Here is a 144,179-nt window from a genome sequence, read left to right as displayed (position 1 = left end):
GAGATTACCTTGCTCATAGTAGTTCACTACTGCCACTTCGGTACTATTTACAGAAAACACCGACCGAGTGAGGTGGCGCAGTGGTTAGACACTGGACTCGCATTCGGGAGGACGACGGTCAATCCCGCGTCCGGCCATCCTGATTTAGGTTTTCTGTGATTTCCCTAAATCACTCCAGGCAAATGCCGGGATGGTTCCTCTGAAAGGGCACGGCCGACTTCCTTCCCTGATCCGATGAGACCGATGACCTCGCTGTCTGGTCTCCATCCCCAAAAACAACAACAACAAAAAACACCCATTGCTAACCTATTTGCTGAAAATAGGGTTACGTTTCCAATATATCACATGGATAATCCTGTCATTCTGTGCCACCTAAGTACAACTGCACTTTGCATGTGCCGGTATCTGTATGAACCACCCAGGTCAGGCAAATAGTAACCCTCTCCCTCTGGCAATGTTCGAATTCGGGTAGCAACATCACCACATGACTACCATAATCTTCTGCGGTCAGCAGTACCTCCTGTGTCCATACTTTGTCGAATTCTCCTAAAGTTTAGAGTCAGGTTCAGCACACAACGATGGCATGTATCACATCCTCTTGACTTGTAAAAGTACTCCAGTTTCCAGTGGTAGCACCTGCAGTGCTCCCACTCCACTCGTGATGAAGAGATGCAACACTACCAAGATAAGAATGTAGACGTACAAAGGAAAACTCGACCCTAAAATACCTAACTTACACACATGTGAACGTAAAAGTATAATGCTACATATCCCATGAACAAAACTTCTTCCTCCTATCCTCATCCTCTGTTGATATGCTAGTCCCTTACACCTCTAAATAACAAATATACTGTAACACAAATGTAAACTGTTATCTCTCATTTCCTTGGTCTTAATCCATTCTTATCCTGTACAGGTCATGCAACATTTCTGTGCTTCCTCTTCTTCCTGCTACCCATATTCCTACCGTCAACGGACGACGACACTTGCGTAAACGCATCTGGAGCACCCCGAATCGCCATCAGATGCCCTGTATGCACAGTAGTTGTACGAGTTGGTAAGTGAAGCTTGACGTCTACGGGCGATATTGTCTCAGATACCTGATATAGCCCTTGATAATGGGTTGCAAATGTTTTGAACTTACCTTTCAGAACGTAAGGATTTGATATCATTACCCAGTAGCCGATTTTATACGGTGGTAATCTGACCACCCAGTTCCCCTACTGCTCATGATGTTCAAGGGCTCTGGTGTTTGCTCTCTGAACATGCTTCCCTCACTTTTTTAGCATGATCCTTAATGGACTCCCCGTCCTTACCAACTCTTGTCCATATTTTGTCAAAGGTGACAGCACATGTCTCCCATAAACTACCTCGTGTGGGATATAAATCTTATCGCGGAATAGACTTTTGAATTACATGTGCTCACATTGAAAGATAAATACACACCCCAATTATTATGGTGTACACCCACATAATGACTCAACAACATTCTGAATGTATGACGTACCCTCTCTGTCCTACCCTTAGCCTGAGAGTGCAGTGGACCCATCTGTAACAACTCAACCTTTAGCAAATTACACAGCTGCTTTAACAAATCAGACATAAAGTTTGTCTCTTGATCAATGATTATAGTTTCTGGCACTCTGAATTTGAGCATCCAGCTATTGACCAGTGCCTGTACTACTGTTGATGCCTGTTGGTTAGGGATTGCTATGCTTTCTACATGTTTAGAAAAATGATCGATAATGGTTATCACAAATGGATTCCCAGTTGGAGTCTTGTTGAATGGCCCAAGGATGTCCAACGTAATCATTTTAAAATGCTGTGTGGTTTCTGGTAGCCTCTGCAAAGACATTAACTTATGGCTCATAGCTGCCCTCTGTGTGCATTGTACACAACCCCTTACATCCCAATCCATATCTTGTTTCCTAGACTTCCACCATTAGCAGTCTGCCGTTCATCTGTTTGTTGTTCTGTAACCTCCGTTGTGTCCTGACATCATGTGCTGCTTTCAGCTTTACTTGCATTACTACTCACACTCCAAATCTCATTGTCTTATATGATAATCCGTCCCACACAGTGAATTATGGCTCTGATTCATACTGTTTACGTTGTTAAGTTAGCCTGTTGCGCTCCTTACCACTGTGCAAGGTCGTGGCCCAGTGTGCACTACCACACCTAAACTGACTGCCACAGTTTTTGTATCCCAGGTGGCCTAAATGAAAGGAGCTTGCACCAGTTAGTAGGTAGAATAAACACTGATAGGCCATCATGTTATTATGTTATCATTTCATCCAGTACCAGACCATGGAAAAGTATGGTCTATGACCCTACTTGCAGGGATCCACTTATATGAATAAGTATTGTTGGAAGGTGGTAGAAATCTCAACATAAAATAAAAGATTTAAAAAGTAACATAAAGAAATATATTCTGAAATGATCACAGAACAAATACCTTTAATCAAGGCAGCCTCCACTGACACAGACACATTGACAGAAGACATATAAAAAGAGCATCCACCTATAGCTATACATGTTTAAATGAGAACACTTCGGAGAGAGAACAATAAACCATGAGAAATAGGTTTTGGTGTCAAAAGGGGTGTTGGCTGAATTCGGTGAACCTCACTGACACTGGGGCTCTCCTATAGTATCGCGAAATACTTGCGGTCGCCAAACGACCGAAATGGCGATCGAATCTGAGCATCATTATTGAACTGTGCCCGAACTCATGAACTGTTAGGCTTTACCGCCACATGGAAGAGTACGTACGGACAACAAGCGGTTGTAGGTGAGACGGCAGCTAGTGGAGCTGTCAAGAAGACATTCTAGAATGGGGAGGAGCGGCGATGCTCAGGTCTTTTGTTAGCTGGTCGGCACCTCACACTGGTTTCTTCTACAATATACCATATTTACAACAAGAATCAAATACAAAACATGAGTGATAATAGCTCTCACTCCCACCATTTAAAATTGAGAACTGTTAGTAGTGAGTAGCATATATGAGACTCCTGTGAGTGATAAAACTTCTCACTTCCAACATTTAAAATTGAGAAGTGTGAGTAGTGAGTAGCATATATGAGACTCTTGCCGAAGACAAAGATTTCTTCGTAAACAAGTAAAACACTATTAAGTTGATTTGTTAAAAGAAAGATGAATTGGCGCTTCACCAACCCATCACTTTTGATTTAGCGTATGTAAGAGGGGCCGAGGACGTTATTGCTTTCCATGCCCACTTGGAGGGCGCTCTGTTGCCTACAGATGTGTTTCTGCTACACAGACTGCCAGAAGTGGGCGTGGCGGCCGCGTGCTTAGACAGCCTACAGATGGGACGATACACGTCTCAGCGCTCCCTGTTGTGTCCTCAGATTCTCGTCCAGTGGTCGGAGGGTCGTAAAAGGGGCCAGCCCCAGTGTCTAGACTTAGACGGGCCGGCTGCCTGCTTGTGGGCCTACCTCCTGCGTTCAGCAGACACTAAGCCGGTCACTCGAACAACTGTAAACTGAAGACAGACAGCAAGCGGTCTCTCCTAGCACCATGCATTGGATGTAGTAGCGCTTGACAGTCAGCCACTCCTCTCTGTTACATGTTTGTAGCTGGCGGGGGATGACTAACGTGTTTACTTAATCTCTTGTGTGAAGCTCAACTCCTCACAGACTATGGTGGCTCACTGGCTGACGTGTTAGCTCTGCTCCAAGCAGAGGGCAATTTACAGTTGATAATTTACATACTAATAACTGCTCTTAGTTTCACACATTAAAATAATTACATTTATTTCACTAATAAACGCTACAATCTGGTTCATATCTCTTTGATCACCAGCCATACAATGTTTTGATCAAATGGGATAAAAAATATTCAAACACATTAAATTTTAAAGTAATAGTAAACCCTAGTCTTCCAGGAAATTGGGAATGTTTACTGTTTCTCTCTCTTTCTCTCAGTGCTTAAAGTCTCTAAATTAACCTAAAGTCTTACGTTTCTAAACCAATGTACACCCTCTGAGCCGCAGGATTTAGAAATTAGCAGACGCAGGCATGAACACTTTCATCCTTACGGAACAAATAGTGAGGAAATTTATCTCTGGTATCGTTTCCTATTCAGGGAGAGAATGGAATGTAAACCCTTGCTTTGAGTAGCAAGTAAGGCGAGGAATACAAAGAAATGTTCATACCAGCTCGTTCTCTTGGCGTGCCGACTCAGCGACGCCGATTCTAATAGAGGAGGCACTGAAGTTCGCACAGAACTTATAAGTTTTTGGGGAGCTGCAGCAATGGATTCTTCGGGCAACGAGAAATTTGTCTCTTCCCTGTCGGTTTTCGGAAACTGTTAGTTGAGCTAGAATCTCCTTCTGACACGAGTGAAGGTTTGAATATTTATGTCAAAGCTTCCTTAACCAGTAAGCATAGAAGAACAGTGTTTTCTAGATGTAGAGAAATTAGCCAGAAAATCTTTTAGAAAACCTTTTAGAAGATCCAGAAAATGGCACTGAAAAAGGTTTTCAGGACGTTAGTAACATGAAGACATTTTTTGTTGAGCTGAGATGTAATCACCAGATGGAGTGACCCCTCTTGTCCTTCCTTAACCAGTAGTTACCTTATAGGCTACAAAAATATAATATAAAATATTATTTATATAAAATATGATATATAAGTGGATAATATAATAAAATATAAAAAATATAAAATAATGTAATAAAATATAATATATATATATATATATATAATGTAATATATAATATATATAAAATATACAAAAATATATACCTCCAGGTTCTTGGAGTAGACTGGTCTGCTACAGCAGCTGCACACATCAGGCAGGTCCTACTCGAAGTGGTGTAGTCAACTCTCAGGGTGACTGACTACTTGCAGTCAAGTAACTTTGATGGGGAGGGGGGGGGGCGCCAGAACCTGAACCATAATGCAAGAGCAAGAGACCTGAAGGGCCAACCTTGGGAGAGGTTTTACCTGACTGGAACAAGTGAAACCAATTTGGTTCTGCAGCATCACCAATGGCCTGGGACGACTTAGTGCTGAATTTCAAGACACAACTTCATATCATTCTGTGTCTTTGATACCACCTTACAAGATTTAAATTTGCACGGGAACAACTCAAATGAACAATGATATTACCCTGTACATACCACTTAATAGCGCTGTTGGAATAAGACATAAATAACTGGACACTTCTTTAAACAATCTGCAATTTTCGTGTGATATACCAGGGGACAAGACGGGTCACTCCGTCTGGTGATTCCATCTCAGCTCAACAAAAAATGTCTTCATGTTACTATTGTCCTGAAACCCTTTTTCAGACTCATTTTCTGAATCTTCTAAAAGGTTTTCTAAAAGCTTTTCTGGCTAATTTCTCTACCTCTTGAAAACACTGTTCTTCTATGCTTCTGGCTCTGGGACAGAATCTTAACCCTTTAATCAATGTGACAAAATAGCTACTGGGACTGCTCATCACATCCAACCAGAGGCGAGCTTCTAACGTAAGGTGGCTGCCTTAAGAGTACTTTCCTGTTTATTTGATCTCCGAATTCTGATGTACATATCTCCGAAGTTGTTGGCAAAACGTAAGGGGTGGGTACTGAAATTTAATCCGTCAGTAGATGGGAAGAAATTTGTTTAGGAGGAAGCTTGTGAACGACAGAAAATCACGAGGTCACGCGTTGATTCCAAAGGTGTCTGTAAATGCCATTCTGAAGCGAAGGAACAGGGGCAGTGAATGAAAGGGACCATCCCTCTGCCTGGCTTACCCCATAGGGACTGAGCACTGGAGGTGGACACTGCCCGCTGGCTCCAACGAATTTGGGACACAGCAATCTGGAGGGGACGGTTCATTGACTCTCTGTCTCGGGACAGCGCCAACATTGACAAAAGACGCTTCTCCTCTTGCGCTATTTGCAATTTACGTGTCACCGGAATGCAAAGAAACAGTTCCAACCACCAGGACCACATCACTTACTGCAGCACTCAGATTCCGCAGCTCTGAATCCAATCGATTGAGCGTGTCTTCACTCAGCGACTGACACTTGCTTTGGTCTTTTTCATGTACTATTTCTGCTACAGATCCTAGGAACGACTTCATCTCTTCCTCTCATCCCAGATTCCATAATCGTAAGTAGCAATGTTTGTGCCGAGTTTTGCGCCTGATCTTCGTCTATCTGTCTGTGCAAGGGCACCTGTCTCCTCATACACGATGTCTGCTACGTTATACACTTGCTCATTAACATGATCGTACCTGTTATTTAAATTTCTTTGAATCTCAATGTTTTCCAGCGGCTTTACTAGCGACATTCTGTCCAAGAGCTGGCCATGAGCTTCTTGCTTCTCGTCTATGTGATTACTTAGTGAACTAATTATATGACTCCGTATTTCTGCTTTCTGTAAATCTAATTTCTGAGTCATCTTTTCAGTTGAGCTATCCATCTGAGCCAACAACATCTGTAAGGGATAGAGTCTACCGCTAGAGACTGATTGCAAAACACATCTTGCCTGTGTGAAAGATGTAGGGATAGGTAGCGGCGAGAGTTTGGCGGCGTCGACAGTGGCAACGTGAAAGACGTCGGTGGAGGCTGTTGCTGTAGCAGCGGAGGCAGCGGCGTCAGTCGGGAGCGGTGCTATCTATAGCGATAGCGATGTCGTCTGTCGCAGTTGCAGAGGCCGCGGCGGTGGTAGCATCGCTACATGAAGGGCTGTGCTACCCTCCCCCCCCCCCCCCCCCTTTCTCCCGCCCATCAGATCTCAACGCTGCGGCTGGAGGCTGTGGTTCCTCCAAGCCCGCGTCGACCAGTTGGCCAGTTGGCTGTCGCCGTGGAAAATGTCCACTGTGGCGCCGCTGGAGCTGGTGGCAGTAGAGACTCGATCCGCTTGGGCATCTTCTTGCATCAGCTCATCCCCCTTAGGCCTTAAATCTTGTCTCATGATTGAAGACCGATGACTCTCTCTGGACTACTCTCTCTCTCTCTGAAATTCGTTAGGTGAAAGTGCTTGCACACAATCGTCAAACGTGGTTGAAGACTTTGTTTAGTCCTGCGGCAAGCTGTATAAGGCTGTCACCGCAGCTACGTGTCTCACAGTCCTGCAGGGCCGAAATTCTAGGAAAAGCTTCACCAGAGGCACCGTAAACTTCGCCCTTCACCGTGCGGTAAGTGAAAAGGAGACCGTCGGTGATTAACGTGGGCCCGAAACGGGTACTGAAAACGGTCGCGAAATTGCGCTACCACACTTAAACTGACTGCCATAGTTTTCTTATCCCAGGTGGCCTGAACGAAAAAAAGTTTGCCCCAGTGAGTGGGTGAAATAAATATTAATTGGCCATCGGGATCTCATGTTATTATTCCACCTAATATCAGACCGCAGGAAAGCGTGGACTACGACCCTACTTGCAGGGAGCCACTGATCTGAATAAGTACTGGGGGAAGGTCGTAGAAATCGCAACACAAAACAAAAGATTTGGAAAGTAGTAAAAAGAGATATCTTGTAAAATGAGCACAGAACAACGGACTCTTAAGCTAGGGCAGTCTGTACTAACAGAGACATATTCACAGAATGACATATGGAAATAGTATTCACCTATAGCTACACATGTTTAACTGAGAACACTTCCGAGAGAGGAGGAGGAGATTAGTGTTTAACGTCTCATCGACAACGAGGTCATTAGAGACGGAGCGCAAGCTCGGGTGAGGGAAGGATGGGGAAGGAAATCGGCCGTGCCCTTTCAAAGGAACCATCCCGGCATTTGCCTGAAGCGATTTAGGGAAATCACGGAAAACCTAAATCAGGATGGCCGGAGACGGGATTGAACCGTCGTCCTCCCGAATGCGAGTCCAGTGTGCTAACCACTGCGCCACCTCGCTCGGTTTCCGAGAGAGAATACTGCACCTTGAGAACTAGGATTCGGCACCGAAAGGGGTGTTGACTGAATTCGGTGAACCTCGCGGTTCTAGGCGCGCAGTCCGGAACCGCGCGACTGCTACGGTCGCAGGTTCGAATCCTGCCTTGGGCATGGATGTGTGTGCTGTCCTTAGGTTAGTTAGGTTTAAGTAGTTCTAAGTTCTAGGGGACTGATGACCACAGTTGTTAAGTCCCATAGTGCTCAGAGCCATTTGAACCATTTTGAATTCGGTGAACCTTACAGATGACTGGCGCTGCTGCTCTCCTGCAGTGTCGCGAAATACTCGCGATTGCTAGACGACCGAAACGGCGATCGAATCCGAACATCATTATTGCCCATAGTCACGAAAACCTAACCTATCCTAACCTAACCTAACCTAACCTGAGCTCTGCTGTCGCATGGCGGAGCGTACGTATGGATAATAGGTGATCGCGGGCGAGAAGGCAGCTAGTGGACCTTCCAAGAAGATTTTCTAGAATAGGGAGGAGTGGCGATGCCCAGGGCTTTAGTTAGCTGGTCGGCACCCCACACTAATGTGTCTACGGCTGAGAACAGTACCAACATCGTGGGGGGTAAAGCGGCTAGCTGTCGCCTGCAGGGCCATAGACCTGACGGCTTCCTTTTTGTGCCAAACGTTTCCCAACCTGGCGCAGCCTTGGCCGTTGGGAAGATGAGATGTATGTTCTGTTTTCATGCGCGCCTCAACACAAAGAAGCTCCTTTTAAACTCGAAACTTTTCAACGGCCGCCGCTATTTTGAACAATTTATTAATTGCTTTCAAAGTTACGGCAGCCGAAATCTGTTTACAGATCTCTGGTTCTCTGTACGTGGAAAATTATTACTACCGTACAAGGTTTTCTTCGTTTCTGTAATTATTTAGATGGTTTAATTCGCGGTTGAATCTTTAGACACTTCGAAATAAAATTGATCTGCAAATTATGGACAGAGCAGCGGTTTGTTCCTCGTCAAAAGGTCCTCAGTGTGTCACCTGATTTCCTATTCATTAATTACTCTCAACTCATCCTTCGCTCCCGGCATTGCGCGACCACCCACGCGCTTGTCACTGCACGTGGCGTTCTTGAGAAGATTACAAGGGCGTGTATCACTGCTACTTTTCGGCTTAAACTATCGGCGTTTGATTGTCTCGTACCAGACTTGTGTATAGCTTCATACTCGAAATCACTTAACCTCAACTTAGCCAGCCTAGTAGTAGAGTCCTGAAGCCCCAACAACCGTGTAATGGATTAATAGTCCATTACTTCATTAACCGTATTTCCATACAAATAACACCTGAAATATGTGATTCCATATGTCACACTAAGCTTCTATTTTTCTGTTCTGAAGTAGTTTTTCTCTGCTCTGTTCAACTGCCTAGAGGCGGATGCTTATCTCGGTTTACCACTTGAGTTGGAATAAACCCTACAGTCCTATTGGAAGTGGTAGTTGACAAGATAAACTCTTTCTTGTAGTCTGGAAATGGACTTAATATCACTGCTCTCTTTAACCGTTCGAATGTGTCTCAGTATTCCTTCGTCCACTGAAACTTTACACCCTATTTTAAAATGTACATAAGTGATACCACCATATCTGCAAACACTTTTATGAATTTTGCGCAATAATTTCCTAAACTCAAAAAAGATTGAAGTTCCTTTGTATAACTAGGAATCGGAAATTTGCGTATTTCTTGTATCAGCCTTGAATCTGTCTTAACCCCTTCACCGCTACTAACATGTCCTAAATACAAAACTTCTTGTAATACAAGACGACATTTTTTTCTGTCTTTGATGTTAAGTTCACTGCTCATAATCTTCTAGAAACCTCTCACAAACGCTGTGTAATTAGTGGGACAAAGTGGGTATAGCCCCATGTTGCACTGTTGCAGGCCGGCCGAAGTGGCCGTGCGGTTAAAGGCGCTGCAGTCTGGAACCGCAAGACCGTTACAGTCGCAGGTTCGAATCCTGCCTCGGGCATGGATGTTCGTGATGTCCTTAGGTTAGTTAGGTTTAACTAGTGCTAAGTTCTAGGGGACTAATGACATCAGCAGTTGAGTCCCATAGTGCTCAGAGCCATTTTTTTGCACTGTTGCCAGAGTTATTCAAGATGGATGATCCGAGATGGGAAGTTCAAATTTTGGCGGGAAAATAGGTCAATTGGACTACCTCCACTAATCTAACCCCCTCCCCTCCCAACTAGCCCCTTTCCCCCCTCCCCCCTCCCCCATCTCCCCGTCCCTCCCCAATCTGGAAATTGGTGGGAAAAGGACTCAATCTGTGCTGGGCTGCTGGATAGGATGGGCATAAGTCTTTATTTTGCACACATTCTTTATCTAAACAATTTACGTTGTCATAGGCAGTAGCTCCATCCAGTTCACCATGAGGTCCGGGGTCCAACTGACCTAGTTCGCAGTACCACCACAAGAGGGCACTATCTTCTCTCTCCTCCTTCGTGATGCAATCCAAGATGACGGTCTGGGGCAAAATGGCGGGAAAAGGACTCAGTCTGTGTCTTGCTACTGGGCTGGGGGGATAGATATAATTGTTTACTGTGTTCAAAGGACGAGATGTCTGTGCTGGAGAGGGAGGAGTATATTAGCATCTGAGGACTGTGTCGATAGCATTGATATTTGTTGGAGACAAATACGTTTCATGAAATAATGTATATGGGCTAAGTTATGATTCACAACACACACTGATCAATGCATGTGCAGTAAATGCAGATCATTTGCTAAAAGCCCAGACAGTCAGACTTCAGAAACGCAAGAGGCAACATCTTCACCCACTATGGCGTACGATCTCTTCCAACGTGCCCAGGGACTCAGGCAGGCAATGCGCTGGTCTACCTGTCCCTAGTCTCCGAACCAGCTTAGGCACAGTCATGTGGTAGCTGTTAACCACCTCCTGTCGCGTTGGTGACACCTGCGGCCACCTCCTTTCCCATCCCCGGCACACAGACACCCTTTGTCGTTGAATATGAACTGCTTCAGGAGTTGAAACTTCCTGGCAGATTAAAACTGTGTGCCGGACCGAGACTCGAACTCGCGAAAGTAAAGGTCCCGTTTTCGAATCTCGGTCCGTCACACAGTCTTAATCTGCCAGGAATTTTCATATCAGCGCACAGTACGCTGCAGAGTGAAAAATCTCATTCTGGAAACATCCCCCAGGCAGTGGCTAAGCCATGTCTCCGCAATATCCTTTCTTTCAGGAGTGCTAATTCTGCAAGGTTCGCAGGAGAGCTTGTGTAAAGTTTGGAAGGTAGGAGACGAGGTACTGGCTGAATTAAAGCTGTGAGGACGGGGCGTGAGTCGTACTTGGGTAGCTCAGTTGGTAGAGCACTTGCCCGTGAAAGGTAAAGGTCCCGAGTTCGAGTCTCGGTCCGGCACACAGTTTTAATCTGCCAGGAAGTTTCACATCAGCGCACACTCCGCTGCAGAGTGAAAATCTCATTTTGCTTCAGGAGTGTTTAAATCAGGTGTTGTGCAATACTGTCACGTACATAGCCTGAAGATATCACAGGAACTAACTGTACCACTACCAGAGAGAGATAGAGAGAGAGTGAGAGAGAGAGAGAGAGCACTTTTCAGATAACGCAAGAATATTTAAACAATTACATGTTTTATTCTGAGCAATTCCGTCACCACCACACACTTGAACATAGTCTCTAAAACAAAAAGATCGCGACACAGTTCTGAAACCGTCTCAGAGACACTCTGCACCCGGGTTCCCGGGTTCGATTACCGGCGGGTTCAGGGATTTTCTCTGCCTCGTGATGACTGGGTGTTGTGTGATGTCCTTAGGTTAGTTAGGTTTAAGTAGTTCTAAGTTCTAGGGGACTGATGACCATAGATGTTATGTCCCATAGTGCTCAGAGCCATTTGAACCATTTTTTGAACACTCTGCACGATTTTGTGGGAAATATCCTTGTCTTCGAGGATGAACTGCTTCAGGAGTTAATTAATCCAACTGTATATTTCTCTAAATGCACCTCCAAAAAGATTGCTGCACAAAAGTTTGCTACAATTTTGCGATGTATACCGCCACTCCCGAACATGGACTCTAAAGTCAGATCGCTGTACACTTGTGATACCTCCTTGAGACACTTCACACACTTTCGTGGGAAACAGATTCCGAAACCGATATCTGCTGCAGATATCTGATTTTACACACCAAACGACTATATTTGGAAGTCGAAATAAATATTTCTGTAACTCTGTGGACGCTCACCACTTTTCGAGTTTTAGCTGCTTGTTTGAAGGCCCTGTCGGAGAGAGAGAAAACTTTCTAAGTCCTACTGCTGCTGTGGTGTTGATCACTTTTCTGAAATGGTGAGTGGGCTTAGTTTATATTTGCTGGTGTTGGAGTCAGGGACGTTATTTTTACGTCACTTCTCAAAGCACAGACAGGGAAATCAGAACAACTACACAAACAGAGTTCGAAGCACTTTCCTACAGATGAGAAAAATGGCTGGAATTTTCTGTGTCCTACAGCTGCTGGTTTGGATTTGTTCTAAAGACACAAAGGCAGATGAGGGACAGCATCCTGACAGAGATGGATGGTCTGCTTGAACTCATCTCTGAACACTCGAGCAAAGAAGACATCACGTTATTCTCAGAACATTCCGTAGATACCTTTCCCCCATGTTGTTCAAATCAGTCTGTGGAGGCCCTTATGCCCCACACAAAGGATGTGTCGTGGATGAATGGGGCACTCTCATTGACTCTCCTGAATTTACCCGCCAAACCGCTGCAGCTGTTGGTGTTGGAGCAATGTCCACCATTGTCTGCAGACGAGACTTTCAATGGAAAAGCTGTTTTGTATAGATCGAAACAAAAAGGTACAGCAGCCATATTGCACTGACAGTTAAACCCTGTAAAAGTGGTCTACGTATTTTGAAATACGGAAACACACTTCCTCAGTTACACTGCTCTGCTACTCTCTAGAGAAGCTTGAATATCTCAGGTTCAAACCGGTCTCCAACTTGGCTATATTACCATATATCATATCGATGTAGTAGTAAACACAACTCGTATCCTGCACCATACAGAATCATCACTTCTGCATCATGCATATAGCTATCGACCACCAGGCACTCATACATATACCGTAGAGACAGACAGCATAAGCACATGCACCATACATAATCCTTGCAGCACTAGATATTTGCCACAATGTCACTCAGTCATGCACTGCAGCCAGTGGCCACGCTTCATCTGCCCCCACACCCACACTGGCCCGACACGTGACCAGAAAGCCCTCAGCGGAGCGAGGTCACTCACCCAACTGTTATACGTAGGCTGCGCTTGTTCCCCTTGGCGCAGAGATGTTACTGTTTCTGTCCCCGACCTTCTTGTTTGCTTGCTATCTACACCCATATCAAGACTCTGAGATTACAAAAACACATGTACTTTCACTTGGTTTGCCAGAATATTATACTATTTACGCGATACTTCGTGATATCAAGCACATAGCAGTATGCTACCGATTGCTTGCACAGTATCGTTCCGAAGATGTAGAGTGGAAATTGTTTCTCTAGAACCCTGAAACGTTAGTGTGGTGCATCGTGGTGGAATGTGCTATAAACCACTGAGAACTAGAAACTTCCCTCGTCTGTGAAGATCTTAACGTGAAAACTCGAAAAAATAGAGCAAACTGATAGTTCCACTCGTGAATACCGATGTTGGTGATATAACAGATTGCCGGCCGTGGTGGCCGAGCGGTTCTAGGCGCTACAGTCTGGAAACACGGGACCGCTACGGTAGCAGGTTCGAATCCTGCCTCGGGCATGGACGTGTGTGATGTCCGTAGGTTTAAGTAGTTCTAAGTTCTAGGGGACTGATGACCTCAAATGTTAAGTCCCATAGTGCTCAGAGCCGTTTGAACCATTTGATATAACAGATTCCAAATTATCCTTCTAATTTACAAAGTCAATTGAGGCGTTTCTCATAGCTAGAACACCACTAAACATGTCATCCACCCACCTTTCACCAATATATATGCACATAACACACACCACCGTCGATGTTCACTCGACCAAATAAAGACGGGAAATGTGTGGAAGCAGCCAACCAGACAGTTTATATAGGAAGGAATATCTGTCCAGCGTCCCGTCCATATTGAATATTCTCAAATTTCTACGGAAATCATATGCCATCACGAAGGCTGCCGAACACATACTGAATATTAGTTCGCTATTCAGCCGTCCAGAGGGCGAAACGGTTAGCAGCTACATTCCTGTACCCCAGCCAGCCTCTCAATTGGGACGGCTCCCGCTGTAAACTGGAAACGTCAATCGTTCCCGCCACAGGCCACCGCCTTTACGCGCCCCGCATCTCAAACAGAGTCATCCTAGGAAACCAGCCACATGTATTCTATCACTGTTCTTACAGTTAAATATTACGATTGTAGCCTCAATCGTACGACATTCAACAATGAGCGAAGTATTGAAAATACCCCATGTGACGACTCTGACTCTGGAAATACAAATATCTGTACCATTCTTATGACTGGTCATAATTTTCCAAGTAATTGACCATTTGGTGGAAATGGGAACATGTTATCATAGCTCCCGCTACCATGTACGATGTGTAAGGTCGGCACCAAACGAAGCTTTCTCCAGCAACTCGAGGTCATAGTATAAAAAGACAGTAAAGGAAGTGGGAGAAGGGCGAGGATTTTGCTACTGCATTGTGGTTTGTCTCCAAACTACATACAGGTACTGTAGTCCAAAGGAGATCTGCATCTCTCAGGGTGCATCCACGTCTGTTACCCAAACATTCTCTCTATCATGTACTGCCAACAGAGGATAAAAAGCTAATAACTATAAAAAACTCACCTAACTTCATCCTACAGACAACTCGATATATATGTCGAAAACAAATACTGTCTATTTGCTGGCATCGAGAATATGAGCCAACCCCATTAAATATACAGGTATTGATCCACTCAGTCGCCTGCACAGGCCAGTGTGAAGCATCATCACCTGTACTGTAGGAGGAGGATCATGTCTCAGAGACTATCAGTCTCAAGAGGAGCTCCCTGTGTCGCTGTGTGTTTGTTTGAAACTTAATTTTTTTCTGCTGTAACATGTCCAGGCAGTGTATGACACAGCTTTGTATACTACCATACATTCTCTAAACTGACATTAACGCCCTTCAATCCATTGGCTCTCGCAGACAACTAGCCATGGCACGGTGTAAATCGTTGTTGCTGCTGCTCCCACAACACACACACTGGGTGATTGAAATAAAAGACAGTCGCAATATAAGGAAACTGGAAGAGTTTTGCAGCGCTGTGGTGTGTTTCCAAACTGCTGTCCAAAGGCCAATTTCTCATACTGCAGTTATGTACATGATCACTGTTTCAGTGCTAGTCATCCACAGAAGGTGTTGCCCCTCCACCAAGACTCTTTCTCCATCTCAAATAAGTGATGTCAGTCAATCGTTATGTGGTAATCAAACTGCTGTCCAAAGGTGATTGATGACCTCTTCATTTAAACTCATCATTCACAGTGATGGGATAGCTGATGGCTCTATGTTCCGTTTCAATTGATTCCTCATATTACAGTCATGTACATGATCACTGTTTCAGTGCTAGTCATTCACAGAAGGTGTTGTCCCTCGACCAAGACTCTTTCTCCATCTCAAACAAGCGATGTCAATCAATTGTTATGTGGTAATCAACAGAATACCAATGGACGGATGGGATGGAAAAGACACGATCAGTGTATTGAATATAGTTGACAGTGTGATCAATTTTAACAATTTTACCATAATTTCAACACTGACTAATGATGCGGCAGCATGCTTACCAGTTTCTGTATCATCGCTAAACCACCCTTCCACTACTTTGCGAGTACCATTGTGAATGTAGATAGATGACTCTACAGAACGTCCACTGATTGTTAAATCCGAACATATACACCAAAGTATGACAGACAGTGATTTACATATTTCTAGCTCTTTGATCATAGTGCATAATTTACGATCTTTCTCTGTGTGGATGGGAGTCACAGGGCATTCTCGCATTCTTAGTATCGAGTTAGAGAGCGAAAGATCTTACATTGTCTTTGACCATTGCTCCCTGTAGCAGTGACACTGATTTAATCTGCAGCTGACCAGAAGTAAACTGCTACATTCCACATTTCCTGAAGAAACAGTGTGAACTGAGTCCGTAACTGCCGTCCGGCATCCATCGAAGAGTACAAGATTTCTCCAGATGCGCGAATGTCGACGAGGTTAGCACCCCTTATCGGTGTGTAGTAGATATGAAACTGTTGTGATGATATAAAAGACAGTTAAGAACAATATGGGGGTGGTTTTTATGCATGGTGGAGCTCCAGACAGACGGAGTTTGAGAAATTTAACATAAATCAACTGCGCCAGTGTCTAGTGTCCGGAATCAGCACCAAGAAGGTATTGGTAAGAGAAAACATAAACACCTGCACTACTAAAGCTACATGGTTTTGCACTTAAAACATGCTATAATGTTAGATCGTTGCAGTTTATGACCCATTAGTCATGGGAAATGCAACGCCGTTACTATCCCAATATAAGAAATATATCTTCAGCGCATGACACACATTCTACTTGCAGGTTTCTCTACGATAACCTATGGCGACAAAGAGTAAAATGAAAAAACTACTTCCTTAAAACATCAATGCTTTGTGATGCATGCACAATATAGCTTTCCAAAAGTGTATAGCGCCCACTGTTCACATCCGATCGCAGTTCAGAAATTATACTACGCTCGGATCAATCCTATATAAAAAGATCCTTAGTAACAGAGAATGATTCTTACAAGGAAAGAGACAAAGGCATAGCGGCGGTGTTTGACATGTGAAGTTACATGTCATGCCATCACTTACTGCATAAACAGCACAGCTGTCAAGCAGATGTATACACAAGGATTGCAGAACTTCACAAACACCTGTCGCTAACTTAGAATCATCGTACTTATGAAACTGAAGGCTCGATTTTATGCCCAAAATGCGGCAGGGGAATGGAGTACGTCACATAAATCCTCGTTCGTCTAGAGAAAAGCGCCGATACAGGATAGACATGTTTCATCATCACCGTCATCATCACACATCAGATTGAAGTCCTCTGATGACTGAGAGGTTTGCTGTTAAGGATCACAAGTAGATAGTGCTCTAAGCCACACACAGTTGTATACGAGTTGAATGCAGATTATGCCGCACAACTGATGCACCTCGACAGAACAACCGAAAAAATGGTTAAATGACTTACAGCAGCATCTCCTTCTCTCTTTAGAATGCGTCATCAGTCTACCATTGAAACATACCTCGTTACGACTCCATCTCAACCGATCACTCCATTCACTTTCTGTCATCCTTTAAGGCATATGCAAGTAAGTTTAGAGGCAGATGGTTCTCTTTTTTGCCAGAAAAGCCTCAAAGATACCAGGCAACTCAGATGTATCACTGTTACCTCAATAGACATACGGTAGAATGTTGTCATACAGCATCTGTTTGTTAGCTGGCACCACAAGCTTGTGATAGGCGGAGAGTGCAAAGAAGCACATTGTAAAATCTGTGTGTTAGTGTTTGAAACACCTAATATACACTCCTGGAAATGGAAAAAAGAACACATTGACACCGGTGTGTCAGACCCACCATACTTGCTCCGGACACTGCGAGAGGGCTGTACAAGCAATGATCACACGCACGGCACAGCCGACACACCAGGAACCGCGGTGTTGGCCGTCGAATGGCGCTAGCTGCGCAGCATTTGTGCACCGCCGCCGTCAGTGTCAGCCAGTTTGCCGTGGCATACGGAGCTCCATCGCAGTCTTTAACACTGGTAGCATGCCGCGACAGCGTGGACGTGAACCGTATGTGCAGTTGACGGACTTTGAGCGAGGGCGTATAGTGGGCATGCGGGAGGCCGGGTGGACGTACCGCCGAATTGCTCAACACGTGGGGCGTGAGGTCTCCACAGTACATCGATGTTGTCGCCAGTGGTCGGCGGAAGGTGCACGTGCCCGTCGACCTGGGACCGGACCGCAGCGACGTGCGGATGCACGCCAAGACCGTAGGATCCTACGCAGTGCCGTAGGGGACCGCACGGCCACTTCCCAGCAAATTAGGGACACTGTTGCTCCTGGAGTATCGGCGAGGACCATTCGCAACCGTCTCCATGGAGCTGGGCTACGGTCCCGCACACCGTTAGGCCGTCTTCCGCTCACGCCCCAACATCGTGCAGCCCGCCTCCAGTGGTGTCGCGACAGGCGTGAATGGAGGGACGAATGGAGACGTGTCGTCTTCAGCGATGAGAGTCGCTTCTGCCTTGGTGCCAATGATGGTCGTATGCGTGTTTGGCGCCGTGCAGGTGAGCGCCACAATCAGGACTGCATACGACCGAGGCACACAGGGCCAACACCCGGCATCATGGCGTGGGGAGCGATCTCCTACACTGGCCGTACACCACTGGTGATCGTCGAGGTGACACTGAATAGTGCACGGTACATCCAAACCGTCATCGAACCCATCGTTCTACCATTCCTAGACCGGCAAGGGAACTTGCTGTTACAACAGGACAATGCACGTCCGCATGTATCCCGTGCCACCCAACGTGCTCTAGAAGGTGTAAGTCAACTACCCTGGCCAGCAAGATCTCCGGATCTGTCCCCCATTGAGCATGTTTGGGACTGGATGAAGCGTCGTCTCACGCGGTCTGCACGTCCATCACGAACGCTGGTCCAACTGAGGCGCCAGGTGGAAATGGCATGGCAAGCCGTTCCACAGGACTACATCCAGCATCTCTACGATCGTCTCCATGGGAGAATAGCAGCCTGCATTGCTGCGAAAGGTGGATATACACTGTACTAGTGCCGACATTGTGCATGCTCTGTTGCCTGTGTCTATGTGCCTGTGGTTCTGTCAGTGTGATCATGTGATGTATCTGACCCCAGGAATGTGTCAATAAAGTTTCCCCTTCCTGGGACAATGAATTCACGGTGTTCTTATTTCAATTTCCAGGAGTGTATATTGCAGAAAGTCAAACACGTGATCCATTCTGTAGTTGTGTATTGCAGTCCCACGACGCTTTTAGCTAAGGACAAAAAACGCTTTAAACATTCTTTTGCAGCCGTCTTATCACTGTCCTCGAAAAAATGACTGTTTCCCTAGTTCCCGGTGCTTCCATGTCAACTGTTTCTCGTATTGCTCTGGTTGGCACATACAAGAACTGTACGGCACCAAACAGAAGACAAGCAAGCACTTCCTCTTTTCTGCGTATTTTTCCCTCAATTTATGCGTAATTTTATGTCACCTCTACCCAAGCCAGCCTTCTATATTTTTTTCGAGTTTTCACGTAAAGGTCTTCACAGACGAGATAAGTTTCTAGTTCTCAGTGGTTTATAGCACATTCCACCACGATGCACCACACTAACGTTTCAGGGTTCTAGAAAAATAATTTCGTCTTTATATTCGGAATGATATTGTGCAAGGGATCGGTACCATACTGCTATGTGCTTGATATCGAGAAGCATCGCGTAAATAGTTTGATATTCTGGCAAACCACGTGAAAATACATGTGTTCTTGTACTCTCAGAGTCTTGATATGGGTGTAGAGAGCAAGCAAACAAGCAGGTCGGTGACAGAAACAGTAACATCTCTGCGCCAAGGGGAACAAGCGCAGCCTTCGTATAACAGTTGGGTGAGTGACCTTGGTCCGCTGAGGGCTTTCTGGTCACGTGTCGGGCCAGCGTGTGTGTGGGGCAGATGACTCGTGACCACTGGCTGCGGTGGATGACTGAGCGACATTGTGGCAAATATCTAGTGCTGCAAGGATTATGTATGGTGCATGTGCTTATGCTGTCTGTCTCTGCAGTATATGTATGAGTGCCTGGTGGTCGATAGCTATATGCATGATGCAGAAGTGATGATTCTGTATGGTGCAGGATACGAGTTGTGTTTACTACTACATCGATATGATATATGGTAATATAGCCGAGTTGGAGACCGGTTTGAATCTGAAATATTCAAGCTTTGCTAGACAGTAGCAGAGCAGTGTAGTGGAGGAAGTGTCTTTCCGTATTTCAAGATACGTAGACCACTTTTACAGGGCTTAAATGTCAGTGCAATATGGCTTCTGTATCTTTTTGTTTCGATCTATACAAAACAGCTTTTCCATTGAAAGTCTCGTCTGCAGACAATGGTGGATATTGCTCCAACACCAACAGCTGCAGCAGTTTGGTGGGTAAATTCAGGAGAGTCAATGAGAGTGCTCCATTCATCCACGACACATCCTTTGTGTGGGGCATAAGGGCCTCCACAGACTGATTTGAACAAGATGGGAGAAGGTATCTACGGAATGTTGTGAGAGTAACGTGATGTCTTCTTTGTTCGAGTGTTTAGAGACAAGTTCAAGCAGAACATCCATCTCTGTCAGGATGCTGTCCCTCATCTGCCTTTGTGGCTTTAGAACATATGCAGACCAGCAGCTGTAGGACACAGAAAATTCCAGCCATTTTTCTCGTTTGTAGGAAAGTGCTTCGAACTCTGTTTGTGTAGTTGTCTCGATTTTACCGTCTGCGCTTAGATATCAATGTGTGCTTCGAGAGGTGAAGAAAAAATAACGTCCCTGACTCTAACAAAAGCAAATATAAACTAAGCCCACTCGTTATTTCAGAAAAGTAATGAACACCACAGCAGCAGTAAGACTTAGAAAGTGCCTTCAAACAAGCAGCTAAAGCTCGAAAAGTGGTGAGCGTCCTGTTTAGAGTTGCAGAGATATTCATTTCGACTTCCCAATATCATCGTCTTGGTATGTAAAAGCAGATATTGCAGCTGATATCGGTTTCGTGCAGCGATCTTTTTTAAATTGCGTTTAGGGACATATTCAGTTAGATGTACTAACTCCTGAGGCAGCTCGTGCTCAAAGATAAACACTTCCAACAAACGCGCGAGGAATGTTTCGGGAACGGTTTCACATGTGTGCTGCAATCTGTTTTTAGGGTCTGTGTTCAAGTGTGGCGGTATGCATCGTAAAATCGTAACAAACTACTGTTCATCGATCCTTTTGAAAGTGCGTTTAGAGAAATATTCAGTTGGATTAAATAACTCCTGAAGCAGCTCGTGCCCAAAGATAAGGGTATTTCCCACAAAAGTGCGCGAACTGTGCCTGGGGCGGTTTCACAACCGTCCGCGATCTTTTTCCGTTACAGACAATGTTGAAGCATTTGGCGGTGGCGGTATTGCTCGGAATAAAAAATATAATTGTTTAAATATTCTTGCGTCATCTGAAAAGTGCTCTCTCTTTTTTTCTCTCTTTTTGGCAGTGGTACATTTAGTTCCTGTGATATTTTCAAGTTACGTATGTGGTTACGTATGTGACAATATTCCACAACACCAGATATAATAACTCCTGGAGCAGTTCGTGTTCAACGACAATTGGTATCCATAGGGGATGGGAAAGGAGGAGCCTGCGGGTATTTCCAACACCACAGGAAGTGCTTAGCGGCTACCGCATGACCCTGCCGTAAGCTGGCTTGGAGACTTGGGGCAGGTAGCCCAGCAAGTTACCTACCTGAGTCCTTGGACGCATTGGAAAAGACCGTGCGCCGGAGTGGGTGAACATCTTGCCTCTTGCGCTTTTGAAGACTGACTGAGTGGACTTTTATTGGATGGTCTACATTTACAGCACACACATTTATCAGTATGAGTTGCAAAGTGTAATTCGGCCCATGTTAATTATTTCATCAAACGTTTTTGTCCTTAATAAATATCAGATGCTGGACTCCAGACTTAATGCTAAAATCACTTAATGGACCTACTGTCTATGAAAACTCAAATTGTTTAAATATACAATGCACGCAAAATAAAGACTTACATCCATCCTATCCACTAGTTCAGCACAGACTGAGTCCTTTTCCCACCAATTTCCTAATGGTGGAGGGGAGGGGAGGGAAGTAATGCATATAAAATAAAGAATTAAGTCCATCCTATCCGGCAGCTCAGCATACACTGAGTCCATTCCCTGCCAATTTCCTACTGGCGGAGGGGAGGGGAGGGGAAGGAAGTAATGCATACAAGATATTGACTTATGCCTGTCCTATCTGGCAGCTCAGCACAGATTGAGTCCTTTTCCCACCAATTACCAAACGATGGGGGAGGGGAGGGAAAGGGAGAGGGGTTAGGTGAGGGGAGGGGAGGTGGTTAGATTTGCACTAGAACCGCCGAAACTAGTACTATACTTAGAACCGCCGATGTGGTCAAAGTGGCCACTTTCTTTGTAAGTACATGCTGTGCTGTTTAATGTAAATATTAATGACCTTGATAACAATGTATCACTTTAATTACGTTTAATAACAGTATCATTGTATTTTACAACAACAATGGGAACATAATATTAATAATATTAAAGAACATAGCTTACAATATTTATCTGCAACGATACTAATTGTACTGCAGTAGTTTTAAAAGTAATAGAAATTAATCTTACTGGAGAAACCAAGTACCGATGAATATGTTAAGAGAAAGACCAATCATAAAATATAACCATGTATAGTACCTAATCCTACTAACAAGCATTACAAACTACTGTCTTTATTACTTTATATGTACACAGCCCACAAACATATCTTTTGCATTTACTGCACACTTCATTTGTCTTGTTTCTGCATTTCCTCGTTTGGCATAGTTTTCTTACTTTCGCAGGAATTTCCACTTCTTCTCTTTCTTCATCACCATCGTCCTTTTCTTCCTTTTCTTTTCCATCCCTTGGCATCCTTTCCTGATTTCTGGTTTCCATATAGGCTCTATGTAATTCTTCTGCTAGATTTAGGATGAAATTCCTCCTACTTATTTTGATCTCTGTCACTAGCTTGAAAATGATCCATGCAATGATGGCTGCTGAATCAAGGATATTGTGAAATATGTGTACAGGCCATCAACGAGTACCAGAGTGGACAGGATATTTCCTCGTCATCCGGTCCAAGACATCTACAGCAAATTTTTGCTATTGTAGAAGTTCACTGTTTCGGGAAGGTGTTTCGAATTATTTTGTATTTCAACATCTGTGTGCATGATGCTATACAGAAGAACATTTTTGTTCTTTTTCCTTGGTAGATTAGAGATCAGAATAGATTAGATTAATACTTGTTCCATAGATCATGAATACGACACTTCGTAATGATGTGGAACGTGTCAGGTTAATAAAAGATGTCTGTACAAGATATTAAATTACACAAAATATTGCATGACACTGATGTTTAAGTTGTTGTTGTTTTTTCCCTAAATTTATATCTAAAAATTCAGCCAATGAGTAGAAGGAGTTCTCATCTAGAAATTCTTTTAATTTATTTTTAAATGTTAGTTGGCTATCTGTCAGGCTTTTGACGCTGTTTGGTAGGCGACCAAAGACTTTTGTGGCAGCATAATTTACCCCTTTCTGTGCCAAAGTCAGATTTAACCCTGCATAGTGAAGATCATCCTTTCTCCTGGTGTTATAGCTGTGCACACTGCTATTACTTTTTAACTGGGTTGGATTATTAACAACAAATTTCATAAGTGAATATATATACTGTGAGGTTACTGTGAGGATCCCTAGATCCTTAAATAGATGTCTGCAGGATGACCGTGGGTGGGCTTCAGCAATTATTCTAATAAACAGTCAGAGTAACACCATTCCTTTTCAAGAGAACAGACGTATAAAGAGGAGTTTTCATTTTTTTATAGTGTTCCGAATTTCTTTTCTTGCACGGTTGACAGTGCCGACAAGACTAGTTTTGTCTTTTTCCAGTCTCTCCCCAAGTGTGACCTAGTGAAAAAATTGTCAGTAGTCGCATTTCGCCCCTTATTGTGATAAGGAGCTACCAACTTCATTACTAATTGGTCTGGAAGTTTCCCATTAGGTGCCCTCAGTCCGTTCTTTCCTACATAAGGGAACCCATTACAAAGATATTTTGTTCCTACATCTGCTAGAAGCCAGAATTTGATTCCGAATTTATCAGGCTTATTCAGCATATGTTGCAAATACGGACACCCGGTTCTGCTGGGGAAAAGTTGTTTGTCCACAGTGACATTTGATCCAGGTATGTAATTCAACTGACAGTTTTCTATAAAATTGTTCCAATTATTTGATGTAAGTGCAAATTTGTCACTTTTCAAATGTTCCGACCGTGTATTTTTTTCATCAAAACACAGATATTTCAAAATTTCTCGAAACCTGTTTCTGCTCATTGTGTCAGTGAAAAATGGTGCTCCTCACTTTTTTGACCACAGCTCATCCACTTCAATACATCTGGCACCTAGTGCACTACGAACATATGATAAAGCAACAAATGCATCTCAATGCAAACTCCAGGAATCATTTCCAAGAAGCTGTTGTGCCTCTGCTTCTGTGCATTTCTTTATGTGTTTCAACATTGATTGATCAACTAAAATGCGCCAGGCACTCGAAACATTATCATTTGAGACGTGCCGCTTTGCGTGTGGAGTAGGTCCCCGTGTTTCTTTCAATATATTCTGTTGACCTATCCTACCTGGAGTAGTAACACCGAAGTGTGTTACAGTCCACTCCGTGATCCCGTCTTTCCCCAGGAGTTTTGAGCCAGGTTCTGGAAGTGAACCCTCACTTCATTCTCCTCTTCTACGTCGATTCTGTATTGGTCTGCTTACGGGAGGTGCAGTTACTTTTTTTACCCAGGGTAGGTCCTTCTCTAGCATTGTTTATATTTTTGCTTTGTCCTGGTACAGCAACTGCTTGAGGAAAGAGACAATTAGAAAGCTACAACTCATTATAAAAATAACACACCACACAATAAAATAGCAGTAACAGAAGTAGCAGTAGAAGTGTCAGCTCTATTATAATAGTGATCATTATTCATATAGTAACAATAATAATAATAACACTAATAATGATAATAATATAAGTGAATGTAAATTACCTTCATCTTCACTCTCGGAGCTGTCACTCTCCACATTAGCGACAGGTTGGTAATCTTCATCTGTAGAATCTTCCACAAAGTCGTCAACTTCAGGATCATTTTCACCATCCAATTCATACAAAAGTGTGACAATTTCTTCATCTGAAAGTGGCCGTGGCCGTGGTTTGTATCACTGTGACATCTGAACCATGCCTACTGCTCTGAGACCAGTACTCAAATAATCAGTCTTGTATATGTGAAACCCAATAGCAAACAATAAATGACATATTGCACTGTTTTAGCTTTTAAATTCAAACAATGCGAATAAACTTCAGTAACCAACATATTTAGTACAGTATTGACGAGTGCTAAGAATAAATCCGGAGAGTGACACACAACAATCTTCAAATAATCAGTTTTCAAATATACATGTAATGCGATCAAAGTGACCACTCGGCGGTTTTAAGTATAAGTGGTAATTCAAAGAAAACTAATGAAGATAAAATAAATATTGGACTATTTATATGATCTACATAAACATTTAGGAAAAGTCATTAACTCACAAAGGCATAGATTAGAAATTGACCTAATAATAACATGTTAAAATATAAAAAGTGGTCAAATTGACCACTCGGCAGTCCTAGTGTTAGTGGAGGTAACCAAATTGACTTACTTTCCTGTCAAAATTTGAACTTCCCTCCATGACTTCATTGCGACATTGGCACATCTGTGGCCACCATCGTGGATTTTCCATCTTGAATAACTTTGGCAACAATACTCGCTTTATCCCCCTACTTATGATATCATAGATGTGTCTTAAACCATGTGCGGTTCATAATGGTGCTATGAGCGTTTTAGCCCAGTAAAAACACATATTAGTAATGATGAGAACAACTTGAAGTACCAAATCGAAAGCGTGTCGTTTTTTAATGGTTCAGTAATCTGTTGGTGACAGTAAGCAGCAAGAATGTGGTACAGGAGTTGATTTCTTTCACGTTTTGAGGATTTATGAAACAGCATTTAAGATAATATTAATGTACAACAACTACTTATCAGTAACTTGTTATTAATATTTTACAAGCAAATGCTGTTGTTTATTTATTTGTAGAGAATGTGTGATACACTCATTCCAATATTCTACTGCGAATGATATATAGCTTACATTTCAATGAAATTTTCCGATGTGACTAGTGCACCAGCCCATAAATAACTTTTTTTGGATGATGGAAACACAGTTGACAACAGTTTCGGTAATCCATACAATTCATAAAACTGACATGTTTTTAAATAAATATGTTGGATACTTTTTAGCGTAGCCCAGATAGAGGTACATTATAACAGTAATGTTAGGCTCTGATTGAAAGCGAAGGGAGAGGAGAGGAGTGTGATGCATTTTTTTTTATAAATAATGCAGATCATTCAGATACCATTGAGCACAGAGCCGAGATGTGACTACACTGTAACTGGATCTTTTATTTTGGTGGTGGCTAAAATTGTAGGCTTCAACTGGATGAGATGGGAAGGAAGTGGTGCATTATACAGTGTGCCTTCACATAATTTTATGCAATTATCATGGACTTGGTGTCATTTTACGCATAATTTTAACATTAAGCTCTGATTAGTTGAAAGGATAGGAAGGAGGGGGTATGAAGTACACAATTTACTTGTGTGTAAATAATATCAATTGACACCATTATTATACCAGAAATAACGTGTATCTTTGGTTTTAAAGGGAATAATGAATATCTTTGCCTTTCAAATAGAGATTATGTAATTTTTGCTACATATCTCACATCATATTTACACATGATTTAAATAATAGACTCTGACTGGTCTGGAAATGGAGGGGGAGTGGGTATAAAGCACACAATTCGCTTATTTCCATCATCTGGATTTTTAATGCTATGGTGTGATCTGCTGGTGATAAGGGAAAGGGAGTTTTAATTTCCTGTTAACACACTGAGCTATTTCTTCCACTTTATATTTTTATAATACTGCTCTATGGTTGGGTGAAGATAAGGGAAGGTGGAGGAGAGAGGTATAAAACAGAACTGGAGTAGTTTGACTTTTTTACATCGGTTCTATCCAGATTTGATGCCATCTTTTAATACTTTGCTGTGATTGGTTGACAGGAGAGGAGATTGGAGGGTTGTAGCACAAAGATCCAAGTTTTTGAATAAAGGCTGTTGATAGATTTAAATTTATTGGACGTTTTCCAGTTGATTTTCATGTCAATAAATTAAAAATTGTTGGAAAAGAATATGAAGGCACAGATGGTTTAATGAATCCTTTAACTAAAAAACAAATTACTATGGATGATGTGGGTGAAACGTTTGATTCGTTTAGTTTATCAAATTATGCAGATACATTGTACCATTCAGGAGCATTATTATCTGAAAAGAACCTAAATAAAGTAAAATCAAGTAGAGGTAAAAATAAAATAAACTGATAACAGAAATTGTTAATGTCTATTTTCCAAAAGTATATCAAGTGTTTTCAGATTCTTCAGGTTATTCAGATGCAAAACAAGTGAGGGTTCAGTAAAAAAATATTCAGAAAAAACAGTTTGGTATATTTGGATGAATGGTGTTAGAGATTTAAGCGGTAGATTAATAGTAATTCATGGTTAAGAATTAGCTAGAAATAAAAATTACTAAATGAAAAAGTTGAATAACACAAATGTCAACAAACAAATTTACTGATTTTTGTGAATAATTTAACGTATACATTGTGAAAAACATGGTAAAGGATTACTAAATTGGGCTTTAAATAATTTACCAATGCCAGAGATGCAGCTACCAAGATATTCATAGTGTGAACCTTTTACTAAACTAGAAGAAAGATTAGCATATGGCGATTGAGGAAAAAATAAAATTAGATGAAACTTGTAAAAAACATGATATTGCTTATCATGATCATGAAGATTTAGTCTCTACACATCAAGTTGATAAAGAACTTCAGTTAGCTGTATAAGAAAGAAAAAATGCAAGTTATACTTCATTAGGAGAAAAAATAGCTCCTACTGCAGTTTGAGGAATTATATACGGACAACGAAAATTGGATATGGGCATCAATGTTGACGAAAACTGATGGGGATTGTAAAATTATTAATCCTTATAAAATATGTATTTACTTATTACATTAGGTATTGCTGTTGCGAAAAAGATTATTGAACATCTAACAAAAGAGAAAGAAGGAAGAGGAGTAAGCATAAAGGTAGATTTCTTCAATTACTATTAACTGCATTACCTTATTTAGCAACAATTGGTTAACTTTCTTGTGGTTCTGCAGCAATAGCAAATGCTGTAGTAAACTAGAAAAAAGCTGATGCAGAACTGGAAGAACAGAAAAGTCATAAATTGGAAATGAAAAAGAAAGTAAAGGAAGTAAAAAAATTCGAAAAAACAATAAAAAACTATAAAAATCCTTTACGTACTTTGGACACAGAAAAACTAGTTGAACAAGTAAATATTTTCGTGGTGTTTTATGAATGATGAATTACCTGGATGATGCTTTAAAACTGCTTTAGCTTTCACTAATGAACCAAAAAAATTTTATACATGGAATAGTAAATTTAGATACACCTGATGATCCTGGTACTCATTGGATTTCTTATTATAAGAATAATGATAAAGATTTGTATTTGATTCATTTGGTGGAAATATTCCAAAAGAATTGGTTAAATAACTTGGTTTAAGTGATTTGTATTATAATGGACAACGAATTCAGAATTTTGATGAAGTAATATGTGGTCAACTGTGTCTATTTGTTTTAAAATTTAGTGCACATGAATTGTAAGTTGAATGATATTTAACTTTAATAAATAGACACTTTTGGAAATAAGACACAATTATAGGTCAAGCACTTAATGGACAAATCATAAAAGACAAATTCAAAGAAAAAATGGAAAGTTTAGTTTACACAATTCCATAAAGAGCTAAATGTTATTTTTAAAGTGACTAAGGGATATATTGATTTTAAAGGTAGAAGAATTGCGAATATAAATGATCCAGTAGATGGTTATGATTCTGTTAGTTCACAATATTTAGAAAAAGAATATGTTATAAAACCTGAATATACAAGTACTTTAATGTGGTTGAATAATTATATCAGGCAAACTAATCTAACTATTCAATTTACAAGAAAGAAAATAGTAAAAGCTGTTACAGATTACAACTCAAAAACAGATTTAAATCCATACTTAAACGATTTAAGTAATCGTAAAGAAAAAGTACATGATAAACAAATTATTGAATTTACTTTTATGACTGGAGATGAAGAAAAAATACACAATATCGAGTATGAGTTTATTTTTAAAAAATTGTTGTTATTGGTCAAAATATAAGTACAGAATTATCTGTTAATGATTTTTTATTACAGTAATTGTTTGTGATAATATTTATGACATAACTCCTACTGATCAGTCAATAATAGTAAATAAATGAAGTTTTTTAACTATAAGATTAAGAGATTCTGTTAAAACTGTTCCAGTTGATTTAAAGGTAATTATATTTGGAAAAATAATTTAAATCTTATTAAATATTTTATTCTATAAAAATGGTAAACTATATATACTGTATGAAGTGAAACACATAATCCTCAGAGACTAACAACTAAAAAGAGAAGACAAAGAATTGAAGGTCTTTGTACAGTACATAAAAAGTGTAAATTCGTTAAAATAGTTCTGTAGGTGAAGGTCTAAATACACACATAAAAAAAAACGTTTTGCACCACCTCATTTCCGAGAGTTCCAGAACCTGTATAGGAAATTGGATTAGAGAGAAACACAAACATCATTTCCACCCTTTTTAGTCCTCATGAAAACCACACATTGCATGTTGTACCACCGTACAGCGATACCTTCAGAGGTGGTAGTCCAGACTGCTGTACACACTGGTACCTCTAATACCCAGTATCACGTCCTCTTGCATTGATGCATGCCTGTTCTCGTCGTAACATACTATCCACAAGTTCATCAAGGCAATGTTGGTCTAGATTGTTCTACTCCTCAACGGTGATTCGGCATAGATTCCAGAGAGTGGTCGGTCGGTCATGTCGTCCATCAACAGCCCTTTTCAATCTATCCCAGGAGTGTTTGATAGGGCTCATGTCTGGAGAACATGCTGGCCACTCTAGCCGAGTGATGATGTTATCCTGAAGGAAATCATTCATGGGATATGCACAATGGGGGCTAGAATTGTCGTACCTGAAGACAAATGCCTCACTAATATGCTGCTGATATGATTGCACTATCAGACAGAGGATGGCATTCACGTATCGTACAGCCATTATGGTGCCTTCCATGACCACCAGCGGCATGTTGGCCCCACATAAAAGTACCCCAAAACCTCCTCCTTGCTGCACTCGCTGGACAATGTGTCTAAGGTGTTCAGCCTGACCAGGTTGCCTACAAACATGTCTCTGACGATTGTCTGATTAACGACATATGCGACACTCATTGGTGTCAAGAGAACATGATGCCAATCCTGAGCAGTCCATTCGGCATGTTGTTGGGCCCATCTGTACCATACTGCATGGTGTCGTTGTTGCAAAGATGGATCTCACCACGGATGCTGGGAGTAAAGTTGCACATCATGCAGCCTATTGCGCACAGTTTGAGTCCTGTGGCTGCACAAAAAGCATTATTCAACATGGTGGCGTTGCTGTCAGGGTTCCTCCGAGCCATAATCTGTACGTAGCGGTAATCCACTGCAGTAATACCCTTAGGCACCCTGAGCGAGGATGCACACACGATGCAATGCATACACGATCTAAATGCAGTATTGGCTGTCTAGGCATAGTTGAACTACAGACAACAAGAGCCGTGTACCTTTTTCCTGGTGGAATGACTGGAACTGACTGGCTGTTGGACCCCCTCCGTCTAATAGGCACTGCTCATACATGGTTGTTTACATTTTTGGGTGGATTAGTGACATCTGTGAACAGTCAAAGGGACTGTGTCTGTGGTACAATATCCACAGTCAACTTCTATGTTAAGCAGTTCTGGGAACTGGAGTGATGCAAAAAATTTTTTGATGTGTGTATTTGTGAACAAATTATTAATGAATTAATAAAACAATGAGAACAAATTTTAAAAGAAGGAAACGAATTTATTTTGTAATAAATGATTTATGGCAAGCTGATTTAGTTGAAATGGGGTCTGGAAAGTTAAAAGGAATTTCAAAAATAAATAAAGGTTATAAATATTTATTAACTGTTATAGATGTTTTTCCAAAATTTCCTATGGCAATTCCATTTAAGGATAAAACAGGTAAAAATATAGTTGATGCTTTTGAAAAGTATTCATCGCTAGAAAACCAAGAAATTTACGAACAGTTACTGGAAATAACTTTATAATGAATATTTTCAAGAGATCATGGAAAAATATATTATTAATGATTACTCAACTTTTAGAAAATTAAAAGCATGTGTTTTTGTACTATTTAACAGAACACTTAAAAAAAGGTGTGGAAAAAATACGCTCTTCAAGGAAATTGTATATGGGTTGGATGCTGATATAGTTTCTAAATTAGTTGGCGAATATATTAACACAGAACATTCAAGTATAAAAATGTGACCACAAGATGTAAATTAAGAAATTGAAAAAATCTTATTGAATAATGTTTATGTAAAAAAGTGTGTTAGAGAAACTAAACTCCTCCTGAACAGGCCATGAAGGCCCAATGGTACTGACCAGCCACCATGTCGTTCTCAGTTCGTAATCGTCACTGGATGCAGTTATGGAAGGGCATGTGGTCAGCACACCCCTCTCTCAGCTGTGTGCCAGGTTCTGAGATCGGAGCTGATAATTCTCAATCAAGTAGCTCCTCAGTTTGCCTTACAAGGGCTGAGTGCACCCCACTAGCCAACAGTGCTCAGCAGACCAGATGGTCGCCCATTCAAATGCTAGCCTAGCTCAACAGTGGTTAATTTCGGTAATGTGACTCGAACCATTGTTACCACTCCATCAAGGCCATTGGCAAAACTGTTAGATACTGAAAGTAATTATGAAATTGGTGATACAGTAATAATAAGTAAATATAAAGGATTTTTTGAAAAAAGACAGACCGCCAATTGGTCAACAGAAATGTTTGAAATTGAGTCTCTTATTCATTATAATCCAATAACATATAAATTAATAGATTTAAATGGTGAAAAAGTTAAAGGAAATTTTTATGAGTATGAATTACAGAAAACAAAATATCTTGATGTTTACCATGTTGAAAAAGTTTTGTGAAAGAAAGAAGATGAGGTTTATGATAAATTGTTGGGTGGTGACAATTTCCACAAGTGTTGGTAAATGGAACAAAAGTACCTTTTTAAAATGTTAGTAAAAATTTATATATAAATGGAGTTCTTTATTGAAAAAATAGATATTTTTGGTATTGAGTACTATATTCATTCTGCTAATTGTTTTAGTAAAGAAAATAAGTGGCAGCTAAAGCAGTCTTGCACCAAAGAGTATATTTTGATATTCTAATATAGGTTAACAAAAACGACTTAATTTCAATATTGAGGATTTTAAATCTGAGTTGATTGAATTTAATAATAAATTTTGTTTATTAGATGCTCATAATAATTCTTATTAACGTTATTTCAAATTTGATTATAAAAAAGTAATTGGAAATTTACTTTTACTGAGGAAGAATAAACATGTAATTCTAATTTCAGTTTCATTATGTATTATTGGTTCTTTACTACTTTTCCATTCATCTTGTTCTTTAAAACAATTCCATACCTTTGTGTTACTAGCATGATAAATTTTCTATCTAATAATTACTTTATAATCAAAATTAAAATATTTTTACTTATAGAATCGTCCAGAACTTGATTTATTTTCTCTTTTAAATCCTAATGATTTACTTCTATTTCGTTAGTTGTATTTGGATCCATCATATATACCTCTTTTAGTCGATTTATAGTAATTTGTTAATGTAATCAATAGGCTAATTTATATTTTTAATTATTAATTTAACAATCTCTAGTAATGGTGTGTACTTAAAACAAAAATTACCTTATTCTTCTTATCTCAAAACTCATCATGTAATTCATGAATCAATTTTTCTGCTTTATTTACATCATATGCTTTCTCATAGTAACACATGTAAAAATTATCTTGTTCGTTGTGTGAAGAATAAAAATTAGAGTTTCTAACAGACAAATTCTCTGTTTTCCCTAGATGAAAGATATATTGATTAAATAGTATCTTTTTGAGGTAGCTATGTAAACATAACCATTTATTGTCTTTTGTGTAACTTATCAGTCAAGATTTTAATATTCATAGTGAATTGTTCCAATTTTTTATTTTGTAATTCTTCTCTTCATCTTTCATTCTTAACTGATATGAAATTCGATGATTAGTTGTTTAGCTTCAATAGTTTCAAACTCTTTCATGTAGTTAAGATAATCAACTAATATATCCTCAAATGTTGTATAGTATGCTTTATATTCATCAGCTACTTTAGCTGTTAAACTCATTATAGGTTCTTTTAAATTTCTAACAGATAGTAAAGTACATGTTCTTTTAGATAAATTATTTGATATTACAATTTTTTATTTAATTTTGAATATATTCATATTCTACAGCAACAGGATCATTATGTTTTATTTCAATGTAATGTATTTTATGTGTGTTTAAGTATTCAATAAACTTATTTTTGAATTGTTTTAATTTTTCAGGGGCCATCGACACGGCCTCTGAAATTACAAGAGTAAGTTATCAACATATTTTTTGATTAAACAATGGAACCCAAATATCTTTAAATTTAGAGCCTAATTTTAATTCATAACTAATCTTTTGAATAAATTCAAAAATATTCATCATATGTTTCGAAACTAGTGAGAAGTGCATTAGGGTCAGCTGAAGAAGACTTCTGTGTCTGCAAATAGATGACTTTAGTCTGCGACTTAAGTCTGCAAGTAGATGAGCCTGACACTTATTAAAAATAATTTGTAATGTAATTTTTTATTTTTCAATAAAAACCACTGAACATAATATTTTGTTTCTGTATATCCTAGATTATCATTAACTAAAGATTATATTAAATTAGTTTTTCCTTTCTTTTCTTATTTATTCAGCAGTTTCTTTATTCAAGATTTTATTACAAACAGTTAATTATTAATAACAATTTTTAAATTTTTTTATTAATGATTTCAATAAAATTTTTCTTTAAGGTTAATAATGATAATCCATTTTTATTTCCATTTTTACATTGTTGATCATATTCTCAAGAGTTTCTGTATTGATAGAAAGATTATTAAGTATTTCTTCTACAGTTTTAATTGTTCTTTGGATTCTAGTGAGTGAGATTGAAACTGAAGTGCTTTTTTGCTTTGGAATCCTTTTATATATTTTAAATAAATATTTCATCTAATATTATATACTAATTTCATATTTGATCAGCAACTTTGAATCTTAACACATAATTAATTTTTTAAAATTTCTAACACACAAAAGAATCCATGTTTTATTGCATGTAAAATTTTTTACTGAATTTTAAATATATTCATATTCTAATACAAGTGCATCATCATGTTTTATTTCTGTGTATATCACACTGTAATTATTTAAACTTTAATAAAATTTGAGTTACTTTTATCATTTACTTCAGGCCCAATAAACGTGGGGCCTGGATTATTTGTTAAATTTTCACTATAAAGAGACTGGTTTTTAGTATCGATGTTTACATTTTAGACTTGTTTATGTGTTCAGGGTCTGCCGTCCCAGAACTTACATTTCTAGTCTTATTTTCACTATCAAGTGACTGATTTTTAATATCTAAATTAAATTTTTAGTCTTGTTTATGAATTTAGGAGTCATCTTTCCTACCCCTGGTCTATTTGTTAAATATTCAGGTGGGCTACTTATTCAACATGAGTTGTTTGGTTGGTTGGTTTGTGGAATTAAAGGAACCACATGAGTTGTTTGTTACACTTCCACCATCAAAAGACTTGTTTTTCATATCTACGTTTACATATTTTGCCGTATTTATTTGTCCAGGGTGAGGCGTCACTGTCCCTGCATTTTATCCTTAATTTTTCTTTATTGTCAATGTTAATATTTGTATTTTCTATATCTGAACGTACATTTTTAGATTTGTTAAATGAACTTTTTTCTTCGTATTTTGTATAGACAAAATGAATAAAATATAATATTTCATTTGTGATTAGATTGTTTTTTTGTTCAATAAACGGCACCTAAATGTAAGCAAGATTTCTCATTTTGTTTGATAATCATGTTTCTCAATAAATTCAAAAATATTTAAAAGTCTACAATCTCCACATATTACATTTTTTAAAATTCATTGCGTTTTCTATTTTTATTGAATCGATTTATGTATTGAATTAATTAATTTTTAGAATAATATTTAATATTTTCTTAATTATATTTAAAATTTAAAGCTCTAATCTTTATTATATTATATTTGTTATGTAATAAATTAATAAAATGATTGTTAAAAACAATTGGTGGCCATATTAAATTAGTTTTTATATTCTTTAATTTTCCAAAGAGTGGGACCCTACTGACTGAAATTTCATGATGAATAAACTTTAAAATATCATTTGTAATTCAGACATGGTTTTCTCCAAAGAATGGATTAATTTATCAATTTTCTTTAGTTTACAAATCTAATAAAAATAATTTCTAATAAATGGTGAGTATAATTAGTCTGAAAGTCAATGAACTGAAAGTTGGAGAATAAGAATTACGTCTAAGAGGTTAATGTAAATTGGGAATACAAGTAGTTATTGACTAATTAATAATCATGAAATGAATAACAACCAGCAGTGATGGAAAAATGTCACTCTAAATGAATTAAAAGTTAAAGAGAAAGAACTCGGAATTCATGTTGCATAATGAAAACTAAATGCATTGATTAATTGTAATTTTGAAAATCAAATTCTAGGGTATTATATAAAACAAATTGACGATAATTGTGACCTATAGAAACACCATTGTTGAATATATTACAAATAATGATTCATATTTTGAAATTGCATAGAAATACATATCAGGACATTATGAACTATATGAAGATTTTTTGAGAGAATTTCAAGGAAAAATGAATTGGGACCATACATTAACACTAGATCAAAATTTATCTGAAAATCATATTAGAGAAATTAAAGGTAAAATTTATTGAGATCTTAAGTCAATTTATAAAAAATTATTTGAAGATTTTGTAAGTGAATTCCAAGATAAAATGAATTTTACTGTAATATCATATCATAATTAAGATAATAATGTCATGAGAGAATGTTAAGGCAAATTATATTGGTTAGTTATATCTGACAAAGCAAAATTTTCATTGGATTTGGTAGGAGAATTTCTAGATAAAATTGACTGTTATGTAATATCAGATTACAATTAATTAAAATTTTCATAAAAGATATGAAGATAAATTAAATTGGAATATTATATGTAGGTAAGGAAACTTTTCTGAAATATTTATAAGGGAATATAAGATTAAAGTAAACTTGGAAGAATTATCAAACTAAAATATATTATCTGATTAATTTATGAGAGAATTTCAAGGCAATTTAACTGGAATGTTGTATGAGGAAAAGGAAACACACCTGATAATTAATAGGGGAAAATCAGAATAAGAAAAATTGGAATAATATACCAAAAACAAAACCTATATTTAGGTTTTGTGAGAGAATCAAGTTGACCTAATTTATCTGAAAATTTCATTAGAGAATTGCAAGGTACATTAAATCTGAATTGGGGACATATACCAGCATTTCAGATATTATCTGCAGATTTTATTAAAGATTTTCAAGATAAATTAAAATGGGAGATTTTATCATATGCACAAATGGTCTGTAGATTTTATGAGAGAATTTGAAGACCAATTAGATTTGAATATTATATCATATAGACAAGAATTGTCTGAAGATTTTATGAGAAAATTTCAAGATAACTTAATTTGGAGGGAGTATCAGGGGAAGGAAAATTATCTGAAGATTTAAAACTGGAATTTCAATATAATTTTAATTGGGAAATATTTTTAAAACGTCAAGAACTACCTGAATATTTTATACAAAAATAATTAGACCTTCTGAAATACTGACAGAACAATCTGAAGGTTATGAATGCCCCATATGCATATTCAGTGAAAATCATCAATTTGTAGAAACAAGCTGTAATCATATTTTTCATATACAATGTATTCGTGAACTGTTAAAAGGACAAATTACATGTCCAATGTATAGAAGAACTATTAAAACACTAAATCTGAAGTCTATAACATATCAGTTTGTTGTACTGTATGACGATACTGATATTGATAGCGATGATTATGATTGAGAATAGGTTAATTTTTTAATATTTTATTTGTGTATAAATCAAGATAGTTTTGCTATTGTTGATTCTGAAAACAGTAGTTTCAGAGCTGCCAGATGGAAAAAGCAATTAAATATTTGTATGAATTTGGTTATTTAGATATCCAGACAGATGAAAGAATACTTACTCAAGTGAATCGTGATTTAGTTAAAGAATAAATAATGATATTGCCGCTAACAGACTTTCCTGATATAACTGGTGAGATAACTAAGGAACATTTAAAATTTATGAACAGACCTAGATGTGGTGAAATTTTTTTTGGTAGTTATAGAATTAATAAGTATAAATTGAATAAAACAGTAAAAAAATCCAACTATAATGTAGCGAATAAATGAATGTTAGAAGTAAGAGAGGCATTTCGTTTATGGAAAACATATATAAACATTCAGTTTGTTTGTATTTTAATAAATGTAATATTTTAATTACAAGTAAAAAATGAGAACATTCACATGAAATATCGTCACCAGGGTTAAAAAAGTCTAGATGGAAAAGGAAATGTGTTAGGTCATGCATTTTTCTTAACAAGAATAATGATCCTGTAGAGATGTAAATGGATACAGATGAGATTTGATATATAGAAATTGAGAAAAAACACCAAAATACCAAACAAATTTATTTAAAGTTTTAGTTCACAGTACTGGACACTCGTTAAGTTTATATCATTCCCATGGTTATGAATCAATAATGTATCCATTATATAATGGTTCACAATTGGAATTACTTGATGATCATACTGTTGATATTCAAAGTCTGTATGGTAAAAAAATATCAACACAAACACTGTCCCAAAATCTACACCAGTTGCACCAACAGTTAATTTAAATGAATCAGTTAAAGCACTATGTGAAACTAATAAATTTGATGACTTATTAAGTATGAATGGAGTTGTATATATTTTTTTATCAGAAGTGCCTATGGATAGGTGATGATATGAATTCACAGTTATCAACTAATTGGTTATAATTTTTACCTTAAGATTTACAAAAATAGATGGAATATATCAAGGACCAATTGTATTACTTGTTAACAATATGATATATATGAGAAATTTACAAACATTAAAATTAATTCTGGGATATCCAAAATCAATATCTAGTACAGGATTGCGTAAAATCTCTTTATTAAATAGTATAATCAGCACTTATTTAGATATAACATTTTTATTCTTTAATGAAGTTTTCTTTATGGAATTAGGTGAATGAAATTTTGCATGTAAATCACAAGGAGCTATAACTATAGAATTTCCAGGGTTACCTATGAGAATGAATTCTGCAGCCAGATGCATTAAAGGAGTGTTGTATTTTCTCAAGCATGATACTTTTTATGAATATAATGACTTTACAAAAAAGTAGGTAGAGCTGGTACAGTTGTTCTATTTTTTTGGCATGAAATATACAACGCTATTGCATAATGTAATAAATGTATTAAAAGGTGCAATAGAAAATCAGAGAATTTTAAATTTTCACAAAAGTAATAAATTTCTTTCTGTATAAATAGACAAGGTTGAACAACAAGCAGAGCAGTCTAGTGGTGTCAAATCCAAATTTTGTAAATTCTGGAATTCTGAGAAGTCAATTGATAATTTCACTTCACAGAAATATAGAAAACATGGATATAGAACGATGTGTAATCAATGAGTAAATGAAAACCACGTAAAAAATCGTAATGATAATCGAATTCCTTGTGTATGTGGAAAAATATTTCTAAATAGTATTACAAAAATCATTTACGACGAATTCCCAGGTAAGAATGTTCAGAAATATTATTTTCAGTGCAAAATGACGAAAATCAAGAAACCCATAAAGTCGCAAAGAAATGTAAACCTTGTCAAGAGACAAAAAGTTTAGATTGTTTTTACAAAAATCCTTCTCATAAAGACAACCACAATAATAAATGTAAAAAATGTGTTTCAAGAAATGAGAAAAATAAGAAAGGAGAGTCCTCTCAGACTTAATTTAAATACCTATTAGATAAGACTTCTATCTCACCAGTTTTCAAAAATTAATTTTTGCAATCAAATGAATTTTTTTCCTATAAATAGAAAGTCAAAAAGCAGCAGATTCAGTCTAAAAGCAGATTTGGCAGTCGTCAATTCACAGATATTCAACTTTGTGATTAATGTAAAAGAAGTAATTTATGTGGATATAGTAAATTAAATAAAAGTGATCTAATTAGATTTATTAAAAGACATCACATGACAGAAGGAAGATTTCTTTAGAAACAATTACCTTCTTGTAAAATTAAAAATGATGATCTTTTCAAAACTAAAGAAGACAAAGCATTGAAAAAAATGTTTCCAATTTCTAATGACATCTTATGAAATATAAATCTATAACTAATAATGAAAAAAAATCATTGAAAAAATTTCCATCTTCTAAAGATGTATTTCTAAAAGAAAAATCAGAACTAGTAAAGAAATATTATTTCCTTTTCATTCTAATTTATTTGAGAAACTGTGAGCAGCGAACAGTCAGAGATTGTCTACTTGATACTGAATTTCAAAACAGATTACAAACTATAAATTTTGAAAATAATATAAACTCAATTGAAGCTAATCATGTCTTAATTTCAGGAAAACCGAAAATTATGAAAATTGCAAAAGATAATGTAAGATACACCGTGGATTGAAAATTTTGTGAGTACCAAATGCAGACAAATTTAAATATTAGGGAATTTTAGATCCAGACAGATATGTTCCATTGAGAGGATCACCTTACATCGAATTACCAGGTATAATAAAAAATAAAAAAGCACATATTCATATGAAAAATAATAATCAAAGATATTTTCTGTGAGCTATAAAATCTGCATTACATCCTGTAGATAAAAATTCAGAAAGAGGTATAAAATATAATAATGTTGGTCTTAATCTTGATCAGAAACTTGAAAATTTTGAATTTCCTGTTATAGTTGATCATATTCCAAAAATTGAAAGGAAAATTAATGTATTTATCAACATTTATTCTTTGAAGAAAAATATCAATTGTCTCCATTAAAAAGTACGAGAAGTAAGAAAGGGAAACATGTAAATCTTCTTTCAAGTCAAATTAATAAACATCAGGAAGTAAATTTTATTTGTTATATGTGCTAATTTCATTTCACTAGTGTCTGCCCCAGGTAGCTGAGTTCTCAGCGTGACAGACTGTCAATCCTAAGGGCCCGGGTTCGATTCCCAGCTGGGTTGGAGATTTTCTCCGCTCAGGGACTGGGTGTTGTGTTGTCCTAATCATCATCATTTCATCCCCATCGACGCACAAGTTGCTGAAGTGGCGTTACCTCGAAAGACTTGCACCAGGTGAGTGGTCTGCCTACCTGGTGGCCCTCGTCACACGACATTATTATTATTATTTCACTACTAAAAAAAATTAGATTATCACACATCAAGTTCCTTAATTAACAAACCATTAAAAGGAAAAATGCCAGATAAAGATTCCTATGTAAATTTTAAAAATATAAACATACACAGAAAGTTCCATTTGTTATTTATGATGATGCTGAAGGTTTACTATTGAAGATGGACACTTTCAACGTAATCGAGAAAATTTATATGCAGTGAAATATCAAAAACATTAACCTAATAGATTCTGTCAGTATATTAAATATGTGAATAGAGATTATAAAGATCCTGTTGTTTATAGAGTGTCAAATATTCATAAGAAATTTACGCAATGTGTTAAAAAAGTGTTTGAAGAAGTTGGAAGAACTTATTATGAAGTTGAGGAAATGACACCATTATCTCCCGAAGCACAATCAAGGTATGCAAGATTGAAAAAATGTTCATTGTGTAACTGTTATTAATCACCAAAAAATAAGAAGGTTCTGGATTCTTCACTTGGTAAACTTTCAATAAATTTGAAAAAGGATCAATTGAAAAAGATTAGAAGGTTTTTGCAAGGGGAGTTATTTAATTTAGTGATCAGAAAAGGTGTATATCCATATCACTACATGGATTCCTGAAAAAAATTTGTACAGACACAATTACCAGCAAAAGAAGAATTCTACAGTAAACTGAATGACTGTGAAATGTGTGATGAAGATCATGAACATACAAAAAGAGTTTGGAAAGAAATTTAATATTAAATATGTAGTTGAATATTATGGTCTGTATCTTAAAACTGATGTATTATTATTGTTTGATATATTTGAAAATTTTAGGAAAACTTGTATAAATCAATATGATTTAGATTCATCTTGGTATTTTGCTGCACCACAATTATCTTGGGCTCCAATGTTGAAAATGACAAAAGTTAAATTTCATTTATTCTATGATTATGTTATGATTTTATTTCTTGAGAAAGTAATAAGTGAAGGAATATCAGTGTTGTAAAACATACATCAAAGCAAACAATAAATATATGAAAGATATTAAAGGATATCGAATTATCTAGCATATTTAGATGCGAATAATTTCTGTGGATATTTATGAGTCAATATTTACCATATGGTGAATTTGAATGGGATGAGCCACATAATTCTGATAGTACAAAAATAATAATAATAGAATCCAAGATAATTACACGATTTATATAAAAATTTGCCACTTGCTCCTGAAAATAAAATTGTGCCTCGAACTAAACAAAGCAAATTGCTAATTACTTTAAGAAACAAAAATAAATATGCAGTTCATCATAGAAATCTTAAACAGTATTTCTCAATAGGAATGAGGTGAACAAAAATACACAGAGTATTAAGATCTAAACATCAATTTAAATACAGAAATGGGAAGTAAAGGCAAAAACAATTTTGAAAAAGATTTCTATAAACTAATGAATAATTCATTCTTTGGCAAGACACTGGGAAATATTAGGACTAGAATTGGTATAAATTAGTGTCAGATTGAGAAAAATGTGATAAATTGGTAGCTAAGCTAAAGCTTAAAGCAAGAACTATATTTAATAAAAAAACTTGCTGCTGTTCATATGAATAAGACGAAAATCACATATAAAAAATCAATCTATGTTGCAATGATGTATGATTTTCATTACAGAATAATGGACCTGAAATATGGAGAAAATATAGGATTGTGTTATCAAAATACAGACATTTATATCTGTAATATACAAACTGAAGTTTTTTATGAAGATATGAAATCCATGGTTGATAAATTTAATACTACTGATTATCCTGAAAATTTCCACCCCTGGTATCTGGGTGGTCAGCATGACAGAATATCATACCTAACTGCCTGGGTTCGATTCCCGGCTGGTTTGGAGATTTTCTCCACTCAGGGACTGGATGATGTGTTGTCCTTATCATCATTTCATCCCCATTGACAAGCAAGTCGCCAAAGTGGCATCAACTCAAAAGACTTGCACCAAGTGAATGGTATACCCACCAGGAGGCCCCAACCTGAAAATAATATTTACGATATTCTACAAGTTAACAAGAAAGTTATAGGAAAAATGTAAGATGAATACAATGGAAAGACAAAGGAAGAATTTTGTGATCTGAGAACAAATACGTATGAACATAAAGGTGGTGATAACATAAAGAAAAAATCTAAAGCAGTTAAGAAGTGTATTGCCAAAAAGAAAATGAGCTTAGAATATTATAAAGATTGTTTGTCTAGCAATAGAGAGCAGCAGAGAAAATGTGGTTTGAAGTGAAAAACACAAAATATACACAGTTGAAACAAATAAGAAAGCATTGAGTCCACATCACAACAAAAGATATGTTTTGGAAAATAAAATAGATATTTTACACATGGTCATTACAAATTATAAAAATTGTAATAAAAATTTTTCTATATAAATGGAGACTCTACTAGATATGGAGAAAAACGTTGTGCAGATCTTAATAATAAGTTTAAGATTATGTTACCAGATAGATATTATAAATTAATCACTGATTAGGATTTTCAGTTAATTAAAGATGAACATATGAAAGTGAAATATAAAGGAATGAAGAAACTTAAAAATATAAATAATGAAATTCATGATATTGACTCCAGTTTGTGAAAAGTTTTGAAATTTATATTATTTCCTGTTAACTTTTATGATCTTTAAATAGACAATACCAAACAATTAAAGAAGTGTGGTGACTATAGAAAAAAGACAATATTAATGAATTTCATAAAGATAAATATCTAAAAAATAGATTTAATTGGATTTGTAAGGAATATGTAGCAGGTCATAAGAAAATTAAAGTTACTTGTGATCGTGATGGAAATGTAGGTAAAAAACACTTGTAAATCATGTGCAGTTGACAGTTCATAAAAATCATATAGCTGCTCTGAAGAAAGAATTGGAAAGATTAGATTTCTTATGTTCATGTTAATTCATTTTAATTATTTTCTTATGTTTAACTTTTATAAAAAATATTAAATTTTATATTCTCTTACATTCATCTTTTGTAAAAAAATATTTAATTTTAATATCTTATATTCACCTTTTGTAAGGAAAAATGATTATTTTTCATAACTGGTGAATGTGATACAAAAAATATTCGTTGTTATTAATTTTTTTAAGCGAGTTATAGCTGAAGAGTGGATTATTGTAGGATGATTCAGTAGGTTCTGGGTAAATTTTTATTTTCTAGTGGAAAGAACGAGTGAAACAAGCGATTTTCAGTAGAAAATAAAAACTGAGCCAGAACCTATTGAATCATCTTACTTGCACTTTCCATTCTCGCATCATTTGCGATGCAAGGTTTACAGTGATTCAAATTGTGTATGAGAAATGAATAACATCTCCAGCTGTCTCCTACAACAGTTATTATGTATACCTTTGTTTTGTACATACCACTTACGCTGCTAAAGCTAAATGCCCTTCTTTTGCACCAAACCTCTCTTATTTTAGTAAGTCTTTAACTGATGCACACTATTCTATTTTAATTTCTCTTTCTTAGAACGCGCTATGTGATAAAATCGCACTTTTGTACACCTAAAATATATTTTGTATAGTCTATTGTCACTATTATTGTTGCTACTGTTATTATTTATTGATTATTATTGTTTTATTATATTATATTATTATTATTATGCTACATCTATACATCCTCTGCAAACCACTGTAGTCTGCATGTCAAAGGGGACTTCACATTGAATCAGATGTTAGATTTTTTTCATTCTACTAGCCTGTGGAGTGCAAGAAAATGAGTGCTTACACAGGATAATTCTGCGATGATCTTACTGGCTTTCAGGGAAGATGGAGAAGGGTAAATGTGTGTACTGACATGAGCAGTCCTTGTGTATAATGTCTGTACTGTAGTAGACTGCTGTCTATGTCTACAGGTTGAAGTACTAACATCGACAAGCCCTAACCAAATTGAGTTGTACCCAGTGACAGAACTTGCAGACATGATTTTCGCGTATGAGCAAGCAGATGCCAAATATGCTTAGAAGAGATTTGGCTCACAGCATATTTCCAAGACTGTTGCAACAATCAAGTGAAACAGGGTAATTGGTATCATATTACAATGACCGACTGGGAAGATCAGTTCCATGTGAAATGAATGTTTCGCAGAGTACTGTGTGGTGAGTATTATGGGAAATGCAGAATGTGCATGCTTTGATTCCTTGTGGCACCATGCAGCCGGTACTCACTTTGTTGTGGATGTACTTTTCACGGATGCAGCCTGTTTCACCAGTGACGGAACGATAAACAGTCAAAGTAGCTATGTTAGGGCTGATGAGAATTCCCACTCTACAGTTGTCAAGAATCATCAACACAGATTATCAGTCAACATGTGGAGAGTCACAGTTGGTGACTGTGTACTCGGCCTGTTTCTTCTCCCTTTCCGCTCAAATACCCTGTAAATACAATATGTATCAGAACAAAATACCTGTGCAGTATGTAGTCAGTTTGCATGTGACTGGGAATTAATTACATGTGGTGTTCCTCAAAGTTCCATCTTGGGTTCATTGCCTTTTCTTTTGTACATTAATGACCTCTCATCCGTTACACAGCCAGATGCTTAGTTTGTTTTGTTTGCAGATGTTACAAACATTGCAATAAGCAGCAATCAAAGTAAAGATTTAGAAATGGCTGCTAATCAACTTTTCATTGGCATTAATAAATGATTTAAAGTTAATTTACTGTCATTAAATTGCGAAAAGACCTATTATATGTAGTTTAGAACCCGTAAGAGATTTCCTTCCAGCATGTGAATGACACATGAAGACATGCAGATCGAAGAGGTTGATAGTGTTGAATTTATGGGAGTACAACTCGATAGTAAATTCAGTTGGGAAGGACATACCACAGAATCGCTGAAGCGCCTAAACAAGTCTGTATTTGCAGTGAGAATGAAGTCAGGTGTTGGAAATATAAATGTCAAGTAACTTGCATACTTTGCTTACTTTCAATCTATTATATCATACGGGGTCATATTTTGGAGTAACACACCTAACTGAGCAAGAGTTTTTAGCGTGTAAAAGCGTGTAATAAGAATCATTTGTGGCGTAAATTCGAGAACATCATGTAGAAACCTCTCAAAGGAACTTTGTTTTCTAACCACTGCTTCTGAGTATGTTTATTCCTTAATGAAATTTGTTGCAAGTAATACATCTCTATTTCCACCCAATAGCTCAATACATAGTATCAATACTAGGAATAACAACAATCTACATAAAGACCTAAAATTACTTATCTTGGTCCAAAAAGGGGCCAAACAGTCAGGAAACACATTTTCAATAAATTGAAAGCAATCATTAAAAACTCGGTTTCAGATAAAGCACGGTTTAAACAGAGATTAAAAGAGTTTTTGATAGGCAACTCCTTCTACTCTATAGATGAATATCTTAGCAGGGACTGTTAGACCAACTTAAGTAAAAATGTCTGTTAGATTTCAGTTTTGACAGCGCTTGGTCACAACAATCAAGATCAGGAATATGGGTGCTAAAAATTTACACTACTAGCCATTAAAATTTCTGCACCACGAAGATGACGTGCTACAGACGCGAAATTTAACCGACAAGAATACGTTGCTGTGAAATGCAAATGATTAGCTTTTCATAGCATTCACACAAGGTTAGCGCCGGTGGCGACACCTACAACGTGCTGACATGAGGAAAGTTTCCAACCGATTTCTCATGCACAAACAGCAGTTGACCGGCGTTGCCTGGTGAAACGTTGTTGTGATGCCTCGTCTAAGGAGGGGAAATGCGTACCATGACGTTTCTGACTTTGATAAAGGTCGGATTGAAGCCTATCGCGATTGCGGTTTATCGTATCGCGACATTGCTGCTCGCGTTGGTCGAGGTCCAATGACTGTTACCAGAATATGGAATCGGTGGGCTCAGGAGGGTAATAAGGAACGCCGTGCTGGATCCCAACGGCCTCGTATCACTAGCAGTCGAGATGACAGGCATCTTATCCGCATGGCTGCAACGGATCGTGCAGCCATGTCTCCATCCCTGAGTCAACAGATGGGGACGTTTGCAAGACAACAACCATCTGTACGAACAGTTCGACGACGTTTGCAGCAGCATGGACTATCAGCTCGGAGACCATGGCTGCGGTTACCCTTGACGCTGCATCACAGACAGGGGCGCCTGCGAAGGTGTCCTCAACGACGAACCTCGGTGCACAAATGGCAAAACGTCATTTTTTCGGATGAATCCAGGTTCTGTTTACAGCATCATGATGGTCACATCCGTGTTTGGCGACATCTCGGTGAACGCACATTGGAAGCGTGTATTCGTCATCGCCATATTGGCGTATCACCCGGCGTGATGGTATGGGGTGCCATTGGTTACAAGTCTCGGTCACCTCTTTGTCGCATTGACGGCACTTTGAACAGTGGACGTTACATTTCACAAGTGTTACGACCCGTGGCTCTACCCTTCATTCGATCCCTGCGAAACCCTACATTTCAGCAGGATAATGCACGACCGCATGTTGCAGGTCCTGCGCGGTCCTTTCTGGATACAGAAAATGTTCGACTGCTGCCCTGGCCAGCACATTCTCCAGATCTCCCACCAAATGAAAACGTCTGGTCGGTGGTAACCGAGCAACTGGCTTGTCACAATACGCCAGTCACTACTCTTGATGAACTGTGGTATCGTGTTGAAGCTGCATGGGCAGCTGTACCTGTACACGCCATCCAAGCTCTGTTTGCCTCAATGCCCAGGCGTATCAAGGCCATTACTACTGCGAGAGGTGGTTTTCTGGGTACTGATTTCTCAGGATCTATGCACCCAAATTGCGTGAAAATGTAATCACATGTCAGTTCTAGTATAATATATTTGTCCAATGAATACCCGTTTATCATGTGCATTTCTTCTTGGTGTAGCAATTTTAATGGCCAGTAGTGTATTAAAGATGCATAACTGTGTTTCATTCTGACAGTATATTAATTCTGTAAATATTATCGTTTCCAGTTTACTGTAATGTATTCACCTATTTTGACAATCTCCTGTTAACACTCAAATGTTTTATGCTTTTATGTTATACTTTCTGACATATTCCACACCTACGAAAATCATTTCGTTTTGGGTCTATGGAACGAAAACTGTATCTAATCTAATCTAATCTAGACATACTACCTAGGTTCCAAGAACATATCCCCCTTGTTATTCTTCAAAGGATGCAAGTTGATAGACAGAGGAGGTCCTGTTTAGTGGCTAGCACGTTCACATGATCTCACTCTGGATGATTTCTTCTTGTTGGAACATATGGAAAGTCTTGTGTACTAGAAGCCTGTCGAGGCTGAAGAGGATGTTCTACAAGAATTCTCGCTGCCAACGACAATGTCCAAACGACACCGGAGGTATGAGAAATGGTACGACAGAACTTTGTGCGACGATGTCAAGCCTGCACTGACGCTGTGGGACGGTATTTTGAACAGCTGTTGTAAATGTGCGAGGGCATGCTGACAAATAACGCCCGCGAATTTTTTTATTCTGTTCATAATATCGGTTAAGGTATTACTTGGTCACCTTTCCCACTTCGCTAAAGAAAGTTGCAACTCTCTGCCGCTAGAGGGCTGCGTATTATAGTGTGTAACATTTGCCGTGTACGCAGTAATTATGTCGATGCATGAGAAACGCCTTGCTGTAATCCCTCAGGAATTTGAAGGCACGAATTCGAAGAGTTCGTCCACACACGGAGCACCGCTCCTTCAGCATGATACGCCAGACCACTCACTCTGCACGCACACGAGCTATCTGCAACAATCCATCGCCTTGGGTTCACTGTCATCCATCCCGACCTGGCCCCGATTCCAATCTGTTAAAAGAAATTTCTGCAATGGTGTATCAACAAATTGTGCACTCGTTGGCAGAAATGTTTTGGTTGCCGGGGTGACTATGTTAAGAAATAAATATTTAGACATGAAAGACAAGGATGAAGGATGTTATTAAGGTTATTTTTATTTAATAAGCCTTAAGAGTAATCACATAAAAATTTCGGAGGCATTACTTTTCAGCATGCCCTCGTAGCAGCTTGTGAATGGAATTCATTATTACTGTATCATAGACTTACGATTTTCCGTCTCTTTGACATCTATTTACGTACGCCGCTTCTAAACCATCAACAGGGGAAATTATCTGAGAGTATCCCTTAGATTGAGTGCTGCCCGAGGCTAAGGCGGAAGTCGAGTAGGTTTTCGCTTGTACCTTTCTATTCAGTCGTTTACGGAATAGGGTCCCGGACCTCAAAGTGATGCATTTATCGTTCTTCGTCATCCCTGAAAGTTTGTAACATCATCACGAAATCACACTACATGTCTCCATGTTCGTAGTAATGAATCTAAATTTTCATCGTCGTACCTATGAGATAGATACGTTAGGAGCTGTAGAATATTACTAGAGTCCTCACTTAATACTAGTTCTTAAAAGGTCGTTAGAAGGCTTTCGTGGGAAACTGAAATTTTTGTATGAAATTCAACTTAAATGTAACAGGTACAGATGTACTACCTAAAGCGACATATGTAAATTTGAGCCAAATCCGTACTCGAACCTGTATATCCCGCTCACCACGAACGGTCGTCTTACCGCTTAGGCTATAAGAGAACCCTTCTCGGACCGACCCAAGCTTCCATATGTCACACACCTACCTGTTTTTCTCATAGATTCATTTATCCACACTCGCCATTCTCGTGATTTCTGTGCAGGTTTTAGAATCAAAGCAGTGAGAAGTCATGGGCAATCCTTGTCATTTTCGTCACAGTCCTGTCTTTGCCTTATATATACGTGTATCTAATGACGAACTAGAGTTTCAAATATTGAAATTTATTCCTGGAATTCAATTCAACCTTAATAGGTATAGGTGTACTACTTAAAGCGAAGTACGAGAGTCATTTCAAAAGTTCTGCAAACTGTAAGATAGAATTGAAGGAAATAATTTATTTCACAAAATACCTTTACAGGTTTTCAGTATAATCTCCATTCTTGCTTATGATAGCTTCCCAACATTTTGGCAACTTCTGTATTCTGGATAGGGCATCTTCATTGTTGAGCTGTCTGATTACTCGGCTCACCTCACTGGAAGCTTCATCAGTTACATCAAAATCTTTTCTATGGAGTTGTTCCTGCAATTTGGGAAACAAATCCCCTCCATACTTGTCGAGCGTTTCTCTCACTGGTAGCTCGACATACGGTCTTGATTATGATGTAAAATGACGACACCGACTGCAAGCATGTCAGGCCTTCTTTGACAAATTTTCGGGCGCAAAACATTTTTCAGAAAGAGCTTGTACTACTCGCTTGTTACAGATGTCCCTAGGGGCACTATATTTGTAGCTACCACTCCATTCACGTCATACGCAAAGATCATCATCAGTTTCACCTTTGACTGTCAGTGGCGGAATTCTATCGGTCGTGGAGAGACGAAAGTTTTCAATTGCAATGACTGGGACTTCGTTCTGGCCCAAAATTTCCTATCCAGGCTTCATCAAGTGCACCAATCCATTTCGTTAACTGTTCTCGTTCTGTTCGATAACGCTGAAGCAATTCTTCTGCGATTCTTTCACGACTTGCTTTCTGCTCTTCACTCAGATCATGCTTAACCCAAAGGGCAGAAACTTTCCTCCTCTTTAACTTTTCAGTTATGTGTCTGTAAACTGAAGTGACAGACGTTCTATCCTTATATGCAATTTCCTCACATGTTTTTCGTCCTTTCTCTATCCAGCTGAGAGAGCCTGAGAAGTGTAGTGTGAAGCAGCTGATGGTATTTCACTTCTTGGGTTGTCCTCAGTGCTTACCAGACCTTCACGGAAAAGAGCAGACCACCGTGATACTGTGCTACATCCACTGCACTATTCACACACACCTCTCTCAAAACGCTGTGAATTTCCGTTGGGTTCTTTCCAATTGGGGATTCAATTTTAATGTAGGAATGCTGGTCACTACGTGTAACCCGTCCTGACTCGGTTTCAACTTCCATTTTAAAACTGTGTTACTGTCGATAGAACTACGCGGACCAGCAAACACAAATATGACCATCACGCCCAACAGTCTCCTTTACAACTGAAATGAATTTCAAGTTTATCACCCCAACGTAACGATTGCGCATGCGCAGTGTGCAGTACTTTTGAAATGACTCTTTCATGAAAGTTTGTGCTGGAAATCACGAGATGTGCGACTATAGGTACATGAATTAATAATCGATGAGAAGAAACAGATAAATATATGATATAAGAAAGTTTGGGTCAGTCCGCAGAGCGTGCTCGGTTGGTTGGTTGATTTGGGGGAGGGGACCAAACAATGCAGTCATCGGTCCCATCGGATTAGGGAAGGATGGGGAAGGAAGTCTGTTGAAATAAAGAATTAAAAAATAAATAATAAGGATTTCAGCCGAGCTCTTTCGAAGGAACCATCCCGGCATTTATCTGAAGCGATTTAGGGAAATCACGGAAAACCTAAATCAGGATGGCCTGACGCGGATTTGAACCATCGTCCTCCCGAATACGAGTCCAGTGTGCTAATCACTGCGCTCCCTCGCTCGGTGCGTACTCGGATAGCCTAAGAAGGTAAGGCGACTGCTCGAGGTAAGTGCGAAATCCGGGTTCGAATGCCAGACCAGCGCAAATTTTCATATCTCGCTTTATTTAGTACATCTCTAGCTGTTACAGTTAAGTTGAATTTTATGACTAAATTTCAATATTTGAAAGAGAAGTTCGTCATCAAACATAAATATTTGGTAGAGTTGATGTTTATCTTCAAGCAGTTGCAATTCAGGTTTGTTTGTATTTCCGTGACGCTCTGCCGTGGTTCAAACAATCCATCATGCTGCCCCTCTTTATTTACTTTTGGTTTCCCCTGTTAGTCCCATCTGGTGTGGATTCCACACACTTGAGTAATATTCGAAGATGGGTTGCAAAAGTGACTTGCAACCAACCTCCGTTGTGGACTGATTGCATTTTCCCAGTATCCTGCCACTGAACCGACGTCTGCCACCTGCTATACCTCGACTAACCCTATGTTATTATTCGATTTCACATCCTCTCAAACTGTTACACACAGATATTTCTGTGAGTTAACTGATTTAAATTGTCACCCACTGATATTGTTGTAATAGGGTACTGCGTTTTTGCGTTTTTCTAAAGTGAATAATTCTGCATTTCTAAAAATTTAAAGCGAGTTGCCAGTCTTTGTACCACTTTGGAATCTCATCAAGATCTGGCTGAACATTTGTGTAGGGTCTTTTATATAGTACACCATAATTTATAACTGTCTCATCCAATAAAGTCTGAGTATACTGTTAACATTGTCTTCTATGTTATTAATATGCAACATGAACTGCAATGGTCCCTACACACTTATTACTATTATCAGAAGTAGTGATAGTGTTGCTCTTATTGTTATGTATTATTAGTCAGTTCTAGTATTCCAAATAAGCTTATATACATCCACATTTTTATGGAGCATCTTCTATTACTACAACTTACTACCATTTTTAACATTATAATTACTGTTGTTACTGAAGATCATGGAGGACAAACGAGAAAAAAATATGGCCGGAGTTTTATGGCACCGAAGCAATGACGAACCGCTCATGGACAGCACCAAACTTTGAACAACGACATGTCGTAACTAGACTTTCTATTCACGGCTTTCATCATCTAATCTGCAAAAACAAAACTTATCACGACCCAGCCGCAACATGTGCATGTGAACTGTGTAACGAAGCCTGTGAACGATATCACATAGAACTGTGCAGTAAAAGAGTGAAATCGATAAATGAATATGCAAAAATGTAAAATGTAAATGTAAAATGTTAAGCAAAGTAACTGTATATGGCTATTTGGCTGTAATTTTATTAAATAAAAAATTACTGTCGTTATTTAAGTAGCTGTAATGTAAAAAGAATGTATGCATAAAACCTTGGCACAGTGTGACAGAAAGACTGAAGGACCTATTCTGATAAGGTGAAATAAATAAATAAAAATAGAAGGAATGCGTACCGAGACGCGGTGTTTCTTTCTCTACTCTGCACCAGCTTTGAATAGGATTAAGTATAGGTACGAAGCATCTTCCGTATCCAACTACGCAGTTGTTGCGGAGTATGTGCGTGACTGGAACCCCTTTTGTCAAGCGAATACTGCCTAATAGACTGTACAAAATGGCAAGCTGTCGTGGTCACGGCGGCGGAAGTGAGTTTCGGCCACGTAACGATCTTTACACCTCGCTCCCTTTGCAGACCTGATCTTTCGCGGTGGCGCAGCCCCTCCATGATATCGAGTTTCAGTCCTCGCGCTTCGTTTTGTGTTTGCACGGCATTGTATAATACTTTCCGAAAACATTTGATCCATTTCCCACAATGTGTCTTCAATACAAACCCATTTTTCGCGGCCAAAGGCACGAAGATTGGGCTCGGTATGGACTAAAGTGCCGCGAAATCTCATTCGCAGTGGATTTTCTCTCCAGTGACGAAGGCTCCGGTTTTTCTTCTTTTTTTTTTTATTCTCCTCCGAACAAGAGCGTTCCTTTGGGACCCTAAAGTCGGGTCGAAGAAAAGCTTTTTCTTCGCCGTTCACCAGTTCCTTTTCTGACTCAGAACGTGTATTTGATAAAGTACGATTTACGTGTATGCAAACTACTTATTCCAGATGGCTCTTTGGCACAGGTTTACTATGAAACTTTTTAATTCGCACGATTCTTTATCAAATGAAACAAATTCCTCTGTATCTTGGTTTATTGTTTTATTAATGTTTGCAATCATTGCTGGTTCAGACAGTAAACTGGCCATCTTGGGAATCTACTGCAGAAAAAGGAGAAAGGTCTACACTGAAGTCTTAATATCTCTAATATTTTCGTCAGTTCCACTTACAAGTGACGTAAGTCAAGATATAAGCAGTTTTTTGTCTTTACTATTGGATATTTAGGGGTTTGCCGTAAATCCAAAGGCTTCTTGTTAAAGTTAGTTTTAGAGTTAATCGTAAACTAATTCCTTACTTTTTATCCTTAGATAAGCCCAATCTTCACCGTATGTCTGTCTAGGCGCAGTTTTTGAATAAAGGCTACATTCTATCTATAGAGAAATGTGGTTGAAAATTATGCTCTTCTTTTTATTTCATTTACACAGAATCACAGAACATTTTTCCAATACACATCATAACTTTTTTATGTATATAAAGCTGAATTGTATTTAGAGATTTTAAGATTTTAATATGTAGCTTTTTCCTTTCTCTGTTGCAGATTCTGAAGATGGCCAATGTATGAACGACACCGATAACGTTTGTAAATACGTTCTGTGATTGCATTTAAAAGAAACAAAAAGAAGTGTATTGTACGCTAATCACTTTTCTCCAAAGACAAATGTCTTTTTGGCTAAATATTTATGTATCTGTTTTCGTAATAAATCGGTGCAGTTGCTTCACAAACGAGTTTGCTGCGAGTTGTTTTCCTATTCCTTAATAGAAGTAGCACCTCCGGCTCTTCATCAATTAATATGAACGATTTCCTAATTATAGGTTTTGTAATTGAAGGTTGTGTAGTTTGCCACGTTGTGAAGAGGACTCAATGCTTTCTTGTTCATGCCGTTAAGGCCTTCGCCAACAGTAGACAGACATACGCACCACATACACACTCTCGCAAACGCAACTCACACACACGACTGCAGTCTCAAGCAACTGAAACTACACTGCTAATGTTTGATTACTGTACAATATTTGATTTAACATCGGATGAGATTGTTCTCCCAGAAGAACAGGTAACAGAGTCCGCACATCTTGCCAAATTTATAACGTGACAGTAATGCAATGATTCCCTTTCCTGTTTACCTCGACAACACTGCATATTCTCCACTTATGCCGTCACTAGAATGATCAAAGCGTTCATCTAGTTGTCAAGGAACATATTTGTGTAACTGAACTCATCAGTCTACTGGCGTAAGCTACAAGTGCACTGAAACCACCATAATGATTTATAATTCATCTAAGCGGGTGCCAGGACATATATTAATTATGACAGTTACAATTGAATCGCTAAATAAGAGTTTAAGTCTTGTTTAACATTTAATCGGGGCCGTACTACAGCAGCAGCAGTCATTGATACTACTGCTTGAAACATAAATGTTCAATTGTGACTGAGGCGCGCGGAGTGGCCGTGCGGTCTTAGGCGCCATGTCACGGATTGCGCGGCCCCTCCCGCCGGAGGCTCGAGTCCTCCCTCGGGCATGGGTGGGTGTGATGTTCTTAGCATAAGTTAGTTTAAGTGGTGTGTAAGTCTAGGGACCGATGGCCTTAGCAGTTTGGTCCCTTAGGAATTCACACATAACTGTGACTGATATAAAATATTTCAAAGTCCTAGCATCATCTAAATATTTCACGTCCACACATTATTCACTCCAACTAAGATGCTGAACCCACACCCTCCAGTCTAAAATATGAAAGTGTGACTTGAATTGTTTGAGAAATTTCTTATGTGAAAACTCGGACAGCGCACCAAAGTCCCAACTTGCACTAGCAAGGAAAATTTCAGAGTCGCAAGGTGTACTGCTCACAAAAATTTCAAAGTATCATCTGAGTTCCAAACTACATCCGACCGACACGTGCCCTATTTCTAAAACAACCGCCTACACGATTGTGACTTCCTCTCATACAGGGTAATTCCGTGATGCCGTTACAAATTTTCAGGGATAGTAGAGAAGTGTAAATGTGACAATTTTAGGTAAGGAATCCTGGTACGGATACGAGCGAATTGTAAGTTACAAGCAAAAATAATTCTGATACCCCTGATAGTGATATAAATGTACCGGTACTGTTGTTGCTTAAGATTGTAGGGCAGGCAACTTTCAGAGGTGGTAGTATGGGCGAAAATGATCAAAAAATGTCCAGTAAATTCTGTGTATCGTAGCAAGCGTAGGTTTACTTCAGGACGAGGTAGAGCGGTTACTAGAATACACATAAAATATTGTTTCATGTTGTTAAAACACTTCAATTTCCTGTACTTAACTTGAATGCAATCCATGTCCAGTTGACTCACAACATACAGGTATTTCAAAAAGAATATACGTACTACAAAAATTACAAAGCCATGGTTCGGTATTGCAGGAATGAATATAGTGTCTAGTTTATATTCATCGCCGCTAGATGTCGGTTGTCTTTTGTTTGCTTGGTTACCATCACATGTTGCAAAAAGGCTACTCCGCAACAGAAATCATTTTGTGTTCTCGAGTTTGCGAAGTGTATTCAGTGGTTACAGTGCAAAGATGTTTCAGGTTGAGGTACAAAGCTGATACTCCGAATGGATGGAACATTCACAGATGGTATCGACAGTTTGTAGATACAGCATGTGTATGTAAAGGAAAGAGTCCTAGTCGCCGTCGTGTTTACGGCCAAAATGTCGCACGAATTCAAATCGCTTGCCACATAGCCCTACAAAATCAACTCGTTGTGCCAGTTAGGAGTTACAACTGCCTACTACAACAACACATTGACATGTTTTGAGGCATCGGTTGGTTATGAAGTCGTACAAGTTACGGCTGTTACAGGCTCTACATTATGACAAAAAATGCAAACATGCAGTTTTTCTGACGAACTTCAGAATGCTATTTACAATGACAACACTTTCGCACAACGTATTATGATCGGTGTTGAAGCGAGTTTCCACCTTAGTAGGAAACTAAACAAACACAATGTTCGGATTTGGGCCCTGCAGAACCCACATGCACACGTTCAATATATACAAGATTCACCCATTGTCAATGTGTCATCTGTCTGCGGCCCATTCTTCTTTGATGATTTGATGGAAAGACGGTTAACAGACAGCAGTATCATGCCATGTTACGAAACTGGATGTTTCAGATGCTGTACGAGGAAAACTTCATTTTTCAAGACGGAGCATTCCGTCACTGGAGTCGCCAAGTGCGTAAATATCTGAATAAAACTCTACAAAACCCGCTGGATTGGTCATGAAAGGGCCGTCGACTTAACACTTTTCAGCTGGCCTCCACGGTCACCATACTAGACCCCCCTGTGGCTTCTTCCTGCGGGGTTTCATTCAGGATAACGTTTATGCGCCAACGCTACCACAGAACCTAGAAGAATTGAACAAACGTATCCGCACTGCCGTAACTTCAGTGACGATGAGTATGCTTACCCGAGCATGGGAAAAATTCGAGTATCGATAAGATATTATTCGCATCACTGGTGGAGGACATATTTAACATCTGCAATATGAACTTGAGAGATTCGTAAAAATGTGTCCCAAGTTTCATAGCTGAATGTCTTACAGTTTAATAAATACAGGGTGTTCAAAAAAGTGACGAATACTTTGAGAGGTGGTAGTACTCATCGAAACAAGAAAAATAAGTCCTACAGACAAGAGTCCGGAAATACATACTTCCTGAGATATGCCTAGTAAACATGAGCCCAGGGATGCATACTTTCGGTGATAAACACACATTTACAGGATGTGTTCAACGTGGCGTCCATTCATGACAATGCACTCCTCTGGCGTAAGGAATGACGCCGCCCCCTTTGAAGTATACCCGGTTGTTGCTGTACCTGTTCGCACGCACTAAAGACACGACCTTGTAGTGTGCGCACATTGCTGACTGGGGTAGCGTAGACCAGTTCCTTCCAGGGTCCCCATAACCAAAAGTCTAGGGGACTGAGGTCTGGGGAATGAGCAGGCCAAGGTTAGCCCCCCCCCCCCCCCCCGACCAGTCCAGCGGTCCTGAAATGTCTGCATCAGATATTCGAGCACATTGTAACGAAAGTGTGCTGGTCCGCCATCATGCATGAACCATATTTGTATTCGTTGCTGCAATGGCACAGACTCAAGAAAGGTAGGCAATACATCAACGAGAAAGTCCAGATAATGCGCCCCAGTTAACCTTTGTGATAGCACGTACACCCCTTTTAATCTATCACCAACTACACCTGCTCATACATTGATTTACAATCTGTTTTGATGCCCTCTTTCCTGAATTGCATGGGGGTTTGCATCTGCCCATACATATTGGTTACGGAAATTCACATCACCATCTCTTGTGAACCCTTCTCATCGGTAAATAAAATCTTCTGCAACAGCTACTGACAGAAGCGCCATCTGTCATGATGATCCAATGGCCATAGGCCCTGAACGCGCTCTAGTGATACGGTTACAGCAATTACTCATGAAGCACCCCCCATATAAGAGAGTGAGACAGGTCTTCTGCTGCTGCTGATCGTCACACACTGGTACCAGGGGTTTCTTCCATCGAATGTAGCACACGTTCCTCCACATTAGGTGTGCGGATTGTGTGGGGCCTTCCGCTATCAGTCTTCTGAGGTACAACGGTACCTGTGTCCCTCAGACGCTGGAAAAGTCTGCTGAATAGCTTATCAGCAGGCGCTGTGCGTTGTGGATATTTCTCAGCGTAAGGGGCACGGGCTCGCAGGCTACGTCCATTTGCCACACCATAGCAGAGTATCATATCCACCATTTCACTTGTCGAGTAATAGGCTTCCATTGCTAAAAAGTGGTGAAAGTGAGAAAATATAAATGTACTACACCATCTGTACGTACAAACAGCGCAATAACAGTAAACACAAAAGTGAATCCGCGTTTGGAAGGAGGTAAAACAACATAACACTCACCCAGGATAGATAGTACTGTACAACAAGGCACACAAGCACGACGAAAACTAACGTAGATTACAACACGACTCGAAGCACACAACTGACTGCACACCGCCTAGTGGTAGGTAGACTACTGTGAGTAAGACATCATAATACCCCGCCGACACATGTGACAGAGCGCCAATGCGACGACTGTGCTAACTGTGGTGTCACCGCTAGGCACCACACTTGTTAGGTGGTAGCCTTTAAATCGGCCGCGGTCCGTTAGTATACGTCGGACCCGCGTGTCGCCACTATCAGTGATTGCAGACCGAGCGCCGCCACACGGCAGGTCTAGTCTAGAGAGACTCCCTAGCACTCGCCCCAGTTGTACAGCCGACTTTGCTAGCGATGGGTCACTGTCTACAGACGCTCTCAATTGCAGAGACGACAGTTTAGCATAGCCCTCAGCTACGTTATTTGCTACGACCTAGCAAGGCGCCGTATTCAGTTACTATAATGTATTCTGAACAGATAATATTGTGAATCATGTACCGTCAAGAGCGACGTTCATCATTAATGGATTAAAGTTAAGTATCAAACTAATTACCTCCGCTTTCTGAATTCTAATTCCTTGTCATGTTCCAGACCTCACGTCAGTATATTTCTTCCCTCCTCACGCCCGTCTGCGTGAGCTAATGAGTACCACCACCTCTCAAAGTGTTCGACACTTTTTTTGAACACCCTGTATATGCGTTCGAAATACGTATATCCTTTTTGAAACGCACTGTATATTTACCACTGTCGCCGAGTACAAAAATACTGTATACACTTGACTAGCACTGAAGGACAGTCGTAAAACTATTTAACCTGATAGTTCTGACTTATAATGCCGTGCCGTATGCTACCTCTCGAGGACGTGTCTCCGCCGACAACTCTCATTCGTGGATGCATCTGGCAGCAACTGTCTTTAGCTTGTGGTGTCTTTGTGAGATACCAACTGTAACCTGGGACCTCACTCTTCGAACGAGACCAAAGTAAGCAAAGGCTCCAAAATTCTTACCTTAAGATCTATGGGCACATGTTCAATTGAAGATGTGTCTCACAATAGCGAATATGAACAAGCCCTCATAGCTCTTAAGATATGCATTTTACAGCCCATGTGTGCTGGACATTCTTTTCTTGTTCTGATCCACACTACCACCTCTGAAAGTTGCCTTTCCTTCAGTCTCATCAACAGTATCAGTACACTGTCAGAGATACCAGAACGGTATTCGCTTATAGCTTTCGACTCGGTCATTTCCTGACAAAAATCCCACATCTCAAACAGATACACTGACCCTTTCCATCACTCCTGGAAATTTTAGACACCATCAAGGAATGATCCTGTACATAAGGTGATTCCGTTAAGCCGCTCACATCCTGTAGCTCATGAACCGTTTAAACGTCGTAATTCTACTTTCATTCAAATGAATTGTTCGACAGTCTTCAGCAAATGACGTATAGATTCTTTTCATAACTATATTAATTATAGAGATATCGGTATCAACCTTGGTTTTACAAATGAAACTATGGTAATTTCTGCTTCTAGTATCATAGTTCTAAAAGAGACGAATTCAATAAAGTTTCACTCTTTAAAACCCAGTTACTGGTTTCGAAGAAACTGCAGTATTTAGATCTCTGGATTTATCTGTTTTGAAAATGAAACCGATTGTTGTCATACGCAGAAACCGTGTAGTTACTCGGAACTGTCGCGTCAGGGTAATGGGGGACTCCAACCTGACGCAGCTTAGAGAGCCTACTTATAAAAACGGAATAGTGGAAAAACTTGAATTTAAAACTGATAATAATCACACTTGGCTACATACTCGTAGGGTTGGACCGACACACCAACTGGAAGGGCATGACAACTAACTGTGGTTTACCAGGTAACTATGATAACCATCCAGCTCTTGTTCGTAACACATCTTCGAAACAAAGGTGCACGTCGAAATTGAATGGATTTGTGCAACAGGAAAGTGAGGGATAAAAATGGTTACATAATAACTTCACGTCATGAGTTGAATGTCACACACCTATATCGTAAAATTGTGTCAGCAACAGCAACAAAAAGAAAATCAGAAAAGAAAATGGTATAATATTGTAGCTTATCGACACTGCCGGAGCCAGCACCTCGACCAAGATTCTTGCGGACGCCGCGAGCGGCGCTTTGAACATCGCCAACGATAGGATGATACAGTATGACCAATGGACAACCTCTAGGTCGCCGACCAATGGAGACCGCCAGGACGGTGTTCTAAGTGGCGGGCACCTAGGCACCTTCTTCTGGTTCGAGATTAGTTCCGTGTTGCTGGTTGCTGCCGAACGTTACACAGAGCTGTTGATAGCTAGCTCTACCGGCAAACATTCAGTGTACGCAGACGTACGCCCGTGTCGTTCCTCTGCTTATAGCTAGCCACGGCTACCACAAGTTCTCAATTATGTAGCAGAACCTGAGTAAAATACATTTATTTAAAATGTTCTTGTGTCAACTAATCTTTTGCTTGCCCTTCCAGATTCCTACGGCGATAGATCCCTTTGGCCACCTTCCACCAATTTGTCATTAACAACGAGGACATAACATTTGGCTCTTTGGAACATAACCGTGGCCGACTCGCATCGTAACATATCGTCATAAACACTTCCTTAATATTTCATTAATATCATCGAATGTTCTAAATATGCAACTTTTGTAGCCACTGGTGAAAAAACTTCAGGAGAGACCGAAGAGATTCCTTCGATGTCGTTGCACATACTATAGAAATGCGACGTTTTAAATCCTCTTAAGTCTCCAGAACTTGTGCATAGGCTTCAAGTTTGGGTTCACCCTAGAGAAATAAGTTCAGTAGGGTCAAATCAGGCGACCGTGGAAGCCACCTGATTACACCCTCACTTCCCATCCAGCGAGCAGGAAGTAGATGGGTGACAGCTTTCCTATCCACAAACGAGTTGCGAGTCGAGCACCCATCGTCCTGGTACCACATACATCTACGTACTCCAAGTACCGATATAAATTCGCTAAGAAACTGTGCGTACCTTTTACCTGTTAAAATTTTTTAATTCAAGTATGGACTAGTCACGTAGTTTCCAACTACGTTGGACAGAATTCCTTGAAGAAAGTGCATATCTCCGGGATCAGAATCGAGTGATAGAATCCTGTGCCTCTTCTGCTATGCCTTTGGTTAACCTGGTGCTGAAGTGACACAATGTGCGAACAACACTGGGCTGACTTAGTCTAGTGGCATCGTGATTTATCTATAGTTAACATTTGGATTATGAGCAACAGCTGCTAGAACATCTATAAGGCGTGATCAAAGAGTCTCCGTTCGAAGACTCTACAGTCCAGAATCGGTATGTCAATAAGGCAAAATCGCCTTGAGCATTGAGGGAATTGTACAACAGACACACCAGGTTGAGGATATCCATTTGATGAAGCACTGTGTCCTGATGTGTGAAGAAGTCTGTAACTGCCCGCTGCACATCCTCGTCCGACAGGAATCATCGACTATTCAAGGCCTTTAATTAAGGGACTGAAGGCGTGGTAATTGTATGGGGAGAGACCTGGACTATAGGGTTGGTGCACGAGTGTTTTCGACTTGTCCGTAATGAATGATGCGGGCCTCCCAGGTAGACCGGCGTCTTGTGTCGAATCGCGACCAGCGCGGGACTTGGCGCACCGTTCCATAGCAGTGATTTTCGACGGACATGCTGTCCAATACACATTCTTCAATATCCAGTGGTTGTCTAATGGTGTTCGTCCTTCGGCAGCCAAGAAAAGAATAACAACACGTTGGCCCTGTTTGGACTCATTTGGTAATAACGTCGTCATAGTTCAGGTTTCCACATTTGCATTTCATTCGCTCCGCTCTTTGTAGGCTTGCTCCTTACACTAGCCGTAATATTTCAGTACCCTTTCAGTAATATTTTTTGCACATTCGCTGAACTGTCGTTTTTGTTGGGCACTGTAAGTCGGGACGTCTTTCTACGTACAACACAACTCTTCTCTCGGTGTTCCTTCTTCATTCTTTGAAAAGAAGTAGCATATCTAATTTGTCTGGGTTTGTGAAAAACATTTATTGTTTCAGATTAACAAGGAGTTTCCACGTGTGACCAACACAGGCAGAATGAAACGTACTTTTTCTTTGCACCCCTTTCGTGCCTGTATTGCGGCGGTGCAACACTCACTTTCGTCCTTATCCGACATGACGTATTTTCTTACTTGGGTAGGGAATTACGAAGCCGCGTGGGATTAGCCGAGCGGTCTGAGGCGCTGCAGTCACAGACTGTGCGGCTGGTCCCGGCGGTGGTTCGAGTACTCCCTCGGGCAGGGGTGTGTGTGTTTGTCCTTAGGATAATTTAGGTTAAGTAGTATTTAAACTTAGGGACTGATGACCTTAGCAGTCAAGTCCCATAAGATTTCACACACATTTGAACATTTTTTTTTTTTTTGGAATTACGAACTTCCACGTAAGGCAGCAATCAGTTTCATGTTCAAAATAGATTAATCCTATGCTCTACATATTGTAATTACGCTGAAAGTATTTATCGGATTTAGAATTTGTCTGTTTTAGAAACACGATACTTGAAGCTGAAACTGCTACAGTTCTGCTTGAAAAGCGAAATTGATACCGATATCCTCGCAACTAATTTAGCTACGAAAAGAGACTATAAGTCGTTTCGTGAGGCCTTTTTGCGTTTCATCTGACTGAAAACGGGATTTGTATGTCTTAAAAGGTTCGAAAATATTTGAATGAACACCTTAGCTGAATCACCCTGTGTACTGTCAACTGTGCTGGCGTCGTATTTCTCACATGGAATTTTCATAACAACGAAAACACAGGTTTCAACATGCAAATAATAAATTTTGACCTTATATTCTTGTTCTGTGGCATGGCGTGGCATGGGATTCACTGTTGCAGAGGGTGTAAACGGTGACTGTTGGTAACGTATCATAGTGTTGTAGGGGAAGTCGAGATGAACAATTTGACATAGGACACTCGTCATCCGTCAACTTACTTTACGTTCACTTTTACGAGATCAGGCCTTACTGACCGAACACTGCTACACGTTTCATTCTCCGTTGTTTTACATCCATCGCTGCCACATCTATCGCTGACTGTTGCGGGTCTTCATGGAGGTCATCCCTTCATCTCTTCCTTGGTCTTCCCAAGGGTCTCCAGAATGCGAAATGAAATCCAGAATCTTCCGTGGCCACCTGTCATCTTCCATCCGCGCCACATGTCAACCCCACTGTCATCGCTTGCATCTGATGATTCCTGCTATATTGGCATATCGGTGAATTTCATCTAGCTCACGGTTGTGTCTGATGCTCCAACACCGGACCAAAGATCTTCCGCAGCACTTTTCTCTCAAAAAGGAGAAGTCCTGCTTTCGGATATCCGACGTCTCGCAGTCATATAGAACCATGGATTGGATCAAGGTACTGTATAACGGAATCCTGAATTGTCTCGAGAGACGTGTGGACCGACGCAGCTGTGTTAGTCTGTAAGAAGATCGGTTTCCTACCTGGATCCTGGGTTTTCTCTATTTCGTGTGACGAATATTCCGTGAAAAGTGCTCCCAGGTATTTAAATTCGCGGACTCTCTGGTAGGATCGGTTTCTCACCCGCAATGACTGTAGTTGTTCAGCTTCTTGACCTTCTCGACGGGTCATAACGAGGAAATCCGTCTTGGCTTCGTGTATGAGTAGACCAAATTTGCTGCCTGTCATCTGCAGTGCCCTGGTCATTTGTTCCAATTCGTCTTCAGAGCTGCTGACTAAGCAGATATCATCTGCGAAGGACAGATATGCCAGGTTCTTGCCTTCGACTTGGAATCCTTTGAAGTTCTTTTAAAGGTCTCGCATACTATATTCTCAAGGACAAAATTGAACAGGGTTGGAGATAAATCATCTCCTTGCCCGAGACACGTCACAATTTCGAAGTCACCTGTTACTCGGTTTTCCGTCTTGACTTCACTACGTGTTTTACTCAGGAAGATCTTTTCTAGGTTGGTGAGTTTGTGTGGAATCCTGAACTCTCTTACGCAACTGAACAGGCTCTTGCGATGTATACAGGGTGTTACAAAAAGGTACTGCCAAACTTTCAGGAAACATTCCTCACACACAAATAAAGAAAAGATGTTATGTGGACATGTGTCCGGAAACGCTTAATTTCCATGTTAGAGCTCATTTTAATTTCGTCGGTATGTACTGTACTTCCTCAATTCACCGCCAGTTGGCGCAATTGAAGGAAGGTAATGTTGACTTCGGTGCTTGTATTGACATGCGACTCATTGCTCTACAGTACTAGCATCAAGCACATCAGTGCGTAGCATCAACAGGTGATGTCTCGATTGGGCCCCATGTTCTTCCACCTACGCTCAATGGAGCACGTTATCACTATTTCATACGGGACACTCTACCTGTACTGCTAGAACATGTGCCTTTACAAGTACGACACAACATGTGGTTCATGCACGATGGAGCTCCTGCACATTTCAGTCGAAGTGTTCGTACGCTTCTCAACAACAGATTCGGTGATCGATGGATTGGTAGAGGCGGACCAATTCCATGGCCTCCACGCTCTCCTGACCTCAACCCTCTTGACTTTCATTTATGGGGGCATTTGAAAGCTCTTGTCTACGCAACCCCGGTACCAAATGTAGAGACTCTTCGTGCTCGTATTGTGGACGGCTGTGATACAATACGCCATTCTCCAGTGCTGCATCAGTGCATCAGGGATTCCATGCGACGGAGGGTGGATGCATATATCCTCGCTAACGGAGGACATTTTGAACATTTCCTGCAACAAAGTGTTTGAAGTCACGCTGGTACGTTCTGTTGCTGTGTGTTTCCATTCCATGATTAATGTGATTTGAAGAGAAGTAATGAAACGAGCTCTAACATGGAAAGTAAGCGTTTCCGGACACATGTCCACATAACATATTTTCTTTCTTTGTGTGTGAGGTATGTTTCCTGAAAGTTTGGCAGTACCTTTTTGTAACACCCTGTATAATCATAGACATTCTTGAAATCAACAAACGAAATGTGTAGTTCTCCACCGTGTTCTCTCAGTTTTTCAGTGAAACGAAGATGTGATCTACTGTTGTCGGTCGCGGTCGAAACCCTTTTCATATTAGGAGCATTGTGCTGCCACCTACTGCCAGGTACTCCATATCAGCGACCACAGTAGTCATTAGACATCGTGATTCGGTGTCACTTGTGCCACACGTCTGTACGCGAGTTTTCCACACTCCTAAACCTCCCTAGGCCCACTGTTTCCGATGTGATAATGAAGTGGAAACGTGAAGGGACACGTACGGCACAAAAGCGTACAGGCCGACCTGGTCTGTTGACTGACAGAGAACGCCAACAGCTGAAGAGGGTCGTAATGTGTAATAGGCAGACATCTATCCAGACCATCACACAACAATTCCAAACTGCATCAGGATCCACTGTAAATACTATGAGAGTTAGGCGGGAGGTGAGAAAACTTGAGTTTCATAGTCGAGCGGCTGTTCATAAGCCATACATCACGCCGGTAAATGCCAAACGACGACTCGCTTCGTATAAGGGGCGTAAACATAGCACGATTGGAGAGTGGAAAAACATTGTGTGGAGTGACGAATCGCGGTACACAATGTGGCGAGCCGATGGCAGCGTGTGGGTATGGCGAATGCCCGGTGAGCGTCATCTGCCAGCGTGTGTAGTGTCAGCAGTAAAATTCGGAATCGGTGGTGTTACGGTGTGGTCGTGTTTTTCATGGAGGGGGCTTGCACACCTTGTTGTTTTGCGTGGCACTATCACAGCACAGGCCTACATTGATGTTTTAAGCACCTTCTTGCTTCCCACCCTTGAAGAGCAGTTCGGGGATGGTGATTGCATCTTTCAACACGATCGAGCACCTGTTCATAATTCACGACCTGTGGCGGAGTGGTTATACGACAATAACATCCCTGTAATAGACTGGCCTGCACAGAGTCCTGACCTGAATCCCATAGAACACCTTTGGGATGTTTTGGAACGCCGACTTCATGCCAGGCCTCACCGACCGACAACAGTACCTCTCGTCAGTGCAGTACTCCGTGAAGAATGGCCTGCCATTCCCCAAGAAACCTTCCAGCACCTGATTGACGTATGCCTGGGAGAGTGGAAGCTGTCATCAAGGCTAAGGGTGGGCTAACACCATATTGAATTCCTGCATTACCGATGGAGGGCGCCACGAACTTGTAAATCATTTTCAGCTAGGTGTCCGGATACCTTGATCACATGGTGTATATAGAGAATAAGAGCGGCCCTATAACTCTTCCTTTGTCTGTGACGAACACTCGCTGTCGAGGACAATGTACTGGGTCCTGTTACTCAAGAAGCCTTCGAGGCACTAACATACCTGAGAACCTATACCGTATGCTCGTACCTTCGTTAACGGTCTGCAGTGGGGCACCGTGTCAGACGCTTTGCGGAAATCTAGGAGTGTGGAATATACTTGTCGTATTTAATCTACGGTTTGCGGTATATCATGTGCGAAACGGACATGATGACTTCCGCACGAACGATGCTCTCTAAATCCACAGTAATTTGTAGATAGAATCTTTTGCGTCTCAAGGAAATTTATTGTATTTGAACTGAGAATATGATCAAGAATTCTGCAGAAAACAGAGTTTAAGGACATTGGAAATTTAACAGGTATCGCTTTTTCGGTTTTACTTGGAAGATGTATTGATGTCTGTTCTGCCATAAGCGAGCGCGTATCAGCAACCTAGCAAGTACCCTCATCATTCAACATTAATTGGCCACCAATGACCGCTTTGCATTTGCCACACGTTGAATTGGTCACTTGCCTTAAGCAGTCTATAGAAACCACGAAAACCCAAATCTGTATGGCTGGACGACCGGGAGCTCGGCTACCTCTGTATCTTAACAATTACACCCCATCGCGCAATGTATTGAGAAGCTCTGACGCGTACCGGCAGTTCTAACCTGTTGAGATGTTCTTAGGGTGAGCGGGAAAATGGAAGAGAAGGTCTTTGAAAGAGGAAATATCGCAGACACGTCGCGTTTATACTTTAGTTAAAGAAAGTTATACAAAGTCATTATAAACACTGTTCCCATCTATTAACGTAAACAAAATGTTTAAGTTGTCGTATAAACTTACGAAGATGTGAGAATTCTTGAACGTTTCTCCAACATTCGGACAGCATAGAAAAGTGGAGCTAGAGTTATGTGTCATTAGTCTACTAATTGGATGTCCACAGATATACCACCTACAGAATATACAGGGTTATTCGTAAGTACCTCCAGGATTTCAGAAGACAACTATGCGAAAACTACAAAAGATACAAAAAATGAGACGTATCACTGGATAGAGCATCTCTCCAAGTTTCAGTTCGTAATACGCGCCGTGGCATAGTTGCACTAGTTGCCAGGTATGGCAAAATGCGAGAGGCGTTCAATAACCAATACAACACTTTTTTTCTGAAAGCAGATCATTTTTATGCAAGATTCCAAGACGATATCATACCCCTCTCTTTTGGCTACAAAACCCTATTTTTCAAGATAATTCCCGCTCAATGCGACAGCCTTACGCCACCTTCCTGGGAGAGACTTATGCCCGCTCGGTCCCACTCTACTGGTCGACGTCGGAGCCAACGTCTTGCTGCATCAATAACCTCCACATCACCCACGTACTGCTTCCCACGGAGTGCATCGTTCGTTAGGCTAAACAGGTAGAAGTAGGGAGGTGTCAGATACTAGCTGTAGAGTGGATGAGGAAGAACTCCAATAAAGTTTTGTGAGTCCCTCTCGGGTCCACAGACTTGTGTGAGGGCCGGCCGTGGTGGCCGAGCGGTTCTAGGCGCTACAGTCTGGAACCGCGCACCTGCTACGGTCGCAGGTTCGAATCCTGCCTCGGTCATGGATGTGTGTGATGTCCTTAGGTTAGTTAGATTTAAGTAGTTCTAAGTTCTAGGGGACTGATGACCTCAGTTGTTAAGTCCGATAGTGCTCAGAGCCATCTGAACCATTTTTGAACTTGTGTGAGGCCTTGCGTTGTCGTGGGGAGAGATAAGATCGTTTACATTTCTCTGGTGACGAACACGCTGAAGTCGTTCATCAATTTCCTGAGGGTAGCACAACACACTGCAAAGTTGATTGTTGCACCATGAGAGAGAACATCAACCAGAATAACCCTTTCACAGTCCAAGAAGACCGAGGGTGTGGCTTTGAACATTTTCTTCGGAGCAGAGGTTGTGTGGCGCCACTCCATGGAATGCCGTTTCATTTCCGGTTCGAAGTGATGAACCCATGTTTCATCACTTGTGACGATATTCGCCAAACAGTTGCCACGATCAGATGCGCAAGCAACTCCGCACAGATGGTCCTTCGTTGCTCTTTATGGTCTTCTGTTAGGCGGAGAGGAATCCGTTCGGCACGCACCTTTGAGTACTTCATCTGGTGGACGATTGTGTCAGCGCTGCCAACAGAGACATCCAATTGTGTAGCGAAGTGTTCGACTGTGATCGGCAGATCACTTCGAATGAGAGCGTCCGCACGTTCCATCACTGTAGGAGTCACAGCTGGGTGCGGCCGCCCGGTAAGCGAAACATCGGACAGATTTGAGTGACTCTGCATAATGACAGACGCCTCGCCCAACGACTCACCGTGCTCTTATTCACTGCCTGGTATCCGTAAGCATCCTGCAAGCGCCTATGAGCTTCTCAGATGCTCTTGTTCTCCACCAAAAGAAATTCAATGCCAACTCTCTGCTTGGAGTGCACCTGTGTTACAGACGCCATTTTGAAGACTGCGTATAATGCCGCCAGCTATGGGAACTTCATCAAACTCTAGAGGCAGAAGCAGGAATATTCCACGATGTCTCACAGCAAATTATGGGTGGTTTCAACCGAAGTTGGGACGAGAAAAAAATGTGTTTCATTACTTATGGAACGCACCTCGTATGTAGATAAATCATTCGCTTCATATTGTCGTATCCTGTTAGTTTGCACCAGCGTAGAGGCAATCCAATGAACAGGTTTCCAAAGCGGGTTGTTGTCGCACCTTCCTGGGCAATTCGTGTCAGCGACTTCTATGATTTACAGATGTTTCCCTCATTCACAGCGTTGAGAATGGCTATGATGTGGGGTCTGAGTGGGGTACAGTCAAACGGGGGTTTGTAGGGAAGCAGCCTACTCACGCTGTATAAAATTCACATCAGTCTTTCCATTGTGTGCCAGCCTAGCTCTGACGTCATAAATGTTGCGCAATACTTTAAAAATCAAGTAAATAACCTGAAACGTTTCTAGCATGTCAGGAGTAATACTAAATCAATATGTGTTGAATCTCAGTTCAATAACTTTAACCATTTTTGAAATTTGGACGTTTTTCTGTAAAAATCATTGGCGCAACAGAAAAGAGCTAGAGACTTAAAAATTTATATTCAGATTCCTTTTCCATAATAATTTAGTATAAACAGTCTTCTGGATCTCACAAATTAAGATTTTAGTTGAAATTCATGATTTTCTGGTTTTCGTCTTAAAAATTAAGGAAGCAAGATAGATTAAGTAGGCGAATAAAGAAGGCTAGGATGTTTAAATTTAAGTAGAAGGGAGATCCGCTATAATCATAAAGATGTGAGAAGCTTCAATTGAATAACTATAAAACTATAGCGATAGCATATCTCCAACTACTACGTGTAGTGTAATTAAATTAATTCTCTCGCCCAAAATATTTTACTTAGCCACGTCAGACTTTTATTATGATTACTTACCTGTGTGCTGATTGCACATTTAAATTGAGAGCTTCATCGGCCATCAGCAAAGGAAGCGATGATTTGTTCAATAACTTAGTGGTGCATTACTAGCACAGCGGCTAGTCGGGAGAGCCGATTTGATCAGGCGTTCCCTTAGCCGTCCGCACCTCGGCTTTATATATAAGAACGCTGCACGAGGAAGCAAGGCCACCTCCCCCACGCGGATCCTGTATGATCTCATCCCCTTCCCCCACCTCCTCCTTTTCCTTGAAAGGATACGGATCCTGTACACCTCCCGTAAACTTGATCCTCCTCACCCGCTCGTATCCCCGATCCTCTCCCATCCCCGCCCGCTGCCGCGCCTGTATTCCCACGTCCCGCCCGGTCTCCATCTCTCCACCCTCCTTACCCTATCCCAAGGTGGCTTCCGCCAGCTCCCTCTCCCTGATGATGTCCTCGTCCCCTCCATCTACCCCTCCTATCAACTTTGACCCTGCCCCGCCCCCCACTTCCGGTGTCCTTTCCTTTCGGCACCCTCCCTCCTTTCTCTTCTCTTCCCTTCTTTTTTCTTTTCCCCATCCCCTCCCTCCCCCCTCTTCCCCCGGGCTTCCTCTCCCACTTCCTCCTTCCCCCCTCTCTCCCCTGCTTGTGGCATCTCTGCTCTCCCCTCTCGCTCTCCCACTCCCCTTCCTCCACCTCCTCTCTTGGCAGGTCCCCGGACTCGCACACACATAGTGGACATTCGCGCGCCGGAGATCATCGCCTTCTGTGTCTCGTGTGTGTGACGTCGTTTAGTGTTTTTTGGTGTCCGCCGTCCCGCTACTACGTTCACTTGTGCCGTCGGAATCATCAGTGTTCTGTGCGCCGTGCCAACGTGTTTTCAGTGTTGTTATCGTCACGTGTGAACGACTCCGTGGTTTTTGTGTCTCTGTGACCTCTCTCTTTTGCCCGTCACTTTGTTCACTATCATTCTCCGTTCTTATACTATTGTAAACGCTATGGCTGAAGAGCGGCATAGTGTGCCGCTGCCAGCCTACCTGATTTGTATAGGTTTTAAAATAACAATAAAGTAAAAAAAAAAAAGGAAGCAAGGCCCCAGTTCTCTCCAGACGCTGAATAGCACACCATCTGTGTCGGGAGTCGCGTCGCGTCGCGTCGGTATCATTGCTATAAACAGCCTCGGATGCCATAATAAGTTACTCATGATACGCGTAACCATGAAATCGTTTTCGAGTGAAGTGTTAATTCTGGGATGACTTTAATGATCTATCTTCAGTTTGCGTATGTCGTATTTTCACGTGCCGCCGCGGGACAGACATTCTACCATTATTTAGCGTGGTGTTTGATGAACATTATCATCAAATTATGGCGAGCATTCACTTAAACATTTAATTTGGACAGTTATAGTTGCATCAGCGCATTAGACTCTGAACTGCTCTGGTAGTTGGATTGTATGGATTCTTTTTTTTCTCTTTATCTGTGACTTTCAAAATATAGCGAACGTTTTTACAGAATCGTTTTTGATTATGAATCCTAGACAATCTCCTAATTCCTCAGAGCTATAAGCTGTAGCTATAAGCGTATTTCTCAGATGAAGTGGGCACTAGGAATTCTAATTACAGGCTTCACGTTTTGCTAATCACTTTCTGGTTGCCTATATGGTAGTTAGAGAGCCAGTGTTGAGAACGGCAAAAGACAGCATAAATAATAGGAACATTTATATAACAATTAATTCCACCCGCCGCCCCACATATGGTTAATCGGCCGGGAAATGTATCTTTTCTACATTACATTCTACATTATATATAAACAATTAATTCTACCAGCCGCCCCACAGGTTGCCCCAGAGATCAGTGTTGGGGCCACTCCTGTTCCTTATTTATATGAATGATATGCCCTCTAGTATTACGGGTAACTCTAAAATATTTCTGTTTCCTGATGACAGTAGCTTGGTAGTAAAGGATGTTGTGTGCAACATTGGCTCTGTTTCAAATAGTGCAGTTCATGACGTAAGTTCATGGCTTGTAGAAAATAAACTAAAGCTAAATCACAGTAAGAGTCAATTTTTACTGTTTCTAACACACAATTAAACAAAACCCGACTTTTTAATTTCACAGAATGAGGATACGATAAGTGAAATCGAACAGTTCAGATTTCTAGGTGTTCAGATAGATAATAAACTGTAGTGGAAATCCCACGTTCAGTATCTTGTTCAAAGACGTAATGCTGCTATTTTTACTATTCGAAACGTATCTGAAGTAAGTACGAAAGGTATCTGAAGTAAGTAATCGTTCAACACGAAAATTAGTCCACTTTGCTAATTTTCATTCTCTTATGTCGTATGGTATTATATTGTGGGGTAATTCTTCCCATTCTAAAAGGATATTTTTGGCTCAGAAACGGGCGGTTCGGGCAATAAGTGGTGTAAGTTCGCGAACCTCTTGTCAAACCCCCTTCACTAGTCTGGGTATTTTGACATTGGCCTCTCAATATATATATATATATATATATTCTTTACTGTCGTTCCTTGTTAACAATATCAGCTTATTCCCAAGAATAAGCAGCTTTCACTCAGTTAATACTCGGCAGAAGTCCAACCTGCATTTGGATCAGACTTCCTTAACTCCTGTGCAGAAAGGTGTGCAATATACTGCTGTATCCATTTTCAATAAGCTACCACAAGAATTCAAAAATCTTAGCAGTAATCCACGCGCTTTCAAATCAGAACTGAAGAGTTTCCACATGGGTCACTCCTTCTATTCTGTTGAGGAGTTCCTTGAAAACTTAAGCTGATATTTATGTTATATTGTTGATTGCGTTTACTTAAACTTATGGCTTGATTTTTTTTGGAGTTCATAAACATTTTATTTTTATCTGTTATTACTTTTATTTGTAATTTCATTTACTGACACGTTCCATGACCTTTGAGATTTGGTCCTCAATTTAGTCTTACGGAACTTGACGTGTAAATAAAAATAAAATAAACTACGCTTACAGACCGATTAGTGAACAAGTCTTGGTTTCTCTGCAGGCCTTCGACAAGGTGAATTCTTGGATTCATTCTGCACTTCGGTTGAGAATTCGAGCGCTGGACTCGATGTGAATCGTTAACTGGTATTTCAAGGTCAATCAGTAATTGTTAAGTGTCTATCTGAGCAGGAACTGTTTGTGTTTGAATTTGGTCAATATCTAAGATCATATGGTTGTGTCTCCTGGGCTACGTGGCATTGAATGACTAGACAGAACAACGTCAGATATCTACCGGATATTGTCAATCCAAAGGCGGCTCAACCCTTCGTAAGTGGGAATTCTGGAGGACTAACTCACTATCCAAGTCCCCTGTTGGGGTTTACCAACCGACCGTGGTAACCAGGCTACTGTATAAAATTTTTCGAAATTTGTAGTAAGGTCTTATGGGACCAAACTGCTGAGGTCATCAGTCCATAAGCTTACACACTACTTAATCTGACTTAAACTAACTAATGCTAAGTACGACACACACACACACACACACACACACACACACACACATGCCCGAGGGAGGACTCGAACCTCCCACGGGAGGAGCTGTGCAGACCGTGACAAGACGCCTGAGACCACGCGGCTACCCAACGCAGCTGTATGAAATTCCCTAAACTTAAGTGGGTACACAGCAGACCTTGTGAACAAGTGCTTTCTCCTGGAAGAAAACCTTATCCTTCTGACCACTCGGTATCTGCATGAAGGGCTGAATATAATCTCTAAGCTGCCTGTAAAGTCTTCCTGTATTAACTCTCCATGTGAGACGATCAACGAACCCAGTAAATCATGAGAGATTCACAGATACACCCAAGACACAGTTTCTTCTCCTGACATGATTCTCCCATGATGACCTCGAAGAGCACAAAATATTAAGCCCCAACGAACAAATAAAATCCCGGAAGCTTGGTAGGTATTGATTTTGTCTCGTAGTCTACCTTATCATAGTTTTTACTAGTGTGGTTAAAGTGACAATAAGTCACAAAGTGATACAAAATACTTACTTCTTATCCGTAACGCGTTTCCACTGACTGCACATTCATTTTCAGACGGAGATAGTTTTCTCTTACATATGTATTATAATGACACAAAAGTGAGACTGTTCGCATCACTAAGGAACTGCTTATCTTGGTGTATTAGTGCACCACTGATTTTAGACCTGTGCTGTGACAACTTTCATCGAAACTCATCAGCTCAGGAGCAGTGGACAAAGTTTACTATAGGCAAGTTCTGGCTCTCCTCCAGGAAGGTATTATACACGAGCTGTGATAAAAATCAAGTAATACTCCAACTAGAAGTTTTACTTGTAGTCAGTTACTGGTGACCACTTTCAAAGCAGGTCCTATTCGAGTATACATTTCAGAGATCCACTGTTTTTAATATCCTGTGGAGTATTGTAGCTTGTCCGTACGAAATTTCTCCTCCAGTGTTGCTGGGCTGATCGACTTCAATTAATCTTGTCACATGAAAAGGACATGTTCCAGGTCTGAAAACAGATGCACCTCAACACGCCACGATTTATGCACTACCCTGCAACTCCGCAAAACTTAAGGACGAGACGGATAAAATAACATATTAACTACTCAGTGGAAATAAACGGGAGCATGTTGCCAGAGGTCTCTCAGTCGTGCACAAAAAGTTGGACGTCAACAGACGTGAGGACAGGGAGACCACAGCCCGAAATCGGACTGCCCCGCAACACGAAGAAGTTGAATGAATGGAAAAAAAACCAGTATGTATGCACTGTGGTGGTTTTCTTGATTACAACAGGCCCCATAGAAACACTGAATGAGTTCACATGGGGAAGAATCATTGGGACACTTGAAGAAGATCAAAGTGTGATGAGTGTAGCCCAGGAATTTGGTACTGCTCACACCATTGTTCCAAGTGCATGGGGACCGTTCCGAACCACAGGAGTAGATAAACAAAGCATGTTCTTGCCCACTCTGCATTTTTGTCAAATTTATCCAAGATGGCGGCCATCGATGTGGCAATGTCACAATGATCTCATGGTGGGAAATTCAAATTCTGGCAGGAAACAGAACAGCTGGGGTACCTCCACTAACCTAACTCCCTCCCCCCCTTCACCCACTCCTATGGCGTCACTTACCCATCCCCCCCCCCCAACCACTATCCCACGCCTGGAAATGGTGGGAAACAGTCAGTTTGCATAGCTACTGGAGAGCAAGGTTAGGTTAGTGTACTTTATTTATTTTCGCGGGAAATATGTTCTTGATGGTCTTATGCTGCTGGTGGAGTGTCTTCCACAGCCGGCCGGAGTGGCCGTGCGGTTCTGGGCGCTACAGTCTGGAGCCGAGCGACCGCTCCGGTCGCAGGTTCGAATCCTGCCTCGGGCATGGATGTGTGTGATGTCCTTAGGTTACTTAGGTTTAATTAGTTCTAAGTTCTAGGCGACTGATGACCTCAGAAGTTAAGTCGCATAGTGCTCAGAGCCATTTGAACCATTTTGTCTTCCACACTCCACCGCCCCCTGCCCCCACTTGCAGCCACCCCCTGCTCCCACTTTTCCGATCGCGCGTGTATATGTTCGCCTCGATGTTTGCAGACAGACTGCTGCAGTCCACAGTACCATCACCAGAGGGCGCTCAAAATTATCTACAGCAGCCATCCCCTCCCTCCACTTTCCGCTGCCCCACCACACTTACCGAGTTTCAGCTTCCTCTTTGGAGGCACTGTCAGAGAGAAAAAAATTCAGAGTCCTTCAGATACTGTGGTGTTAATCACTTTTCTGAAACGCTAAGTGGGCCTAGTTTATTTTCGCTGCTGGATTCAGGGATTGTAAGACAATTATTTTTATTTTCCTCAGTACTGGAAGCACAGTTCGACGCTCGGAAACCCACACTGGTGCCTCAAGGACAGACGGGGAAATCAGATCAATTATATATCCAAAAGTTCATGACATATTTCGAAACCTACAATAAATAGCAAAAAAAAAAAAAAAAATACGGAGACACAGCAGATCGGATGTTTGACAGGTTCTCGTAGAACTCGAAGCACGGTCCTAAATACGAGAAAAATGGCTGGAAGTTTCGGTGAATTTTCGATGTCCTAGAACTGCTGATCTGGAGATGCTCTAAAACCACAATAGTGGGTGGGAAATAGCATCTTACCTATCCAAACAAAAAAGACATCACGTGACTCTTTGACGCCACAGAATTTTCTGTAGATTCCTTATTCTGCCCTTGTCTTGCTCAAAACAATCTGTAGAGACTCCTATGCTCTCCATACAGGATGCCTTGTGACCCTCTGACGTCGTGGGACTTTCTGTCCACAGAGCATCCTGATTGGTTCTTACCGAAGTAACCATCCAAGATGCTGCTGCTGGATCACTGTTCGCCACTATCTACAGACGGTCAAATTACGAGAATTTCAGTGGAAAACTATTTTTGTACAGATTGAACAATTCATAGATCAATCACATTGCACTCACAGTTAGAAGCGACAACAGAGGTCTAGAGATCATGAAATATGAAACTATTGCCAAAAACTCTTAATCAGTTACACTGCTCTGCTAGTGCTGACGAAAGCTTCGATTTTTTGGCGTGAAACTGATCTCCAAGCAGGCTATATTACCACAAACGTCTGTAACACTACGCCATATCGCTACCTCCATGTGGTAAACACAATTCATGTCCTGCACCGTACAAAATCATTACTTCTGCATATAGCTGTCGAGCGACAGACACTCTTACATATACCGCAAATACACACAGATCGCAAAAACAGAAGCACATGCACCTTATATAGCCGCAGTGCTAGATACCCCCGCGAGGTCAGTCGGTCATCCACCACGGTCAATGATCACGAGACGACTACTCTCACACGCATTGGCCTCATGCGTGATTGGGGCGGCCTTTGCCGACAGCAGCCATTGCCTTAACTGGTGTACAAAATGCTGGGCTGGTTGCTCCCGCACAAGCGCGTTCACTAACGGTACTACTTCTGGTCTGATCTGCTTGCTGCCGGGGTTTCTGCAGTGAGTTGCTACTGATTTCCAGACTCAGGGATTACAAGAATATTTAGTTTCTGAGCTCTTGTAGAGAAATGCTTCGACAGTTGCGAAACAGCTTACTGATGTGAGCTGCAATATCCGCATTCACACGCCAGAAAAGACGATCTTTTTGACAATTTTATACTGAAATCATCGAGTAGCATCTGAAAATTCCCAGAATTTCATGTGGTTTCACATGGTTTGCTGGAATATCATACCATTTACGCGACTGTTCTCGATATCAACCACATAGCAGTATGCTACCAATCGCCTGCACAGTATAATTCAGAGGACAAAGAGCGGAAATTATATCTCTAGAGAGCCGAAACTTTAGCGTGGGATGTGCTGCAAATACTTGAGTAACTACAAACTTATCGCGTCTGCGATAATTTTACGTGAAACCTTTAAAATAGAGGAAACTGGTAATTCCGCTCGTATTTCTTAACAATTACCGATGGCAATGATATAACAGAAAGCAGATCCTCTTTATACTTTACAAAGTCGTCTAAGGTTTAGTACTCATAACCATATGTGTTCCTCATGTCTAGAGAACCAACAAATGTCTCTTCCACTGGTGTTTCACCATCTCGCTGCAAACAACAAATGTTCAAATGTGTGTGACTTCCTTACGGGCCAAACTGCTTAGGTCATCGGTCCCTAGATGTACACACTACTTAAACTAACTTAAATTAACTTATGCTAAGAACAACACACACACCCAAGCCCGAGGGAGGACTCGAACCTCCAGCGGGAGGGGCCGCGCAGTCCGTGACATGACGCCTCAAACCGCGCGGCCACTCAGAGCGGCTGCAAACAACAAATTGCAATCGATGCGAGAGAGAAAGAGAGAGAGGGAGAAAGAAAGAGAGAAAGAGATAGAGAGAGAGAGAGAGAGAGAGAGAGAGGGAGACTTGAAACAACCTGTCTTACTACAGCTCCGACAAAGCGTGGTGTCACTGATCACACCACCTAACAGTCGCTCGAGAACAGGACGCTTCCTGCAAGCCATTAACGTATTTCTCGAAAAGAGTGCGAAATACGTGACTAGTCGTCATGGGTGAAGAACTGAACGGTGAACAGCGATGTGTTTTCAAACTTTCTGGATGTGGCGGCACTGTCTGAAAGTGGTCCTCTGGTAAGTAAAGTGAGGCTCATGCAGGAGAAACATTCAGTTGGTTAAAGCAACTGTTTGATGCTTCTCACTATACATGCCGGAGACCTTTAGATTGAAATATGGTCTCCCGTGCTTATTCCTGCCAGTCGGATTTAGTATTACCCGTCAAACGAATGTTATTTTATGTTAAGGTTTCCAGAATAATTTCTCTGTATCGCTTCAGCTAGTGTGTTAGTCTGGTCAGTGCTACCCTTTGTCGCTTCTTATTGCTGATACCTTCATACCTTTCCCGCTGAATAGCCTAGTTCACAAGAATCTGACGATGGTGCTGGCTCAAAAATCCTTCCCAAACGCACTTACAGATCGGGCGCAGAGATCATTGCCAGGAGGGTAGATTTCCGATGGGTTAGTGACTAGATATTTGAAATTCTAAGAAAATAAGCGTAAGCTATAAAACTAAACTAAACTCCGTCGGAACAGGTCTCGGAAGACCCTAACGGTACTGACCGACTGCTGTGTCATGCTCAACCTTTAGGTGTCACTGGCTGTGGAGATGGACGGGTGTGTGGTCAGCGCACCGCTCTCCCCGTTGTCAGTTGTCGTGACCGGAGCCACTAATTATCAATCAAGTAGTTTCTCAATATGCCTCACAAGGGCTAATTGCACCCCGCTTTCCAATAGCGCTCGGCAGACCGGATGGTGAATCATCCAAGTGCTAGCTAAGCCCGATAGCGAGTAACTTCGTTGAGCTGACGGGAACTGGTGTTGATGATGATGATGATGTTTGGTTTGTGGAACGCTCAACTGCGCGGTCATCAGCGCCTGTACAAAGTCCCAACTTTTACACAGTCCAATTTTTTTCGCAGTGCAATCTAGCCACTGTCACGAATGGTGATGATGATGATGAAATGATGAGGTCAACACAAACACCCAGTCCCCAGGTAGAGAAAATCCCCAACCCGGCCGGGAATCGAACATGGGACCCCGAGATCCAGAGGCAGCAACGCTACAGGAACTGGTGTTACCACTGCATCAAGGTCGTTACAAGCATAAGCTATAGGAAAAAGAATTGTAAGAACTGCTAGCTACTGCAATATTCCAGACAGCTGCTCCATTAGAATAGCAAATTTAAGGTCAGTCATTTCCAAGCTTTATGTTTGAGCACGGGTCTTTAGATGCTCTCCTGCTACCACATTTTACATGAGGTGGAAGTTAAGAGTTTAGCTGTTACTATGGCAGACAGCGCTATCACTTTTTCTAGCGTGCTATTCACATGTGACATTCCAACCACTTAGACGAAGCACGCTATTTCTGACCTATATGCACCCCTATACCTCTGCCCCTGAAAGGTATGAATGTTATATGTTCTCGTACGGCTTGTCACAGTTTCTTGCAACATATGAATATTAAGAGGGATCGTCCTGTCGCATTTCTGCAGAAGCGAAAAGAGTCTGTGACACAGTCGCTGCCAGGAGGCCTGATTTCTGATGAGGTGGTGATAGATGTTTGAAAGTCTAAGAAAATAAGCACGAGCTATAGGAAAAAGAATTTTACGAACTGGCAGCTGCTGCAATATTCCAGACAGTTGCTTCATCAATTCTTAACGTCAGCCAGTTCCAACTAATGGCATTTGATCACCGGTCTTTAGATGCTTTTTTGTTGTTGTTACTTAGTATTCCTACTGCCCTCACGTTGTCGTCCTCATGCAGGAGACATGGTTTCTCAGCCTGGACAGAGATGAACTTGAGAAATTTACCACATACATGGCTGCTAAAGCCACCATACACATTTGAAAGTGTTCGTCAGTTGGACTGCTCCTTCTACCAAGACGTTGAAGGCTGCTAGACATTTCAGAGCAGATCAGGCAGACATGACGAACCATAGACATGTATATATACCAAACAACTGAACAGCGCACACACACACACACACACACACATACACATACATGGTGTCTATGGCAGGGATGCAAGGAGGGGCTGCAAATAAGCGGGAAGGCATATGGCGGAGCTGGTTGTTGACCTGAACGTACTTAAATCTATTGCACGTTTACTGGACTTGAAATCTTGTACAATGTCATCGGAAGCGTTAACTGCTGTAAAATGCCTAGAAGTAAGCATCCCTAGCGAGCTGAAGCAGAATGCATATGTTGGATTCGTATTAATTTGCTGGAATCTTAAGGAAAGCAACCCAGGCACTAGGAACTGACAAGTCAGAGAGCTAAAGCAGAAAAATGTCTCAGGGTAATTCATATCCATGGATTTTTTTTTGGGGGGGGGGGGGGGGGAGATGTGATCCAGCCAATAATAAGTGACTGTCTAGAAGGTGAGTGACCGCAAATCCGATTGGTATGTCACCTAAAGACTGTGGCGCTACAATTCAGATTGGAGTTTAAGAGGTAGTAAGATGACTGCTGTTGCTGGAGGAACCTGTGACATTGATTTGTTACGGCCTGTACTTGTTTGTTAATTCGCTCTCGATGTACAATAGTTGGATAAGCGTGTAAGTACTAGGTTTGCTTCTAAATAAATAACTCTCACTATGCATATGCGTACTACCCATGTGGATATACGTACTGTGCTCTAGATGGACTACAGTATCATGATCGGTGCACCATAAAACAGTGCATGGTGGTAAAAAATGAACAATGTTGTGATTAAGTCTAGAATCTCCCCCTACTCTTGCAGTAGCTCCTAATGATGCGTGGAGATGAGAGGTTGTTACACCAATGTAAATGATTCAATGGATAGTGTACTGGAAACTCTGATACAGTTAGATTCGTATTGAGGAGGTATTCTGCATTTGAAAAAAACAGTGATGCTTTTCTCACGAAACATTATGCCATCAACGAAGACTCTGACACCATTACACTGTCATATGTCTAGTGTAGTAATCATAGAAATAATATATAGTCTATGACATACTGTTTTGCATGATTTTCACGATACTTTAGCGATGTGAAAAAGTGTTTGCTCAGTCGTCATGAATACAAGGTGGGGATATACATTTGGGAAAGGGTGGTCAGCCGACAGGTATTTTGCTATTGTTTACACGACAGGCATGTTTCGGTTGGCTGAAAGCATTTCCTCTCAGCGCTCACAGCGCTCAGGAATGTCTTTGAAGACAGAACGTTTAACAGTTCATGCGATATTCTAGACAGGAATTTTGTTTATGAGAAACTGTTTGGTTTCGATAAGTATTACCTCTCTCTCTCTCTCTCTGCTGCAGATGCTGAGAAAGCTTTTAGATTTATCGGCAGAATGCTCCGGAAATATCCGTATTATTGGAGGCCGCTGTTCAAAGTTTTGACAACGGGGAGGTTAGAGAGGTGTATATCAGGAAGGAAAGAGTCGGTTTTTTATGAACGGAGAGGACTGCTAGCGGCATTACACACACACACACACACACACACACACACACACACGCAGGTGTTGTGAAAGTATGCTATTATTGTAGACCAGTGACAGCTTCTGTTTGCTCTCGTTCATCTATACACATGAGGTTGAGGGCTTCTTTGTGTTTGGAACGTGCACAATGAACCACGTCACTGCCGTGAAATCAGAACAGGACTCCGCGTGCCGTCTCACACGGCAGTTGAGGCCACACTCGCCAGCCGCAGCCACGACTTGGGCCATGTAGCTCCAAACGCGTTTGCTGTGCAATATTTGCGCGCAACCTGTAAGAGCGTTTGGGAAGGATTTTTGAGTGAACTCCGTCGTCAGATTCTTGTGAACTAGGTTGTATAGCGGGAAAGGAATGAACGTATCAGCAGTAGGAAGCACATTTATACTACTGGCCATTAAAATTGCTACACCAAGAAGAAATGCACATGATAAACGGGTATTCATTGGACAAATATATTATACTAGAACTGATATGTGATTACATTTTCACGCAATTTGGTTGCATAGATCCTGAGAAATCAGTACCCAGAAAAACCACCTCTGGCCGTAGTAACGGCCTTGATACGCCTGGGCATTGAGTCAAACAGAGCTTGGATGGCGTGTACAGGTACAGCTGCCCATGCAGCTTCAACACGATACCACAGTTCATCAAGAGTAGTGACTGGCGTATTGTGACGAGCCAGTTGCTCAGCTACCACTGACCGAACGTTTTCAATTGGTGGGAGATCCGGAGAATGTGCTGGCCAGGGCAGCAGTCGAACATTTTCTGTATCCAGAAAGGACCGCACAGGACCTGCAACACGCGGTCGTGCATTATCCTGCTGAAATGTAGGGTTTCGCAGGGATCGAATGAAGGGTAGAGCCACGGGTCGTAACACTTCTGTAATGTAACGTCCACTGTTCAAAGTGCTGTCAATGTGAACAAGAGATGACCGAGACGTGTAACCAATGGCACCCCATACCATCACGCCAGGTGATACGCCAGTATGGCGATGACGAATACACGCTTCCAATGTGCGTTCACCGAGATGTCGCCGAACACGGATGCGACCATCATGATGCTGTAAACAGAATCTGGATTCATCCGAAAAAATGACGTTTTCCCATTCGTGCACCCAGGTTCGTCGTTGAGTACACCTTCGCAGGCGCTCCTGTCTGTGATGCAGCGTCAAGGGTAACCGCAGCCATGGTCTCCGAGCTTATAGTCCATGAAGCTGCAAACGTCGTCGAACTGTTCGTGCATACGGTGGTTGTCTTGCAAACGTTCCCATCTGTTGACTCATGGATCGAGACGTGGCTGCACGATCCGTTACAGCCATGCGGATAAGCTGCCTGTCGATCTCGACTGCTAGTGATACGAAGACGTTGGGATCCAGCACGGCGTTCCTTATTACCCTCCTGAGCCCACCGATTCCATATTCTGCTAACAGTCATTGGACATCGACCAACGCGAGCAGCAATGTCGCGATACGATAAACCGCAATGGCGATAGGCTACAATCCGACCTTTATCAAAGTCAGAAACGTCATGGTACGCATTTCTTATCCTTAGACGAGGCATCACAACAACGTTTCACCAGGCAACGCCGGTCAACTGCTGTTTGTGTATGAGAAATCGGTTGGAAATTTTCCTCATGTCAGCACGTTGTAGGTGTCGCCACCGGCGCCAACCTTGTGTAGCAGTTTTAATGGCCAGTAGTGTAGAAAGTTTGAAAACACATCGCCGTTGACCGTTCAGTTCTTCATCCATGACGAGTTGTCAGGTATTCAGGTATTTCGCTATTTTTACAGGAGGACCAGTTTTTCCGAGAAATACGTTTAAAGGCTAGTAGGAAGCGTCGTGTTCTCGAGCGACTGTTAGTGGTGTGATCAGTGACGCTACACTTTGTCCGAGCCATAGTAAGACAAACTGTTGCATCTGTCTCTCTCTCACTTTCTCTCTAGCATCGATTGCAATGTGTTGCATGCATCGAGATGGTAAAACACCAGTGGAAGAGACGTTTGTTGGTTCTCTTTACATGAGGAACACAAATGGTTGTGAGTACTAAACCTTAGACGACTTTGTAAAATATTAAGATGATCTGCTACCTATTATATCATTAACATCGGCATTTGTTGAAAACTACGAGTGGAACTACCAGTTTCGTCTATTTTCGAGTTTTCACGTAAAAATATTCGCAGACGCGATAAGTTTCAAGTTACTCAATGGTTTGCAGCACATTCCACGCTAAAGTTTCGGCTCTCTAGATACTTAATTTCCGCTCTTTATCTTCTGAATTATACAGGGTGATTCAAAAAGAATACCACAACTTTAGGAATTTAAAACTCTGCAACGACAAAAGGCAGAGCTAAGCACTATCTGTCGGCGAATTAAGGGAGCTATAAAGTTTCATTTAGTTGTACATTTGAGGCGCTGTTGACTAGGCTGAAAACCAAACTACCCGAGGCAGCCCGTGACAGAGCACTTCATCACTGGCCTCCAAGAAGCCCTGATCTTACCCCCTGCGATTTTTTCTTATGGGGGTATGTTAAGGATATGGTGTTTCGGCCACCTCTCCCAGCCACCATTGATGATTTGAAACGAGAAATAACAGCAGCTATCCAAACTGTTACGCCTGATATGCTACAGAGAGTGTGGAACGAGTTGGAGTATCGGGTTGATATTGCTCGTGTGTCTGGAGGGGGCCATGTTGAACATCTCTGAACTTGTTTTTGAGTGAAAAAAAAAACCTTTTTAAATACTCTTTGTAATGATGTATAACAGAAGGTTATATTATGTTTCTTTCATTAAATAACACATTTTTAAAGTTGTGGTATTCTTTTTGAATCACCCTGTACTGTGCAGACGATTGGTGGCATACAGCTATGTGGTTGATATCGAGAACAGTCGCGTAAATGGTATGAAATTCTGGGAATTTTCAGATGCTACGCCATGATTTCAGTATAATATCGTCCTTTTTGGAGTGTAAAATCGTTTAACGAAGCTGATATCAGTAAAGTGATGCGCAGCTGATGATTCATTTCTCATCAACATAGATCAGAAGCTAAATATTCTTGTAATCCTGGAGTCTGGAGATTGGTTGCAACTCATTGCAGAAACCACGGCACAGAGCAGGCCAGACTGGAAATTTTACCGTTAGTGAATGCATTTGTGCGGGGCGAACCAGCACAGCTCTTGTACACCAGTTCGGGGAATGGCTGCTGTCAGTGGACGGCGCCCCCATCACTCATGAGACCAACGCGTGCGGGGGTAGTTGCCTCCTGGCCGTTGGCCGTGGCGGATGATCGACCTACCTCGCGGGGGGTATTTGGCACTCCGACTACATAAAGTGCATGTGCTTCTGCTTTTGGGATCTGAGTGTCTTTGCGATATATGTAAGAGTGTCTGTCGGTCGACAGCTATATGCGGAAGTGATGATTTTGCGTGGTGCTGGATATAAATTGTGTTTACTACATGGAGGTAGCGATATGGCATGGTGTTATAGACGTTTGTGGTGAAATAGCCTGGTTGCAGATCGATTTCACACCAAGAAATTCAAGCTTTTGTCGACACCTCCAGAGCAGTGTAATTGACTGAGTACCTTTGTAGTTTTATTTCATGATCTGCAGACAGTTGTTGCATTGTTTGACTGTCAGTGCTGTATGACTCCTGCATTTCCTTTTCGATTTGTAGGTAAACAGTTTTATGCAGAAATTCTCGTAATTTGTCCATCGTTAAAAAGTGCTGTACAGTGCTCCCACACCGGGAGCAGCATTTTGGACATCCTTTATGGGGGGACTTCGGAGTCTCTACTGGTTCGAACAAGACAGGGGAAGAACAAGGCATCTACGGAAAGTTCCATAACATCTGAGAGACATGTGATATCTTCTTTGTTCGAGTGTTCAGAGAAAAGTCCGGTAGACGAGTCTCGTCTAGTGCGGACAGGTGGGAGACTCTGTCCCCACCCGCCATTGTAGCTTTAAGGGGCTCCGGAAAGGCTCAAAATCATGAAAAGTTCAATTTTTACTTTTTTGCGTTTTCTGAATCTGCAGACTATTACCTTTTAATAGATATATAATTTATTCAATTCCGTAGACTACAACTATTTTTAATTTTTTTTAAAAATGTGTTCTACATGGGCGTGACCCACTGTGGCGCTGTTAAACTGCTGTCAAATGGTGTTATTATTAACGTCTGTGTTCATCAGGTACATTTTAGTGATGTGAGATAAAGTATGTGTTGTGGCTAACCTGTGATGGTTCAATATATATCGCTGGTGTGATTGTCGATTGTTTCATGTTTATTTACTCTGTCGTTATCTCGAAAATATTCGTAATTAATTCTGTTTCTTGAGTCTCTGTTTTGTTGAAGTATAATAACGAGTAAAAGTAAAGTTATTAGAAATCCTCTGAAGGCTTTTAAGAAAAGGAGAAATGTTGGAAAGCCAAAGGTATGTGTTATTACTGTAAACAATAAAGACGATAACCAAGTGAGTGAACCTAACCTCTCAAGTACACCTGCCCATAGCAGTCAAAGTGGGAAAGAAAATACTTCACAGAAGAAGCTTGGTTCAATGAGTGAAAACTATGAGTGTTTTATAGGCGAATCGGATGTGAATGAAATATTTGATATGTCGGTTCTCAAAGGAATTTTTTCAAACTGTGTAAGATGTATTCATTGTAGTGAAGTTGGTCTGGAACTCTCCATAATAAAGCACGTAGAACTTGCTAGTGAAATACAACTGAAATGTGATAAGTGTTCATACATGACCACCTTTTGGAACAGTGTTGCAGTAACTGCAACTGAAGAAAATGGTAGCAAAATCTACGAACACAACAACGAGCGATGCTTGCTTTAGACAAGGAACGCCTTCGGGCTGCAGACAGGTCTGTAAAGAGTCTAGAAATACAAGCAAGAGTAAACAGGAGGAGGAACAAGAGAAAGCTGGAGGAGGAGTTTGCAGAGGATGAAGATAATCAATCCTATGGACCTGGAATGCACTAAAAAGTTAATCCAATCTTTGTCGCTCGATTCCCAAAACTTTTATTTTCTCATACTAGTTACATGTTTTCTAAAGATCTTCCAAACATATTTGTTTCAAACTTTCAGTAAATGTTACACAGTACCTTCTGCATAATTTAACACAGCCTTTTTCCAAAAAACTGTATATTTTTGAATATATAAATAAAAAATTGCAATAAAATGTTGTGAATTTTCATTACAATTGAAAAAAAATCATCTTTAATAACTGAACTAAAATTTTGTAAAATCCCTGTGTTAAGTTGTAGCCCATATTCCAATAAATAATCTGTAAAAAGTTCAACTTCCTACCTCAAATACTTTGTGAGGAAAGATGTAATTTATAAGCGTTATTTTAACATTGCAAGTATAGGGCGTTCCGGAGCCCCTTAAAGCATCTCCAGATCAGCATTTGTAGGTAGCCCCGGATCTACGATATATGCGAACTAGGGCAAGAACTTGGTATTGTCATCCCCATACGCCAATTACGATTTGAGCGTTTGAGAAAGGATGCCAAAAATTAGAAAAAAAAGTATTTTTCAAAAATATGTTCATTTTGTAGCGCCCATATTTCTGAAGAGTTTGTTATATAAAACATATATGTTCGAGGAAATGTAAGAGATGTTATTTGGTCTTATGAATGCCGTAGTGCAGTGCCACGCCTCTTCACACAGCATTCTTGTATCACATGTCACTGTATTTAGCTCTGTGGAATTCAAACGTGTATATTTTGTAAAGGAAGCCTTCAAACCTATATTCAGGACAGTGGAAATTAAATTTGTTCTGTAATGCGTCTCCTACTACCCGTCGGCCGGTTTGACATTCATTTGCACTCTTTCTTGCCTATTAGGTAATAACTTTCTCTTTTGTGCGACATAAAATTAAATATAGGATACATAAAACCAGTAAAGACAAGAGAGAAGCAAGACAGTGTTCCTTCAATACTTAGGTCTCAGCATTTGTTTCTCTATAATCTTGCTACAGTGCTACACGGCGTGCTTTCCTTCCTGCGAAAGACTCTACTACCTCATCCAAATTCGTCAAACGTTTGCCACACGAAAAATCAAAATGTCTAATACTGAAAAAAGCTGTTAATACGAATAGTACCCAAGAGTAGTGCGGTTTCTCGATTTGATTACTGCTATTTTGCTACTGTTTGCTAGATAAAATGAAATAGACGTTTCTGATATCGCAGCAACTTTAACACACGCCAAATAAGCGAGACTGTTTTGCTACAAATGATCAGTTTTATCTATCTCATTTAACAAATAACTCGTCAGAATATAATTCATGAAGTACCAATATCAAATGCCAGGTAGACCTATTACAAGCAAAAAGCTTTATGTTAGGAAATAGCTTCACATTTCATTCATATGCTCCAGTTTCTCAAGTATGAGAGCGAAAAGTTGTAGTAGTACGAAATTTTTATATAAATTTGAAATCGTCATATTCTTCCATACAATTTGTGTGATGCCCCCGTTTCTTCTCCTTACTCGTTCTAACAAACAATAACTATTCCTGCCATTGTCAAGACCTATTCTCCAGTTAACTTCACTAACCCTGCCAGAATCACCGGATTAGTTATCCCGCGTTTATTCTCGGGTTCGGCATTACTGCGTGTTCGTACAACACGTTTACCGCGCTATTCCGAGAATAGAACTTAAGCGGTTGCTAACCGGGACTGTACAACTGTCCCTTAGCAGTGTCGCTATCTGGCAAAAATTTTCTCTCAAAATTTCATTTTCTTGGATACACCGAGAAGATAATATGTAACCTTTGTTACATGTTATTCCTGTTAGCCGTTTATTTCCGCTCTGGTAGTCTGAATCTATGGATTAATTATAACAACACTTATCATTTCCACACACATTCAACCACATAAGCAAACAGCGATTGGCATTCACCCGTTCGAGTTTATATGGCTCAACCCCGTATAGCTCCGTTCCTTTTTGTCTGCGGGAAAGTTTTTTATTCCTTCATACAACGGGGATTCCCCTGGCAGAAATGTCACATACACTATGCACACATTCAAAAGCCAACTTATGATTTGTTCAGAAACCAACTTAGAATATGTTCAAAAATGTTCCAAAGCCAACAGGGATGCATTCGAAAATCATATAAATAATCGATAGAACAACGTGCACTCGATTCTAGGCTCTTTGTGAACAAGGTTTCTTTATTCAAGAATATGGATTTGTCGCCGCCTGAAATTGCCGCCTGTGGCAGATTCCGCAGTTCCTCCCCCCTCCCCCCTGCCACTCCGCCCCACTGTCCCAGCCCCCACCCAAGATCTGGGCCTGGTTGTAGCACATTGAAAATTCACCGAACATTCTAGCCATTTTTCTTGCTTGTAGGACAGTGCTTCAAATTCTATGAAAACCTTTTAGACATCCAATCTGCTGTGTGTCTGTGATTTCTTTGTGAACTGTTGTGAGTTTCAAAATATGTCATGAACTTTTAGGTGTGTAATTGTCCTGATTTTCCCATCTGTGCTTAAGACACCATTGTAGGTTTTCCATTGTAGGATTGTGCTTCAGAAAGTGAGGAAAATAAAAAATAACTGTCTTAAAATCCTTGACTCCAGTGGCGAAAACAGACTAAGCCTATTTAGTGTTTCAGAAATGTGATGAACACCACAGTAGCTGTGGGGTTGTGAAATTTTTTTTCTCTCTAGCAGTGCCACAAACAGGATTCTGAAACTCGAAAAGTGGACACAGGGGGTGGGAGGGGAGGGGGGCAGGAGGCAGTGGAAAGTGGGGGGATGGCTGTAGGATAGGTTCGAGTGCACTCTGGTGAGCGTATTGTGGATTAGGTTAGTCTGTTTTCAAACTTCGAGGCAAATGTACATATGCATGATCAGAAAAAGTGGAGATGGGTGATGGTGGAAAGTGAGGGCAGGGGACATTGGAGTGTATGGGACAATTCACCAGCAGGATAACATCACCAAGAACACATTTCCCACCAAAATAAATGAAGTACATTAGCCTAATGTTCCTCTCCAGCAGCTGGACAGGGGATTACCTTTACCACCATTTCCAGGGGTGGGGTGGTGGGGGTAGGTGACATCATAAGAGTGAGAGGAGTGGTAGGGAGTTAGGTGAGTAGAGCTACCCCAATTGCACTATTTCTCGCCAAAATTTGAATTTCCTGCAATGATGTCAATGCGAAATTGCAGCATCTATAGCCGCCATCTTGGCTAAATTTGGCAACAATGCAGACTGAGCCAGGACATTGTTTGTTTATCTACTCATAGGCACTGCTGCCTGAAGGTGAGGAGGTGGTCGACCACAGTCAACTACAGCATGAGATCGCCTCTACATTGTGTAACAGGCAAGAAGGGACACGTCAAACAGCAGGTGCAACTGGAACTCCATTTAACAGTTTTCAAGGCACAGAAACTCAAGGTCCACAGTGGCATGGGAACTGCATGACAATGATCTCCTTGCCCAATGAAAAGAACATTGTTTTCCATTGACACCCAAGCTTTGCCACTACTGTTTGCGGTGTTGCCAAGAGGGAAGTGAGGTGATGTGCTCTCCTAGGATGGGAGCAGATTCTGTCTGAGTAGTAATTCTGAATGTAGATCTGATGGTGAGAGGTGGGAACACGGGATGCACCCATGAACATTGCCAAACATGATCGTTTTGGTGCTTCAGATGTTATGGTATGGGGAGGCATAATGTTGACTGGGAATAATGACTTCAAAATCTTTTAACACTGCATTCAACAGTCTCTAACCACTTCCTGTAATGCGCGGTTGAAAAGTAAGTGTGACAGGCCATTTTCTTGTCTTACTTCTGACTTTATTCCAAATTTTTCTGGCAGTCCTCTAATAAATTTTACTTTTTATGTTGTGAAACTTGCTTTATTTATTTCTGTTGTTTTATTATCTAGTCCAAACTCTTCTAAAATATTGAGTAATGTATTCCTATAAATAGAATCATACACTTTGATTTCAAAATCTGCAACTGTTGCCACTCATTTCAAGCTTCCGATTTTCCTAATTTCTAAGAAGTGCTTTAAGTTTATGACTTGTTCTAGACATGACTTGCTCTTTCTGAATCCTGCTTGATACTTCCCTAACTGTGGATCAAGTGTTCTTTCAGCTCTGCTTAAGAGTGTCTTCAACAGGGTCTTATAGGTCACTGGCAAGAGGGTGATTCCTGTATAATTGTTAGGATCTGTGTTATTTACTTTTTTATGTAAGGAATGTTTGCATGAGGAGAACAATGCCCCAGCTCTCTCTTAGCGCCACTACCCTCATGAACAAACATAACAAGATGGGTTTCACATAATCGGTGCTTGGGGAAATTATGTTGATTCATACAGAGATGTTCCCTCTCAGGAAAAGTCATCTTATACGAGTATATAATATTTACACAATCCAAATGACTTTTTCACATTTGGAAAATTGCAAAACCTGAATTTTTTTCCCCAATTAAGATTGATCGTACTCAGTCCTATACTTGAAAACAACATCTGCAGAAAGCAATGATCAGAAATTGGTGACGTTTACCGGTAAAGTGAATCAGTATAATGCATACAAATGGTTAGGACAGTGGAATGGATGGTAGAGTGTGAATATAGAACTGACGTGTGAAGTCAGGCAACAAAACTCAATTTAGGAGGCAGACATGCAATAGGGGAGAGTATTATATCTTGGTATGCTTTTCAGACTTTCGTTTATAGCCTGCTCTCTAATAGGAGTTTAAAACATTTTATTATTCTATTTTTAAATGCTCGCATTCACTTTTTATGTGCTACCGTCATTTTCAGAAATTACGGAAGTTAATACAGAAAATTACGATTTTTCTAACTGTTAAAACACGTTCGAAGGTACAACACGGTCATTTATCTAGGAGCAAATAGTCTATTGAAATGTAATAGAGCTGTAGCCGAGAAAATGTTCTCAATGCCCTATCTGTGAGACGAAGAGCGAAAAGGGATCTCTCGTCGAAAATTTTGGATTTTTACGTGCAGCATTAAATTCCGAAAAAAAGAAAGGTTTATGTCTCTAAATTTGAATTAGTTATCACACGTTCAATTTTGGTGATGGAAAATTGGTATTTTGAAATAATGCGCTTTAAAGTTTCAATTTATTACCATTGTTTCATTTTACATATTTAAGAAACAAACTCAATATATATATAATCCATAAAATGTCCTTTGCTGAATGATAAAGACGTTTTCAAGTGAACACCACCCACTGAATTGTTAGCTCCTTCAGACACATAGCACATTACAGAGTAAAAAAGTTTAAAAACATTGAAACTGGCATCAAACTGAGAACAATTAACGTACCCTGCACTGCTTTTTTTTTGGCATAACATTGCTATTTTTACGCGGTATTATGACATGTTTTAGACCAAACACTGATTTTGAAGCCAATAATGGGCCCAAATCCACCTAAAATTTTGAATTCAAAAAACACTAGAAAATAGATTCTGAGATCCATACTTTATAGTGGCCAAACGGACTGATTTTCCACTTCTAAAATATGAGTACTTGTGTCTGAAGGGGTTTAAGATCGTTCACAAACAGCATTTTCACCTTTTCTTCTTTAGTTTTGGAATATGCAGCTTGTAAGGTTCTTCCTCAGGATCCTCATTGTCACTGACTTGAGATTCTGGTCTAGTTTCTTGTTCTACTTCAGAACACAGAGTGTCTTTATGTTCCTCTTTGCAATAGGTCCTGATGCTTTTAAAAAGATAATATTTTCGTTGTTCTGTCATCTCTGCTGGAATTACTGCACCAGGAAACCGAACGGGTTAATTTTCTTCGAGAAAGACGCAATCCGCAAATTATTTTCCATTAAATATACATTTTGGAGTGCATACCATCTTCGTAGCTAACAAAGAACTCAAAGCGGACACGTTTAGCTACGTGAGATACGTTGTTAGCGTTACTATTCTTCAAGAGACTCATATGTATTCGCAGCAATTTCACCTTGTTAATTTCTAGCAACAACAGCAGAGTTAACATGTGTTATACGTGTAAGTTTTGTTGCTATAGTAACGTCAGCTGTCAGCTACCAATTTAGGGCTGCCAACCACAAATTGGTAACATCAATAGGCATTTATAACTCTCATATAAAAAGGGACCATTTGTCTTGTTTGTTATTATTGTATTCATAAAATGCTCTTCTTTTATACGAAGCTCTTTAAAACGCCTAGAAATTTAGGAGGTACTAGTTTCTGAAGCATTGCATACACGGGTGCGATATTTAGAAATGGGGCTTCGTGTTGAGCCAGTGTTGTTTCCCTGTAATGACAAGAGGTAGTTTTCCAGAAGACTGGCATAGCTTGCGTTTAATGATGTTATTGTCTCCTGTTGGATTAAAACAACTTTCAAATCGATACGAGCGTGTACAGAATGAAGTAAATTGCTACAAAGTAAAACAAAAAGCGAAAATGGGTATTTTAGACGTGATTGAACGTTTTTGCTTGTACCGAAAATTTTACTTCGCCGTCAAGAGGTCCCTTTTCGCTTTGCGTCTCACATTTAGTCACCATCTTTCACATTATTACTCCACTACAAAGCAATAGTCATTTAGTGAAATCAAATTAAGCAGAAGTATTATCAAAAATTAGTTACAAATTAAATACATTTTGAAAGTGAAGCTATTGGAAATTCACAGAAATGTCCATTTTAAAAACAGGTAAAATTATTAGCACGTTAACGAAAGTCACTTAATTTGTAAATATCCCATGTTTCATCGTAAAAGACCTTCTTATGTTTCAAGGTACAAGATGGTGAACGACCGACCATGTATGGCTTTATCGTCCACACAACTAGTTTTAAAAAATATATATCTTTACTCACCATAAAATACTGTAAATGAAGAAGTAACAGTTTATTCCAAATAGCTCATATATACTACACAGAACTACTGTAGAATTCGAAATATTTGCAAATGTTGCACAAAACAAAACCTCTTGTCTAGCAACAATAAAAACTGTAGAAAATAACGGAAACTGCTTATGACGATTTCTAGTCCGCATTTCTTCATATGATCACAAAATCAGTCACTACACTAATGTACCGACCAAAAAACATCATTTGTTTCTAGGTATCTTGTCCTTTAGGTACAACACTCTCCCTCGCCTCTTCGTCAATCAGCTGCAAAATTTCTAAAAATAGTCTCCCTGCACCATCGATTGCTAATCGCACTGCGCAGGCAAATTGCAGATTCCGAAGGATGGAATTCTCATTCTCTGGAACTCGTGTTTGTGATGAATGAGATTCCACGTCTGTAATACGCTTGTGGAAATGGTGCAGTGGACAGAGATTCGTGGCTATACAGAACGCAGTGTACCACAAAATTTGTTGAGACACCAGACGGTAGTTATCTCATTCCTTCTAAATGAAATGGTTTTGTAGTCTCTAATTCAGGCTTCAATTACGCGTCGTATCACATCTGTCAATGGAAATATACCACTCACTTTACTCACTATGAACCTATCATTTCGTTTGTGTTTGATACTGTGGCACATTGTAACTCTTGTTAGACTACATAAGTGACTCCAGTTGAGAATTATACACTCTGCAGACAAAGGCAATTGGTATTTGCTTTTTATGAAGTACCCAATATTATCTCTTTATATCAGTAGAGCTATATTCCTACACTTTCGCCAAGAGGAAAGTTGTTGATGTCTGACTCCGTATCCATATAGTTCTTTTCAGATGGTTTTTCTTCAAAGATAAAAGCATCGTCGTCAAAATTTTTTAAAACGAATCCTGCATTAGGATGAGCTACGAACTTACAACTGGCAATAGAGCTGCCGACAAATCTATCCGTGGTACGCTGCAAGTTACTTGAAACCTCGTTGGATCTGAATCTACGGCACGCTCAGTCCAGCCATGATCCCTTCTGAACGTCATTTACTCGGATGATAAAGTGCAGGGCTGAGGAGACTCAACCAATGGCTTCACACCATAAGGCCCGCCCAGCAGCCCCTTTACTACGCCAAATTCATCTAAAAAAACTACATGAACTTAACTAATTGAATTGCTTTTGATTTATGAAAAATAAATTGCCGAGGTTTAGGATCTGAAAATTTGTTACTGCAGCTAAAACAGGAGTAAAACAATATAGCGGAGTTATCAGAAGTGAAGCAAAAATATAATTAAAAGACCAGAGAGTATTAAACGACGCAAGCAAAGACAGATGATGCGTCAGTAAAATTTGACGAGTACACAGCTTGTTTGTTCTTAATACATACACTCATCCAGAAGGCAATAAAAAGAAAATTCGCTTTAAAACGACCAAACGGAACTAAAAATGACAATAAAAATTTACATTACTAGACGGTCCTAAATCAACTAAGAATTTAAAACTGTCTTAGCTTAGTAAGTTTCAGTGTGAAAACAGATAAAATCTTATCAGGCAGGAAATCAGAACATTAGGTGCAGATATACAAGGTTAAATTATTAACGTGCATAGTATATTAAGAAATTAACGTTACTTAGTTACACATGAAAAAGACAATTATTTAACGAAAGTACTGAGACAATCAGTGAAAGATATTACAGATATTTGGAAGACAAAATAAAGAATATGTCAACTATAACAAGGTAACTATTAAAGAAAAGACGATAGTTTAAAGTAAACGGTGTCAGGAACGAGACTGAACATGTGGAACTAAACAAAACTAATCAGGACTTTTTTGGTTGTAGAAAGTACTGTGAAAATTTCATAAGATAAACAACTCAAAATAGGAAAAAAAACAGAAATTTGTTTTTGATGACATCACATTTCATCAGTTGCGATGACAGATGGAACACTGACTAAACATAAAATTATGTTTTCAGGGCGGAAAACATTACAATTATTCCCACTACGGAAGAGGAGATGGTAGACGGCAGACTACATTTTTTGGATGCGTTATTTTTCTAAAAAGGAAACCGTAGCTAGGCCATAAAGCGTATAGGAAACACCCATACCCAGGCCATTACTTGCATCGGGATTCGAATCGCTTTCAGAAGGAGAAGCGTGAGATTATAAAAACTCTTTTGACAGACCTGAAAAATATGTGAACCGGAATTGTTCGGAAAATAAATTGAATATCTAACCGGTACTTAGTTAACAATGGATACTTTTCCCCGGACTTACGAAGAGCGGTACGACCACCAATTACTTAGAGGTCACAGTGGCGTCAGGCGTCATCGAATTTCAAGATCCTTTTGCTGTTCTTTATCACTGAACGTATAGGTTCGATTTCAAGAAAATGACATATCAGTGTAGCGTGCAAACCTATGAGCAATATGGTCAAGCAGCCTTTTCATACATATCGGTGACTTAGTTTTTAAAATCGTATTAGAATTATCAAAAGTACTGAAAAACGAGTTTTACTTGACCGTTTATTGCTTTTTTTCGTTTAGTCTTTGTCTGCGAATGATCTAAACACGAAAAGTTGCGATGGATATCGTATGAAGTACAGGTGCATATAATGACGCAGCCTTACTTGATGGCGCCACAAGAGCACATGGCGCATTACCGGATTCTGGTCATTTCACACCTCTACTTTAGCGCATTCCTCAGATATATTTCAAAACTTTTATCACAAATACCAGCAAGTAGTATATCGCCATACGTGTGATTTCAAGAGACACCGAATATCGTTTGACTAAAAAAATACTTGGTTCAGTACCGCGGTTTATAAAACAATTAAGAATTTTGCTGTATACTTAAATATTGTGTCCTTTTGTATGCTATCGCCAACAGCTTTGCCTCAGTGGATGGATGACCGTTCGGCCTACCAAGCGCTGTTGTCAACCAGAGTGAGGCCAAATGAGGAGCTACTTGATTGAGAAGCAGCGGCTCCAGTCATTAAAATTGCCACTGGCCGGGAGAGCGTTGTGCTGACCGCATGCCCCTCCATATTCGCTTGAAACGTCGTCTGTCAGGCGGAGGACGACACGGCGGTTGGTCGGTGACGTTCAGCCTTCCGAGGCCTGTTCGGGTGGAGTTTAGTTTTAGTTTTGTTCTGTGCACTATCATTTGATGAAATCTTCTTTTCGATACATTGAAACCGTTCTGGAGATAGGAGGGATGTCACTCCTCACGCGATGCGCCATATACATGAAAGATTATTTTTAATCGGAGTTTTTGCATTATTATGGTGTATGTGTGGCAACTATTGCAGAAAGATTGTTAGCCAATTTTTTTTCGAGCAGGGGTGTTGATGACTCAACCTTCAACCGATATGGTCTGTTGTAATGCTGTTCTTCATCCTCCTAATGAGGTACAAGGGGTGGACAGAAATATGGAAACACCAAAACCACAACACTTTACGATGCCTTACACGGTGTAGGAAAACCGATAACATCCAAAAACGCTTCCAGTCGTCTCGAATTCATAAATACAGATGCTGTTTGGTTTTCAAGGGAATCCTACACCATTCTTCCTGCAAAATAATGGCAAGTTCAGGTAATAATGATGGAAATGGATAGCGATCACGCACCTTCTCTCCAAAGTAGACCACAAAGGCTCAATAATGAGATCTGGTGACTGTGTGGCCACGGGAGATGCAACATTTCATCCTCATGCTCGCAAAAACAGTCCTTGACGATGCAAGTTGTGTGAATAGAGGCCCTATCGTCTTGAAACACAGCATCACCATTCTGTAACAAGCTTTTTACATCAGCCAAAATCATCACACAATCCCTGGTAGTAATGCAATCTTACAGACTGACCACGAGATCCATGGAAACCCGCGGTATGGCTATGCAAATCATCACCGAACCCCACCATGTTTCACTATTGGGACGTAAACTCGGCCATAAGTTCGAAACACAATGAAACAAGACTCATCCGACCAAATGACTTTCTTCCACTACTCCACAGACCATCTTCCATTGCTCCATAGTCCAGGTTTTATGGCTTCGACACCACGTTTCTCCGTTACGAGCATTTGCATTACTGACGTGTCGTTTTGGAGTTCCAGTCTGCCCGCCAATTCCATGCTTATGGAACTGCCTTCGTGTTATTTTGGTGCTGACGGGGTCCGCGAGTACGACATTCAGTTCTGCAGTGACTATTCCAGCTGTCGTCGTCTTATTTTTCGTCACAACCCTCTTCAGTGACCCTCCGTCATGATCACTCCACTCTCACTTTCGTCAGAGTTGTGAGGTGGAGTGCCGGCCGGAGTGGCCTAGCGGTTCTAGGCGCTACAGTCTGGAACCGCGCGACCGCTACGGTCGCAGGTTCGAATCCTGCCTCGGGCATTGATGTGTGTGATGTCCTTAGGTTAGTTAGATTTAAGTAGTTCTAAGTTCTAGGGGACTGATGACCTCAGATGTTAAATCCCATAGTACTCAGAGCCATTTGAACCATTTGATTTGTGAGGTAGTGGATGATGTTTTTCCGCTTTCCCTGTATGCAGTATAAATCTTCGATACGGTGTCTCTTGACACACCAAATACTTCGGCTGCCTTGATTACGGAAACATCCACCATACGATTACCAACAATATGCCTATACTCGATTTCAGCCGGCCGGAATGGCCGTGCGGTTCTGGGCGCTTCAGTTTGGAACCGCGTGACCGCTACGGTCGCAGGTTCGAATCCTGCCTCGGGCATGGATGTGTGTGATGTCCTTAGGTTAGTTAGGTTTAAGTAGTTCTAAGTTCTAGGGGACTGATGACCTCAGATGTTAAGTCCCATAGTGCTCAGAGCCATTTTTGAACTCGATTTCACTTAGCTCTGACATAATGCTATGACAACTACATAGAACACTATTCTGACCACGACTTATACTTGCAACCTACTGGGGAGATAGCACAGGTGCCGATCGCGGTCAAATACGAGAGCTGTTCGGGAAGTAAGGTCCGATCGGTCGCGAAATGGAAACCACAGTTAAAATCAAGAAAATTTTATTCGCAACAGTTAGCCACACCGACCAGCTACGTCTCTAAACAGTGGACGCTCCGACGTAGACATTTGTGATGGCATTGTACAAACTTCCCTGTACCCCAGTAACAGAAAGCAGCCCCCTATGCTTTCCGCCAATTCTCTACGCTGGTCTGCCATTCGTTGTTTGTGCCAAAATGTTGTCTTCGCAGCTAGCGGTTCGTGTTAGCAGAGATGAACAATAGAGGGAGCCAATTAAGGGCTCTATTGTAGATGATCATACACTTCCCATCGAAAACGCTTCAGGAGCGTCTTCATTGCCTCTTCAGAATGCGGCTGAAAATTGTCTCGAAGAAAGAAACCCATGAAATTTAAGTTATGTGGGCTGCAAAGCTTCAGACGAAATCTCGCACCAGATCCACATACATGGCGAGAGACACTGTTGTTTTAGGCATTTCTACATGATCAATTTGCGCTCTGAACTGAAAAGAGCGACGTGAAGCGATCGACAGGCACACTAAAGACACTGCCCAACACATGTGTGAAAAGTTCCACCGGACTTTTACAGTGGTTTCCATTTCGCACCTATTCGGACATTATTTTACGAATACGCCTCGTACAATAGCCTAACCTGCAGGTCTGTCTAGCATCTGCATTTACGTTCGAGCATGCATTTCTCGCGGTGTTCCCATTTTTGTGTCCAGCCCCTGCAACTTAGTGAGTAATTTTGTTAACTCGATTGTGAGAGGAGTGGGTATCGAATAACAATTCCGTTCCTTGATATATTTCTCCTGTAGTTCCCGAAATCTGTTAAGGCGAACTGGAGGTTGCAACCTTCGAGGTGACCACAGTTGGGTCTTATCACACCATTCTCCAAATCAACTGGCACTGCAGTGATTTCACCGTTCTAGAATTATTAAATTCTTATCTTTCTTCCTTTTATTCTTCCAGTTTCAAGTATATCGTGAAACACGCGCTGTTATATCACAGTGGGGCAGACAGTTTGAGCTAATTTTAATAAGGAAAACTATACATATACAATCACGACAGTCGTACGTTCGATAAGACAGTCTCACACTAAACTAAATTTGGTCGTTTCTTTCGAAACAATTTTGTGAGAAATCTCGAAGAGGCTGCGTTTGGCGCGTGGCGCATCTGCGTCAGCCAGCGGGAAGTAGGGAGAGTTGCGTAGCGCAAGTGTGGACGGCGTGCGCTTGATTCGGTGCGGCTGCCAAAGGCTCGCCGTATCTGTGACAAATTCCGCGGCCCGCTTGCCTCCCTTGAGCCCTCTCCATTAAGCAAGTGCGGGTGGAATTCCTGTGCTTGTAAGGCGCTCCGTCCCGGCTGTAATGAATGAGAGGGTTAATTTAGCCCGCGCTCTTCACCGTGAGCTAATTAGCCGAGGAATGATAGAAGAGGCGTCTGAGGAGCTCTCATCCCAACCACCCTCGCGTAATGATCCGCCTTCCTCCTCGCATTCCTACGCCGCATTCAAATTTCTAAAATATAATTTACCCGCCGTCGTTTTAAGCCTGTTCCGGTAATTGTGCTGATGTAGATTTTTAAAAATCAGATTCGTTGCCACCGCTCTTCTGTGTGTGTCAAAGAGACGGGTGAACGAATGCTGGCATTTGAGATTGGAGAGGAAAAACAGCCAGATATCGTATGTCGTGAACAGAAGGAACTGTGGAGAGTCTCGTGAAAGGATGCCACTGTTCGAACTGGTCACAGCAGTTTACTCGATTTTGTGTCAGATGTCAGTGTAAGTTACCTGATAGAGAAGTTTAATAACATTTCCTTTGAAAGGATCGTCGATCTCATCCTTCGAGAAGCTGTGGTGTCACACAAAAGTCACCTGCGTCCTTGCTATGTGTAACGCACGGGACAGATTATACGATGTATTAGACAAAATTTTAGCAAAAAAAAGCGTGTACCAGCAGACCTGGATCAACTGCCCGAAGTAACAAAATTGTAGAACAGTCTTTACAAGGGTCTTCTAGTCGCCGGATTCACTTTGGAAATACTCCTGCATCAGTAAAGCGAGTCCTGCAACAATAAAGTTTCTCTCAGAAAGATTCCATGGCTCTTGTATTGGAAAACGTACGCCACTAACAGTCTTTGCGCTAGCTCCGGCTGACTGCTTGAAACATCCGCAGAAAAAAAAGTTCAAAAGTGCATTGGGCAAGTCTCACACCAGACACTTCAAATTTCAAAGAAAACAAATGCAGTACAGTAGCTTTAATTAAGCATTGTGGAATCCATCTCTTCTGCCAAAAACTGATACAATCAGCCAATGTCTCCGTGATTTAATACAAGGACTGCACAGCCCTAATACTTGGGCAAAATTCTGAAGAAAATCGAAATTTCAAGGCCACTCATGCTAATACAGCTGATGATTCACGTAAACTTTCCACATTGAAAGCTCCATATAACTTTGTCGGTCAGTGTGGATCACTGTCTTGCGGCCACAGAAATCAGGGACACTATCAAAAGGCAGCTCCACTCCAGACGACTACGACTCATGTGTGGAACGATTGACTTCTGATGCAAATGTAGGTATTCTCATTTGTCATCTCCTTCCTCCTGCTAGCATTTTTCCTGCTATCGGACTTCTCACATTATTATAACACAGTTACTAGTACTGGAAGAGTAATACCTGACATCGAAGAGAAAGTCTGTAACATGTAAACGAGTTTAGTAAACTCTGACCGCAATATTGAACATGCATTGTAACTCCCTTGCATCATAATTTATGCAAATGAAGGCTGGATCAACCCATCAGTTCCGACATACGGACAAGCGAGCTGTGATAACTTATGGGATTTGGAATCTCCGCTTCGCTCATACCTGAGATTACATCCCAAAACGTAACGCTCCATCAGGCCAGGTACAAATCACCGCACATTTATTTCTCCAAGTATAATCCAAAGCTGCCAATACTACTCCTAATATTCATTTCAGTAAGCTTGGAAATGGTATGTTGCACACTGACCGACAATAATATTTATTCTACCCGGTGCGATGGCACTCTGGGCAGTCTTCTGGCAGTCTCCTTCTTTTTAGCCGCCTAACTTATCGTCTTTTAACAAAGTAATAGACGACTTGCTTATGAATATCATACTCGAAATGACTGCTGTGCTTTATACAAAAGTCGTGCGGCTCGTCTCCTGACAGCCTTTTGGAACTTTGATTCAACTAAATATTTAGCGATTACAATTTCGAATAACTTAAATTGGAACGATCACATAGATAATGCGAGGAAAGCAAACTAAAGACTGCGATTTATTGGAAGAAAACTTAGAAAATATAACAGGTTTACTAAAGAGACTGCTTACGCTACGCTTGTCTGTCCGCTTTTGGAGTATTGTTGTGCTGGTGGATCCGCATCAGATAAGATTGAAGTAGGACATCAAAAAGTTCAAATAAGGGTAGCTCGTTTGGTGTTATCGTGAAATAGGCGAGAGAGACCACGTGTATGATACGCTAACTAGGGTGGAAGTCATTAAAACAAAGGCGTTTTTAGTTGTGGCAGGATCTTCTCATGAATTTTCAATCACCTACTTTCTCCTCAAAGTGTTGGAAATACTTTGTTGCTGCCCACCTACATAGGGAGAAATTATCATCATAATAAAGTAGGAGACATCAGATTTCGCTCAGAAAGATTAAAGTGTTCGTTTTTTCCGCGCACTACAGGGTATTAGATTCTGGAACAGCAAATAACTTGAAGGTAGTTCGATGAACCCTCTGCAGCTACTTAATTGTGTATTGCAGGGTAATCATGTAGATGTATAACGTATTTCTCGCTGAGAACGACACGGCTCTGCTTGGTTGTCAGCAGTCTTAATTGTGTTCTGCACTAGTACTTGTTTGAATTGTGAGGAAATAAAAAGCAACGTTCCACAGACACAATAACGTGGATAATAATGATAATAATGAATGTCCTTACTATAGTGTTCACTGAGAAAGAAGAGGCTTTGTTAAGTATAATGATAAAAATTTGAGAGATACACAGTGCTATAAAGACTGAGATAGAACCGCAATGGCCGACAGTTTAGACTACCGAAGGCAGAAAGCACATAGTGAAAAGGATGAGTAGGGTAGGTGTACGTTCACCCGCCTTTCACACACAATAGCACCTTTTTTCGCGAAGTGTGAGTGATATGTCTGTTGAGTGTATGTGAGTCAGGACTGCCTGTATAGTCTATTGTCGTGTTTCTATTGGTAAGGAAGAAAAGAAAGAAGATAGAGAAGATAGAGGGTGAGACATGGCATCAGCACATAGCCTACTCCTATTGAATAGCATCAAGCAGCTGCTAAGCTTAGAGTCCTTATCGTGATCCTGGTCAGCCTTGCGTGCTGCTGTGAAGAGGTCATGGATGCTTGTAAAAACGTCTGATAATCAGCAACGTCGCACCACCACCTCTCTTCCCTTTCCCGGCCGAGTGCTGGTGGTGAGAATTTGTTGAACAATACAGACTTGAATAGGCTACATTACCAAATGACTGCTAGTTGAAAATCTAATATGTTAATTATAGACTTTGTTTTCCAGTAACTGTTATTTTAAAGTGTTTCTTGATTGCGGCTCATGCATATTACACGGTCCAGACAAACTAATGTGACCAACCATCAAAAGCATGAATAATCACCTTTGGCAGCGTGGATTACTTCGAGGCACGCAGGAAGAGAATCAGTGAGGTTCTGGAAGATACCGATAGGGATGTGGAGCCACACAGCCTGCAGTGCCGTGGCCAGCTGCGCTAGATTTTTCGGTTGATGACCCATGGCGCGAACAGCCCAGTCGTGGTGATCTACAGGTTGTCCACTGGGTTAAAATCCGGGACGTTTCGTGGCCAGTGAAATACGATAAACTCTTCGAACCACGCACGTTCACTGTGAACTGTAGGGTACGTTGAATTGTCTTGCTGGTAGATGCCACCGTGCCGAGGAAAAACAAACAGCATGTAGGGTAGGACACGGTCCCCAAGAATAGATGCATACTTGCGTTGATCTACTGTACTTCCAGAATGACGAGGTCATGCAGCGAATGCCCTCTGGGCTGAACCCTTCCGACGACTCTTGCAGGATGTTTGGTTTCAAACATTTCACGGCGTACACGCCAACGGACATCTGTCTGATAGAGCATAAAACGTGATTCATCTGAAAAGGCCACCAGTCTCAACTCGGTGGACATCCAGTTGCAGTACTGCGGGCCGGGGTAACCGAGCGGTTCTAGGCGCTACAGTCTGGCACCACGCGACCGCTACGATCGCAGGTTCGAATCCTGCCTCGGCCATGGATGTGTGTGATGTCCTTAGGTTAGTTAGGTTTAAGTAGTTCTAAGTTCTAGGGGACTTATGACCTCAGCAGTTGAGTCCCGTAGTGCTCAGAGCCATTTGAACCAGTTGTGGTACTGGTGTGCAAATCTCAGCCTTCGTCGAGTGTGTGCATAAATTGTCAAAGCATTTGTTACCCTGTAACGCCGGAAATGCATATCCTCCTATTTCCATCTATTGTACTACTATTTTTTTTCCTTGTTCTGTTACCTCAAGATATGACATTTCTGTCTCTTTATATATTGTAATTGTTTTACTGTTTGTATATATATATTTATGCACTCATGTCGATGTATAATTGGTTTGTTTCGTAAATATTATTTGTATTTTTACGCTGGGTCTTGCCTAGGGAAAACTGCTATCGAACGATTACATCGATGGGTCGTGTGAAGAATCAAAGTTTGTAGGATCTTTGGTAGTGTTAACTCTGCCGCGTGGAGCGCGGGCAGAGCAGTCGGAGTCTGGCTGGAGCAGCGAGTGGAGCAGGTGTGTTGTGTGACGCTCCCGCGAGTTGCCGCGCTTTCGGGGTTTGGCAGCATGTAATTGCGCTCGACTCGCGATGATAGTTTCTGACATGGTGTCGCGGACGGGAAGCATTAGCTGGCGCACATCAAGAGCCCGTTTCGCCTGGTGACCGTGTCGAGAAGAAGGCGCGCCAACATCCAGCTTCTGCAACAGCGACGGCCGACAATGAGTGACTGTCGCCACCTCCTCGATCGACGGCTTCAAACCTTCAACCAACCAACAAGGAAGACTAAAAGCACGTAAAGTTTCAGAACTGTATGGCAGACCTCAGCTTTTCAAATTGTTCCATTTGCCTCGAAAATTACAGCAACTTAGAATGAACCTTTGTTGCTCATTGTCCAAATTGCATTGCCAAGCAGGGTCCCTTCCTTTTCCGAAATGAGCCCGAGGGTCGTTGAAATTCAAACGCCAGCATCATTCGATTTCACTGCTTTAATTTCAAAGTTCAGCTGGCTACAATATTTAGATTGCACAAGCACAAATTAAGAGTGCGAGTTTTGTTACCGTATTTTAGTTACCTGTGACTGCAGCTCAGCTTGGTACGTACTAAATTTTACTATTGTTAATTGTTCAGAATCATTTAATTCAAGTTCAAAGTTAATTCTCTTATTTCTAAATTGCGTAGATTCAAGTTGCTTTTGAAATGATTGTTGAGGTAGTCCAAGACTAACCTTATTTTACTGACTGTCGATGTGCTTCAGAAAGAAAGCTCACTATTAACTTCAGTCACTAAATTAACTTTCGATTTACCAGTTTTATTAATTCTTTTGCTAAATTAAGTCAGAGTGTAGCGAAATTTATTACTTCTGACAAACTTTCAGTTTTCACACTACACGTGTCAACCTTCAGTTGCCACGCTTCTAGTGCTAATTATATGTGTAATTACCTTTCTTTTTCAGTTACTATAGTAATTGTCCTTAGGACTGGCGACCGTAATTTCCCCCAAATCTCAAATATCTAATTACCGCTAGTTAATTGTTAACGTAACGGCCGCACATTTACTTTCTTTATTAACTTTATCCCTATTTCAAAATTAATTTCCACCAGTTTCACTTGCATTTTTCCTTTCATTTAGATGTAACCCTTTCCTCCCTCTTTACCGACAGATTAACTTCGGTGACGATTGCTTTTCCCAAATTTCCATTAGGTACACGCGGTTTAATTTTTCACTGTCATTAAGGTCGATAAGTGAGGGGGGAGGTTACAACCCAAGTTCCCGAATTTACAGCACTCCAAGAAATTTCTCGGGCTCAGGTTATTCAAGGGACCGAGAGTTGGCTGCAACGCGAAGTAGACAGCTCTGAGACATTTAGCGAGTCATGCAACGTATATCGGAAAGACAGATTTGACGCCATAGGAGGGGGAATGTTCATTGCATTCGATAAAGCTATCGTCTCTTCTGAGGGCGAATTTGAGAGTGACAGTGAAGTTATCTGGTTGTGTATAACAGGCCTAGGTGATATCAAGTTAATTGTTGGATGTTTTTAATGCCTCTCTGGTTCCACTATGACAGTTTTAGAGTCATTCAAAGAAAGTCTTCTGTCAATAACACGGAAATACCCAGATCGTGCAGTATTAGTTGGAGGCGACTTAAGCCTTCCGAATGTCTATGGATTAATTGCAGCCGCGCGGTTTGAGGCGCCATGTCACGGATTGCGCGGACCCTCCCGCCGGAGGTTCGAGTCCTCCCTCGGGCATAGTTGTGTTTGTCGTTCTTAGCATAAGTTAGTTTAAGTAGTGTGTAAGTCGATGACCTCAGAGTTTGGTCCCTTAGGAATTCACATACATTTGATTAATTGCAGGGGGCTCAGACTGCCTTGCGAAGTACTTTTGTATAAGTCTTGCAAAAACTGACTTTAGCAGCTAGTTAGACAGCCCACACGCAATGGTAATATTTTAGATCTTGTAGCTACAAACATTCTTGGCCATATCAGTCAGTGTAGAGGCAGGGATTAGTGACAATGATGTCATCAGACCACCTATGTTTACTAATGTTAATAAATCAATCAAGAAGGTTAGGAAAGCATTTCTGCTTGAAAGAGCAGATAAGTAGTTGTTAGCATCCTGCTTAGACAATAAATTGACATCATTTAGTTCCACTATGATGGACGTAGAGAAATTACGTGAAAAGTTTAAACGGACTGTAAGTCATGCTCTGGCGAAATATGAGCTGAGTGAGTGGATTAAGGACTGAGAAGACCCAGTGGTTTAAAAACGAAATTCGAAAAATGCTGAGGAAGCGAGTTCAAAAGAGAACGCGCAAATAATGACAGGCAAAAGCAGAAATTCGTTCGGCTGTAAAAAATCGATGCGCGAAGCATACAACTATCATCATCATACCTTAGCAAAAGATCGTTCCGGGAACCAGAGAAAATTCTGGTCGTACGTAAAATTGCTAATCGGTCCATTTCCTCGTTGATGAGTCTGGTGTGGCAGTAGAAGACAGCAAAATAAAAGCCGAAGTTTTAAATTTCGCATTTAAAAAATTGTTCACGCAGAAGAATCGTACGACATACCGTCGTCTAACTATCGTACAGACTCCCGTATGGAGGACATAGTGACAAGCATCGCTGGCGTAGAGAAACAATTGAAAGAGTTGAAAACAAATAAGTCGTCAGAGCCGGACGGAACCCCAGTCCGATTTTACAAAGAATACTCTACAGTAGTGGTTCCCAACAGGTGGTCCGCGGACCCCCTGGGGTCCGCGAGCTATGCCAGTGGAGTCCGCAAGATGCTATTAGAATAAAAAATATATGAAATATATTTCGTATGATAACATATTTTTTGTTTTGGCCGCTTCCTGCATGAGCAGAGCTTTAGCGAACGCTAACTTCTGTGTCTAGCGTCTTCCGGGAGTCAACTGACACTAGCACACTCTAACGCAAAACTAGAATTAGACAGAGGCAAATAGTTCTGCTGTATGCCGTTAGACTTCGCGCGCTGCCTCTTTGCAGCTGACAACTGACAGTCATCTCATTAAGAACTGAAAATTAAAACTAACTGTATACTGATGGAGTACTCTGTTGTGACTGTATTTTTTTCAAATAAACAATACCTTATATGAAATTAGTGTTTTCTTATTTTTCACACATGTCTACTCAATGCAATGTCAAGTGTAGTACACTTGAAAAACCAATACACTCAGTTTTCATTTTCTACTGTCATTTTCAGTTCATACTCAATTTTTATTTTTTTATGGAGTTTGTTATATTAAACACCCAGATTTGAAGACAAAGATTCTGAGCAATAATAAAAAATTTAACAATAACAATGATGGCTAAATTGTAAAACTTTAAAGCTCAATATTTTTTTAAGAACGAGTATGTCAATGTTTTTTTATAAGTACCAAAAATAAAAAACGTATAAAAAGACTCTTAATTTGGCTTTTTTAGGTACTTGATATTGTGATATGGCAAGGTACCAATCATGCTAGACGAGGGGGTCCTCGAGAAAGTTTTGTTGGGTACGCCTGCACTGCAGAATTGGCCCTTTACTTAGCTTGCATTTATCGAGGATCTCTTGTCCAGCGCGAAGTCCCAAGTGACTGGAAAAAAGCGCAAATGATTGCTTTATATAACAAGGGTAAAATAAAACACCCGAAAAAATACAGGCCAGTATCCTTAACATCGCTCTGTTGTAGAATTCTTTAACATATTCTTAGTTCCAATACAATAAATTTCTTTAGATGGAAAACCTTCTGTCCACGAATCAGCACGGATTTAGAAAGCATTGCTTGTGCGAAACTCAGCTTGTCCTTTTCTCACATGACATCTTGGGAACCATGGATGAAGAGATACAGGCAGATTCCATAATCCTACATTTCAGAAAAACATTTTACACAATACCTCACTGCAGACTGTTAACAAAGGTACGATCCTACGGAATAGGTTCCCAGATTATATGAGTGTCTCTAAGATTTCTTAAGTAGCAGAACCTAGACGTTGTCCTCGACGGCGAGTGTTCCTCAGAAACAATGGTATCGCCAACAGTACCCCAGGGAAGTGTGATAGAACCGCTGTTATTTCTATGTTCATAAATTATCTGGCGGACAGGGTGAGCAGCAGTTTGTGACTGTTTGCTGGTGATGCTGTGGTGTACGGTAAGGTGTCGTCGTTGTGTGACTGCAGGAGGATACAAGATGACTTAGACACAATTTCTAGTTTGTGTTGTGAATGGCAGCTAGCTGTAAATGTAGAAAAGCATAAGTTAATGCAAATGCAAATGCAAGGTGGTCGCTTTGAACATCTCGAAAGTGAACGTTGCTCGTAAGTGTATGTACCAGCCCTGTGAAGATAAACCTGGACGTCAAACGTACAGAATGGAATTATTGTGCGTAACATAATGTGCAGTCTAGTGTAGCCTATTGTGTTTTTTTCTACCTCGTTGGATGCAGACGATTTTATTTTATTCATTGTTATTTTCTGTTGTCTTTATTTGTGACGAAACGAAGTGGTCATTTACGTGCGTAAGAAGTTTCTATTATGTCTTAATGTTAAATATAGGCAACAGTAACAGAACGTTCACAAGATACTGTTTTGCTGATGTGTAAATTGGATACAATTTGATACTTTAATTGAAAAATAGTTTAACGTGTACGCGACACGAATAATCGCGAGTCTGCATACCCATTCCTCAGGGCATTGCCTCGTCTCACTGAGCCAACTGGACCGTACAGCGCAGTGTAGAGTTTATGCTACCTGTTCTTGGCCACGTTGCGCGCAGTTACCGCGTTGTCACAGCCTTGTTTTTTAAATCACGTTTCTATTAAACCTATTGGTGGGACTAGGTTTTGCTAAACACACTTTTATCTTGAGTTGGGATGAGGAATCGCATGCCGACTTCCAAGAGCAAAATTTTTTCTTCATCCTGTATAGTCTAGCATATTCCCCTAAATTAGGGATGTTGAACTTCTGCCAAATATTCACTGTATGCCTATACTCTGCATCGAGTATGGCAGGTACTTATAAAGACAGTGCCGCTTCTTCACTCAAGCTGAAACTTTGCATCAACAGGACATGCAGCTCTAGTGATGTACATGTCCTCCTGACACAATGTCTCAGCAAGTTTCTGAAGAGGCACATTCATAAAACATAGCGGATTCAGGAAACGGTGCATTATTGTTGGCATGATTCACTTGGAAAATGGGACATAGTTTTCGACACTCTCAGGTAGAACACTGATCTTATCATTTTTCAAGCCGAATTGACCAAAGTGCTCTACAAGAAAATGAGCATCATATCCATTCAAATCATGGAAGAAGAAAGGTATGTTTGAACAATGATCAGCCAGAACATTACGACCACCTACCCAATAGCCGGTATGTCCATGTTTGGCATGGATAACAGCGGTGATGTGTCGTGGCATGGAAGTAGTGAGGCCTTGGTAGGTGGCTGGAGGGAGTTGGCACTACATCCGCAAACACAGGTCACGTAATTCCCGTAAATTTCGGGGAGGCCACATTCAATCACATCTCAGATATATTCGGTCGAGTTCAGACTGGCGAGCTGGGGGCCAGTGCGTCAATTGGAACTCGCTATTGTGTTCCTCAAGCCACTGTATCACACTCCTGGCCTTGTAATATGGCGCATTGTCTTGTTGAAAAATGCCACTGCCTTCGGGAATCATGATAACCATGAAGGGGCGTATGTTGTCTGCAACCAGTGTATGGCACTCCTTAGTCATCATGGTGCCTTGCACAAACTCCACTGGACCCATGGGTGCGCACGTGAATGTTCCAAAGAGCATAATGGACCAGCTGGCAGCTTGCCTCCACCTTGTAGTAGAGGTGTCAAGGAACTGTTCCTCTGGAAGACAACGGATTCACACACTCCCATTGGCAGGATGAAGAAGATATGGGGATTCGTCAGACGATGCAATGCTCTGCCATTGCACCAACGTCCCGCGCCGATGGTCGTGTGCCCATTTCAGTCGTAGTTACCGATGTCGTGGTGTTAGCATCGGCACATGCATGGTTCATCAGCTGCGGAGGCCCATTGTCAGGAGTTTTCCCTGCACTGTTTGTTCAAACACCCTTTTACTCTCCCCAGCATTAAAGTCTTATGTTAGTTTCACCACAGTTTCACCTGTCTTATTTACCAGTTTGCCCAGCCTACGACATCCAACATCTTTTATAAGGATGGCCGCCCAACCCCACGGCGTCTGGACATGGATTCACTTGGTTTCGTCACATGTTCAAGACACCACAGCGCTCCTCGAACACCCGACAGGTCGGGCAGTTTCAGAAATGCTTGTGCCAAGCCTCTGGGCCATGACAATCTGCCCTCAGTCTAATTCAGGTAGCTCACCTACCTTCCTCATTCTACACACAGACAGCACACTCACTGATACTACATGCACCGTGCGTGTGTCTGACTAGCAGTCATTCCTCACTAGGTGACGCTACTATTCCCTGGACAGATTTATATCGACAGTAGGTCGTTGGTCACAATGTTCTGGCTGATATGTGTATTACAAGTTGCATGCGCTATGAGCTACACTGCAGAACTTCCCCTTTCGATAAGAGTGTCTCTATTTGGACTTTAGTCTTTTCTATCTAACTGAAGCCCACAAATATCATAATCTACTGCCTCGTTATATAAGGCATCGTTCCCCTGCAATTCAGTTATGGTGTAAGTAGGCTGTTTAGGTTTTTATGTTAGTAACGTCACCTAGCGCTCTGCATGAAAATCACTGGCTGTGCTGTGTGCAGTCTGTGGTTGGTTGCATTGTTGTTCGCCATTGTAGTGTTGGGCAGTTCGATGTTAACAGCGCGTAGCGTTGCGCAGTTGGAGGTGAGCCGCCAACAGTGGTGGATGTGGGGAGAGAGATGGCGGAATTTTGAGTGCGGACGATCTGGACGTGTGTCCATCAGAAAGAGTAAATTTGTAACATTGGATATCATGGACTGATATATATATTATGACTTTTGAACACTATTAGGGTAAATACATTGCCTGTTCTCTACCTAAATCTTTCATTTGCTAACTGTGGTGTCACCGCCAGACACCACACTTGCTAGGTGGTAGCTTAAATCGGCCGCGGTCCATTTAGTACATGTCGGACCCGCGTGTCGCCACTGTGTAATCGCAGACCTAGCGCCACCACCAAGGCAGGTCTCGTGATACGAGAGAGCACTCGCCCCAGTTGTACGAGAACCTAGCTACCGACCAGATGTACGAAGCCTTTCTCTCTCATTAGCCGAGAGACAGAATAGCCATCAGCTAAGTTAATGGCTACGAACTAGCAAGGCGACATTAGCCATACAGTGATTGTACTTAAAGTCTCCTGTGTATCGTCAAGATCGATGTACCACAATGTTTGAGTAAAGTTAAGTATTAAACCTGCTCCGTACTTTTCTTCCTAACATTAATTACGTATCCTGTTCCAGTACTTCACGCCCGTCTGCGTTAGTCTAGCTTGCCTTTTCAGCCATCTCAACTTCACGGTGTCGGCCCAGCTACCGACACAACACTAACTATGCCTATCAGTAGTTAGTGACTTCAGTAGTTTGAATCTTTTGTTTAGCTGGCAGTAGTGGCGCTCGCTGCATTGCAGTAGTTCGAGTAACGAAGATTTTTGTGAGGTAAGTTATTTGTGAAACGCATAGGTTAATGTTAGTCAGGGCCATTCTTTTGTAAGGATTATTGAAAGTCAGATTGCGTTGCGCTAAGAATATTGTGTGTCAGTTTAAGCACAGTCATGTAAAATTTTTCTAAGGGGACGTTACATATGTCGACCCTTAGCCGAGGATAACTCACTGGAATCTTCTGATTTTCTTGTAGTTTGTGTAAGTAGTGTAACTATTGTTTATTGCTAGCGCGTAATTATAGAGAGAATTTCCTTTGTAGTTGTAGTTTTTCATTGTTGTACAGTAAAACAGTTGTGGCATGCATGTAGATTTGCACCGAGTATTTCGCAGCTGCGCTTGCAATTAACGAGATATTATTTTCAATGCTATGTTAATCTGTTTTCTTATTTTACTCTTCAAATTGCGCTTTTCTGTGTTATCGTGTGAAATATTGTGACAATAATGGCGTGTGAAAAACGTAATACTACGCTCCAAAGTAAACTAAGAAATGACAGTGAAGACTAAAGCAGTGTGTTAGCGCCACCGTGTAATGAATTAACTAATGTTCAAAGTAGTAATTTGGTAATTGTGCATAGGGAAATGGAGCGGGCTGCAAATAATGGTGTGGACAGTGAAACAATTAGTGAACAGGCAAGCATTATCGATCGATCGGTCAGCAACAGCTCGCCACAGGAATCCAAAATGACAGGACACAATCTTGCAAATACTGTAGATTCAGGTTTTGCATCCTCACCGTTTTCTCAAATAAGTCAAGACACATTTTCTGCTTTTCAAAATGCGAATATTGCCGGTTCAAATGCACTGACGAATAGCACTGAGGGACAAGTTTCAGACACCAGTGCATTGTTATTACAGTTAATGCAACAAATGGGACAAAGGCTACAAAAGTTAGACACAATGCTTGAACAAAATCAGAAACAAATGGAACAAAATCAGAGACAAACACAGCAAAATCTTCAAAAGTTAGACACAATGGAACAAAATCTTCGGAAGTTAGACACAATGGAACAAAATTTTCAAAAGTTAGACACCACGCTTGAACAAACAAGTGACGATTTAACTACTGAGTTACATAACATTGAATCGAAATGTCAAAAAGTCTGTAATGACGTAAAAACACAAATTTGTGAGCATTTTCAACCTATTTTTTTGCGGCATGAAAATTCATTACAGAATCACGAAGCAGCCATAAAAAGAACTGCAAACTATTGTTCATGAAAATCATGAGACCTTGCGGGCTAAATTTGACTCAGTTGCATCTACCAATTAGGTTACGCTAATTGCAAAAACTCAGGAAAACTTAAAGGACACAGTAGATACTCTGAAAATTGGTTCAGAAAGACACATGGAGGAAATTAGTTCATTATCAGAGAAAGTAGTCGAACTTTCGGATCAGCTAAATAATTTATCTACGAAGGTAGATGATAATCTGAACGACATAAGACTGATAGTCTTTAATGACACAGAAGAGTACGAAGAAATTAGGAAATTCAAACAAAATCAGAATCAAATTAATACGCAACACCAAAGAGAAATCCGGGAAGTACAAGATCAGTTGACACAGGTAATACAAGAATTACGTATTTCAGAGGACACTCGCGCTCTAATACGGGAAGAGGGACCTAGAAATTCGGAACAGCCACAAAATAATAACACGGGGCACTTCGGAAATTACGAAAGAAATTGGCAAGGTAAACCGAATTTTGAGATGGAACCGCCGAAACGAAGTAACAATGACCAATATGCGACTTGCCGACATGATGATTTTTACTATACACTGTTTATTACTACACGTAAATTCAAAACATTTAAGAATTCCGGCAACGACATTCATCCACAAGCGTGGCTTCATCAACTCTCTCATTGTTTTCCTCCAAACTGGTCATTAGAGCACAGATTAGAATTTATGTGTGACTATTTAGAGAATGAACCAGCTGCAAGAATGCGATCGGTCATTCACGATTGTCACAGTGAAGGAGAATTTTATCATGCCTTCCTCTCAGCATATTGGTCTCAAGCTACACAAGACCGAGTAAAACATAGCATCATAATGATGAAACATTTCGAACAATCTGAATTTCCCAGACTTGTGAAATATTTAGAAGACATGTTGCACAAGAATCAGTACCTGTCAAATCCATACAGCCCCTCAGAACTCATCCGCATTTGCTTAATCAAATTGCCTGAACATTTACGACATATTATTTTAGCAGGACGTTGCAAAGACGACATTGAAGCTTTTCAGGGACTCTTACAAGAATTGGAAATCGACACTGACAATCGCGGGACACGAAAACAGGAACACAAAAATTACAGCTCACATCCGTCACAATTCCGCGATGAAAGAAATAATAACTGGACACGACAAGGCTATTCTTACAATCGTGACCAAAACAGACACCACCCGTATGACAACTGTTGGCAGAGTAGTAATAATTACAGGGAAAGATCACCTCTCCGCGGTAATGACTATCACAGAGACAATCAGAGAAACAGACAATATGGAAACCAAAATAATTATTATTATGAAGGGAGACAGAATAACGTCAGACGCAACGGTCCACCACGCAGTTACGATTCCAGGAGAAATTCTCCACCACATGACCGACAAAAAAGAAACAATGTAAACTACTGACAAAACGACAGACCTGAATTTCGTCAGAACTGGCGAGATTCAAACAGGGCAGGGCCCTCTCGACAAGGTGAATTTGTAGAAGTTAGGTTTCCTAATCCCAATAACGACGCACGCCAACAAAGAGACAGAAAATGACTTGCACCACAGGCAGCCACGTGCGCCGGCTGGCTCAGAGAAAAATAACATAGACACTAACCTTGAGAAAAATTTTAGCGTTCCTTAGCGACGTATACAACATAATAATTGCTTTGAAGTTGAAAGTCTGCGTGCGAGGAAGGGTAAAGGATTGTACCACATTTCACATGTAAAACCGTTTATTGAGAGATAATCTATTTTCTTAACTTAGTCTTTGCTATAAAATTTTTCTCTTCACGTTACTAGTACTCTTTGTCACAGTTACAAACTGTTAACATGCAACTATGTTTTAAAGTTAACTATCCAGTCAAGAACCTAGGGAACATGTTTAGACAGTAATTACCACTGCATTGTGATAGTGAACAGAGGACACAGTGTTACTGTGTGTGTACATTCTTGGTTGTTAGTTGCACGATTACGTAACGAATATACGGCTTACATACTTAGAACATATACTGCTAATGAGATTTTAATGCAACATTTTGGTTTACTTGAAAAGACATTCTTTATTTGAAGTACTTTCTGTGAGATTAAAGTTGACTTAGTATTTGGTTTCTTTGACAGCTACACGATTATATCACGATGCTACTAATATGTGACACAATTTACATTGTTGCTTTTGCGGTGTATCTGTTTTATATCTGCACAGTTTTTCTGAATTCTTCTGGAAAGTAAAACATGTTTTAGTAGTAACTTTTGTGGTATAGCTACAATGAGACAGCCTTTTCTGTAGCACAACAATACGTTACAGTACAGTACTTACTTCATCATGGCAATAAGCGTAACAACTACGACATCTATACACATAGCAATTCACTTTGTTTATGATGAGGTAAGTACATTGACTTCTGGAGAACTTAGCTTTCGGAGGACGATAACTACGACACTTCCACAGAATTATCATTAACAAGACGCACATTTAGCGCTATAGGACACGTATTTGAGTGATTAATTTTGTACTTAAAACATTTAGTTTTAAAGATTTTTGAATTACAATGGTACAAAGGTTTTCCGTGATACATTTCATTCCATTGCTGTAATCTGTAACACCTGAGGGTATAATTACATTAATGCACAGGGGAGTACACGCTTACTTTGTGTACCATGTGTGTGGCAAGCACAAGGAGCCCTAGCTAATATGGTATCTGCTTATACAACTTTACACATTGGTACCATATTTCTCTAACACATAATTACGCAGCTACCTGATCATTTTACTGAGAGAGACAAACTTTTTTTTTACTACATCAGTGACAGATGTTTACGTAATTACACAGTTGGATAACTTCACACTTATGAAATTGTAATTTGTCTGTACTTTGTGAAGTGTTCATATTTTTTCCGAACCATTGTGATATTATGAGAGCTTTCAATGATGTATTTGGTATGGGACCATGATTTTTAAAGTACATCTGAGGTAGATGATAGTACTGAAGTGAGCAGAGAATCTTTTTTTGGTTTGGAAATTATTGGAGGAAGCTACGATGATTTTGAGATTTGAGTGAGGTATTATGATATTATTACGATGACAATGTGTATTATGCTGTTGAGGTATGTTTATGATCAATAAGCTGATGCTATATGAGGAATCTGATTATGCTATGTATTTATTAGGATGAAATATTGAAGTGTCGACGCAAGATTGATGTGTCGACGAATATGTGTATGTGTAATAAAGTAAGGAATAATGAGTTGTGGTTAGGGACTCTGACTCGTGAAAAAGGATGTTGGAAACCAAGAATCGTACTTTAAGTTATGAAATGTGTGTAAATGTGTGAATGTATCGCAATGTCGGCGAAAATTTTTGGACACTGTTATATTTATAGGATTTTGTTTCTACACATTTGTAACGCAAATTTTCGACCTGTGAAAATTTTTATATGAGACTGTCACTGTAGCAGAAACTGCTGTCGTAAATATTTCGGTAAGAAAGTTAAGTGACCTTCACGTAATGCGTTGTGGGCGCCCAACTGTGCCACCTGCCTGGAGAAAAAGCCATTAGGTGGAAAAAAGAGACCATTAACCTCACTATTGACATTCCTTTGTAGAAAGCATCACAAATACGACACGCTCAAACTTGAAAACATATGATTACACTGTGGAGCTCTTAATTTATGATATTAACTAAAATGCCTAATGAAATGATGAGAAACATTTTACATCTATTGCATTTCTAGTTGAGAGATTGCTCATTTTGTTTGATATCTAGTTTCTAGCTGCACTGCAGCATTGGTTAAAATAAAATTTAGTAGATGTACTAATATAGTTACTTTATGCCTACAGATCCAGTAAATAATAATTTTATGATCTACTTCCAAGAAAACGAGGGAACATAAATAGACATTTCCCTTCACAGGAATTGCATAAATAATTTTTTTACGATTTGGTAACTTGTCTGCTAGAGTAAGTTCTTGTGATGCATCACTCTAGTGTTAAGATGTGACATAGGTATTAGACATGGCCATTTTTACTGTAATATTTTTTCTGCTTGAGCTTTGTCATGTTTAGGTATAAGTTATTGCATTTGCTGCTGCTGCTTGCCAGGCATAGTGCTATTAAATTTCACTTTGTATTACTCTGCTAAGCCAGTTTTACTACTGATTTATTTTTCTTATTTGCTGCACATTGCCTTATATTAGTTGTAATGTTGCATTTGCTTTGCTAATATAGATATACTGCTGCTTGCTTTGCCAATTTGCATTTGTCCGCAGCTCGTGGTCATGCGGTAGCGTTCTCACTTCCCACGCCCAGGTTCCCAGGTTCGATTCCCAGCGGGGTCAGGGATTTTCTCTGCCTCGTGATGACTGGGTGTTGTGTGCTGTCCTTAGGTTAGTTAGGTTTAAGTAGTTCTAAGTTCTAGGGGACTGATGACCATAGATGTTAAGTCCCATAGTGGTCAGAGCCATTTGAACCATTTTTTGCATTTTTTGTCATTGTTGTTTGTGTTAATTGTTTTGTACTGCTGCATTGCCTCGTTCCTTAGTTTAGCATCTGAGCTCAGTAGATTTAAGTTAGCTTAAAATGGGGTAGGCTATATAAGAGAACGAGTTGTGATGAATAGGAAGAAATGCATTGAGAAGCTATAAGAAAATGGTTTGGCCAAAAAAGTATTTTGAAAGAGGATATGAACAAAAAAGTAGGGTTTAGGGACAACAGGATTAGGTAGGATTTTCTTGGAAATAAATGATGAGGTAAGATAATGGAAAATAAATAATGAGGTAAGAAATATGTGAACATATAAACACAGAAAGCATGCTTGGATAGGATTTTTTTGGTGGAAACAAATGTTGAAGTAAGAGGAAAGATCTATCGAATGAAGTTTTGGGTTGGACTGCAGTACCAAATGTTACACTGAAAACAAACCCTGTCCTTTCCTTTTGTATTATTCCGCTATGTGTTTGTGTACCCTTGTGTACTTGTGTTCTTCCTGTCTTTATGTGTTTAGCTGATAAGAGTTATGTTGTAGAATTTTTCTAATAATATGTTATTTACTTTGTAAAGATGTTTAGACATTATTTATTCTGTTTTTTTTTAATGCTCACGTGTGAAGTTGTTATTTCGAAAGTTATTCTGACCTTTTATGTATGTACTTATGTCATAATTCTTGTTACACTGATGTACATGTTTATTTCTATTCGTTTGTAAAGCCTGTTTTACAACAAATGTTACCTGTATTGTTACGTTCTTTAATGATGTATTCTGTACCTTTGTTATTGTATTCTTATGTTATAAAATTGTAATTGACACCAGTTCATCAAATTAAGTAACTTGTAAATTACATTTCACTGCACACGTTTCTGTTGGTCATAGTATATGGACAATATGTGAGAAGTAGGGACTGTTAGTGTTTGTACATGTGTTGATAATTCAGCAAGGGACTGGTTAACAGCATTGCTGGTTCTAAGGATAATTCCCAAAACTTTGTGAGTGCACAAGTGGTGGTTTATGGACTTGCTATATAGTACAAGACTCTTCGATGGTGATTGTGCACCTGCACAGTCGCAACAGATGGCTGCTGGCCGTCTCTACAAGGCCTGAAGTGGGTCTGCACCTTCGATGATCCACCAATACCATTATTTCTACAAGGACTGCAGTGGGTCTGCACCTCTGGTGGCCCACCAATACCATACTCTCTACCAAGACTAAGACTATAGTGGGTCTGCTCTGTGATGACCTACCTACCAATATTCTTCAAAACTTCGAATGACTCTGCTGTGGGTTTGCTCTGTTGTGGCCCATTACCTGTCTGCATGTCAAGAGTCAGCACCGTCTTTCTGTTGGAAGGACAACACTACTTCTTCAAGACTGCATGGAACTCCACTACTTCTGAGTGCATTTTCTTTTAATGCTCAGACTTTGTGCATAAAATTGTAATTAATACTGTGATGAATGACCAGGACTGTCTTTATGGACTGTGAGAAAATTTTAGCTTTTGACCAACATTGTATCAATAAGAGTGTGTATTTGATATCTTTGTTATTGTAATTATGAAAAATTTTATCAAATCATGATTGGCCACTGCCCAAAACAATTTGTAAAATTTTTTGTGGGGAGCATGGGGGCTATATAAGTAGGCTGTTTAGGTTTTTATGTTTGTAACGTCACCTAGCGCTCCGTATGAAAATCACTGGCTGTGCAGTGTGCAGTCTGTGGTTGGTTGCATTGTTGTTCGCCATTGTAGTGTTGGGCAGTTCGATGTTAACAGCGCGTAGCGTTGCGCAGTTGGAGGTGAGCCCCCAGCAGTGGTGGATGTGGGGAGAGAGATGGCGGAATTTTGAAAGCGGACGATCTGGACGTGTGTCCATCAGAAAGAGTAAATTTGTAACATTGGATATCATGGACTGATATATATATATTATGACTTTTGAACACTATTAAGGAAAATACATTGCTTGTTCTCTATCAAAATCTTTCATTTGCTAACTATGCCTATCAGTAGTTAGTGACTTCAGTTGTTTGAATCTTTTATGTAGCTGGCAGTAGTGGCGCTCGCTGCATTGCAGTAGTTCGAGTAACGAAGATTTTTGTGAGGTAAGTTATTTGTGAAACGTATAGGTTAATGTTAGTCAGGGCCATTCTTTTGTAAGGATTATTGAAAGTCAGATTGCGTTGCGCTAAAAATATTGTGTGTCAGCTTAGTGTTGATCAGAATAGGTAAAGAGCAAATTGTCTGAGTATGTTCAGTTCTGCTCAGCTGTTTGAAAATCAGATAATGTAAGAGGTTTATCAGCACAGTAATTCAGTAATTTTTATAAGAGGACGTTACAATGCGAACGTTATTGTGATAAATAACATCAATTTGCTGCACAAGTTTCTGGAGCTCAGAGAGCAACCAGACATATGAATCAAAATGTCTAATTATACAGTCACTTGGGCATACAAATTGATACACCACCACATGTGGTATGTGTCGCTCTATGACGGTATTATGAGAAGCAGTGGGTCAAGCTGACAGTGCACCACAATTGCTAACAGGCACTTGAAATCAATGTATACAATGAAGGGACAGCGTTCCTGGTGGTTGGTGTCCTTAAACTTTAAGAATGTGTTTGTCCCAGTGGGACTTTTCACTGTAATAACTGCTGGATGGAGTAATCAATCAGATACTGTTCTAGACCCTCACTCATAGCAAACAAGTTGAAGCATCTGTTACAAAAATAGTGCACACCATGATGTTTTGTCAATTAGGCGGAAGGTAGGCGGAACATATTTTGGGTCCAGACATAGCGTTTCGTCTCACTGTCACAGAAGAACAACAAATTTATATGTTCTGGGCGATAACAGGCTACTTCAGAGAAAAGAGTCCAACACTTTATGCTTCATATTTTTCTTTTTGTTCTGTGCAATGAATTCCTTATTTTATTTTGGTCTGCTTTTATACACTTCCAGGCCATAAAAATGAACTGATTAATCTAGATTCTGCCTCTCAAATTTTAGCAGATCCTGGAGTTTAACAGGGAATGAGATGCCATTGAAGTTGTAATACGCTGATACCTTAGATGTATGGTATGTTCTCATTCGCTCTGCATGTGTAGGATAACATCTATTGCAAGCCAGAAGCTACCATGAAAAGCAAAATTCATCTCCGGCAGCAGTATTTTGGACAGTAATATATGTGTATTTAGTGGCAATAGCCCTTGAAGCAGGGACGAAACTGGACCTCCCCCCCCCCTCCCCAATTACAGGATCATAATCATGTGAGTACACATCAAGGTGGAGTACATGGCTATGTGCCTGACAGGAGCCTCTTTCCTGCGTTTTAGGAAAATGGCTCAGTATGACACTCACGGTAAATCTTCTAAACCAATCTGCAACTGAATTGCTCTGTAATATCAAACCATTATCCCCCACTTGCATGCAATAGTCTTTTTCTTCAGCACTGTTATTACCTTCTTTCTGGGCTGGGGGGGGGGGGGGGAGGGTAGGGGGACTGTGGATGAGCTCAAAGCATAGAACAGCACTACACATAACGGGGGGATACCGCATGTTGTTAACAATGTGTTGGCACACTTTAAGGAAAGATCCATGGTCTCGGTATCACGCAATAGTGTTGTCTATGTGGGCTTGTGAAGCCCAGTTCCAAAAAGTGCCTGTAACCACAGAGTGGATCAAAGTGGGCATGCAATTTATCTGGTGCTCATTAACAGCAAGAAATGGGGGGGGGGGGGGTCTGCTGTTAGGTTCAGGCTGATGTCGAGATTATGGCTGATGGCGAGATGGTCCTGGGTGCACCCAGAGCATCGTCGACGCATATGACTGACGCAGACATGATGTTGGGATGCTCAGGAAACGCATTCTTGAACGATCTGGCTGGGGTGATGGTAGGCACGGCGAACGCATCGTCGATGGGGCTGAACTGTCCCAGAACTCCAGCAAAGGAAGAGAAACGGAATGGTATTGATAAGTATCATCCGTAACAATTCCGAGAAGGCATATGCAGATGGATATAACAATAATAATTTGTAGTACTTATGTAGAAAAGCATTGATGTCCGAATTGTTGAAATATGTAGCTATTATCCCATCTTCAGTCGGTCTATAGCCTCTTTGGAGTGTTTCCAGATCGTCATGATGCTTCATAGTATTGTTATTGAGTGCACATAGAAACAAAAAATCTCTTAAACAATGCCTGCGTGTATGTAAAAATGATTACTACTTCTATAGAAGAAAAAATGAACTACGCGTACTTACGAATCTGCTCTTGATAACTGGTGTCATTCCTCATGAGCTCACGCTGGGGAAAGGTGTTGGTTCATTCATGTATATCGCAGCAGCTACATTGTCAACCACTTCCCTCATAGCCATGTTGTTACTGACAGCACCTAGTAACAAGAGAACTCTCATAAGTAATGCATGCAAATGTGTAAAAGTTATTGTTATTATTGAATAACGAAAAAATGAACTTATGAAACTGGCTCTAGCCAGTTGGCATCATTGCCAGCGAGCTCACGATGGAGAAACGAGTTGTGTCATTCTGCATCATCTCGAATGCAGATGGGTTGAGTGTTGCATCAACTTCACATACATATTTAAAAAACTTGTACTTACGATGGCAAAATTCACCAGTTAAAGCTTCTGGTTCATCAATTCCAATCCATCCAGTTAGCCCCATTAGATCTTCTAATGTATTACACTGTGTTAGGTCTGATGGCACACTCCGACCTGCAACGAAAGAAATTCACCAACAGATCTCAGTTGTATACTACAAACACATATAAATACGTACATACACAGGAAAAATTATGTTAGATTAATACTTGCATATCACTAAAATCAAATGGAGGACATTTAGCACCCTCTGCGGATGCATCAGTGAGGCACTTCATTTCTGCACTAAGACTGGCTGTGCTGCTGTCAACGCTGCTGATGCTGCGACTATCAGACTTCAGGCTGAAGTGGCGACACTTATTCACAGCTGAGAAACTGGTTACACTTGGATTCTGTTATAGATTGGAACCAACAGGAAGAGGTATGGTTAACCCCCGCTATGAGGGCACCAGGAAGTTCGTTCTTGAAAAATTCTGCATGCCTTAGCCATGAGGTGGCATGTAGCCGATGTTTGTAGCTGTTATCTGATGATGCTTCCGCCACTGCCAGAACTGTGCTAAGAATACTACAATGAAGCTCCAAAGAAACTTAGAGGCATGCGTATTCAGACACAAAGATATGTAAACAGGTAGAATACGGCGCTGCGGTCGGCAAGCCTATATAAGACAATAAGTGTCTGCCGCATTTGTTAGATCGGTTTCTTCTGCTACAATGGCAGGTTATCAACATTTGAGTGAGTTTGAACGTAGTGTTATAGTCGGCGCACGAGCGATGGGACACAGCATCTCGGAGGTAGCGATGAAGTGGGGTTTCCCCGTATGACCATTTCGTGAATTACCATGAATATCAGGAACCTGGTAAAACATCAAATTTCCGAAATCGCTGCGACCGGAAAAAGATCCTGCAAGAATGAAACCAACGTCGACTGAAGAGAATCGTTCAACGTGACAGAAGTGCAACCCTTCCGCAAACTGCTGCAGATTTCAATTCTGAGCCATCAACGAGTGTCAGCGTGCGAACCATTCAACGAAACATCATCGATATGTGCTTTCGGAACCCAGGGCTCACTCATGTAATCTTGATGACTGCACAACACAAAGATTTACGCCTCGCCTGAGCCCGTCAACACCGACATTGGACTGTTGACAGCTGGAAACATGTTGCCTGGTCGGACGAGGCACGTTTAAAATTGTATCGAGCGGATGGACGTGTAAGGGTATGGAGACAACCTCATGAATCCATGGACCCTACATGTCAGCAGGGGACTGTTCAAGCTGGTGCAGGCTCTGTGCAGTTGGCGTGATATGGGACCCCCGATACGTCTAGATACGACTCTGACCTGCGACACGTACGTAAGCATAATGTCTGGTCACAAACATCCGTTCATGCCCATTGTGGATTCCGACGGACTTGGGCAATTCCAGCAGGATAATGCGACAGCCCACACTTCTAGAACTGCTACAGAGTGGCTCCAGGAACACTCTTCTGAGTTTTATCAGTTCCGCTGGCCACCAGACTCACCAGACATGAACATTATTGAGCATATTTGGGATGCCTTGCAACTTGATGTTCAGAAGAGATCTCCACCCCTTCGCACTCTTATGGATTTATGGACAGCCCTGCATGATTGGTGGTCATTTCCCTCTGGCACTACTTCAGACATTAGTCGAGTCCATGCCACGTCGCGTTGCGGCTCTTCTGCGTGCTCGATGGGGGCCTTATACGATATTAGGCAGGTGTACCAGTTTCTTTGGCTCTTCAGTGTATGTTATATTCAGGAACGCACCGTTTCAGATGGCTGGTAGCATGGATACCTTACTCTGTCATCGTTGTCACATGAAGGAACTGGAATCCCATTACCTGCCTGCATTTCAACAGCTGCCGGCGCTGGTCAAAGAAATTTTATGTAGCAGTGAGTCATGACTCACAGTTGTTGCCATCCTATGAGGCTGCTATCAGAAAAACAGTTACGCTACCAGCAAAGTACCGGTCATGTACGCATGTGCCGGGAGATAACATATGCAGCCAGCAAGTGCACGTCTTTGGACTGACGGTGCTTGCTGCAGGGAGTGGTCGCTGGAAGCGACATGTCAAATGCACACGTTAGTATAAAAAGGCTGGGACATACACGTCACGCAGTTTTTTTTTTCCATCACGAGCGCAGCGAGGAGAATAAAAAGCGCTTTCCAGATGGGGTGTATACATCAGTTCGCATATTAAATGATAGGAAGTTTTCTGCAGAGGGCTCAATAAGGTCTTGGCCACATGCAGCAATCATGCTTGATGAAGTCCGTACACAACATGTAATAAATATTTACATATAACCTGTATCAGGCAGAGGAGGAAGAGCTGAATTAATACACAGTTTTTAAAAGAAAATATTTCTTAGTAGCTCAAAAGTATTTGTACGTTATCTGCAACACACATGAAACCATATTTGTCTTCACCATACAGTTGATTGAGTTGCCGAATATATGGACAGTTGCACGCCTCGAGATTCCAAATAGATGTATTCTTTTAGATCTCACTCAGCCACCATACCTCGTCACGGCCTTTGACATAAATGATGCTATCTGTGTTGTCAAAGTGTCAGAGCGATGTCGCAATATCTTTACACACCATTACAATGTTGTCGCAGCGCTTTTCGTGATGGAAACGCTTTAGTCATGCCGCAGTTTTTTAAGTATCGGTACAGTTTCTGTTATTAACAGTTTGGATGAAGCGACAATTGTGCAGAATGTCGTTAATACACACTCGCCATTGGTGAATGTGACAAATGGAATATACCTGAATACAAATTGTGCACACTCGTCATAAAATCCCTACTACGATGTTCGCACTTTGAGTGGCCACGGTGAAACGCTTCAGATGCGAAGCTGTTTCTCTACATTTATACAAGTTGTTGCACACTCCCAGTTAGTGGGGAATACTTTACCACATGACCAAGTTACAGTAATGTTCATGCAGCGATACTAGGAGAGAAACTCTTTGATAATTCAGATTCAATGGTGGTGTCTACTGGACTCGATTTTACAAAAAATGGCTCTAAGCACTATGGGGCTTAACATCTGAAGTCATCAGTCCCCTAGACTTAGAGCTACTTAAACCTAACTAACCTAAGGACATCACACACACCCATGCCCGAGGCAGGATTCGAACTTGCGAACTTAATGGTAGATGAACATCTGCATTCAATGCATGTAGAAGCTTCAGACATTTCTCATCTTTTACTGATACATGAGGTGTTATCCACACCAACGTATCCGACATAATTTTATTTTCTTCTTGCCCACATTGAATGTATGAGTTATTATTCGTTGCATTTTGAACCAGAATCAGTTCCTGTTTAGCGTTCATGATGATATGTCAATTATCTTCACAATAGCCCATAAACATTTTGAAAGAGATTCACATACCAAAGTGGCTACTTATCGATCTGTCTATGAACAATTCTGCGTTTTTAAAGCATGCGGGTCTGAAGCTGATGCGGAAACGTATGTTTTGAGGAGCGATGTGATTCCTTCATATGTTGTGCAGTATCCTTGATGCCGTTAGATTAATATCTTATTTATTGAAACAGAAAGGTGAACATACTACATGTAAGTCGTGCTGCTGCTGTCGCAGAGCTTTCATCCTTCTTCGTAAATGATATCGCAATTTCTGGAAGGACTTTACTCCAAATTTTGACAAAATGAGTTAAGAATAGCACCAGATTCTGTGCACATGATACACCTTTCTGCATGAAAAGGACTTTATTCCACACATTGTACTTGCGTTTTTCCCAACTCGTTAAAGGGACAACATTTTCATCATGGGATTGGTTGGCTGGTGAGAGAGCGTTACGGAGATGCTAAACAAACTCCACTGGCAAACGTTACAAGAGAGACGTGCATCACGGAGAGATTTACTATTGAAATTTATGGACAGCACTTTTCAGGAGGAGTCAGACAACATATTACCCCCCCTTCCCCCCTCCCCCCCCCCCACACACACACATACATCTCGCATACTTACCACGAGAAGAAAATTCGAGAAATTAAAGCCAATACAGAGGCTTACCGACAATCATTTTTCCCACGCACTATTCGCGGGTGGAACAGAGTTGGCGGGATCCTTCTTCCGGCCAGCAGGTAAACGGATCGCGCTCGGTCCTACAGGCGGCCACAATGGGACGGACCGATTCCGGCGGCGGGCTCTTTGTGGCCCACGCGAACGCGCAGTCGCTAACGGCTCACTTCGACGAGTTCTGTGACCTGTTCTGCCAATCGCTGTTCCATATTATCCTCGTCTCTGAAACTTGGTTGAAACCAAATATTTCTTCCGACGCTATCCGAATCACTGGTTACTCTCTCCTAAGGGCAGATCGTGAAACACGACGCGGGGGTGGTGTGGGTGCCTATGTTCGCTCTGATCTGACACCTACTATGCTATGCACATCGGATGCAAAGGGCGAAGGAGAAGCAGAGTTCTTGCTTTTCGAAATAAATACATCAAATCAGAAACTGCTAATTGGAGTAATCTATAAATCTCCAAACATCGGTGCCATGTCCTCCTTTCAGTCTGCCCTGTCCTCGCTCGTGACACAGTATGAACACATAATCATTATGGGCGACACAAATATCGACTTACAGTTAAAACCTCCCTCTGCAGAAAACCTAAGGAGACTGTTCCAATCCAACGATATGAGTTTAACACCGCTGGACCCAACTCATCACACGCCACACAGCCATACACTCATAGATATAATAGCAACAAAGCGACCAGATAAAATAATTCGCGCCAATCTGACATCCGCTCCGGGACTCTCTGCTCATGATGTGATATTCTTAAATTACTCAATGCATACTACCAAAGAAAAATCTCACCTGGTAACCTACAGAAACCTAAAAAATGTTAACCATGACGCTCTTCAAAAGGATTGCTCAGAAATCCCTTGGCATGATATAAGCAATGAACTGACTTCAGACGGAAAAATTTGGGAATTATGTCGCAAAATTACTGCACTGTATGATAAACATGCTACTCAACGCACTGTCAAGGTAAAGAGAGCTCCCGCTCCGTGGCTCACCACTACATTACGCCAGTTAATGAATAAACGTGATGCTGCACATAGGGCCTTCAAGCGTAACCCAACTCCCGAGGCGTACGAAGCTTATAGGAAACTCCGAAACAGAACCAAGCAAAGCGTGAGGAATGCCAAAATCAGAGATGCCCGCTCTGTCGTATGCGGCATATCACAACCTGCTGCACTGTAGAAAAAGCTTCGCAGTTTCGGTATAGGGAAGCGAAGATCTGACGCTGTTTAGCAAGCGTCTGCAGAAGAATTAAACGATTTCTTCTCAACAGCTGTAAACTGCCACGCAGCGACAAACTACCAGCCCCAAGATATCAATCTCTCGAGAGACAATTTTTTCCTAAAACATGTCACTACCGGCACAGTACACAAGGCAATTATGAGAATCTCTTCCGAGGCAGTAGGAAATGATGGAGTGAGCATTGTCATGATTAAGAACGTCGTAGACACTATTATTCCAGTTATCACAGACATCTTCAACCTGTCTCTTGTCAGTAGTACATATCCTACTGAGTGGAAGCAAAGTTTAATTCAACCTATACCCAAGACTGACAACCGTAAGTCGCCAGGTGACTACAGGCCGATCAGCATACTACCTGCAATATCTAAAGACCTAGAATACATCGTCCATGAACAGCTGACGGATTACCTCAAAACTCATAACATCCATGACAAATATCAGTCAGGCTTTCGAAAGCACCATAGTACAGCAACTGCATTAATCAAAGTAACTGATGACATTAAACATGCTATGGACAGACGTGAAGCTACCATCCTAACACTGCTTGACTTTAGCAAGGCTTTTGACACAGTTGACTTTGATATATTACTAATTAAAATGAAACAGCTGAATTTCTTAAACAGCGCAATACACTGGTTCGACAGCTACCTCAAAAACAGAAGTCAACAAGTCATCTGTGGGTCGGAAAAGTCATCATGGAAAAACGTGCGCTCTGGAGTTCCCCAAGGCTCCGTCCTTGGTCCATTACTCTTCTCACTGTACATTAATGATATTTCTTCAGTGGTTCACTCCTGCAACTACCATCTATATGCCGACGACATCCAAATGTACATAAGTGCAAGCCCCAAGAACATTGCTGACGCAGTAGCATTTCGGATGAATCCAGGTTCTGTTTACAGAATCATGATGGTCGCATCCGTGTTTGGCGACATCACGGTGAACGCACATTGGAAACATGTATTCGTCATCGCCATACTGGCGTATCACCCGGCGTGATGGTATGGGGTGGCATTGGTTACACGTCTCGGTCACCTCTTGTTCGCATTGACGGCCCTTTGAACAGTGGACGTTACATTGCAGATGTGTTACGACCTGTGGCTCTACCCTTCATTCGAAACCTGCGAAACCCTACATTTCAGCAGGATAATGCACGACCGCATGTTGCAGGTCCTGTACAGGCCTTTCTGGATACAGAAAATGTTCGACTGCTGCCCTGGCCAGCACATTCTCCAGATCTCTCACCAATTGAAAAGGTCTGGTCAATGGTGGCCGAGCAACTGGCTCGTCATAATACTCCAGTCACTACTCTTGATGAACTGTGGTATGGTGTTGAAGCTGCATGGGCATCTGTACCTCTACACGCCATCCAAGCTCTGTTTGACTCAATGCCCAGGCGTATCAAGGCCGTTATTACGGCCAGAGGTGGTTGTTCTGGGTACTGTTTTCTCAGGATCTATGCGCCGAAATCGCGTGAAAGTGTAATCACATGTCAGTTCTATTATAATATATTTGTCCAATGAATACCCGTTTATCATCTGCATTTCTTCTTGGTGTAGCAATTTTAATGGCCGGTAGTGTACTTAAACCTAACTAACCTAAGGACATCACACACATCCATACCCGAGGCAGGATTCGAACCTGCGACCGTAGCGGTCGCGCGGTTCCAGACTGTAGCGCGTAGAACCGCATGGAAACGGGTGTGCCTACTGAAGTTAATTCCAGCACTGCTTCTCCATACATATACTGCACTCTAGCATAAACACGTTGAACATTCCTGATTTCAATACTAATTCAACATCACGGACAGGTGGTAGGCCTACATTCACATGTTTAGATCCAGTAGCAGTGAAATTACAGGTATTGGCAAACAGCAATATTCTGTTAGCACTTAGCTGAGGCAGTTCTTACTGCTGCAGTTGTGGTGATGCCGGATCATCAGAAAAAACTCAGGAAGACTGCCTGTGGACTGCTACTGCTGAGGTGGTGGCACAGACAGCGTACAGAACAATAATGATGAGGCTCATGCAACTCGATTCACAATAAAGCAGGGAGAAGGAAGGGAGCTTGATGCCTAGTTGTCTACAGAGAAAAGGGGAGGTGTTTCTTGTCATCCTATTGCCCGGGATGAGTGGACAAGGCCACAACTGGACGACAGGCGATGATATCCCGGGGTGACCTTGACGATAACGAGTCCCATTGCTTCAGGTGCATGGGGAGAGTACCTGGAAGTCTTATCTTATCACCAGAAGTCTTGTCTTATCAGTGACCTTCAATTTCTAGGGTGAATGCCCACTTATCTACTACTCTAAAGATGTGGTTCTTTAGCTTTCTGTTCTGTTATTGGTTGGCAAAAGCTACTCACCACAGTAACATATATCAACACATACATACACAACGTCTACAGCTTGTTTTTTTCTGCAGCTTGGCAAATGTTTCTTACTATAATGGTCTATGCTGTATTAACTAATTGAGTATGTCGTGTGGAACACTGTTGCAGCAGAGTACACTGGGATTTCCGTTATGCTCACTGACGGCGATGAAGAAACATTTCTGATCCAAAGAGCTACCGCTCATTTTTTTCGCTGTAGACGAAGCTCTGTGAATCAGTTCAGGAGCGGATGATCTCTACATTGACACATCGCCTGATGTAGGACCTCCCACATTGGGAGGACGACGGTTCAATCCCGTGTCCGGCCATCCTGATTTAGGTTTTCCGTGATTTTCCTAAATCGCTTCAGGCAAATGCCGGGATGGTTCCTTATAAAGGGCACGGCCGATTTGCTTCCCCATCCTTCCGTAATCCGAGCTTGTGCTCCGTCTCTAATGACCTCGTTGTCGACGGGACGTTAAACAGTAATCTCCTCCTCTCCTCCTCCTCCCACGTTGGCTACGCGTCGCTAGGCAACAAGTTTTGGCGAAAGCGCACTGAAGAGAGCCGCTGTGGCAGCGTCAGCTTCACGTTCACAAGCAGCCTGAAGCGAGTTTCGCGGTCGTCTCTGGCACTGTGGTCGCTTTTCTACCACGACACACAAAAGTACCCACCGATATAAATATACGGATTCCGTTGCTCCTTAGGCGCTGAACGCTGCTCTCAACAAAAGTTAATGTTATCCAATTTATACTGTCTTAGAACCTGTCTGTTTCAGAATATGCACTTTTCTAGAGTTGGACAATTCTAGCACGTAATAAGAGTCTGTTGCCTATTAAACACAGCACTCAGAGAACAAGTTTTCTGCAGCACTTTCACTTCACCACGCTTTTTCGATAACCGAGTCTCGAAACGTTTATCTTCTTCTTCTTCTTCTATGGGGTCAGCATTTGTTACATGGACTGAGGCAATGTCTGTCGTAGTTAGTGTCCGGATACCCTTTCTGAAGCCACCACTCCCCCTGGGACAAAACCTGTGTACCATATCTGCCTGTGTATAGAGTAAATTTATGTTCAAATGTGAGAACGTATTGCAAATGTTTATGTAACGTGTATCTGAGGTGGAACGTGGATACGAGCTAGATTTTCACGTAGTTGGATGCAGGAAATCGCCTAAAACCCACATCCAGTTTGGTCACCTCACTAATTCCCGTCGATTCAGGGCAGGCTCGTCTTCCCACAGCCCAGAAGCGCTACTTTAACGCTCTCGGCTATCCGGGCGGTCAGACATTTCTCTTATTGTCTGGATTAAATTACACTCTACCATATGGCAAACTTAAGTTGGATCTACGTCTACATCTAAATGGATACTCTACAAATCACTCTTAAGTACCTTCAGAATAATTCTCTATTATTCCGGTCTCGAACAGCTCGCAGAAAAAACGAACAAAGTTGCTAGTTTAGACTATCCATATTAACCTCTTACACTTCTGCACTCTGATCAGTTATCAGAGTGAGGAAGAAATAAAAACACTTTACAACTTCACACACACCTAAGCACTTGTTAGTCTGCTACTAACTGATTTTTACTCCTAGATTGCTTCTCTACGTTTCTGTCACTCGGTGTACCATTCGGCAGAAATAAGAGCTCTCGTTAATCAAGGTTTCATAGTAGTAATTACAGAAACAGCAGGCCACAACACGAAAAATATTTCCTTCAGGCAGCATTAAACTCGTGCAGTCACTCTAAACTTATTTGACGGCGTCATTGAAGCACTTTTGGAGAGACAATACGTACACTCACTAGCTGCATGCGCCAGGCATGAGACTTCCCTCCACAAGGGCCCCTGGGTAGTAATGAATACCCCAATTCGTGTTACCTGGCGGCTCAAGAGGCTATACCAACGTGCCTTTCCTAAGATGGTCTAGTCAAATGGCGATTCTCAAGAAAGTTTCACAGAAGTTTTTTTTTACAAGCTTTCTATATGTTTTAGGGTGCTGAATGCGAATTTCCAAAGTCTCACCAAAATTTCGCCCAGGAAATGTGTGAAAAATGGAAATAACCACCAAAAACATGGGATTTTTTGGAGATGTTTCGCTTATAACACGGAAAGGTCGCAATTTTCGGCTAAGTCGACTAATAACGGAACTAAATAGCGTATAATTTCCCACAATATAGGTCGGAGTGGCATTTCGCGTCGGACCAATCGTATGGTATGTAGCGCTCGTTGATGTTAGCGTAAGTTCGGACACACTACCAAAAAAAAATTTTCATTCCTCACTATGTTAAAATGTTCATTCAAGTGGCAAAGTGATAGCTTATATCACACCTACAGTTAAAAGGTGTTCAAATAACTTACGTAAATCGCAATAGTTATGCTTTATTTGGCAGTTTGTAATAATAATATTACATTATAAATGTAATTATTTTGAAGAGATTTCAAAGAAGTTCCATCTTCTTCGCGCTTTGTTCACCACTGCTTCGCTTGATTCGTCTGCAAAATGGTCTGCATTTTGGTATGTTATAGCTAAGTAAGACGTTAGATGACTAATTTCAGTTCATACCAGATAAGAGGTAAATAATTGTTTACCTATTCTAGTTATATTAATTTATAGTTGTGCGAGGTGCCTGTGCTAGCAGTGTATTTAACACTAAATTTTTCTAGAATCTTCATATGTAAATGATGCTCTAAGCCCCCCCCCCCTATTCTAACTCCGACTTTTGCTGTTGCACATGGATTAAAAAGAAACGCGAACTGACTGTAATCGACCCTGCAAGTGGAGTAGAAAAGAGTTTGGCACCTGCAATAATTTAATTTGATAAATAAGTTAAATAAAGGAAAGTTTCATTAACGTAGTGAGAAATGATAGGCTTGTCTACCGATTATCAGAGTGAAAGTTCTGTCCAAAATAACAATATGATTTATTATGACTAAACTCAAAATAATAAACAAAACACATGAAACATTTACAATATATCAAATTGGCTCAAATTCTATACTCAAATAAATGTTGTGAAGGTGAAGTTGTCACTAAACTAGATTGTGACATTTATGAAGAAGTGGTATGTGGAGCCAATTCCTTGCAACTCAAATCTTAAGAGAAACACACAGCCAACCAAACATTAACTGCTGCTACAGTAGTGAGAACTCAGACAATGAACACCCAAGACAGAACAAAGTTAGAAAAAGACGAACAGGCGCGCTCCACTGAGCTCTGATTATCACCTAGCAAAATTGCCTGCTTTGCTGGTGCTGCGGTCGTACATTACCAAGCTGTCTTCTTAACTGCAAGGACACAATCTGGCGTACTGGAGGCGATGGCTGGTTGCTTCGACGTCCCGTCGTGGTGATGATAATGTCGCGAGTATAGCCCGAAACAAATTATCCTGGTCTGGTTGTTCCAGACTAAAGACTTCCTAGCAATACAAATGCGCCTCTGAGGGAGACGAAGAAGGCTCGCCACACAATCACTGACGGTACAGTGATGGATTTTAACAAGCGAAGTTACACAGTAACCCCGATACAGTCAACTTTAGCCAAAACTGCTCAAGTCAGACAACATAGGCCGCTTGTACACAGAACGCTCAATTGCCAACTGTACTCGGAATACGTTGAAGTCGAAACTTCAGCAACTTCGTCAAACAGTTACAATTAAATAAAAGTATATTAGACAGCCAACGGAAGGCAGGCTGTCCCGAGCAGCGAGAGCTCAGTCTTGTAACCTACTCCGACCGAAATGCGAGAGCCGACTCCCACAAGAGCACCCGTACAAACCGAACACAGAACATTCCCGCCCCCACGACAGTGGCCGTGGTTAAACGTTCCAATCAGCAACTCGAAATCCGGTGGAAAATTCCACTCTATTGCCGAAGCACTATCATTCCACCAATGGAGATTCTTGGCGCTAATTTCTGCACCGATTTTGCTACGTCATGGAGCTATGCCCTGAGCAAGCCAATCACAGTTACGGTTTTCCAGAAAACGCTGGAATTTGCTCGTCAAGACTGCCTGGGAACACAAGTCATTCCCACACCTCGCTGGTAGCCCGCCAGAAAGTGTTTTCGCTAAGTTTCTGCAAAGTAACGGAATCTCTAGCCCAGCCACTTCTTCAGGCCCCTGCGGGCTTGTCTCCGCAGCTCTTATGACAATGTCGGCGTCTGGAAAGCATTCACTCGACTCCCTCACACCTGTCGGCTTAACCCTTTCAAGATCAGCAAAGCCCACCTGTCACCGGACCAGCAGGGTGACGAGAGACGCTGCGTGGGAAGTACGCATGTGAAGGAATGGCAACTTTTCACCGCATGCAGTTAGAGAAGAAAATCGAATTACTCAGAGTAAGATATAAATATGAGAGGGGGCTTCTGACACCTCTCAGTTGAATCTATGTACAGCGGTACAGTATTAAAGACATGACATTTCAGAACGGGGAATTATAACAACAATGTAAAATATGGCTTACCTACTTCTGTAGCGGTCCTCATCTCAGTCTCTTCTTCCTCTTCTACTTCTAACATGGCTACTCCTAAGTATTGCGAATAGAGATGCCTATCACTCTCGCAAACTGTGTCGCAACTGATTTAGAGCTTCAAGCAGTGGAGACCTGTTTTTTGGCAGCTACAAGAGTAGCCATGACAACCAGTTTTGTACTTGCAGGCGATATAGGCTAGAGTTAACACCAGGTGCTGCTGGTTGTGGTATAGCGGTCGGAACCAGGCGATCCTGGGACCTCGTGCAACCCCATTCCTCGGTATTTTTAGTTTTGTTCAAATGGCTCTGAGCACTATGGGACTTAACATCTCAGGTCATCAGTCCCCTAGAACTTAGAACTACTTAAACCTAACTAACCTAAGGACATTACACACATCCATGCCCGAGGGAGGATTCGAACCTGCGACGCGGTTCCATACTGAAGCGCCTAGAACCGCAAGGCCACTAGTGACCGGCTTTTTAGTTTTTTCCAGCTACTGTTGTACCTGGTGGTACACTGGCTATCAGCAGCCTCAGTTGGTGGCAAAGACGCGATGTTGGCGGTTGCTCTGAGTGTCGATTTGATGTAAGATTCTATATCAGAGGTCGTTCAGAGACTCTCCACTTGCACCACCATAAAACGTGGTAGGGAATTGCTTTCCACATTCCGCAACGGCCTCCTTGCCAGCATTTGAATCTATAATATTTGTATGTCTTGTTGCAATTCAGGGTCTTCATCAGTGTAGTGTTGCATTTCAGTTTTCCCTGGTTGTTAAGAGCAGAAGCAGTGTCACAACCACTGACAGCATACAAAAATAGAATATTCTCTCGAGTGGGATGGCCAATTCCCTGAGAAGGGTAAAACTGCTGTGCAAATTTCCCTCTCTCTGGTTTAATGACTAATACATTACTTCTTTGATTGGGGCCTGTTACAACGAAGAGAAGATCCAAGACTTCCCCAACAACTAAGATGGTTGAATGTGTGGGGTCCAAAGGTAGTACAGTGTGGATAAGGTATTAACATTTTCCTCAGCTTGCTCGGAAGCTCTGCCAGCTTTGGGCGATTTGTCGATTAAAACTGATATTTAACAGTCTCTGTTCATCGAAATAGAGAGTAATTTGTCCTGAGCGACATAAGTTACTATAGTTTTGTTCTGTCTCACTTGTTCTGAAAATTTCGTTAGTGTACTTTTTCTGACATGGTTCATGAACCTTAATCAGAGTTTTACACTTCAAGAAGGCAGCTATCCCCATCCTTCCTCTTCATTCTTGCTTCTAGAACAGTCTTCAAACCCACTACGAGCCTAAGTGATGACACTCTTCTCCCATCGTCCAGTATACTATGACATAGAACACACTTCTCAGTTGAACTCGTTGTGACTATTTTATACATATAAACTGAATTTATCGATGGCGAATAACTTTCTGAACAACCATACGAGTGGCGCAGGAGACCAACACACGGGCCCGTCTTACTCCCGCCCCCCCCCCCCCCGCTGTCGGCAGCAGGAGGGGGGGCAGTGTCATCTACCAACCACCAACCACTCCAATAACATCGTGACACTACTGTGGAGGGTAGAATTCGGCAATGGATATGTAACAAAAAACGGTAAGGGTGCGGGGAGGAAAGGGGGGGGGGAAATAATCGAGAGCTATTTTGTGGGAAATTTTATTTTCTTTACTTTCATAAATAGTCAACTCTGTCGACAAACATCTCGCTTCCTGGTTTTAAGCGAAAAATCGAAAAATGTCCAATATTTGCGTGTTCTTTTTTCCATTTTTGACCAGTTTCCGGGCCAAAAGTTTGGTGGAACATTGGAAATTCTGATTCAGCACTCCCTAAATCACGTAGAAAACTTATCAAGAAACTTCTACCAAACTTTCCGCTATTTGGTCTTTCTGAGTACCATTTGACTGGACTAAACAATCAGCCCCAGCAGAGACCACTTAAGCGACAGACTTGCAGCTCATTATCGGTCATCGGATGAACTATCAACTTCTCTTCGAAGTAACACTAGTATGTACTCTGCTGCCATTGTAACCCATTGTTACCATTCAGCTGCTGTGTTGCAACGACCTTTTTCCGTACTTTCAACTGCTGATGCCGAACTACCATCTTGTACCACAATCTGTATGTCTAGTTGCAGGAGCGTAAGAAGCCAGATTTTTAAACATGTTATGCTCTCACTAATATAGCTGAAAGTGTCTATGCCTGCTCAGTCGCATATTTTCATTTCTTACTAAGGATAATTTATGTGCAAAGTTCTTAACTTCTATTCATACAATATTACTTAATATTTGCAATCACTATCTCATTACATTTCCGAGTGGTACGTCTAAAATCAAGAAATTTATCTTTCCCCACTGGTACTTCATGTGTCTCTGTTAGATACAAGGTGCTCACACGCCAATAGATGACGTTAATTAGGTTCTCGGGGCCACACAACACCAAACGTTCCTTTAATTACTTTACTCTCAGCTATACAGGGTGAGTCACTAACTATTGCCACCTACAATAACTCCGAAAGAATGATGGGAGCTGAAAAGTTTGTAGGAAAAAAGTTGCATGGGACAACGGGGGCTATAATATGACGTTGGTTTTTTGTTGCTAGCTGAGGTCGCTTCAGATATACGAAGGTCAACTTTCTTCTTTTTTTTTTAAGTGGGATGCTATGTTTGGTACTTATTTTCTGATAGCCGCTATCGAGTAGAATCAAATGATGTGTAACAGTAAGGTCTTTGAAGGTCAACGAAAGTCAAAAAGGTGGCATGAACGTCCAGTTACAGAAGGTGTTCGAAGTGGTGACCATTGGTATCGATGCAGTGCTGCAATCTTCTTATCATGGATTGAGTGGTATTCCTTATCACATCGGCACTTATCGAAGCACATGCTCTCTCGCATATCTTCAGGTGTAGTTGGAAAGTCTTTACAAACAATGTCTTTTACGAACTCCCACAAGAAAAAAATCCAGAGGCGTCAAGTCTGATGAACGAGCCGGCTCCGACACATCTCCTCCGCTTCCAATCCAACGATTTGGGAACTGTCTCAGCAACTCATTTCTAGCCATCAGCGAAAAATGTGCCGGACACCCATCGTGTTGATACCACATTCGGTTCCTTGTTCTAAAGGTATTTCTTCCAATAACGGACCTAATATTTCCTGCAGGAATGTGGTATATTTCCTACCATTAAGATTTCCTTCGATGAAATAAGGGCCTATAATTCTGTCCTCCTGGATCCCACACCATACATTCACTGACCACTGTTTTTGGTTTGTAACTTGCCACAGCCGACATGGATTTTCAGTTGCCCAATAATGCATGTTATGCAATTAACATATCCATGGTTCATGAATATAGCCTCGTCAGTAAATAAAATCAAGTTAATAAATGTGTCATCCCTCTAAATCTGAAGTTGAGCCCATTGGCAGAATTCAATGCGGTGCCTACAATCCGTACCAGTTAATTCTTGGTGGAGACTGATATGGTGAGGAAGATATTTATTGTAATGTTGATGCATTAATTTGTTTCTGTTCCATTCTCCATTTGCTAAAAAAACTGCTTGTATTTGACTATCACAATAATATTTCAGGGCCACATAAATTACACAAACCACTACTCTTCTTTCACCTTGAAGGGAATCAATATACTGACGAAATCCACAGACAGCACTTTACATACTCAGCTATAAAGAACAAAAAAGACGTATATAATCAATATTAACATATCATCGCATATTGGGAAGCTATTGGTTAAACAATCGTATTATTGCATCCTGTTTTCAAGATTCTAAACTTACTCATTCCTTTCTCATAGTTCCCCTATTTAAAAATATTCATACAGTACGCATACTACAGTAAGAGATCCTCATTTATACTGACAGATATAGAACAGTAATAGATAGATAGTAGCACTGAAAGCAGAAAATCAGAAACAAGGCTACTAACAGCTGGGGACCTGGGTTTGCCAGACCCATAATACCCACAGATCGATAATTCCCCTGAATTTTGCATTAATTCAACACAGATCTTGCTTCCCTCAGGAGCGAGTCTTTTCAATTTTCACAAAAAACCATAAACAGCATTTCACTCATTCACAAAGAAACCGTTTATCTTCACATTTGAACCAACTTAAATCCTAATGGCACAAGGAGAGAAGGAAAAAAGAACCACAAACATCACTTCAATCAATCACATAGGAACATCTTTACCATTATTTTTACCAACATATTATTCAAAATGTATATGTCACAAACGTAAACTAATCAATTATTTATCCTCACCATCCTCTCTATATACCCTATGTACTCATTTGCCATGTCGCTCATTTGTTCCGATTGGGCGCCTTCTGCGCTGATCATTTGTCATTGCCGGATTTGTTCATTTCCATTTGCTGGATTGTGTCCAGGGTTGGCCGGCCGAATTTCAAAATCATTTCGTTAGTGTACTTTTTCTGACATGGTTCATGAACCTTAATCAGAGTTTTACACTTCAAGAAGGCAGCTATCCCCATCCTTCCTCTTCATTCTTGCTTCTAGAACAGTCTTCAAACCCACTACGAGCCTAAGTGATGACACTCTTCTCCCATCGTCCAGTATACTATGACATAGAACACACTTCTCAGTTGAACTCGTTGTGACTATTTTATACATATAAACTGAATTTATCGGTGGCGAATAACTTTCTGAACAACCATACGAGTGGCGCAGGAGACCAACACACGGGCCCGTCTTACTCCCGCCCCCCCCCCCCCCCCCGCTGTCGGCAGCAGGAGGGGGGGCAGTGTCATCTACCAACCACCAACCACTCCAATAACATCGTGACACTACTGTGGAGGGTAGAATTCGGCAATGGATATGTAACAAAAAACGGTAAGGGTGCGGGGAGGAAAGGGGGGGGGGGGGAAATAATCGAGAGCTATTTTGTGGGAAATTTTATTTTCTTTACTTTCATAAATAGTCAACTCTGTCGACAAACATCTCGCTTCCTGGTTTTAAGCGAAAAATCGAAAAATGTCCAATATTTGCGTGTTCTTTTTTCCATTTTTGACCAGTTTCCGGGCCAAAAGTTTGGTGGAACATTGGAAATTCTGATTCAGCACTCCCTAAATCACGTAGAAAACTTATCAAGAAACTTCTACCAAACTTTCCGCTATTTGGTCTTTCTGAGTACCATTTGACTGGACTAAACAATCAGCCCCAGCAGAGACCACTTAAGCGACAGACTTGCAGCTCATTATCGGTCATCGGATGAACTATCAACTTCTCTTCGAAGTAACACTAGTATGTACTCTGCTGCCATTGTAACCCATTGTTACCATTCAGCTGCTGTGTTGCAACGACCTTTTTCCGTACTTTCAACTGCTGATGCCGAACTACCATCTTGTACCACAATCTGTATGTCTAGTTGCAGGAGCGTAAGAAGCCAGATTTTTAAACATGTTATGCTCTCACTAATATAGCTGAAAGTGTCTATGCCTGCTCAGTCGCATATTTTCATTTCTTACTAAGGATAATTTATGTGCAAAGTTCTTAACTTCTATTCATACAATATTACTTAATATTTGCAATCACTATCTCATTACATTTCCGAGTGGTACGTCTAAAATCAAGAAATTTATCTTTCCCCACTGGTACTTCATGTGTCTCTGTTAGATACAAGGTGCTCACACGCCAATAGATGACGTTAATTAGGTTCTCGGGGCCACACAACACCAAACGTTCCTTTAATTACTTTACTCTCAGCTATACAGGGTGAGTCACTAACTATTGCCACCTACAATAACTCCGAAAGAATGATGGGAGCTGAAAAGTTTGTAGGAAAAAAGTTGCATGGGACAACGGGGGCTATAATATGACGTTGGTTTTTTGTTGCTAGCTGAGGTCGCTTCAGATATACGAAGGTCAACTTTCTTCTTTTTTTTTAAGTGGGATGCTATGTTTGGTACTTATTTTCTGATAGCCGCTATCGAGTAGAATCAAATGATGTGTAACAGTAAGGTCTTTGAAGGTCAACGAAAGTCAAAAAGGTGGCATGAACGTCCAGTTACAGAAGGTGTTCGAAGTGGTGACCATTGGTATCGATGCAGTGCTGCAATCTTCTTATCATGGATTGAGTGGTATTCCTTATCACATCGGCACTTATCGAAGCACATGCTCTCTCGCATATCTTCAGGTGTAGTTGGAAAGTCTTTACAAACAATGTCTTTTACGAACTCCCACAAGAAAAAAATCCAGAGGCGTCAAGTCTGATGAACGAGCCGGCTCCGACACATCTCCTCCGCTTCCAATCCAACGATTTGGGAACTGTCTCAGCAACTCATTTCTAGCCATCAGCGAAAAATGTGCCGGACACCCATCGTGTTGATACCACATTCGGTTCCTTGTTCTAAAGGTATTTCTTCCAATAACGGACCTAATATTTCCTGCAGGAATGTGGTATATTTCCTACCATTAAGATTTCCTTCGATGAAATAAGGGCCTATAATTCTGTCCTCCTGGATCCCACACCATACATTCACTGACCACTGTTTTTGGTTTGTAACTTGCCACAGCCGACATGGATTTTCAGTTGCCCAATAATGCATGTTATGCAATTAACATATCCATGGTTCATGAATATAGCCTCGTCAGTAAATAAAATCAAGTTAATAAATGTGTCATCCCTCTAAATCTGAAGTTGAGCCCATTGGCAGAATTCAATGCGGTGCCTACAATCCGTACCAGTTAATTCTTGGTGGAGACTGATATGGTGAGGAAGATATTTATTGTAATGTTGATGCATTAATTTGTTTCTGTTCCATTCTCCATTTGCTAAAAAAACTGCTTGTATTTGACTATCACAATAATATTTCAGGGCCACATAAATTACACAAACCACTACTCTTCTTTCACCTTGAAGGGAATCAATATACTGACGAAATCCACAGACAGCACTTTACATACTCAGCTATAAAGAACAAAAAAGACGTATATAATCAATATTAACATATCATCGCATATTGGGAAGCTATTGGTTAAACAATCGTATTATTGCATCCTGTTTTCAAGATTCTAAACTTACTCATTCCTTTCTCATAGTTCCCCTATTTAAAAATATTCATACAGTACGCATACTACAGTAAGAGATCCTCATTTATACTGACAGATATAGAACAGTAATAGATAGATAGTAGCACTGAAAGCAGAAAATCAGAAACAAGGCTACTAACAGCTGGGGACCTGGGTTTGCCAGACCCATAATACCCACAGATCGATAATTCCCCTGAATTTTGCATTAATTCAACACAGATCTTGCTTCCCTCAGGAGCGAGTCTTTTCAATTTTCACAAAAAACCATAAACAGCATTTCACTCATTCACAAAGAAACCGTTTATCTTCACATTTGAACCAACTTAAATCCTAATGGCACAAGGAGAGAAGGAAAAAAGAACCACAAACATCACTTCAATCAATCACATAGGAACATCTTTACCATTATTTTTACCAACATATTATTCAAAATGTATATGTCACAAACGTAAACTAATCAATTATTTATCCTCACCATCCTCTCTATATACCCTATGTACTCATTTGCCATGTCGCTCATTTGTTCCGATTGGGCGCCTTCTGCGCTGATCATTTGTCATTGCCGGATTTGTTCATTTCCATTTGCTGGATTGTGTCCAGAGTTGGCCGGCCGAATTTCAAAATCATGTGGTGCTCCGCCTACGACCCTATTCCCACCGTGTTCATCATAGTATCGATTCTGGTTGCCCTACCTGTTGCGTTCATGATCTTGTCCACGTCCTCGATCATTTCCATTGTTCCACCTGTGTTCGCGACTGGTACCCCAGTTTATATTCGACCGATCCCGATTATTGTTCCTTTTGCGTCGCGACGACCAGTCACGCCGTTGATTAGTACTACGACCACGACTGCGGTCGCACTGCTGTGCCCCGTAATAACTTTGTGCTTGATTAGGTGGGCATTCTCCTGTATCATATTCCAACTCTTGGAGAAGTGTCATAAAAGTTTCCACATCCTCTTTGCATCGTCCCGTAAGAATGACGTGGCGCAAGTGCATCGGCAATTTGGTAGTGCGTATCCTAATTAGTTCCGCAGGTCCGTATGTATCGTATAGAAATTGATTCACCTGCAGCATATGGTCGAATAGGCGTGCTGGGCTGCCGAAAGCAGACTGGTTCAAATTTGGCAGCATAATTATGCCATGCTTGACCCTATCTTGTGCCACTTCCGACCAATAGGTGGACAGAAAGGCTTGTCGAAACTCCCGAGTGGAGTTGCAGTGACGCGCTGCTGACCTCATGCGAATCGCCAGTTCGCCTTCCAAATAGCCACACAGTGTGCTCCCTGCCGCCGTTGGATAAGCAGCTGCAGCAGCAAGTCGTATACTCCTAGCTCACTCATTTATTACATAGTTTAATTCTTCATTTCTTTGCGTGTTTTTGGTACTTGCATTGTTTAATTCATAAATTTCGGGCGTATTACAGTATTTGAGAGTTGTAGCATCGCGTTTTAGTACCTGAATAGTGTAAATTCGCGTAGTCGTTTGTCTTCTGTTTTTGTTTTGAACGGCCAGTGTCGGTTGGTCACAGTCAGTGTGCTCCCTGCCGCCGTTGGATAAGCAGCTGCAGCAGCAAGTCGTATACTCCTAGCTCACTCATTTGTTACATAGTTTAATTCTTAATTTCTTTGCGTGTTTTTGGTACTTGCATTGTTTAATTCATAAATTTCGGGCGTATTATAGTATTTGAGAGTTGTAGCATCGCGTTTTAGTACCTGAATAGTGTAAATTCGCGTAGTCGTTTGTCTTCTGTTTTTGTTTTGAACGGCCAGTGTCGGTTGGTCACAGTCAGTGTGCTCCCTGCCGCCGTTGGATAAGCAGCTGCAGCAGCAAGTCGTATACTCCTAGCTCACTCATTTGTTAAATAGTTTAATTATTAATTTCTTTGCGTGTTTTTGGTACTTGCATTGTTTAATTCATAAATTTCGGGCGTATTATAGTATTTGAGAGTTGTAGCATCGCGGTTTAGTACCTGAATAGTGTAAAATCGCGTAGTCTCCTTCCGCCGCCGAGCAGTGTCAGCAGTGCGCAAGTAGCAGCATTATTGCATTTACTATGCAATCTTGTATTTTAATAACCGTTTAAATTTTGTCGATTTGTTTGCGCTCTCTGTAGATTAGTTCAGACGTTCTTTGCAAAACAGTTTTTAGCATGGATAGGGACTGCAACTGCTGTGTTCGGATGCAGGCTGAGTTGGCATCCCTTCACTCCCAGCTTCAGGCAGTGTTGGCTTCAGTCACGCAGCTTGAGGCTGTTGCCAATGGGCATCACTGTGGGGGTCCGAATGGGGGTTTGTCGGGGACGGCCAGCTCGTCCCACGCATCCCCCGATCGGACTACGACTGTGGTTGCCCGGGATACTGCCCGCATTGAGGCTGATCCCTCACCTGTGGTAGACTGGGAGGTCGTCTCAAGGTGTGGCAGGGGGTGAAAGACATTCCGGAGGGCTGAACGGAAGGCCTCTAGAGTTTGTTTGACGAACCGGTTTCAGGCTCTGTCTCAGGCTGATACTGATCTTCGGCCTGACATGGCTGCTTGTCCTGTTCCAGAGGTTGCCCATCAGTCTGCAAGATCCGGGCGGTCGCAGAGGGTGGGCTTACTGGTAGTTGGGAGCTCCAACGTCAGGTGCGTAATGGGGCCCCTTAGGGAAATGGCAGCAAGAGAGGGGAAGAAAACCAATGTGCACTCCGTGTGCATACCGGGGGGAGTCATTCCAGATGTGGAAAGGGTCCTTCCGGATGCCATGAAGGGTACAGGGTGCACCCATCTGCAGGTGGTCACTCATGTCGGCACCAATGATGTGTGTCGCTATGGATCGGAGGAAATCCTCTCTGGCTTCCGGCGGCTATCTGATTTGGTGAAGACTGCCAGTCTCGCTAGCGGGATGAAAGCAGAGCTCACTATCTGCAGCATTGTCGACAGGACTGACTGCGGACCCTTGGTACAGAGCCGAGTGGAG

The sequence above is a fragment of the Schistocerca serialis genome, chromosome 3, assembly GCF_023864345.2.
Source record: "Schistocerca serialis cubense isolate TAMUIC-IGC-003099 chromosome 3, iqSchSeri2.2, whole genome shotgun sequence".
Classification (NCBI taxonomy): domain Eukaryota; kingdom Metazoa; phylum Arthropoda; class Insecta; order Orthoptera; family Acrididae; genus Schistocerca; species Schistocerca serialis.
This window is presented reverse-complemented; position numbering follows the sequence as displayed.